General features: G+C 33.2%; 1 protein-coding gene and 2 long non-coding RNA genes across 4 annotated transcripts in view; all 3 read left to right on the forward strand.

Annotated features, from left to right (window-relative positions):
- The first annotated feature begins 18944 nt into the window (after nucleotides 1-18944).
- On the forward strand, nucleotides 18945-87151 carry LOC124425372. Its single transcript, XR_006942487.1, has 3 exons — nucleotides 18945-19088; nucleotides 84299-84466; nucleotides 85276-87151. It is a non-coding gene; the product is annotated as an uncharacterized LOC124425372 (long non-coding RNA).
- A 2976-nt stretch (nucleotides 87152-90127) lies between these two features.
- LOC124425373 lies at nucleotides 90128-104430 on the forward strand. The gene is made up of 3 exons (XR_006942488.1): nucleotides 90128-90425; nucleotides 90888-90970; nucleotides 103827-104430. It is a non-coding gene; the product is annotated as an uncharacterized LOC124425373 (long non-coding RNA).
- A 39406-nt stretch (nucleotides 104431-143836) lies between these two features.
- Nucleotides 143837-144179, forward strand: part of LOC124425498 (hemicentin-1) — a 97137-nt gene continuing 96794 nt past the window's right edge. Inside the window, exon 1 of one of the 2 annotated variants that reach the window (XM_046965893.1) lies at nucleotides 143837-144179. This exon is cut by the window's right edge and continues 599 nt beyond it. The gene's annotated coding sequence lies outside the window, so the exon portion shown is untranslated. The other variant, XM_046965894.1, reaches the window with a different exon arrangement.

Consider the following 144179-nt stretch of genomic DNA (forward strand, 5'->3'; position numbering starts at 1 on the left):
TCTCCCTTTCTTTGTGTTAACAGTCGCGAAGGGGTTGAAAGTATTTATGTAACTTGTAATGTTCGTAGCCCTCCAGCTTCAATGTTCTTTGATGTCGAGCATCAAGGAAGTAATTACAGCAAAGAGTTCCCTGGAAGTGCCAAATGATTTATTGACGACAATTCTAATTACTTGGCGGATGTTAGCAACAAATAGTAATTAAATTGGAAACTTGGTTCGACAATAGTTATCACCTTTCTATCTTAACACGACCGAAGTAAAAAAAAAAAAAAAAAAAGAAAAAAGGAATGAACAGAGAGAGACAAAAAAAAAAGTAATGCAGTAATAAAATGACAAAAAAATTAGACCTTGATAAAAAGAAAGATGTATTTGAATATTTTTCTATTATTTGCCGTTAAGAATCGAGTATTCGACTTAATAAATGCGACTTATTTTAAAATGCATTGTATTTTTAATCATTAAGAAACGAGATATATGAAAGTTTTGTTATTGTTAATATCATTGATATAAAACGAGTATTATTTTTTTGTACTAGCTTTCTTTTTCTTTTTTTTTCTTTTCTTTCCTTCGCTTCGTAAGAAAATGTTAAAGGAAAAAAGATTGTTAAATGTCAAACGTGCTTCGGTATTTCCATCTTGAAATGCGACATTCCCACGTAATTGGCCTCGTCTCGTAATCGAACGCATGATTCGTAGTTTGACTTCCTGATTTGCTTTGACAGATACGCGTGAACGAGACAAACGGGACTAACGGCAGATACGCACTAAACGACGTGTTGGGTAGCACTTTGATTCGCGGTGACCAATCAACCACGAGCACACTGTACTGCCGTTAATAACGCCCGCACAAACGACATCGATTCTCGATTAGGCTCGACGTGGATTGGGTAGAGGCTTCGTTTAATCCCTAATTAACTCGAGATCCGTTGCTTTCCCCGAATTCAACGGATCGTTATCGCTTTGTTTTCTCCCGTAATTTCGAATGAATCTTATCAGTGAACTTACTAATGATCGATCTTCATGAGTTCATTATCTTATATATAAAAGACATTTCTATATAATTTTTTCTATATATCGATAAATATTATTTCAACAATTTGAATATATTGAAAATGATTTTATGAATATTCCTTGAAGAATTTTTATCTCTTTCTTTCTTTTAGATTATAATATCAACCGGTAGAGCTATAGCTAACGCTTCGCTTCTCCTGCTATTAAAAATACATTCCCTCGTCGGATGAGTCTTCCACGCGTGATTTTGACTCAACTTTCAGTGCTCTTGCATCCGTGCAACCTGGATTATATCTTGCGACACTTAACGAGGCCGTCGACATCGTGATGTCGGTGCTTTGAGAGCACCAGGTGTTACCAAACGGGATTAAAATAGTTTGACAGTACAAAAAAGAAAAGAGAAAAGGGAGAGAGAGAGAGAGAGAGAAGGAAAGTGTCTTCGATCGCGAAGATGTACTTACTCATCTCTCTTTCTCTCTCATGTTTTTCTCTTTCTTTCTCTCTCTCTCTATCTCTCTCTCTCTCTCTCTCTCTCTCTCTTTCTTTTTTGTCATCGTTAAAGATACACGTTTGAGGGGTTTCCTGAGCTCGTTAATGTCATTTGCACAGAAGAGACTTCGTACAAACAAAAGCGGCTTAGTTATACTTTCTTTTTTCTTTCAAATTTTATTTCTTTTTATCTCTTACACACATAAATAAACACACAAACACACTCGTCCTCTCTTTCTCTCTTTTTAATAAGAATCAAACAAAAATTTGATTATTCTCTTTTTTATCGAGAAAAAAAAAAGAAAAAAGAAAAAAAAAAAAGAAAAAAAGAAGGAAAAAGAAAAAACAAATACAGCGTTTCCGTTCAATTCAACTCCCATTATTTCTTTTCGTCACTTTACATATAATTCATGGCGAATGTCGTAACATTATCTTTAAGTAATTTCATTAAACAATGTATTTTTTAGATTATTAGATGACACACGATTTACTTACTTTGTCGAAAGACTTTGTTCTTTTTCCAAGGATTAAAGTACAAATAACATTTGAAATAAATGATTATTTGAAAGGGAATCTAATGTTCTTCGTTAAATAGAATGTTTGCGTATTTCCATGAAAGATAATTCAACTCTTCTATCTTCAATAATTTCAAAGAAGACAACTTGTAAGCAGTTTTCACGAAGGGCTCTCTTATAACGTTACAGTAGAAGAGTAAAAGGTAACATAGATCATGGTACGTTCATCGTAATTTACGTGGCTATATATCTGCCAGAGAAATACACACGGCGATATTAATCTTTTATATTAAGCTTAATGCAACTCACGTACCTACGTAGATAGGTACGTAGCGGAGCACACTGGCCTTTTTCTTATTTTTTTTCTCCTTCCTTCTTTTTTTTTCTTTTTTTCTTTTTTTTTTCTTTTCCTTTTTTCTTTTTTTTTTTTTCGAAGAGAGGGTGCACGGTTTATTGAATTTATTCATTCGGCTTTTCCGTGCCTTCGTCTCGATGGCTTTTCAATATATCCTGCCGTTCATCGTGAGCCACTGATAAATGTCAGAACGATAGACGAAGAGCTTCGATTGATTTAACAGGACAATTAATTTCGATGGAATTAGAGTCATTAGGAATGAGATGTTCTCTGATTGATAATGAGTACTGACAAGATGTCCATAAAGTAGATACCCTTGGATATAGAGTGTTGTAGTGAAAAAATAAATTTTATTAATAATAAAAAAGACAAACGGGAATTAACAAAAAGTATAAAAATAAAATGGAAGGGCACAATAAGACGGACATTATTATTTTTAATTAACAGCGAAAGGAATGAAAGAATGTATAAAAAAAAATAAAAATAAATGTTCTAGACAGTCGGAGATAGTAGGAAAATCTGAGAGAGAAAGGAAAGAAGGAAAGAAGGAAGGAAGGAAGGAAGGAAGGAAGGAAGGAAGGAAGGAAGGAAGGAAGGAAGAAAGAAAGGAATGAAAGTATCGGATCTTTCGTCTCTCTTTATTGCTTGGAGCACGTTCTCGTTCGGTATTAAAATTGGGGCCAAGCTGCAGCCAACAAGCCGTCGCGACCACGATTGTCTTAAATTTAAATAATCACGGAAAAATGTTAATGTCTCTGCGCTACGTAATTCAATGATAAAACAAAAGAAGGAAGGGTAAGTATATATATATATCTCTTTAGTCCAAGGAAACTCGGCTGTCTTTGTCGAGTCTGATGCAAAGAAAGAAAGAGAGAGAAAGAGAGAGGGAGAAAGAGAGGGAGGAAAAAAGGGGAGACAGAGAAAAAGGAAGGTTACGTTGAAGAAAGGGGTGAGTATGAAGGTTGGAACGGCTATGTCGAGGACGATTCAGTACGAAGTAAGTAACGTAGGAAAGAATTGCCTTGGGAAGGAGGGCAAATTGAATTAATGCGAAAGAAGGAAAAAGATTAAGGTTAAGGTACGACTCCTTTAAAGGGACCAATCCTCGCTGGTAGAATTTTTTCTCAGATTCTCTCGGATATCATTGGAAGATTACATTGTGTTCCTTTATTTTTTACGTCGATGCAATTGTATCAACGTTAGTAATGATCCTCCTTTAGATTCGAGTACGTATATATATATATATATATTAATGAATAAATTTTTGTCAATGATGTTTTTATCAAGGATCGAAAAAGATGATAATGTTAATGTTCTATTAAATATGAGATTAATGATTATTATTTCGACGTGAAATTCTTTCATAAATTGATATAAAGTTGAATTAAATTGATATTTATATAACATTTATTTTATTAAATATTCACTTTATATATTCATAATCAACGAAAAATAGTGAATTCTGTAGCAATTATTAGTTGCATATTGTAATAATAAAATATTATTTTCAGAAAAGTTTCTACGGAGGTTAGACGTAAATGAACAGTAATTTTACGTTAAAATCTACTTGGCAAAGTTTTTCTCTCTCCCTCTCTATCTCTCTCTCTCTCTCTCTCTCTCTCTTTTACTCTAAATTACATTTATTTAAAATACTTTTGACTTATGGGAGATTTTCAATATATATAACTTGTTCTCTTATTCATGTATTTCAAATTGAATCGTATATATCAAAAAACGAATCGGCATATTTCTCTATTTGTTTTTTTAATTTCACTAATGAATATAGTTTAAGAACTTTTAATTGCGAGAATACATTTAAAGAAACGTTGTAGAGAAGACATTGAGAAATGCCTTTTATCTTCAAATCGTTTTCGTTTTTATTCAGACGAGTTTTATTCTTCGATAACGGAAAGGAAGAAAGGAAAATAAGAAAAGAAAGGAAAATGCGAAATGAAAAAAAAAAGAAAAAAGAAAAAGAAAAAAGTTTTCTTTAGCATTTCTTTGTGTAGAATGCAAGAACAACATTATTCTTGATAGATCGCGTTACGTATCATTTTCCAACTTGTTAAAAGTATATAAAAATGAGTGAGAACTGACGTACGTCGTAATATATTCTGTCGTATAATATTTATAAAAACACGACAGCTTGCTAGAAACATTATTAACACTTTATAGTAGTTCGTGTTTAAATAAAAGATTTAACTTATTATAAAGAAGACCGAGACAAGTTGATACGTTTTTTACTTTTTCACTTTTGCAATTTTTGTTCGAATTAATTACTTAATAAAAAAAAAAAAAATATACTTTCGTGAATTTCCTCTTTATATATCGCAAATGAATTTTTTAAGAAAATACGTATAAAATAAATTAGAAAATGTTCAATTGATAAAATCAAAATGTATCAATTTATCTTATTACGGGACAAATTGATATATTCGTGAAATATCTTGATATAATTCTTAATAATTATTTTTCTCATTCAAAATATGTTATTTCAGTCATGCTGATTATAATTACATAATTAAATATAATTACGATTACAACAATAGAATAATTATAATAACATAATATAACAAATAAATGAATTGAGAAGAAGACATGAATATTTACTTTTTCTTTATAAGAATGAAAATGATTAATAAAAATTACTATTGTATGCGTATACAAACGTATGATATGTCATACTACGTAGATAAACAATAGAGTTACATATACACAGTGTTTAAATAATTTTAATGTATCAACCTGTTCATATATCAACATGCTCCGATCTCTCTTAATACTTGAATTTCACTTCCATTTTACATTATAAGAATAGTTTCTTTTTTATTCGTCGTTAATATGTTTTCGTCAAAAAAATACAAAATGTATTGCTTATTGTTAGTATGCATCTGAAAACGTTATTAAGCTAATAATCCTCTTAAATTCGTGCAAAAGCTGCTATGCTTATGGATTAGCACAGCGTTATCTCTAGTAATATGTTATATTTCTTTTTGTTCTAGTTTCGTTCGATTTATCTGAAGCTTGTGGAATTCAAAATTCATGGTCGTTTTTATTTTTTTTTGTTTCTTTTCCTTTTAAATTGATTATCGAGTAAAAATATTATCAAATTAAAGAAAAAAATAAAAAAAAAAAAAAAAAAGAAAAAATAACGAAGTCCCAATAATATGATGAAAAACAAAGGTTGTCCGAAACTTGCCTAATTGAACTTGTTCACAAACGTTAACGTTTAGTGCTTGATATTACACTTTAATAATACTAAAGTAAAAGTGCGGAGAGAAAATGAAAGAAACAGCGATAAAGAGAAATACGGAAACGGTGAGGACGATGTAAAAGGAGGGGTATAAAGCTTTAAATTCGCGTGCCCAGAACTGAGTAAGTACTCAATTCAAAAGTTAATACCTTTGCCTATATTCGTACTACAACATTTCATTCCCCTTTCCTTTTTACCTTTCCAGTTCTCCTATACTGATTTCTACGTGAATTAAGTCCCGTTCTACGTCAAACCTTGAAACGAATGGATAAGCAAATTGCTACATATGAAAGGGAAGACGTAAGGCTTCATTTAATTGTAATTTATAATTATTAATAAGGATTCTCCGTATAAATTTATATATAATAAATATGACATATATATATATTAGGTGGACCGGAAAATAATGTCGTTACAGCGCATGTCGATATTTGATTGTGATTAAAAATAAAAACTTGTTAAAAATTTATTCGTTTGAATTTAACTTAAGAAAGCGACATTAATTTCCGATCCACCAATATATATATTATATAATACATACAAAAATTATTATACATAATTTCATGTATTTTGTAATGTATTAATCGACACTTGTCATACGGCCATAGTTTCTAATTATAATTATAAAAATGTAAAAATAATTATAAATCTAATTATAAAATGATGTCATAATTATCGTTTATAATGAGAATGAAGTTTGGTATAAAAAAAATACGAAAGATAGTTTCAATTCATAGAAATAAGAATATAATAATAGAAACGTAGTCTGATACAATCATGGAATCGAGCGTAAAAGAAAAAACCAATTTTTATTGAGACCAGGTTGTTTATAGTACCTGAATGGGAAATCTTTTCCGATCGGATTTCGTCGTTACATTTGCTCGGTGTAACGTAAATGCCTAGCACCCTTACTATAGAAGCAATGCGACAGAATTCAGGCACAAACATAAGGAGAAAAGTTTTCAGGCAAGATAAACCGAGAGATAGTCGAAGGGTAAGGGAGAGAAAAAGCGAGAGAGAGAGAGAGAGAGAGAGAGAGAGAGAGGGAAAGGGAGAGAGAGGGGGGGTGAGGGAAAGAGAAAGTCAGGTTCGTAGATATAATAGCATGTATGTCGAGACTCGACGTCGTTGACTCGACGTGCACTAAATCGAAGAAACTTTCGACGAAGTGGGTCGGTTGTAGGTGCCGGGGAAACATTTTCATCGGTGTTGCGAGTTTCCACGAGCGAACCACCCTACATGTACCATCCTGTAAATCGCTTTCGAGACAACGTAAAGCCAACGTCGTCGAACATCTACGTTTCAAGGATCTTTCTTATTCTATATCGAACGTTCGAGTCCAAACGGAAATATGTGCGTGTGTCTGTGTGTGTGTGTGTGTGTGTGTGTGTGTGTGTGTGTGCATGTGCGCGCAAGAGATTTTAGGAATACAGCTTATACTTTCCACTTGAGAGATTATAAGCCTTTTAAGATTATTCGTTTTCCGTTTTTTCTTTTTTTTTCTTTCTTTTTTTTCTTTCTTTTTTTTTTTTTTTTTAGATTTAGAACGAAAGAAAGCTTTTCTTAGAATTTTTCATGTAAATTTTTGTTTTACATATATTAATATCGGTCATATCGAAAGTTATATAATCGTGCTGTCACGTAATTACATTTTTCCCTGCCTTCATTTTAATTCTTTTCTTTTTTTTTTTTCTTTTTTATTTACTTGATTCTGTAGATTTGAAACATTTGTCATTTGCAGGTAACGGTTTGATTGGTAGAGAAGATTTAACGAATGATTAGTTTTACTGGAGGTCTATATCAAGACCTAAACGTCACGTAAAGAGTAGGTCGATTGTATGTTAAAAGAGAACGAGAAGTCTATTTCTTGTCAACTCAAACAAAATATAGTCTTTAAGCTCGTTTCTTTAGCCGTAATGTATTATAAGAAAGCTTCGAAATACGATGGCTATTTGGTCGTTATAAAAAGTGTCGCGGTAAAAACCTGTAATAAATCAAACGTCGTTTAAACATAATCATCCGTGCAGTGGGCAGCGAAATATTGCAAAAAACTGTTTGAATTTGCACGTACATTGCCTTGAATAATCTCATCATTCACGCTATTCTATATAAATCAAATTTTCGCGTGCAGATATTGCGATTACGTAGAACGCGTATGCATACTTACCTTAAATGTTAAGATTTGTACATTCTTAATTTTGTCTAATCGTTTTCTAATTGTTCCATTCGTCTAATTACGAATAAATGAACTGTAACAACAATCTTCATATATCTATGTGTTTCTATGTGTATTGAAATTAAATATTTGCAAGCCATTTAATTATATAAATTAATCTTAAAACATGAAAGGGAGAGAGAGAGAGAGAGAGGGGGAGGGGAGGAGGGGAGAGAGGGATATAATAAAGAATGGTTTACCATATAAATGAAATGTGTATAGTCCGATACGAGATATACGCATGTAAATATATATTTATGATATACATCTATTATATTTATTCGTATACAGAATAATGTTGAGAATAGTAGTTACAGTAAAAGCGACGTTTCCCGAAGGAGTGGTGGGGTTAGCTGGAGGGTAGCTTTTGGGAGGGTGTCGAGGACGAGCTATGCCATCCATCATTTAGCTGCGTATAATTTGGACTTGTGGAGGGTTTTAGAACTACTCGTAAAAGGGTGAGATGTGGCTGTAAGTAAGGGTGTGGGTCGAACTTTATCAAGGAAGAGAGATAGAGAAAGAAAGAGAGAGAATGGAAAGAGAGGGAGAGAGAGAGAGAGAGAAAGAGAGGGGGTATCCATTACTTAGTCGCAAGAGATTACGGCGAGAAACTGCTGTTTGAGAATAACGTCGGCTTCTCGTATGCTCTCTCGTTGATTCAGTCACTATAGGTGTATAGATACATCATATATATATATTACACATGAAATATATGCATATGATTTATGATACATAGTATATTATAATATAAAATATATAAGATATATCATAGATATATATATATATATTTTTAATATACGATGCATTTTAATGTACGAAGTATTATTAAAAAATTTGTTTATAACATTCATTGTGTTTCATAGCACATTCGCAAGTTGGTTTTCGTAGCTCCGTTCGTTCTCGTAAGCAGAAACGTTCGTCGGTAAATAGTATATCGCGACAATGAAACGAGTACATAGCGGTACGTCGAGTACAGCGATGTAAACAAAGGTATGTAAACAGGTCGGATACAATGAATACCAGAGAATCGATCCTGTTGATTATTTTACTTCATTTGCTGGCAGCGTTCTTCTCTCTTTCTCTCTCTCTTTCTCTCTCTCTCTCTCTTCCTGCCTATTTTTCTCTTTCACTCTCTTTTAATCTCTTCATCACCAATTTCATGATTTTTCCTACCTCTATAGCATAGAGATAATCAAATCAAGGACATTTGTTAACATTAAAATACAATGTAATGCGAATGTCGCTCAATTTTGAAAAAGACATTGATAAATATACATATATATTTTGACAAAGCTATTGTTATTTATGCGTGAGCATGTATAATAATATTTAAAGATAAAAAATAAAAAATATTGTAAAGTTGAGAAGTTTTTGCAATTTACAATGGTGTCTGTATCTTTTCAACCACAAGTGAAGTTTCACTTCTAGAGTAACGACGCGAAACCAAATTAAATCCTTAGGGCTTGAATTTAACGGTGCATACGAAAGGCTCGTATCCACGCACAAAGCCAAAGAAGAGAAAGGGAAAGAGAGAGAGAGAGAGACACGCGTGTGAAACACATTCGCAAGGCTGTTTCGTAAGGCGAACGATTCGCTTTGCCAAAGCATTTGAATGAACATTGTCCTGTCGTCTGCGGCACAATGAAATTAATTCCTCTGGGTTTTGGTGCGCGACTAACGAGTTTATACCGAGACTCTTTAGAAGAACGGAATACTTTTACCTTTAAAAGGGCTTGTCATGTACCACGTCGTGCTCCTTCTACGTTTAGTCTCAGGGCAACAAGTTCAATTCTTCATTCAATCCATAGAATGTTGCAACTTGAAATTTGCTTCGAGTAAGTTTCGAAACACGTTTGAAACAAGGACAATAGCTATGAGTGGTATAATTCTTTATTTCATATATATATATATATATATCCGATATTGCGTTAGAAATATCTGGATAAACGATTGAAAAAGAAGTTAAAAAAAAAAAAAAGGAAAAAAGAAAGAAATAAAGTAAATAAATAAAAAGGGAAAGAAAAAAAGATATTTTCCATTCTTATCAAACTTAACGGGATTCGAGGAGTCATGGAATCGCGTTCGAAGATCGCGCTAGCTAGCGTTGAAAACGAAAATTTATTAGATATACCGTGAGCCAATAAATCTGACGTGTCATGCGTGGAACCATGGGCTTCGATCTCATCGCATGTAGAAGCTCGAGCACGGTATTTCGCGGGGATCCTCCCCTTGTCCTGCGATAGTCGATGATGGAGAACGAGGGTGAGACGGTCCGGCAGAAAAAATAGGGGAATACGAAAAAAGAGAAAGAGAAAGAGAAAGAAAGGCTGAGAAAAAAGTAAAGAAAAATTCAGGAATGTACTTGAGGGTAGTTTCAAGGTAAAGAAGAAGGAAAAAAAAAAGAAGAAAGGATGAAAGAACGTGTTGAAAAAAAAAAAAAAAGAAAAAATAAAAGAAACGAATGAAACGTGTATCGTATATGTATATCTGACGTTTGTCAGAGTATATTTTTATTATATATTGTATACAGGGTGGAGATCGTTTAAATGGAAATATTCAAACATTCTTCAGGGAGATTTGGAAAGTTCCCTAGAAAGAGATAAATTTTAAAAGGAAATATTTTTCTATATCTTTAAATGTAATAATTTTTCAGATATTTTCATTGAAATGACATTTATCTTATCTGTCTATCTTATCAGGAAACCATCGTGAAACGCGAAACTTTTGTTTCTTGTTATGAATGTAATGTAGATACATATCTTTTACCCGAAGATAGTTTAAAATTCAGAGTCAAACAAAAGTGATGAAAAATACAGTGCCAATAAAGAATATATCTAACGGGGAATATCTATCTATGGTTGTTCCATTTTTTTTTTTTCAGATTAAAAACGTATTCACCGTCGAGACAAATAACACTAAGGTAAATTCGAATAGATGTTTGCGAACTGGCACATGACTCCATAATAAAAGGCACTATGAAAAGTCAGAATTTATTTATTCAAATGGAGAAGTAGAACGGCAACATTTTAAAATCCGTCTATTTTACATTGCTCTTTCTTCGTAATAACTTATCGCGTTCTTTAATTAGATTCTAAAGCTCTAGCGAACGTAAATTGCTTTTCTCTCAGTGTATTTACTTTTTCCACGAAAGATGTAACAACGAGTCATTTCGATATAAATGATTTTTTGTCGATTCATATTTAATTTCTTTTAATAAAAGAAAATCTCGATTATCGCCAACGTCGAATATACGTCGTAAAGAAAAATTATTATAAGATTAAGTCCTTTTGTTCAGTCAAAATATTGTAAATAAGAAATACAATAATATGGGAAAGAAGGGATAGTGAATTAAAGAGAGATGCGAAGATTTAGAAATATAAAAGACCGAAGTTTCTTTTGAGAAAGAGGATCATTCCAATAGGTTTGTTTCGTTTAAATATCGTAATGGTGCTGACATTGGTATCATTACTTTATCATTGAACAGACAGTCAACATCACTGGCGTATATCAAGTAGGAACGTAAACGTGGCTGCGTTCAATCGTCTTTCAACAGGAAAGCGTGCTTCACTGTCTTCTGTCTCAAGAGAAAACGTCGAATGGATTCTCCATTGCTATCTTGGCCCCAGGGGACCAAGGTATAGAGTTTCTTAATCTCTTTTTATTGCTTGTAACTGACTGCGACTCTCGACCGTGCTTCGAAAACTAAATGCGTCCTTTTACACGATCATACCTTCTATTTCGAGTTTATCCTTCTCTATTTCAATTCTATCTTTTGTTTTTCACGTTTCGATCACGTAGATTCCACAAAATTGTTAAATAACGTGAGGTTTTTTTTTTTCCTTTTTCTTTCTCTTAATAGTTTATTTCTTCGTCGCGAATGAACTTTACATTAATCATATCGTTTTTCAATATCGGAGAAATTATCAAAATAATATTGTATATATAATAGAGTTTATTGATATTATCTATTAGTACCATTAGATATTATCTATTAGTACCATTAGATAGAGAAGTTTATAATATATTATCTATCGGATTACAATCAATTTTAATCTAATTGATTTGATATAGGTATACATCTCTATATGTTTTTAGTTATTATTATATATTACATTTTATAATTAGGATGGAAATGTAAAACAATTATAGTTAACAAATATATCTGAATGAAATCTGACTGATTAATGATAAACCATTATGATAATTAATTTTAATATGAATTGATACAATAAAACGAATACCTTCTTAATAAAAGTAAAATTAATCGTTTTCGTCTGGTCGCATTATTATACGATAATATCTGTGCGGACTTAATTTTGAGAAGATGACGGATCCCTCTATGCGTCTCTTGTGCTGGCTAACTAGAAAGAAATATTTTGAATTTTATTTTCACTCTAATAGTCACCGACAGAAACTAGAATACTTTCGCGTCTCTAAATTAGCTCCAACTTTTTGGCCCGGTCGCATTAACTTTCCTACAACACGAACGCTTATGAATATATACACTCATGTTAGATACGCGTATTAGTATGTTTGTATGCGTGTTCACGATGCGGCTCACAGGGGAAAAGAGATAAGATTGATGAGAAGTAACCCTAATGCGCTAATCTAATTCATAAGCTTGTATGCGCTACGCTACGGGCGAGATTCATTTAAGCTAAAATGAGAATGCTGAGAACAGTGGAGGATACTCATACATATGTGTTAATGTTCTGCTCGTACGTGGAGCATCAAGGTTCATTATTCTCATCTGTATTGTCATGAAAAAACGAGAATATGACAATTGAAAAATATGTTATTATATTGTGAGTCCTAAGTGATCTTAGATCTGACTTTTTAAATGTATAAAATATCTTCGTCATAAATCCTTTGAAGCTATAAATATTTTACAGGTCCCTATGAATATTTCTTTTTCAAAAATTATATAAGACGAATATCATTTGCAAATCTATTCAGTTTACTTATCATAAGATTTTTCTTTGTATTTCTATTTATATTGCATACAATTTTTTAAATATTATAACTTTATATAATTATACAATTTTTTTCAACATTGCCTTATCCTTTTCTCTCTCTTTCTCTCTCTTTCTTTCTTTCTCTTTCTCTCTCTCTCTCTCTCTCTCTCTCTCTCTTTTTCTCTCTTTTTTCATCTTCTTCGTATTTTTTTCTTTATATTCCGTTAGAAAGTTTTCATTAATTAGGTCAACATCGATCGATGTAATGAGAAAAGTTGCAGAGAAGTGGAGTGCTTTCCTATGGGTACCGTTGTCGGTGACGTACTCTTCTTCCTTCTTCCTTCTAGTAATTCTCCACTCCAAAAAATCACTGGTTCAATCAAATTCTAATTGGGTCTTACTATAAGATATTTTATGTTCTAGAATTAACTTCCTAAAATCTCTATTTTGTATAATGCTTGTTACGGCAGGATAAAAAGATACGAAAAATTTGTTAATAAGTAAATATGTTGTAAATAATATCAATGAACTTAAAATTCTTTGGTAATGAAAATATCACGAATTAATGCAAGGAAACGTCTCCGTCCGGTGTGTCCATGGACGCAACGTATAATTACAAGAATCAACGGCACGCTTGTCGGAGAAGACATGAGAGAACTAGATGGTTAGAAGGGTTGGAAATGGGGATAGGAGGGAATTGTATGGTAAGGAGAAAAGCGGGCCGGACGCCGAGCACGTTTTAATTGCGTAACGAGTCTTTCTAATTGCCGTGTAATTTTAATTTGTAACAAGGGGGAACGATCGTTACGCCGGTAGAGTTTAGACGAGGAGGACCATAATGAGGAGGCAGAAAAGGGAAAAACAATGTCGGAGACAACTAAGAAAGAAAAGAGACAGTACCCTTTTTCTATGAAATATGAAAAAAATGAGAAAGAGGTAGAAACAGAGAGATGTGTGAAAAGACGTGCAGAAAGAAAAGAAGACACGGAAGAAAGAAAGGAAGACATAGAAAACAAGATAGATACAGAGAGAAAGAAAGAAAGAGAGCAAGAGAGAAAGAGAGAGAGAGAGAGAGAGAGAGAGAGAGAGAGAGAAAGGGGGAGAGAGAGAGAGAGGAAGTTAGAGAGGTTGGCTTCGGTGTGTTTTTACGGCAAAATCCATGTTGCTTTTTTTGTTTCCATCTTTTCCACCTCCACCGACAAGTTCTCTTCCTCTTTTCTCCTCATCTTTTTCTTCTTCTGCCTGCAAAAGAATCTCTCGTTGCATCCTCGTGAAAGCTTCCTCCTCGGATAAAGACGTTTCTACCTTTATACGACACGTGGAAAACTGCCGTAGAGACGACTCGCATGCATCGCGACGACAACGAGTTCTCGAAGAAAAGAAACTCGGGACTTTGGGCTCTGTGAGCGAGCGTTAAACTACAAGATCCTACCTAGCCCCATATCAGACTCCTCTCACCGTGTAAACGTATTTTACGAAACCACCACTTCCTTTATATATGTATATATATATATGTAAGTATCTACTACTCTATACGAATGCAACGAACGTTCTCGTAAAAGTAACGAGGGTTGTTCTTTTTCTTTTTTCTCCTTTTTTTCTTCTTTCTCTTTTTCTTTTTCTTCTTCTTCTTCTTCTTCTTTTTTCTTTCTTTCTTTTTTTTTTCTTTTTTTTTTTTTTTCTTTTCGAAAGAGAACAAACATTCTCGAAAATATATTTGATTTTCTTTGATTCAGATATTTTCTTTAGATCTTGGATCAGATCGTTTGATTTAATTTTAAATTGGTAGCAATTAATGAATCTAAATCGTTTTTCGATAACGTTAAGTGGTACATATGTACAGATATTTTTTTCCATCTATTTTCCTCCATTATAAATGATATATCTCACTTATCGATCAGCTCTTAATTTATGACTTCATAACCGATATATTGTAGAAAATAATATTTTTACGAAATTTAAACGAAAGGTATATATGATCTGTAAGAATTGTGCACGCACATCATATCGATACCGATATAACTAAAAGTAATACTCGATCGAATTTCTATTTCGGTCCGGTAAGTTTTCATAGTCGATCAATTTTTACCGCGAAGCGAAAAAAGAAATCTGTGGGTGAGACGAACGAAGAAACGGTAGACGTACCGCGAATCGCGAACTAACGGAAGAATTTCAATCTTTCTTTTTCTCTCTTACCCTCTCTCTGTCTCTCTCTCTCTCTCTCTTTCTTTCGGTTTCGTACACATCTCTTTTCCTTCGTCTATCATATTTTCGGAATTCATTCTAGCGTGAAGCAGTGATACCGACCAATGGAGCACGATCAGGAGAGAGAGGGAGAGAGAGAGAGAGAGAGAGAGAGAGAGAGAGAGAGAAAGTAAGGATAGACGGTGAACTGGTATAAAAGATAGACTAACTTGACATTCCTTTTCCTCTTCGTCATATTCTCAAACGTTTTCCAGCTGCGCCATTTGGTAGGTTTATTCCCGTAGTCTTTTTGAAAATGATTCTATTGAATACTATGATTTTTTTTTTTTTATATTTCTGTTTTAATCTTTATTAATATTTCTTAGTATGTAAAAGAAAAAAAAAAAAAAATATCTGATTCGGTCTGATTACGTTTAGTCTGTTCCTTTCTTTTTAATGCAATTAATTGAAATTAGGAAAAATCGCTTTTCTCTTGATTTTCTCTCTGTTGTAGTTTCTATTTTCATTCTTTATCTTTTTATTTGTCTGTTTTTCTCTTTCTCTCTCTCTCTCTCTCTCTCTCTCTCTCTCTTTCTCTCTTTACATTTACCCCTTTCTCTGTTGTTCGATCGAACTATATCCAAGCACTACGCTGTTTCATTTTCAATTTTCCAGTTTTTAATACAGTCATCGTGACCATTTTTCAATTCCGTTGCCGTCGATATTCCTGCAAGAATGACCCTGCTCGTAAATAGCCTACTTATATCTTGCTGTACAAATGGTTATTACCATAATTCGCAACGGTAATCTCTACTTCTTTCATTTCTACCAATGTCATTTATTTTCAAGTTAATAAATTGTTTCGACCTCGATGAAAGAGAAATTCTCTTCGTTTTAAATCGTTATCTTATTACGGTTTTGTAGTAATAGCAATTATCGATTGAGAGAATATTTTTGCCTGTTCAATATTGATTTTTACGAGATCGTCGGAAAATTAGCAAGAGCTAGTATCGGAAAGTTCACGTATTTTTTCTTTTTTTTTTTTCTTTTTTTTTTTTTTTTTTCTTTCTTTCTTTCAATCAACGATAAAAATACAAGAATCGTTTAACGTAACGTTCGCGTTGAAATAGAAACCACTTTGTTGTTGAGTTAGTTGAAAATAAAATCGTTGTAAACACAACTATTGAAAATAAATGGCAATACGGCGAATAATGTTTTCTTTCGTTCGATCGTTTTGAAGAAACGATTGTAGGCATTTACCTGATACCATCAATTCAATTGTATGTTAGGCATGAAAATTGATACAAAAGTGATATTATTCCTCGCGTAAAATCATTTACGGGATAGAAATGTCATTGTTAGATGAGACATTGTGTTCCAACGTAAAAAAGTTCGATAACGTTAGACGGACGAATAAATTGAAATGTGTCATTCTCACGAAATAAATCTTATGTGCTTGTCGCGTAGGAATAAACGTCTACGCGTCTTCTACGTAAAAGCTCTTTTTATTGGAATCAAATATTTTATATTCCATCTTTGTACTTCGCACGCTTCCATTATCTTCACGGTTCACCCGTCGAATTGAAAATTCTAAGGAGATAATGTTCAACGATTTTCACGTTAAAAAATACAAACGTATGCATTAGATGCTCGAAAGTTGTTATAATAAGTTGTTATTTTATTATTTTATTTTTAAAAATATAGCGAGGATAATAGTTGTAATAAAAAAGAAAAAGAAGAAAAAAAAAGAAAGAAAAAGAACAAAGAACGAATAAAAAAGAATATCTAAGTAAAATTAAATCTGTTATATAAAAAGGAACAAGGTTATTCTGAAAAGATAGAAGAAAAAAAGAAAAAGAAAAAAGAAAAAGAAGGAAAAGAAAAAATTAAAAGCATATATAAAATATAATTTTCTTTCGTATAAAAGAAAGATAAAAAGAAAAGAAAAAAAAAAAAAAAACAAAAAAACAAAAACGAAAAAATTGATCTCTCATCACTTAAACAATAAGATAACAAAGATTCGCGTTTTATTATCAGAAGATCATCGATTTTATTTCATCAAAAAGTTTGTATGCTTCGCCAATGTGATAATGCGAAGAGAGAGAAGGTATTGCCAACAGCGTGAAGAACGCATTAGTCTGTCAATTAACGCGTAATAAATGCAAAGTTATGGATCGTGTAATTAGTTGGATAGAAGTTAAAGCGAGTCGCTCTAATCAAAGCCTTTCGTTGGCTATCGTGTACGAGCCTTGCGGTAGAGTTTGTCCTATGTTACGGAATATATTAATTCCTACGCTCTATTTGTTTCATGTTTAAAATTCAAAACTCCCGCGTGATACAATACCCGTTCGTGTAGTAGTAAATACGTACATATGTATAATCATTATATAGCAGAGACGGTATATATTGATCATACGCGTTGTGTTTAAAATTTTTCATTTTCAAATAAGAATTTAATTAACAATGTAATGAATTTGAAGGGATAAATAATTTTCTTTCTTTTCAAAAGAAAAAAAAAAAAAAAAAAAAAAAGAAAAACAAAAGAAAAAGAAGAAAAAATAAGAAAAAGAAGAAAGAAAAAAGAAAGAAAAGCATTGCATGGGTTAATTCTAACAAATTCTGAAAAATATCTCATTCTGATTTTTTCAAAGGTTCGCATCGCTATCAACATTAATACATTCGTTATTATTAATTCTATAGCTCCTTTCGCCAACTCACATTCGCCTTCTACGTTCGTCCACGTCAATCTAATGCGTTGACGTAATTGAGGATTGCTCGGGACGCATGTAATTAACTAAATATATATGTAGGATCGTTCCCTTTCGTAGTATTATAACCTTGCGATATACACGCAACATCGATATCTATGCTATTTTCCATAACACGGGAGAAAGGTCTCTACGATAAGTCGCTTAATTTCGTTATGAGCCTTTAAAGTGCACTACGATTTACATCCGCTCGTGTTTAGATTGCATACGTTCCACGATATCGAGTTCAGGAAATTACACGATATGTCATATCAAAACTTTGTTTTACTATCTGCCGTTTGAAAGTTACTTTCAAAAGGCTTAGTTAGATCGAAACTATTCATCGTGTTTACGCATTTCAAAGATAAATATTCTTTATAGAAGGTTTGCATTTTAACTTATGGTTTATAACGATATGTATATACATATATATATATATATATATATATATATATATATATATATATGTACGTATTTATTTTAAATGTTATTTTATTTTACTTTTATAAATTTAAGCTTACGCTAAGTTTCTATCACATAATTCAACAATATACTATATGTAATAGTTTCGATGATCTAGTTAAGTTGTGAGTACGTTGGTTAGCTAGAAATAGATACACGAAGACACACACACAGTCATATATATATATATATATATATATATATATATATACAGATATAAAATTGGAAGATATCTATGCCAAAGTTTTTCTTTCATCTCCCAATTATTGGAGGTCGACTGGTAACAAGCTCGTTTGCTTGTAGTAGAACATAAACTAAGGTAGTGCGGAGAAGCTAAGTGACAAGTTGTTGGAGACGCGTCTCTACTTCATATTGAACTCCGTATCAAATTACCGTCCACGAAGGGAAAGGACATCGATACTTTGTTCTATCGGATGCACTAGGAACACTCTCATTTTCCTTCCTTCCCTCGAATTTACTTTCACCATTTTACAAACTAACTTTTTTCAGACATTTCCTGTAGTCGTAATAAATATTATAGTTCTTCTTTTTTTTTTTGTTTTGTTTTTTTTTTCTTTCTTTCTTTCTTTGTTTACTTCATCAATAACATGCGCAAATTTAATTAATATAATTAGAAGAGATGCCACATTATTCTTGAATTCCATTAACGTTGAATGTTACAAGAGTCGAGCTATTCATAACGCTGTACATACGTCAGTCTCAGTTTAATACGTACGTCGTTTATGTTAAATTTGGATAGCCGTCAAACAGTGAAACGCATGCGCGAATGTGTACGAACTCTCTCATCCCACATTCTCAGTTAATAATACCGTGTCGACCTTTCGGCGACGTTTACGTTCGAGAAAGCGTGAATCGAATTAACGAAGTAGGTAGATAGATAAGGTAGGTACTTACAAACATGTTGTACAATTTCGTCTTGTTATGTTGTTATATCTTCGTTTCGTAGTTAATTAGTATTGCGAAAAGATTCTTTGATCAGAAACAAAGAGTCATAACCGGAGAGAGAGAGAGAAAGAGAGAGAGAGAGAAAGAGAGAGAGAGAGAGAGAGAGAGATAAAGATAAGGATAAAGACAGATAAAAAAGATAAAAAGAATATCGCAGAACAGTGAATAAAAAAGGGAAAACGCAGACGAAGAAAACGATGGTAGTTCACTTGAAAAAAAGTTTAAATGCCCTAATTGGCGATGTCTAGCGTGAGGAAGAACTCAGTAGTAGGAGCAGCGTGTTGTGTTCACGAAGAACTGCGGCGCGGTCGACTCGCGGTACGCCCGTACATTTTCCACTGCCATTCATAACCTTTTAACGCGATTAAGCACCCTCGCTTACCGTCGGGCTAAAGAGCACAAATGAGCTCGTGCGCTTTGCTTCCCTTCATACTTCCTTCCTATCTTCCCCCACTTTTTCCACGTATTTTTGTTCGAAGGGATTAGAATTTAGTTGGGGAATGGAGGTGGTTGGACTTTTCAAGATTAAAGGGGTACTTTTCGTTGTCCAAACATGTCTGGATTAATTCCCTGTAATGCGATTTAACTATTCGTTTAGTTGATTATTATTTTCTTTATCTTTTATTTCATTTCCTTGCAGCATAATTTTAATTGATACATTGATAAATATATTCGTATCGATATATTAATATTTATCTAATATAAATTATATTATACGTTTCTCTATATATAACTTTTGTTTAAACGTGAAAAATAGAAATTAAATTAGAGAGAGAGGGAGAGAGAGAGGGAGAGAGAGAGAGAGAGAGAGAGAGAGAGCGGGAGAGAATTAATATTATGTGAAAGATCATTTTTCAAACTTACTGTTTGAAAATTTGACATCTTCCTTTTGATCTTAGCTCTATTTGTTTACTAGATTTTATCATTTATGTATGTCTAAATGTCTACATTGAATATTTACCGACATTTTCTTCGTGTTAAAACCCAATGATTTATTCATTCGCGTAATTAGCAGATAAAGCGAACGGTCCGTACGGAATCTGCTCTTCGTATCCGCGTAGGAAAGTTGGAGAAACTATCGTTGGCGAACTAACAAATCATGCGATTCGAGTGGTCGATGAAATATATTGCCGAGGAAAGTTTATCGGTTCGTTCTATACGCCGATAATAATAGTCGTCCTCTCTAACAGCTCTTTGCCATCATTCTCCCCTCTGCCTCCGTTTAACTTAACTCTCAACTCCTGGAATTTAGCGGATTTCGTGGTGTTCTCTTCTACGCAGAGATATCTCAGAGCACGCGCGGAAGACGTTTAAAGGATCGCCGTGGGCGTGCACAGAGAACGGACGATATTTTCTTCTGGGAAGCTTGTATGTAGAGCTTCTACGTGCTCGGAACACTTTATTGCGATATGTCTCGAACGACTTTTATGTAATGTATGTATGTAGTTGGATGACCAACCTCTCGATACGAATTTTACCGGAATTTTCTTCAATATTCCAAGATAGAAATACTGTGTCAGCGAACTTTTGACGTGTTTTTTCATCGTCGGGTTCACGCTGCCTGAAAAACTTTGAAATCTTTCCTTATTGAACTTTCAAATATGATTTTGGGAAGATAAAAATGATTCGAACAATATTAAAATTTTAATTTATTATAAAACTTACTAATTTGAAAATTTCTATTAACGATAAAGTAAAGAGGAATTACAAGATATATGAGAGAAGAAGGATAAGAAACGTTGGAAATAAATGATTCCAGATATATGGACATTTCAATAACAAAGGAATAGATAAGTGTACATTGATAATAATAATACTAAAGTTTCGTTTCGTGATGAGAAAACAGAAACAGTTCAGAAAGAGTTCAAAGAAGAGAAGGTTGAGCGAGAGATTGAACGAACTCGAAGGGTGAACCTAGCCTGCTCATTATAACGATGTTACTTTTACGTAAACGTATATAAACAGTCGTGAAAGGTAGGAAAGATAACGAGGTGTTTTCTACGTAAAGTAAGACAGCAACTTTGCTGACGAGCTCTTGCACCATTAGATTATCATATTCTCGTGATAAAGAATATCAATATATCGATGATACCTCGTGTAGAAACCAAGCTAACGAACGTGGACTTACGCATATAAATATACTATAGGTAAATATATTTCTATATATACATAAATAACAGCCTTATGATCTCTTTGATAGCAACGTTTGTTAACTTTATGAAAAAAAAAAAAAAAGAAAAAAAGAAAAGAAAAAAGAAAAAAGAAGAAGAAAAAAAAAGAGAACTTTTTCAAGAAAACTTGATCGTCTTTTAATTTCTTTGCGAATTTAATAATAAAGTTATCATTATTGGAATTGCTTCGGTTCAATTATATAAGCTATATATCTCGTTATAAATAACGATGTAATAAAGGTATATCTGAAATACGTGTCGTGATCACGTAAAAGACCCTTTCAATAGGATATGAGCCGTTTGACATCAGCTAAACTGTTGATCGGCCATCGAAACATCGTATTCGTATCGACGGTATCCTCTTATATCGTCCGTAAGCGTAAACGTAGATGTATACGATATCCTACGTGTATCGATACGATGACAACGATTCCTTTTTGTAACTACATATCTACTTCACACTTACATCTTTTATCGAAGGGTATCATCGTCGTACTTTCTCATAGCGAGAATGGAAGTACACGTGAAAGTGGATGATTCATGTGACGTGGTGAAAGGAAACGGTGAATGTCCCTGGATAGGATCTGACCTCCGACCGTTACAGAAATTACATTCTTTACGAGTTTCTACTGTAGTATCGTCTTTCAACCCTTTAGAAAAATTATATACTTGATTTTCTTGGTTGATTTCATTGGGGAACTTTTTATTTTTTCTTCATGCTCACAATCGATCATAATATTATTATGAACGTTAATATAATATTTTGTATAAAAACTTTTATATAGAAAAATGATATTTAAAAAGATCAATTTGTCCCTGTACCTTTATCTCTTTTCTTTTATTTTCTTTTTTTTTTTTTTTTTTTTTTTTTTTTTTTTTTTTTTTTAATCAAGTTTATCATATATACATACATTACACACCTCTTACTTTTTTACTTTAATTTCGATCTCATTTTTCTAGAGTCCTTTCGATAAAAGCAAAACCAGTAACCCATCGAAGTAGAGTGGTACTCTATAAGTGGAACTTCGATCGTTAGTATTGAAAACAGGAAAACTTAGGTGGGTACTCGAAAGAAACTGCAATGACAATGGTATCGGTTAACTTTTGGGGCGTGATAGGGAGTAAGGTAGAGGAGGATTCTTGAGAGGAGGACTTTACTATTATCTCTTCGCTTCTCGTTATTTTATATAACGAACCGTTCTCTCTTCTCTCTCTCTGTCGCTCTCTCTCTCTCTCTCTCTCGCTCTTTCTCTCTCCCTTTCTCCCTCTGTCTATCTCTCTCTTTCTCCGCCTCTTTATCGTCGAATTTGATCGACGAAATAATTTTCCGTCGGAGCCTCGGCTCGTTTACGATCTAATAAAGTATCTAATAAACGTCTAATCTTGTTATATCGTCACGATTCTTCGGTTAACCGGCTGCCTTCGACGGTATCGATCCATTTTACACTTTCACACCAACATACATACATATACGAGAAGTCTCGTAGTTGGTTTAAGGTTGATATACAGGGTGAAGCAAAAGCTTTGTAAACTTAAAATATTTCCATTATTTATTATAATATTCGAGATCAAATGTAATTGTAAAATACAATGGTTTACAGAAGATATTCGAATCGTTGATCGTTTTTATCGATGCTAAGTTATAATCTTTTTAATTGCTGAGTCATGAGCATATCCTATCACTATACTTATCCAGTATATGATGCAGTAATTCGTTGTCTTGTATTTCCCAATGTAATCGGTATTTATTGACAGACAATATTTTAGAGTACTCCCTAGAGAAAGAAATATAATAATGGCGTTAGATCTAGAAAATGAATTGTCCATTAAAACTAGTCCTTCGAGTTCTATCCTATAGTTTTGGATAAAATTCTTTGAGTGAGTCTTCATATTGATTATTACGGTATTATTTCTCTAAGTGATCAGTTAATATCGACTACCGATATTCCATGCAATATCGTAAATTGCTGTAATATTTACGTTGTTGCATCTAATGTATTATTAGAATCTAAAGTAACCTTATGACAAGAGTTATATAAAAGTAAACATCTGATAGAATAAATTCATTGATAAAATTGCAATTCCACAATTCGAAGATAATAATCATTATTATTTTGATCTTCAGTGATATTGAATGATCCTTAATTTTCCTTAATTGTCCTTAAATCGGTATAATAGTTATTATCATACAGCAATAAGAAGAAATATAGCATCACACAAAAAAAAAAAAAAAAAAAAAGACCATGAAATCTATTCTATTTTTTACAAATAATGGAAATATTTCAAACGAAGTTTTTGGCCTACCCTATATAGATCGCGTAAATTCTCCGTTCATTTACTAAAAAAGGAATGCATTAAGTCGTTAAAATAGTTCTATAACATGGTTCAATAAAAATAAACTTTTTCCTTCATCATGAAAGTTACGGGTCAATCGTATTTAATAGTTCATAGTGGTTCAAAATACAAACTTTTTCGTGAATTACGTCTATTTTATTTCATGTTTAAATACGATCGCTGGACCGAAAGGTAGATTGAGAAAATTTAATTGAAATATAAACAAAAATTCTACGTTTAAGAATAATATTTATTTCATTGGCTAAAGAAAATAAAGAAAAAACAGATTGATTTATCATATAAATATAATTTTATTTATGATTAAGATTTGGACATTTTTTCGCCAAATGATATTAGTCCATTTCATGATATAAAAATTCACAATTGAACAATGCTAATTTAATCGAAACAAACATAGCTTGGATTAGAAATGTTTCGAAATTTCTTATTCTTTTTATTCTACAATCTCGTAGAATCGCTTTCTGCATAGGAGGAAGAATTTCATGGTAGGAATGAAATGGGACTTTTTCCTTGTATTCGAAACGCAGTAAGAAATAGCAATTCGCATAGTGCCGAGTCATCGAGCTCGCATGAGTTCGCTTACTATCCTAGAATGGAAACAAGAATAGTCAAGAAGGAAAGGATTGGGGGTGGGAGGGGGGGCTTAGGCGATTCTTGAATACGCGTGTAGCTCGAAGTTCAGAGTCTTTCGCGAAATTAGAAGCTAGATGGTGAGAAGGTGTGGACATAGTCGAGTCGTTCGTTTTACTCGGAAAATTCCGGACACTTTGACCTCATGCCGGGCTTCGCAGCTCGTTTTGATAGTACGTGGCCTCGAAATTCAGAAAATACGTGACCGACAAACGTAATTTCGTTGTATGCATGTATATATTGTTACATATCTTTTATTATGAAAGATTATTTATAAGAATGATTAATACTATAATAATAATGATGGTGTTATGAACAAAAAAAAAAAAAACAAAATATTTTAATTATTAATTAAAGTTATAATAATTTCTAGCTCTTTGTATTTCAATAATTCTATTAAAATTTTTATTCTTATAATTTCGACTATAGTTTTTTTAATTACAGTTCTGTTCTTTTTTTTATTGTAGATATACATATATGTATATATATATATATATATATATATATATATATATATATATATATATATAATATTTCTGGTTGATTTACTTATTTGATTTTGTGTTGAAAATACTATCATTTTTTCGATAGAATACTATGTTATGCCAAGGATCAAATATTCGTGGTGAAAAATATTTTATAGCGAAGCGTCGTAAGACGAAACAATTTTTCACTTGAATTTCTTTCCCCTTGGATAAAAAGGAGTATGCTTTTGAGTTTCACTCAACTTTCCGACATTTCCACGGTCTATCACTTTTTCCCAAGCATTTGAATTAATCGTCGAGACCTTTATATTTTCCCACTGCGTATAACTTATTGTTAGTCGAGGGAACGCACCCCTCATCGTTTGTTTGTCACTGGCACATAGTATTGTCCTTGGAGGTTTAATTTACTGATCCTTCCTTACTTCCATCCTTTCTTTGTTTGATATATAATATACATCGAATTAACGTAATACCATATTAATTGCCTTTTGATTGTATTTGTTATACTCAAAGTACAATAAAACTTTAATTAGAATTACATATATTCGCAATATAATTAATTAGAGAATTATATTTAAACCAAATCGAAATTATTAATTAATAATCATGTATTAGAATAATTAGAATCACACATACTCGCTGTACTTACAGGTCACTAAATTTTAATTAGAATCAAATCTGTATGGTTGAAGATAGATCAATTTTATAGTATCGATTTAATTATTTATATTATATTTGTTTATTAATTACAAATAAATTATTCAATTTGATTAATAGTTATAGTTTTACATATATATATATATATACACATATATATATATATAAAAAAGAAAAAAAAGAAAAAATATATATAAATAAATAGTCCCATATGAAGATGTGTATGTATGCTGAATCAATAAGGAAAAAGGATCTAGTCAGAGTCCACCATTGTTAAACATCTCAGAGTAAACACTTCTATCCGATAGACAGGATAGTTCGTCACGCAGCGTGTTTGTGCGTGCGCGTATGGTAATCCGAATGCTCGGACTGTAGCATAACGTAGATCTTCGTAAAATCGGACATGGAGTTTGCCAGACGTGAGGGACATAGCTTGTCGGAGTTCGTGGTCGCACGTAACGATGTGGACTTACGTGTTTATCGACGCGTTTACACCAAAGCGTGTACACGTGAACGAATAACGATGGATCTATCGTGATTGCTAGCACGTTACGATCTATCGATCTATCGATTTTCCTCCTTTCGGTTGATTGTGCCTATTCTCTCTCTCTCTCTCTCTCTCTTTCTCTCTTTCTCTCTCTATGTCTATGTGTTAGGCTCACGATGTCACGCGATAAGTGTTACTGCCACGTTAAATCCTCCAAAGGACACGCTGCTTCTCTTCCTATCTTTCTCTCCTTCTCTTTCTCCCTTCCTCTCTCTCTCTCTCTCTCTCTCTCTCTCTCTCTCTTTCTCTTTCCTTTTCTCTCCCTCTTTCTCTTTTTCTCTCATACTCTTTACTGGCAGCCTACGGCAATTTTGCGTGAGATTCTTCTAAGTAAGGATCACCTGGAAAGTTGTGTCTCTGCGAAAACTCGCAAATTGTAGATTATCTCTCCTGAGGTGTTGCTACGTGAGAATATACAAGCGGATTAGCTGAATATAAGTCGAGAAAGTCGATTAGGTATGTATATGGGTATACTTAAATGGGATATTTTAACTATACGTAAGATTTAGTTTTTTTTTTCCTTTTTTTCCTTTTTTTTTTTTTTTTTTTTTTGTAATTTAGAGACAATAAATTTGCTTTGGATGTATAATATTCGTTACGTGGAAGCTTGGTGCTCTACGCATCATCGTTAGCGTAAAAATTCTATGAGGTAATACAACGCTTTATGACAGATTTGAATTTTCATTTATAATAAAATTATTTAATTTGATTATTTAATTTATGTCTTTAATGATTTAATCAATCCTGTTATATCAAGTCAAATTTACTTTCTTCAATATAAATTATGGATGTGTTTAAGATTCGTGCTTCATTATGCCCGTAGTAATTTGCAACATTTATGAGTAAATTATTTAGCAAGAAATAAGAAGATCCTTGAATAAGCTTTATTCAGTAGTTAAGATCAAATGAAAATATCTGCGATCGGTAATCATTAGAGGAAGAGTTTCGTGACTTCAAATATAAAATGAGATTCTCTAAACTTAAATATTTAATTACACTGTTAATTCGTACATCATTTTTTGGTAGGTAACTTTTCAAGATTAATTTGTTGCTTCCAGTTCTGTCTTGAACAGCTCATGGTCTTGTTCAAAAGCGGAAAGTGTATTTCCTCTCTTTCTCTCTCTCTCTCTCTCTCTCTCTCTCTCTCTCACCCTTTCTTTTTCTTTCCTTCTCGTGTTAGTTCTTCGTTAGACTTTTAACCGCAGCCTCATTTAACTTAGTTTACTCTTACATTTTCACACGTTACCTTCTCTTAGTCACTTAAAAATTCTTTCTGAAGCACCACGGAAAGATTTAACAAGGGATATCGCGTTTTTCACCTCGCTGAGCGTAACTTTGTTTCCCTTTTTTGTCTACTTATTTCATCCCTTCCTTTTTCCATCCCTTTTTTTTTTTTTTTAGAAACTTTCGTTAATAGATAAAATATAGTTTATAATAATAGATAAAATAGATGAAATGTAATTAAGATGAAATAGATCTTTTGGATTTGCTTTGTTTGTCAGATTGAAAAAAGAAAGAAAGAAAGAAAGAAAGAAACAAAAGAAAAAGGAAAAAAAAGAAGAATGAAAAAGATTATTAGCTCGCGCATTATTATAATTGTTACTTTAGACAATACATTTTACTCGGTTATGAATTTAAAATGATATTAGGGTACTTTTATTAAGTCATTAAAAAAAAAGGTTAGTCTCCGTCAAAGAACAGATATCTCTCTCTCTCTCTCTCTCTCTCTATCATCACGTTTTTAAAATGAGAGCAAGAAGGAAAGCTCGTGTTTGATTAACTCGTGTTAAGAGCTGCGAAAAGCGCAGATCGCGAGAACGATCACTGAGAAGAGTAGCAGCGCTCTGGCACATCGCCTTCATCCCCAACCAACGTAGACATTAATGAAGCACGGGAACTTGCGAGTACGTGCACACTCGACGTGTTCCTTTTTTCCATTCCATGAACATCTACGTTATCCGTAAAGCGGTATGTAGGTACGTTGGATTTTTTTTTTCCCTGAGCAGACTGTTTCAAACGATAATCCCTTAATCCCTTACCTACCCATCGTTCGTTTGCCCTTCTCCTTTGCCGGCAGTGCTCTCCATTATGGTCGTATCGTATTCTCGTAAAAAACGTCGAAAGGATAGACGATCTTGTCTCCTTTGGGACGAATCGTAGTGTCTAGTTAAAAAAATCTTCTATGTACTCGAGCTTCCTTTTCTTTGATGCTTTGTTCGTGTTTGAGCAGATGAGAAGGAGAGGGGAAAGGGAAAATGAATGTTTATATTGCGTTAACACATTGCAAACAAATCACGAGATATCTCGCATTTTATCACTTATATACAATATTTGTTATAAAAGATATCGTTTTCATTATTATAAGAAAATGGTTTCTTTTTTTGCAAATTTGGTTAATTTTTGAATATAATTTTCGTCATTTTATTTCAATGGATATAACTTGATACTACGAGTCGTTTCTACGATACAATGTAATAGTAAAAGCTAATACTAAAAGTATAGACTGTTCGATGTAATGTATGTAATGTATTCGATCGAATATGTCCATGTGTGCATATGTATACGTTTAATATACAAATATTTATTAATACTATAATTTATATATATATATATATATATATATATATATATATTTATATGGTATGAAACTGACGAGCAGTATGTATTTGGATTTGATATGCACACAGTATACAATTCAATATATATAGAGACAAGATAATATAATGTACATTAACTATGCAAGTAGGAATATGTAAATGTGCATATGTTATGTTAGTTTTTTTTTTTTCATAAGTATATAATATGATATTATCTAATACGATATATATGAATATGTGATAAACATATTTATATTGTTGGAACAAATTATGTACGACATATATAAAAATATTATGCATGTTGAAACATATATTTTTTTCGCATATATAAACTTATGCAATACTACACATATTAACACGTGAGACATATACACGTATATTGACTCGAAATGCTTATACATATATATATATATATATATATATATATATATATATATATATATATATATATATATTAAATTTAGACCTCTTAGGATTTGTAGCGCAAAAACAATTCATATGATAAAGCTGTGCCCATTGAGATGTTCATTTAGAATGACAAGAATTATAAGATATTAAATAAATTCAAATCCGCAGAAAAATACTTTTTAAGTAAGGATGATGCAGGGTTTCTTTGGATTACGATTAGTAACAAGTGATAAAAATTGTAAGACCTTTTATCGTGAAATTGATAAGCGTTTATTTAAACTGCGTTTATCCAAATTACATACATTGATATGATTATTAAATACAATTACATATTTATGTGAAAATAATATAAGAAATATTATAAACAAGAAAACAATCTGATTTACAATTTGTTAAAGTTCGTATTTTATTCGCTACAAATAAAGATAATTGCTTACCAAGAGATTAATGAGTCGAGAGTAACTTAATGTTAGGCTAATGCTAACTTGTAAAGCAACTTAAATTAATAAGAACTTATTATAAAGTGTATGATCCATGACAATTTTGCGTGCTCCTCGGACCAGTCGTATAACCGTCCGGACCATTACTATTCATTAGGATTTTTCCAGCGATGTGTCTTCCTTAAGTTTTGTTTTTCGCCTTAGCGACGGGCCGCCGCGTCTGCGGCGTCGCATTACTAAGTGAGCACGGATTTATCATGAGGCCGTACTTTATTAAATTCGTAGCGAGCCTCCAGCTCCCAGCAGCCGCCGGGATAAGCTCTTTTTTCGTAATTTATTCCGATATGAGGGGGAGATACCTCCGCAACAGGGGGATCGTTAAGCGGGGTTAAAAAGTTAATGTCTCCTGCTTGGCCGTGATACCTTCTTCTTTTCGTTCTTCTCTTACATTTTTTCTTTCTTTTTTTTTTTTTTTTTTTTTTTTTTTCTATAACTTTCTTTTTCACTCGTATAGTCGACGTTTTCTCTTACTTACCAAGATATATTTTTTATTCGAATTGTCATATCCCAAAAATAATATCGATGTCACGTATTACATGATCTGTCTCGATTCATATCCAGAACAATGGTTCAAAGATAGAGACAGAGAGATAGAGAGAGAGAGAGAGAGAGAGGGAGGGGGGGGGGAGGGAGGGAGGGAGAGAGAGAGACCCTCTTTTTATTATTTCTGCTTATATTCATTTTTTATCATCAACATCAGTATCAACGTCAAGGTCAACGTGAATATTTTCTTTGATATAAAGACTGTAATAAATTCCGAGGGAGACTCGTCGACTTCCCATTTCGAAAATATTTCCTGTAATTAACCGGCCGAGAATTGATATCCAGACAAAGCTCGCCGTTTTTAATTAAAAAGGAAAGGAGCAAGGCCTCGGCGTGGCTAAATTAATGTGCGTTGGACTCTCAGTCCTTTCCCAGCTGGACAGTAACGTCGCACGACGTTCCTCCTGAGATAGAACTACGACGCGATCGATCTCAGTCCATTCTTCCGATAAAGTTGCTCGATGGAGCAACGTCGAAGATCAATCGCCGGATAGGGGAAAAGAACGCGAGAGAAGCGTTGGTCCCGTTGGATCAGCGGGTCTACCGGTTCAATTAACCATCAGTGAGAGAAAGGAATAAGAAAGAGAGAGAGAGATGGTCCGATTCGTTTGGAGTGGGTGAGTCGACTGACTGAAGTTGAGTTCGGACGAGGAGGGCTTGACAAATCGACCAATCAGTCCCGACGATGAAGTCCTTCGTCTTATTCTTTCCTTCCTTCATTTCTCTTTCGAATTCTTCTATCCACTCTCTTCTTCCTCGTATTCTTCTTCTTACTCTCTTTACAGTATTCTGTCGTTTGGAAAAGAATGTGAAAGGATGGAGGAGGAATGGGTGGAATGGTATAGGTAGAATGGGGTAAAGTAGGGTAGGGAAACGCTTGGTAAGAATTGTCGGAAGTTTTCGGAACAATCGTCCTTAAAAATCATTCGGTCGATTAGCTCGAAGTGGAATCGCCACAAAAAGTACACGAGGGCTTAGCTAAGTATCTTCGTTGAACGGAGGAAAGGAGTGAACGGCTAGACGGAAAAGTCCCGAACTGGAATGGTGGATAAGTCAAGGAGACAGTCTCGATAGTTTGCTTCTTTTGCAGTTCTGAAAAATATTTATTCTGTCTGTCTAATTTAATATTTCCGATTAAATTGATCCGTTAATAGAAATGATAATAATATTAATAGAAATATAATAATACATACGATCCATACATGGACTATAATACACGTATATTAAATTTTGTTAATTCGTTGCGTTGGAATATTCTCAAAGTAATAACAAAATTCGATTTATTAGGTGAAAATCACAGAACAAAATCGGACGAATTGCTTTTGAAGATGTTGGAAAAATGATGAAGGCGGAGAGAAAGAAGGAGCCAACGCAAAGGTGACTCCTTATTTTATCGGTGCCCAGTTATATTGAGACATAAATCATATTCGTTCGATAAGTCGCCTGTTATCCTGGCCACTCCTGTAGGAAGCGATTCTCCAACCTCAATGCTTTATCACAAGATCCGGACCATTCTCTTCTTCTACTTTCTCTCTCTCTCCCTCCCTCCCTCTCTCTCTCTCTCTCTCTCTCTCTCTCTCTCTTTATCTCTCTTATTTTTCGTGTCTCGCTTGTGCAGCCTTTTACCGCAGACCATTTCCGTTCTTCTTTTCTTTTTGTTCACCGACTTGACGGTAACAACGAGGCGCGAAGTGCGATAACTTCAACATTGATAGTCTCATAAATCGATGACTATATTACTAACTCACGTTCGTTTAATTAATTCTTTTCTAAATTTTCTTCTCTTTTAGTCTAGTTCTGATTTACATCGGCATCTTTTTGGTAATAATTATTTAAATTCTAAATATACGAATCAATGATATATTTCTTATCAAAGTTAACATTTTAGAATGTTGATTTATCTATGTTATAAAGTGTAGAGATTATAATATTTCAAACAGAACACGCTTGAATATAAATTCGGAGATAAAAAAAATATCTCAAGTAAAATTCGTTTTATATCAAAGATTATCGTACAGAAAATTTGTTTGAGAGGATGTTCGTACAGAAAAATTGTTATATATATATATATATATATATATATATATATATATATCAATTTAATCAAAAATTATAAATTTAAACAATTATAAGAACGTTCGAATAGTCATTCATAAGTAAGTAAAGATTCTTGCATCGTTCGGAGTATCACTTTACGCCTGATTTTAAAGATGATTTTATGAAGTAGTAAATAGAGCGAGAGTTTGCGTTAAGAACCGACCACCCTTAACCTCCCTTTCGGCTATCTCGAACTTTTAATAGACCGACCGACGTTCTGGTGGAAGGAGAAACGTTGCGGGATGGTACAACGACCCTTTTCGCCTTCTCATCCCTTCTTCAGCTTACCAACCTCTCTTCTTCACCGTCCACCTTCTATCCACGACGACGAGTCTCTTTCCCTATCGCTCTTATCCCCATTCTCCTCATACTCCTTCTTCGCTTTTCTTCCTACACCCTTCCATCACATTTTTCCTGCATAAACAGCGGGTCATTAACCGACACTATAGCGGCAGATCGTATCTATCTTATCTCCTTCAGTCTCTTTCTCTCTCTCTCTCTCTTCCTTTTTTTTTTCTCTCTTACTTTCTTCGTTGTCTTCAGTGTCTTGCCGGCCTCGATCTTTCTTTTTCCTCGAGACCATCGCAAGATCCTGTTATCAGATCGATGTAAGCCGAGGGTACTCTCGAAAATATAGGCCGTTTATCTCGAGTGATAATTTTGTCTTATCGAGCGTTTTTAATGCGTATGTGATTACTTTCGTAAAGTATATCTCCTGTTATGGATATTGAGATCTGATCAGACATAGATTATCTTTAAAAGTATTTCTATAATATTCCAAAATTGTATCTATCCATTTATTACTTTATATAATGTTTTCGTATATAAAGGTTATATACATATACTAATACATTAGTTATGAAAATGTTATATCATGAAAAAATTTTGCTCTTATTATTTGCATAATAATAAAATTTATGAGAAATGTATGTTGGAAAAATTAAAAATTTTCTCAATAATGAAGACGTAATCGAATATAAGAACTATCGATTTAATGGATTCGACTTTTCTTATCATAAAAATGGAGCTTCGCTTCGAAAGCGTTTTCGAAAGACGATGGGTTAGAACGTGAATGGACGACTGCAATGTCGTTTGAACGCCATCGGAAAATCGTAAAATACCTAACGGTAATAAATCCGACATCGAGTCTTGAAATTTCAGCTTGAGATTACTGTGAATGGTTATGTGTACAACGAAAAGGGAGAAGAAAACGGAAAGAACAAGAGTTGGTAATTTCATTCAGAGTAGAGATTCTCAAACCATCGGTACGTCCAATTTCGTCATGAAAAATTAATTTTCCCTGGGTATCGTCTATTTCGAGTAGCAAAAGGAAGAAACGTGGAAAAGCTCGTCCGGTACGTTTTAAATGGTCGTGTTATGTTCGGTCTGTTTATCTGTCTTCTTCTCTCTCTCTCTCTCTCTCTCTTTCTCTCTCTCTTTCTCTCTCTCTTTCTTTCTCTTCCTCGACGACTTAACGCGAAAATACAAAATTATGCATCGTTTCGTCTCGGCAAAGTAGTACGTTTTAAGCAAGAAAACGAGCTCGATTCGTCCGAGCGTCCAATTCGTATGTATACATATATACATACATACGTATATATATATATTTTTATATATATATACATACATCCTCGAATTCTATTACTTTATAATTTCATTCTCGTTTCTCTCTTTATATGGTGCTACAACCAAATTGAAAAATGTCACATAGTAGAAGCTCCAGGATAACTCATAAATTGTAAATAGCATTGAAGTTTTTAAAAAAGAGATCCAGCTAGTTGGAAATCGTTTAGTTTAGAAGTACGCTTGGACCGTTCCATCATTATTATTAATTAACAAGAATGCGATAAACGAGTAGTGATTCAACTACTAGACCTAGGATTCATTAGTCCTCGTTAAACTACGAGTGGTAAGGACCGTGGGATGCACAGAGCTGAAAATCTTTTATTTAACGTCCATTACTGTGAAAATAAACTGAGCGTAATCCTACGTGCTTTCATTAAATTTTCATCCAGCGTAAGGGCCGCGGACATCTTTTTCAGCATGTAATACTTTCATAAACGCGTTAGCTTTTTTCTTTTTACAAAAATTTTTTTATCTGCCTTAAGTAAATAAAACTTTCAAAGAAGTTACAGTACATTTTTTCTCTTCTTCTTCATTTAATATAAACTTATTAATCGCACGTAGACGTAAATATACGTATCCCATATATATATATATATATATATATATATATATATATATATATATATATAGATAGATAGATAGATAATAAAACTTTGGTATTATAAAAAAAAAGAAAAAAAAAAAAAAGACAAAAAAAGAAATAAAATCGTTCATTTTTCGTTATCGCCTCATTAAAGAATAAATGCAAGTAAATGAAGAAGTTGAGACTCTTAAATTTTTTCTTTTAAACGAAAAAGACTACCGTTCGTCTTAATAACTCGTAGTATGACCTCTCGTTTAATTAACAGTAAACCGCTATTGATGGAGTACTCGGTAAACTAATAAAAGCTGATAGCTTGTAAGTAAGCGAATAAAGCATACTAAGAAGACAGAACTAAATGTCTGCTTTGCTAAAGCAAAAGTATTGAACTCTTTTTTCCTTCGTTCCTTTCCCATAATAAATCTAGGACAGATTATTTTTTGTCCAAAGAATTAGTAATTTCACTTTTAGAAGGATATTGAAAGGTTAATAAAATATTACGAGGAAATGAAATTTTTAATTCCTTATTATTTATTCATCGACGTTGAATTATTATTTAGGATTTTTTCTTTTTTTTTTTTTTTTTTTTTAATAAAAGAACTCTCTCCAATATTTAACTAATCGTATTCATTCGATTTACGTCAATGATTTAATTCGACGATCAAATTCAAAAATAAAAAAGCAAAAACAGGCAGAAAGAAAAAGAAAGTAAACTATTCGATAGTTTTCCGGAATGCTTCTATGTTGTAAGTTAAGAGTTCTCGCGACGTTATAAATTTTAAGGAAGTTGGAAGTCGGCCTTTGTACTTTCGCATCGTAAAGAGCCATCGCGAAGATCTTTCACGACTTTACCAGCTATATCGTGAAAAGTTTCACTGGCAAAGTTATCGAGGCCGTGCCTCTTAAGAATCTCCTTTTCTATTTTGTTCTCCATTTTCCATCCACTTTTTTTTTTTATGGATAGAAAATATAATGGATAGTTACCTAATCGACGGATTTGCGTTTGACGGTTTTCCGCGTTAAATCAAGAATACGAGTCTAGACGTGATATCGCTGATGGTGGTAGTGGATAACCGGAAGACAACGGTGCTGGAGGCTGCCTGTCAAGTTTTCCTACTTGGAGACGAGGGTTCAAGGAGTTTGGTGTGCTACATTGTGCCATGGTGGGGGCAGTAATTATACCACGCAACCTTAACCAATAATAGTTACCGAGCGGTTTTCAATGGTTACAACTTCGAAACGGTTTAGCTCCAATTGAACTTTGTCCCAACTTGCTTCAACGTTCATAGAAGATGAAAGAGCGTGAGGTTATGGCGTTGGCCCATTCCCCGCGTAATTCCTTGATATCCCAGGCTTTCACTACCGGAGATTCGATCAGCCAGTAGCCGACGCCTTTTTACGATCGAATCTCTTACTTTTCTAGGTAGGAAAAGGCAATCTGTGGACTTTCTATGGTTAAATTCTTTTCATTATGTTCTGAAATCTTTGTAGTAAATCGAAATGAACAATTTTTTTTGTATTTTTAAACGAAATATGCTTTCTATGTATATTGGTAATTATTAATTATTATATACGTATATATAAATAAAACAAAAATTGTTACATGTACATAAAATAACAATATGTATATATATATATATATATATATATATATATATATGTATATAGTAATCGTTTCAGAGTATGTATGCACTCTCATTTTTTCGATCATTCTTATTTGTCCTCCCTGCCCCCCACCCCGCTATCTTTATAGTTAGAAGTAAAAGACTTTGAAAGGTAACAGAATGCAGTGTCATTTTATATGTTCCAAATATCACTCTTCCATTTTACTACCTTACCGGAGTCTTCTTTCTCGATTCTTATCGCGTACGTTGCAATGCTTTTAGTACGTTGCATTTTCTAATAAGCCTCTTGCTTTTTTAATAAGCTAAATGCATGCAGAGGCGTTGAAAGAACGAGTACGTAATGCATTTTCTTGGCATAATGTAAACGTAAGGGCGACGCTCGGAACTCGAGAAATCTACATTTATTTGCATTTCACCGTTCGCATGATTCGCATACACCTAATACCGTGATTCTGCATGTTGCACTTATCGTTTGACTTGACATTCCGTTTTAGACGTTAGATTACATCATAAATCGAAAAATATAAATTATCTTTTGTCGGTTTTTTCTTCTCTTTATTTTTTTTTTTTTTTTTTTTTTTTCTTTAATATCGAATGTAATAAACTTTTTATTGCAACATTTTTACATTGTATAATGTTTTATTAGTTTCAATATCGATAAACAAGTTAAACATTTATATAATGTTATGTATTGTGAGTTTTACGAAAGAAAAAAATTGACAAAGTGTAAGCATAACATGACTCTGGCGTGGAAAGGATATTATCAGCGAATATGCTCTCTTGGATGGAAGATAATAGGCAGTTATATTCCATACTCTCAGTATGATGACAACCAATTACAAGGTGCTGACATTCGATCATTAATTCAGTCTACGATATACGTACGCACACTTATACGATATATACACGTACATTCATAATATGCTGTGATATTACTGGACCATCGTATTCTACTACGACATGTAAAATATTATCGTATAATTTAGTCCTTCCAGATCGATAGCGTGCCTCGCGAGTCGCGATGGTCTGTATTAAATGTATGTGAGACTCGATTAGATCTTCAAATAAGTATTATTCCTTTTAAGATTGATCGATTGTAGAAATATTTACAAAATGCATATAAGTCAATCGAATATAAAAAAAATGCATATATTTCAAAATTTTTTTCTCTCTTTTTCACCTTATAAGAGTTCTTTTCACAAAAAGTAATATTCATTTTATATTTTCATCGTTTTTACGCCAAATGAGAATAATTTTTCATTTAATTTTTCTTTTACATATTTTATTATCTATTCAGAAAATATAGAAAAATTTATTCGATTTCAAAAAGTGCTGTCAAATATTCTTATAACTGTCTTTATATACTTTTTATTTCTTATGACAGTCATACGTTACATTCGAATGTGAAAGAATGTACATTGAAAGAAATGAGGTATTCGCTTTAACGTACTTTCTCTATTGAAACGAAGGTACATACTGTGTGATAAAATATTTTATCATTGAATGTGTGTACCTTTGTCAATATATGTTTGTGTATTTGTATTACACATATACACATACACACACATACACAATACATATAGATATATATATATACATACATACGTACGTCCTACATACATATGTTTATATTTACCTCTCTCTCCGTCTTTCTCTTTTTTTCACACCTACCAACAAAGTCTTGGGTTAAAGCAATCGCTTTTTATGCCCCAACTATTCCGTTTTACACGGAAGGAAGTTTTATGCACTTCACGACGTTTTTTTTCTCATCAATAACTGATACACTTTTGTATTCCGTAGTTACAGTCACATTGGAAGTAGAAACGATATATACAGGGTGTAGCAAAATATGTGTGTATGATTTCAAGGGTAACTTCAACACATACCGATCAATCGCCTATTTTTAGAGCAACTGGTCAAAGGTATCAAATTAATCCCTAAACGTTTTGATGTTCCGACCTTCTTCAAACTATCGGAAGTCGGACAACATTGTAGAATAGACTATGTCAACGATATATAATACAAATTGATAGTTATATGAAAATTAGTTTGACAACAAAATTACTGGGATGTAAAGGTGTCTATAATTCAGAATCTAACTTTTATAAGAAAAAATGTTTAGGTATAGTTTCTTTTTTTTTCCCATGCTATATATGTAGTTGTACTTATAAATATATTCTTTACACATAAGTATATATTATGATACATCCTATATACATACATATATATATATATATATATAAATATATGTAATAACGTACGTAGATATGTTCACGAGAATACATATGTATGTATGTATATATTATGCGGATACTCTATGGCGTTTCTCAAAGTACTCCGTCCTTGTATGTATGCGTTCCTTCTCTATTAGTGTATGTCTACCTTTGCATGTATGCTATTGGATGTTCTGCCTAGAAACAGGCACATGTATTCATGGACGATCGATTTCGGCAAATAACCTCGTTTTACGCTCCTCTATACCGACATGAATCAACCGACGGTTGTTTTTTTTTTCCTTTCTTTTTCCCCTTTTCATTTTCTCTCTCTCTCTCTCTCTCTCTCTCTCTCTCTCTCTCTTTCTTTGTGTTTTCCTATTTCTCTTTTGTCCTATCATTTGATCTTTTACTAACGAAGTGACCTTTACGACTTCGTGATCTCGTACTTTTAAAGCCTTGAAATACTCAAGTTACAGTTTCGAGCTGGAGAGTTTCCCGATCCTGAAAAGTATATCACATGAAAGTGTAGTGTACAGCTTTTATGATTCCTTCCCTTATTTTTCTTTTCTTTTCTTTTTTCTTTCTTTTTTTTTCTTTTTTTCTTTTCTTTTTCTTCTTCTTTTAAATTTAATAAATATTTCATTTCCTACTGCTTACGTCGACGAACAAGATTCATGAGACGGGTTTAACGTTACATACTATTATATTCTTGATGATTTTTAGAAAGAATAAAGGATTCGATATTCAAAGGGAATATTTTCGAAATAAAGACGATACGAGCTTATCTTTAATATACAATGATCATTAAAAAGTCTCTATTTTCGTGCTGATATATATTAGAACATTAATGATTTTAATTATTTTTAAATTTGATAATTTTGTTTCGATATGGAAAATGAATGGAATAAAATATCAATGTTCCATCGATCTTTTATTTTTCGAGCAAGTTTTGCAAAAGAAGTCATATAAGAAAAGTTATCGTAGTTCTTTCGATAAGTTTAACTTGCATGTTTACATAAAAATAACATTTTATTGTACGTATTAATCTCATCCAAGGATGTACAACGAGTTCTGTTGCAACGTTACGCTGAAGTACCAAGAGAGATATTGCGATCGGAAGCAAAGATGCCTTGCATACGAAGGATCACAGAGCTAAGGATCAGAGTTAAACCTTAGAATTTTGATCCTCTTTGAATGTAAACAGCATCGTTACTATTGCAAATCTTTATGTGAATTCAGGTATTATATGTTAGACATATATCCGTTTTTCGATATTTAAGATAATTCTTATAATACATTTGTCGTTCTAATAATTAATTTTTAATGAATTAGAATATGAATAGTTTTAATGTTATAAGATACGATAATTATTATTTTTTTTTTTTAATTGACAAAACCACCATACGATTTTGAATTATGTATATTAAATGTCAATTTTATCGATTAATTTTCCAATAATTCAAACTTCAAACATGATCCAATTATGATCTATCTAATGTCTGGTTATAGTTGGGGACGAAGTCCTCGCAAACTCGTCCTTAAGTTTAGCACGAACAATCGAAGAACTAGGCCAGTTTCAATTTATCGAGCGAAGAGAGTTCTCGAAGCATTCGTAAAATCGATTCTCCACTGTACTCTCCGTTCCATTAGCGCTCGCTCGTATATAAGCACTGCAATGCCAGTATCTCTTTCTCTCTCTTTCTCTCTCTTTCTCTCTCTCTCTCTTCGTAACATAGGAACGATCTTACAGATAGTACTTTCTAATTAAAGTCCTTACTGACAGGAAGATACGCTCTGAGATGGCCTGAAGAGGTTGACGGTCAAGCAATAAGGACGGATAATCAATATTAGGCTCATTTAGTCGCGAAACAATATCCCAAGTTGGCAAGACAGCTTGTCGTTTTGCGAAATCCGAGCAGCAGACGAAAATGTCGCAGGACGCTGGTTAATTGGGTTAATTAAGTTAATTGGATGACAGGAGATATCCGATGCTTGCTATGAATATTGCAGATTTAACACCCATTTCCATCGTATTGCGTGTTTGGATTACTTACTGAAAACTTGTGAATGATGCTTGAAATGGAGAGTTATCATCATCGTAGAAGATCATCAGGCTTTCTCTTTCCTTTCTTGAATTTAATCACACTTATCGATTATCTTGAATATGTTCCGAAGTTATCGAGATATTATCGGGATCAAGTATGTAGGTACACAAGAGGTATATTGTTATAATCATTGATGTTTATCTGTCAAATACGTTTTCAAGATTAATGTGTGAACGTCGGAAGAATGTCTTTTTCGTTGTCATTTTTTTTTTTCCTTTCATTATCAAACAGATGGCAACCCTCTAGAAACCTAATGTGTTTGTCTATTACTAAGTAACTAACAAGGTCAGTTGTTCCAGCTTGATGATGGTGAGCGAAAGTGGTGCCACGAAGGAGAGGACTAGGGATCAGCACGCAAGGACTTTGCGGCTTGCCCATTATCGGCTTATCGAATTACAAACTTGTTGTACTAATTATATTAGAAGGCATTTTACGTCGTGCGAGTTTCAATGCCAGCATCAAAAACCAATGTTAGATGAGTCATAGCTCATTCTGTTTACTATGTTCTTTATCTTTCTTTAACACACAAATATATATACACCAAGAAGTTTTCTTTTTATATTGTTGGTTTGCTTTTAAAATACGATTTTTTTTTTTTTTTACAATCGGAACGAAAGTGCAATAATGAATGATTTTGCGTTAAGAAAACCATAGTAATTTGTTGAAATCTTCTTCGTTTCATTGTGGCTACGAATGCACATGCTCATCCCAAAGGTTTATATAGTACGATCTAAACGAAACGATCGAAGCTCTTTACACTTCACCCCAAGGGAATCAGCCCTTGCAACCCTTGAACTACGGTGAGCGGCTTTTCTATGGATCGGTGGTTAGCTAGCTTCGGAAACACATTTTTCTTTAAATGTACGGGACGAGAAGAAGACTCTTTCAAGCTCGACACCTTCGTCTAACACGATCCTTCTCTCTCCCCTCCTCCCTCCCTCCCTCTCTCTCTTTCTCTCTCTCTCTGTCTATTTACTTCTATCTCGTTCACTCTTCTTATCCTTAGACCAAAATCGTCCCAGCTAATGATTATTTTTCAATCGATTTGTTGGCCGTACGATCGTTATTTTAGCGGACACCTTTTTCAACAAACTTTCTTACCACTCGTTGTCCAATCTTTCAGCTGTTGCTTTTTCTCCATTCTTTCATCGTTAACGATGTAATTTCCTTTGGAGCACATCTGATTTCTTTCGAGCGACTCTTCAAAAATAAAGATTTCTTTTCACTTCATTTAATCTTTTGAAATTATTACTTAAAGTTTTTATAATTTTTATTTTTCAAATATCTAATGAAGCTATAGTTTTCTCTCTCTCTCTCTCTATACATACATACATACATATATATATGTGTGTGTGTGTGTGTGTGTGTAATGAAGCTATAGCTCTTTTTTCTTCTTAGTGAATAAAGACAAAGGATCGAAGAGTATCGGCAAGGTATCTGAAACTATAGGGTGACGTCATTGAAGCAGGCAGTTTGAGTCAACGAGCATCGAAACAGGTGCCCCGGAAAATCGAGTGCGGCATTTTCGAGGCGTGAAGAATTTCCCTGTGGGTCCGTTGCGATGCGGGTTAATCCCTCGTACCGGCATCCTTCGCACTCCGTCGATTTTTACGAGACCATTTTTTAGTCGTCACTCCGTGCTCGTTTCTCGCCGTGCAAGCACACGAGCCAGCCCTTTTTTCCTTCCTCTTTCCTTTCCCCTATTCTAGCAGAGTGATTGGACGATTTCCTGGGGATGCCAACTCGATCGATGCCCGATCGTCATCTCGTCTTCACCGATTCGATCTACCTTCGATAATTCTTCTTCTCGGCAGTGAAAAAGAAAAGTTATACCAAAAATATCGACTATTTCCGGAAAGGGAAGAGGATCGTTGACTATACGTTCAAAACCCAGGACACAAGGTGAACGAGTCGATAGGAGAAAAAGAGATTTCGTCGGGGTTCCATGATCGTGAACATTTTTCAAAATAAATTCGTTCCGCTTTAAGAGCGACGCTTGGAAGGTAGATCGAAGTGGACGCTACGATGAAAAATTCACTTGGAATGGTATCTCTTTTTTTAGCCTTCTTCGTTACACTCAAGTATTATGTTCTTGGATTTTCTTTTTCTTTCCTAATTGTTTCTCTACGTTTCCTTTATTTTTCCTTCAATCTACGATAGGTACATACATTTGTTGTGTGTAAATAAATAAAATATAAATAAGTAATAGTAATCGATTCGAGGAAGGAAATTTTGCAATAAAAATTTTATTAGGTAATTGTAAGAGGAAGTGAAAGGTGTATTTAGCAATGTCATTTTTGTCGACAAATTTCGTAACAGTTGCTGGAAATGGCGTAGCTACGAAATCCACTGGAATATCACGGATGCTTTCTACGGTGTCCGTTAAATTCGGTCTAAGTGTTAACACACCGTTTGAGAGGTGGTACCCGACCGGAGGAAAATTGAATTCGAGCAATACTTGTAGGTATAGGATTGTTACGAGTTTCGAGGTCGACATAGGAATAAGCAAAGCGTATTCCCGGTATGCTACTATCGCGGGGACGACAGGGCCTGAAACAAACGACTGTCACATAAATTACGATAGTATCTTGACACTTCTCGGTGTTACGGGACGTCTTGTATCTTCCCTTGTGGAGTGTCGTCTCATGCCTGTTCGAGGAGCTATTACGAGGAGAAGCGTGGCTTCCCAAGATCCAAGGTAATTTCGTATTGATCGGTTACTATTACTATCGACCATTTTATTAATTATGTTTACAAGAAAATAAAGATTTTTCTCTTTGATAATTAATTTTAACGAAACAAAATTGTAATAATCAAATTGAAATGTACATAGATGCTACGTATGATAATAAATGAAAATAAATGATTAAAATAAATAATTAAATGTTTGAATAAACGTAGATATAATAAAGGATTATCGTTAAATGTTTTGTGTATAAAGAGTACGAGAGGAAAAGAGAATTAGAATGGAAATTCAAAGTATAATCAAGGTATGCTCTTTCGTTCCTACGTTATCGCAAGACAACTGGTGAGAAACAAACGACTGTCGCATAAATTACGATGATATCCGGTAGTGAGCCGCACGGGACTTCTCGAGGGCGCTCGAATTTCGTAGCCCGTTTCGAGCCGAGCATCGACGTTCTACGAGCTGATTGCGAGCTTCTCGATCCGAAGGTTCTTCGCATGGTTGAGGACCAAATTTGCGATGCGCCGTCGGCTGACTTAATTAAACAGCCTCCCCATGTGAGAGACCCTATCTATAGCTCGACGTGATACGATTGTTCGAACGGTCTCGTTAAAGCAACCTTCAAGAAATAACTCCTCCCTATTGCTAAGGCTTCCCCTTAATCATTTTATCTCGATCTTTTGTCAATTTGTATTCAGTTCGACTGAATAGAAATAATTTCTTTCTTATCGATTTCCTTTAATAAAAAATAAGAAGTAGGAGATATAAAATATTTTTTTACGTATTTACAACTGATAACTCGATAAAGTAACAGTCGATATAATATTTATAACATTTATATATTAATGTATTTATATATACAGGGTGTTGATCCATAAATGCCCGAGCAAACATCTTAGCGAATGATTCAAGTTGCAAGAAAGTTTAAAAAGAGAATTTCGAACAGATCTAAATCAGATATAAAACGCACGTAAAGATTGTTCTTTTATTCGGCACCTTTTTGAGTTATGAAGGCAGTTTTTCTTTTTTTCCTTTCTTTCTTTCTTCTTCTTTTTTTTTTTTTTTATGTGGATACGTATAATTTTTTTTTATTTATGTAGTAGAGGTCGTTTGAAATCAAAATCATAATTAGTAGAAAATTGTTACTATGCATCGTTTATACGGGGTTTACCATTTATCTCGAAAAATTGGAATACCTTGTTAAGGACTGAATTTATTAAAACAATTTTTTTGGAGATTTATTTGTTATAATGGGACATATCATATGATATCAATTGTTTTTTGCAGATAGAATTGTGAGGAATATTTCAACGCTAAAATTATTTTTTTTTTTTTAATGGAACTATACATTTTTCTTTCTCTAGTATGGAACCATTTGTTGAAATATTCAACAACGTGCCATATGCTGCCATTTATTCCTACAAAATATAAATTATATTATAAATTTGTGAGTTATTAAAGTGTATAATTCCGAATCAATATTGGCTGGCTGATAAGTTGCATGTTGCAAATATGAGGAAACATTTTCATGAAATAAATTTCGTTTTCTTAGGTCAGTAATTTGATAAAAATAAAAAAAAAAACAAGTCCGTTTTTTTTTTTTTCTTTATAACATATAGAATTATATTGCATTAAAATACAGCTCAATTTATATGATAAAGCAAATATTTGCATAATTATTAAATACAATTTACCATGTATTAATAACAAAAAGGAAAATAACAATAATTGAATTAATAAGAAATGCGATGTGTTCTTCATTAAATCCTAACAATATCTTTCTCGTCCAAAAAATTAAATTTTCTGTTTAAATATCTGAGCGAAATGAAAATTTTAGCTGCAAATCGAATTTTGTATCAGAAATCATATGGAGCAAGAAGAGGTAACACGCGGAATCATGCCACCTCCATTTCTTTCCTGTTCCAAATTTCAAATTCCTGGCGATTGCAGAAAATTTTCCTGCAAATTGAAATTTCTATCAGGATCACATGATGGGCAAAGCAGTGGCACACGGAATCGTGCCACTTCTAGATAACTCATTTTCTCCTGTTCTAAATTTTAAATTCAGAAGACTGCTGGAATTTTCCTTATAAATCGAGATCTGTATCAGGATCATATGATGCATGAAGAAGTGGCACGCGGAACCGTGCCACTTCCAGATGAGTCATTCTCTCCTGTTCCATATTTCGAATTTTGGAGACCGCAGAAATTTTTCCCCTAAATCAAGATTTGCACGAGGATCACATGATGCATGAAGAGGTAGCACGAGCAAACGTGCCACCTCCAAATAAATTATTCTCTCCTATTCCAAATCTCAAATTCTGGGGACAGTGGAAATTTTTCCCCGCAAATTTAGTTTTTTATCAGGATCACATGATATATATATATATATATATATATATATATATATATATATATTAATATAATTTATCTGTTATGTGTATTAATAATGAATAAAAATGAATATTTCATATGATCGATTTAAATTACTTATTACATTAAATTATTTTATCTTGACGATTATTTATCATTATCTTCTATCAGTATTATATTTTTATCTTTGTTTTTTTTTTTTTTTTTTTTTTTTTATATTAAAAATTATCTGTTTTCAAACTATAAGCTTTATATAGACCAAGTGAGAAATTCTATATAATCTTCCAGGTCTTGAAGATCGTAACGTGAGAGATACATTTTCCTTGAAAGAGAGTATTCGCAAGCATTACTACCAACATATTCATATTTCCTCTTCATTACGATTTAAGTACATGCAGAAATCTGGCGAATGATACGACTGTACGAACGTAAGACCGACTAACCATTAAGCTTGATAAATGATCATCGGCAATGCGGTATTCTCGAGCAGAGCACGAAAGTTATTATCAGGAAATATAAATTCACATTTTTATCAATCACTAAGAGCGTCTGAAAATGTCGCGTGAATAAGAGAGAGAGAGAGAAAGAGAGAGAAAGAAAGAGAGAGAGAGAGAGAGACTGACATACGGACGGACGGACAGACAGACACAGAGAGAGAAAGAGAGACAGAGAGAAAGAGAGAGAGAGAGAGAGAGAGAGAGAGAGAGAGAGAGAGAGAGAGACGAAGAGGGCACGAGCCAAGTTTAAGTGACGTGGGAAAGCAGAAACGTGGAAACGTTTGCCGCGCATCCATCATTCGATTCGCATCTATCGTATCGTTTGGCACTGGCCTACCCACTGCTTTTCCGTACTACTCTTTCATTGATAAGCGAGATAAGTGTGCCCCATCGTACATCGCTACGATAGAAGAAGACGAATGACTCCCTACGACGATTTTCACCTATCTTTCTGTTACTTATTTTTTAATGCCATTCATTTTCTAAATATAAATCTGTAAAGCTGCTTTTTTTTTTAATACCGATCGATTAAGCATCGATTAATATATAATCGATCATCACACACGTATACATCCACATGTACATTATCGATTTTATTTAACTGATATTTATATTTCGGTATTTTAATTCGGTATGAAGAAATAAAGTCTGATCAGTTTTATTTTTATTCGTTGAATGAATAAGGGATGAAAAATATTTTGCTGAATATTACTGAATATACACACATATATATATATATATATATATATATATATATATATATATATATTTACTCTAATAGCATAATATTCTGACTAATCCATGAATGTATTTATTATATGTAGGCAACTTGATTCATTCATACACACGCACACTATTACTCATTCTATAGAATGTCTTTAGAAACAACAGCTAAGTATTGTCAGTTTCATAAAGTACATTGTCCCATTCAGGTTCGCTATAGTAAATTATTTATTTTCTGTATTCTATAAATATAAATTGTTAGATATTTATTATATGTCAATATCTTTTCAACCTTTTTATGAAATCGTTAGCAATACTTTTTTTTTTCCCTTATGCAGTTCTCGCTTCTTCGACGAACTTATAGCTTTCTTAAGGGCCGTTCGCGAAGCTATTTGAAAAACGGCCATGGCAAACGCACGACCCTCGTCTACACTTTTTATTCATCGTAAACCCTTTTAATGCCTACTATGCGAAACTATTAAAGATCTGTGCTGTAACTACGTACGACATAGGGAACATTCAAGATGGTACATCGAGCAAAGTTTATTAGTCTATTTATTAGCCGGCAGAAGTCGAAATTACTCGTATACTCTCTACTCTTTATAATGATAGCTATTCGAAGAGGTTTTTATCTTTTATAATTATAAGTGTATTTTTAAATAATAAAATTGAGACCACTAATGGAAAAAGGATACATACATCAAAATGTTATTTCGAGAAAATATCGATCTCAAAACTTTTTTAATACTCAAAACTTTTTATTAGAGTATTAAAAGTAATGAAAATTAGTGCAATAAAAAAACAATTGATTCTTAAAGCTGTAGTAACATACCCATCAAACATTCTGAATGTAGAAGTTATGATATGAAGATAATATGTGTTTCCGTTTTTTTCTCTTTTTTTTTTTTTTTTTTTTTTCTTATGAATTTAAAAATATTGATTTCTCTACTCTTTTTCCATACATCCGGTAATATTATAAAAAAAAGTGGTTCATCTTTTGTTTATTGAATTAAATACGATTACTTATTAAATTTTTAACTTTTTTATATGTCATTTGAATGAAAAATACAAAAGTTAAATAGAAAAATAAGGAAAAAACTTTAATGTTTTAAATCAGTTTTATTCTACAAGTTCGTATATATCATTTTTTTTTCAGTCGCAGTACCAATGCATTATACGAAGTTATATTTCATCTTTTTTTTTTTTTTTGCAACAAACGAAATATTGTACGAAAGTATAACTGCTGAACGAAAGACTTTTGAGCAAATTAATGCATACCATAGCAAGATTCTTCAAGATAGCGCAACGTTACCATCATCTACTTAATGTAAACATTAAAAAACTTACATGCATGCATATGTATACATATATATATATATATTTTTTGTTTGTTTGTATAAGATTTTATATAAAGGAATTTAATATGATATTTTACTTCAAAAGAAAAGCAAAGTAAAAGTGTAATAAAGTTAAAATAGAAATATCTTCTTAATATTTGCTAATTCAGTAATTTCATATCCAAATGTAATCATTTACATATCGCATCATACTAGGGGAAATTAGGTGAACTTTACTTTATTTGAATATTCATTCTCACTTATCGTAGACGAACCATTCGTCTATGTATTTAAATGTTCATTTTCATAATTAGTCATTAATTTTATTTAATATCTAACGTAATCTTAAAAAATTCGTATATTTAAAAAAAATTAAATGCTATTGAAAAGATACAATGATCGTTGTTATTTAAATTTATGTTCTTTAGAAAGAAAAGAAATTTTTGTTCTGCGGCAAAAAAAAAAAAAAAGAAAAAAGAAAAAATGAAAAAATGTTTTGCAAAATATTTGCAAAAGTTAAACGTTATAGAAAATATATTATATTTCTTCGTACTAAATTTGTAACGAATTTATCGTTGTAAGACTTAACACAATGTCGCATTACTTGACGGGAAGACAGTTACTTGAGAGTGAGTCAAGCGTAGTCAAAGGGTTAAATCTAATCCGTAGCAGGAGTCGGTTTTAGTGGCAGATGCTTCGGTACTAACTTCACGTTCACTGAAAGATTTCTCTACCTACTACAGCAGCTGTCCATGATCTACGTATTAAATGGTGAACTATTTCAATCATTCTAATGAAGAAATAGAGTCTAAAACATGATAAATAATTATTCATCTCGTTAATCGATTTGTGAGTTGAGATCAAAAGAGATAAAAGATTATCTGCTGATTTTTCAGAATCATCATTTTTATATTATAGTTAAATCAGTTGTAAAGATTTCAAACCTAACCGTGATATTTTTGATACGTTATCTTTAGATCTATGATAATCGTTCTAATCGATTAATTACGATAAAAAAAGTTTATTAATTTTTCTCACTTTTCGTGTCTTTTTGAGCTCTGTATTAAAAAATAAAGTAAAAAAAAATTAAATACTAAGCTTTAATCTGTATTAATATTTAAGAATTTATGAATGTTTCTATTTTGATATATATATATATAATTTTTTTTATAAACGTTATCGTTTTATAAACGTTGTTCGAATGAATCTTTTCCTCGATGCGAAATGATTTAAAAATATGCTTTTTGCTATAAGATTAACTTCGGTCAAACGAAGATAGAAAGAGAGAGAGAAAGAAAGGGAGAAAATTAAAAGACAATGATAAAAATAAAGAAAGGAAGAAATAGCCTATTAACTTATTAACCGAAGAAAACTTTTGATCAGTAAGAATAGATATATGAAATTTATTTTAATGAAGAATAAAATGGTTAAAATGGAGACAGGAAGCTTTTAATAAATTAATAAAATAAAAAAATGGGATATATGTACGTTCTTCTTTTTTTTTTTTTTTTTCTTTTATTAGAATAAAAAACAAATAATTCATTTATACTTTTAAAGTATAAAATAGAAATGAAATTTTTATGATGAGTTAATTTATCCTTTCAGAATAATAGATTAAAACTATGTCAAATATATTAAAAGGCTTACCAAAATGACGTGATACGAAGTATCCTAAATGTGTTATGCGAGATGTGTTTCATCTTTCTTCCTCGATCTTCATCGTTTCCACGGCACCGTGAATCCTTATAGCATATCACGGGGTGTATATTAGATTTACATGTAGATAGTGCTAAAGCAGGTCGGGTTTTAGACGGTAGGCGTGGGAGGGTAGGCGAGGGCCAAACACTTTGTTGTAAGTAGACATCCTCCGGGCAGAAATTGAAAATCAAACCTGTAAACCCAAGCTAAGATGGAATAAATTAGGAGAGGTGAACTGGGGTACGTCTTTTAGATTTATTTATTTTTTTTTTTTGTACATATTTGATATATCGAATAATCGAAATTATTCGATCGAAATTATTTGATTGCTCTAGTTTATTACTTCCTGAATAATACGTACTTGCAAATATTATAATTTTGTTTCTTTATTAAACTCACGTTAGTTCGACGTTCCTTTTTTTCTTTTTTTCTTTTTTTTTTTTTTATCCTTATTGGATCTCATGCATTCTTGTTGGGAATAAAAAATATTCTTTTTCTCTCTCTTTCTTTCTCTTTTTCAGTTTGGCCGATATCTACAGTTCTAATTTCGTATTCCGCGTGGCTTCGCGTTCATAGAGTTAAACTAAGTGCAGTTTGCGCTCACCGGTCGTCATAACGCCGGGGATGTAGCAGGACGATTGGGATACGTGCCACATCCACTTTATTTGGGCTACAGTTTCGTGTTCCGTTCCCTCTATCCCGAGATATCCTATAAAATTAGGTATCCGCCTAGCTCGCTTGTACACAACCACCCCTCGGAAAGCTCCACAGTTTGTACATTGAACCGGTTGCAATTAGTGTCTCTGAAAGTACACCTTCCTGTGTACGCTTTAAATGTTACAACGAGTGAACTCGAGTCTCGATTGGTACACTAACGTTCTACGTAATCGATTCATTCATCTTTTAAATTCTCTTACGTATTCTTTATATGCATTTTTACCTTCCCTTTTATCGTTCTTTGTTAACTTGTCAGAACTTTAATGGTTTTGACAGAACAGAAATACCTATCAGAAAGAATAGATCACGAAGAGTTAATATGCGAGCAATCAACCGTTTTAACTTACAAAGTTTCACGATGATTCAAACTATATGTATCCACTTACATGTAATCGAATCCTAATTACTTTGAACTTCCTTAGTGCCACTTTGTTCCTCATCAATTTGATTAGCCATTGCGCACGCTTAATCATTTTAACTCACTATTCGTAATCTTCTATTATCGAATAGAAGATTACGAATCTTACGTATTTAGAATCGAAAATTATTTCCATGAATTTTCATATAACGAATTTAATTAATCTCAATTTGTCATAGTATCGAAAAATAGTGAACGTATGAATTACTTATAGTTATATTATTTGTTCAAATCGACGAAATAATTTGATTTTTATTTTATTTTTATATCTTATTTTTGTATTATTAAAAAAGAAAAAATAATGAGAACAATGAAGAACTCGAATCGAAAATGAAATTCTTTATAGTAAAACTATGACATGTTTTCGTTTCATGTATCCACTTGTCTCTCAATTTCGAACAGTTGAGACTATATATTTTCGTATACATGCCTATATTTCGACGTTTCATTTTGTCGTGGCAATAGAATCCGAAAAGCATTCAACGACTACCAGTGTAACGGATCGTAAAGCATTTAATAAAACTGAAATTGTAATAAAATGCAGTGATGTTTGACGTACGCTTCCTGCCAACTGCAGAACGCTTCGTTGAAGTCGATTTTGCTTTGTCCGTCATTTAATCGTATTAATTCGCACTTCGTTGATGTACCATTGTATCATAATGATCGCATGGCTATCAACCGTGCTCAATTATATGATTTCGCGCCGTCACACGAAGCGTAAGGAATATTAAATATATTAATCATGTACGATTTGTCGATTAATATCTAATATTTATGATAAACGAACAATTAAATTTCTTCTTAATCTCTAATGCTTTATCTTTTATATAATAAATCTGTATATTTTTCACGAATAAATAGATTGAAATTGTTTCAATGTTTTCAAAATATCGTATATAATAAATATTTATAAAATGTGTATATATGATAAATGTGACGTGAATCGATAAATTTAAAAAAAAAAAAAAAAAAAAAACAAAAACATCGAAAAAAGTCATTATAATTGTCAAGGACTAGATAAAGGCTTTTTGGATAAGTGATAAATTTCGAAAATAAAGATCCGTCCATGGAAGAAGGGAATACGAATTGCGAGAAGACGTCAAAAAGCACGATCGTTGCTGCTGGTCTCCTTCGTATTCTCATAAAAGCCATCCATTCCGCTGCCGGTCGTTGGTTACACCGGCAGTCCCATCGTAAAAAGACTATCGTTTTTTTCGCAAAATCTTAGACTCACATCAGGTACTGACAAGTAAGTACGGATCTCAAGGCCCGTGACTTTTTGATTCGTGAGGCGATTTCGTGAGTCGAACGGACCAATGGTAATACGATCGTAGTGTAGCTGGTGATCTCAAATAAAAAAGAAAAAACAAAAAAAAAAAGAAAAAGAAAAAGTAAAAAGAAAAAAAAAAAGAATCGTTGATTTTGTTAGAGCGAATCTTCGATCTTGAATTTGTTCTCGCAAACACGGTAACTCCAGTGCCATTTTTCATTCTCTCTAACGAAGATTCGTGAGGTAGTTGGTCTCGTTAACGCCACGTTGAAACGAACCAAGAAAATAAAGATCAACCACGTTCCCATGTACATATATACTTACGTACCGATCTACTATCAAAGAAAAACAAAAAGGAGAAGAAAAAAAAAATAGAAAATAGAAAAAACAATTTCTTTCAGATTGGATATCTTCGTATCGGTGCATTTCGACTCGATTCGTATTCGTAACGCGATTCGACGTAAACTCAAAGAACGTTTCTCAACATTTCATTAGCAAGTAGTGGAGTTCTTCGATGAAAAAGAAAGTATATAACATTGGAAATTCTATTTAGATATCCATTTCTCTTTCTCTCTTCTTTTCAATGAAAATACGGAAACCAAGTTTTCTGTTTAGTTATCCAAATTGATAGAGAAGGAACAAAGAAAGAGAGAGAGAGAGAGAGAGAGAGAGAGAGAGAGAGAGAGAAAACGTTCGGAATACTCTTGCGAACGATTTAAATTCACCGCGACTGATACGAAGGCTTTCGTCTCTGTTTCAAGCAACGGCAATGGCGACAGAAGAAGGAAGCAAGAAGCAGTAACGAATACCTACCTATCTCTCGTTGAGCCACCGAGACGAAACTTCATTTTCCTGGCGGACAAGTTTTAATCAAGTTGGAGAAATTAGAAGAAAACCTTGGTCTCACTCGCCGTCCTCTTTCTAGCCTTACTTGCTTTTGTGCATACGGCTATCCTTCTTTTAGGTGTCTTCGTATTGTGTCTTCTCTCTTTCTCTCTCTCTCTCTCTCTTTTTCTCTTTTTCTCTCTAACCATGTTCCCCTGTTCCCTGTTCCCATGTTTCTCACTCGAAAACACGCTGCCACGGGAACTCGATAAGTGGGAAATGGGCAAGTTGGCACGTTTGCTAACTTCATATGTCCGTCCTTCGTGTGATATCGAGAGCCTGGAAGGTCTCACCCTTCTTCTTTCTTCTCTCTCCCAGTGGCGCACAGAGCCACTCACAATCTTTATTTTCTCTTCCTTCCAGAATTTGCTCGCCTTTTACCGTATCTACCGAATACGTATATACCGTACAATTTCTTCTGCACCCAAGTCATTCGAATCTTTTTCTTCTCTTTATAACACGTTAAAGTACACTCACAAGCGTGAAAAGATGTTTATTCGTTTCTCTTCTATTACGAGAAAAATCAATCTTTTGCTGCGTACAAACGACCGTGTTACGACACGATAAAAGGCATTCTTTTTATATGAACGAAATTACTTATAATTTCTTTTCTTTTTTCTTTCCACTTGTCTCTTTCCTTTTTTTTTGTAGAGGGGAACTGACGAAGAAAAAAAAAAAAAAGAAAAAAAGAAAAAAAGAAAAAACGAAAAAGGAGATCGAAATTCAAATGACATGGTAATTGGTGGAATAAGTATTTTTTTTTTTTTTTCTAATTTTTTTTCGAAATTTTAATGATTTATAAGATTTTTAATAGAACTAAGCGTAGAAGTATACGTTGAATCTACAAAGAGTTTAAAAAACGTTAATCAAACGAGATGAGATTTGAAATGGTGAGCTAACGATTCCGTGAGAGCCACAAACGAGTTTGCAGCAGGTTTTCTTTGAAATCTCATTAAGAAGTGAGTTAGAATTGCTTGGCAGCCGGTATCTAACTATTTCTCTCACTCTTTTTCTCTTTCTTTCTCTCTCTCTCTCTCTCTCTCTCTCTATTTTTTTTATGTTCTCCCTGTCTTTCTACGGGTTGAAAATTCCGAAAAATTTTGCAGAACCTTTACGGTTCCTCGATCTAATCTTGACGATTCCGCGAGAATACGATCGGGCATACGGTCCCAGGTGGCAGTAAGACCTAGCCTTTAATGCGATTCTACCGGCAATTTTACGCTCTGAACATTTTAAAAAGCTTCGACTAAGGAGACGGATAGAGAGGGAAAGCGTCGAATGCGAACGAACAGTCTGAAAAAAGTGGAAATCCGTTGGGCGTCCTTCCTTTCCACTCTTAGAAATCACCCCTATCTTCTTCTCTCTCCCTCTCTTTCTCTCTCCTTTCTTCCTCTCTCTCTCTCTCTCTCTCTCTCTCTCTCCCTCTCTTTTTGTACGCTCGAGGAACGCGGCAAATCCTTATGAAACAGCCTCTTTGAAGTTTTTACCGATCGGAAATTGGCACAGCCACGAATTTTCATCCCATGATTACAGATTTAATCAAACAGAAAATTAACAGCCATCATCATCATCTTGTACTTAAACGTTATATATCTATCTAGATTCTCGCGTGAGAATTCTTTTTTTTTTTTCTGAATTTTTGATCCAGTTTTCATGAATCGTTACTACGTTCCTTTGATCAGCGCCGTATTTTGCATTATTTCTTTATTCCTTTTTGTCCTTTAGATTTTGTTGCTTCTTTGTATTTCCAACCAAATATTTCCATATAGAACGTACAAAAGATATACATTATAGATATGTATTATATGTATGTACATGTATATATATATATATATATATATATGGAGGATGGGTTATTTAAATAATAATATGCAAACATCCTTGTTGTTTGTGAACAAAGAAGAAAAATATTTAAAAGGAGAAGACTTCGAGAATATTTTGGTTATACTTTTCGAAATATTATATATCTTCTTTGTAAAATGTTTTAAAATATCTATAAAATATTAAAAGTATCTAAATTTTATTATTTAAATGCTGTACCTTGTATACATGTTTTTTCCTTTTTTTTTTCCTTTTTTATTTTTATGGCAAAGAATATGGAAAATATTGCATAAAAGATCATTTATTTATGTCTTCTTTCATCTTTCTCATTTGTAAAGAGCATATGATCTCGCTTTTATATTCGATATATGACTAACGAGTTAAGTAGACTCGAAAGATAAATTAGAGAGGTGTATAAAAGGGAAATGGACATGCGACACAATTTCAATAAGTATTATATCCTGATTTATCGTTATAAACTATATAATACCGATATATTTACTTCATATTGCATCTTTTTCAAAACGAGTAATCCTTCTAACAAGATATAAAGTAAATGTTCTGTGTATGATATGATTGACGATATACGTTTATGCATTCCAAGTATTTTAAAAAGTATCATGACATTTTTCAAAGATATCTTTCTATAAAATTTACAAAAAAAAAAAAAAGGTTAGGCCGTCTGTTAGTCAGAAATCAAAACTCGAACGCGAGATTTCCACTTTCCGAATGGTTGCTCTAATTATGAAACTATCTAGGACCTTCAGTCAATCTATCCACGAATGTCTAAGTACTTATCTGTATGAAAAAGGAATCTGATATCTTTGTTTCCAATATGCGAATATTTAATATCGTTAATCAAACGGATTATCTTATCAAACTATTGCAAAAGGATTAGTACAGAAATCAAAAGTATTTGACGATCCTAATACTCGATATGAAGTCTATTCTCTTTTATTATTTTCATGAATTGGCGTTTACGAAAAAGCAGAAGTGCCTATTATCGGCTTGCGCAATTAAAATGCAAATGAGTATTAATCGAGTGCAACGCAGGAAACGATCGGCCGTGCATCTTTTTTCGAAATTTTCGGCCATTCTCTCTCTCTCTCTCTCTCTCTCTTTTTGCCTCGTGCGTATGCGTACATATGTACTCTATCTTTCTCTCTCCCTCTCCTCCCTCTCTTTCTCACTTTCTCTCTTTCTCTCTCTTTCTCTTTCTCTTGTTTCTTCGTCTCTCTTTGTCGATGTTCCAGTGCGAGCTCGCGTATTCGCTTTGAAACGGAGCTTGTACCGATGCAGCCTGCACATGCGGCTTTGCAGCTGCCGTAGCTGCTGTACAAGCGCTGTAATTTACCGCCAGTACAATTAGTTTCCGTATATGAATCAGAGGCCGTTCGGTGTAAACTATGAATTCGTATCTACGCAATACACACGGCCAACACGTATTACGTTTTGCTTTAGGTATCGCGATTAAATGCAAATCATCGAAAAAGTTCCTTCAGAAAGCAATCTTTCGATATACTTTTATCTTCAAAATCACTTTTTGTTTTCGATTACTCGTCTAATTTTTTTCTAATTCATTCAGCATAAAATGCATTGCTATAGGCAACTTATTATTTTTCTTTCCTTGTTTATCATCTCAATTATATTATGTACATATGTTACTATCGTAACTGGTTCCAATGGACGTTTTACCGATTCTTTTGATAGATTATTTGCCTGTATTTTTATGCTTTTTTATTTAATTGCTCGAGCAGTTTACGAAATTGAACGGCCGCTTTGCCAAGAGATTTCGTGGTTATTTGTTTCAAACGTTCAGTGACGTGTACTCCGCTCATTTGTAAGCTTCAGGAACCTTTGACGTACGTGATCGTATTGGGAAAAAAAAACAAAAAAAAAAAAAAAAAACAAAGGATAAAGGATTTTTATTCGTGGTTTTGATGCTGGTATACATGCATATAGTAAATAGAATCTTTTCAATTTTATAAACTGACGAGAATTGAATGGTATGATAGACATATGAAACCAAAAAGAAAAACGATATTTAATGATTTCACGAAAATCGCTTTTCGATTTTAATTCAAAAAAGAAAAAAAAAAGAAGATTCAATGAACAAAAAGAAAAACAAATTCACACTTTATCATTAAGAAATAATACTCTTTCTTTTCTCGTCGAAAGAAAAAGAAGAAAAAAAAAAAAGAAAAAGAAAGGATATCCGAATCAACGTTCTTTTAAACGTTTTGAGACGTACTTCGCAACGAAGGAGAAGGTCGATCAAATGAACTCGTTCAACTTCGCGTCAATTGTTCGATTCAATAGACGAAGAACGGAAGAGAAGTAGAAGAATAAGAAAAAGAAGAATTTCACAAGGGAACAAAGTTGACGAACGCCATAGTATCTATGTAGTAACGCGACTACGCAAGGAATAATTAGATTATCCTGGCAACGTGGTAATTTGGTCGCGATATCCCGTCGAGACTACAGAAATTAAGAAATTAAGTTCTTAAAAGCATTATCACTAGCGTGCTTGTCCTCAGTACTATACTATGTCCTTCTGGTTACACCTTTAGTGGATAAAAAAGCACTGATTAAAACTTAATCTAATCCGTCTTGAGTCTTCTTCTTTGTTCTCGGTTTTTTCTCTTCTCTCGAGAAGCTTTTTATAAATTTCACTGATCATGTGAATTTTTCTTTTTTTATGATCATGATAATTTTCCTTTTTTTTTCTTTAAGATTAATCTAAATTAATTTATGTTTGATAATTAAATTACAATACGTAATATTCATATTTTCATATTTCAAATAATTGTGAAATCTGAACTATTAAAAAAAAAAAAAAAAAAAAAAAAAAAAAAAAAAAAAAAAAAAATAATTAATAATAAATTAATATCGATCATTTTACTTGGAAAGATTGACGATGCTACGAATATTGCAAAGTTAAGAAATTATTACGATGATTTTGTCTAAAGTTTCGTTCGTTCGTTCGTTCATTTCTTCCAAGGCCATAATCACATGCGAAATGAAGAAAGGAGGAAAATTTCGGTTGGCGAATGTTCAGAAATCTTTTTCCACCAGGCGCTATTCCTCATGCCGTGAAATTCATTATTCCGCAGTTGCGTGTTTGCCGAAAGGAAATCGTTGCAGCCCGACCATCTCCTCCTGTCCGGAATATCTAGCTGCTTGATATATTATATCAACCGGTTTACCTCTCTCGCGATAATTCAACGCCAGTAATTTTTCATAGCTACGAGATGAAATCTTATTACACGATACTAATCGAAAATAGATAAATATTTTTGGCTTTTGTTGACTAAATCAAGTTGATTCAAATTAGTTTTATCTTTAATTTTGAACGATTAATTAATTGCTCGAAATAAAATATATTTATATAGTAAAATCAACAATATTAAATGTAATTTATAATCAAAGAGAAATGGAAATTGCGAGAGAGAGAGAGAGAGAGAGAGAAAAAAAGAGAGAAAAAGAAAAATATTTTTATTTCTTCAAATAATGTAAATGAGAAATCGATCGATTTTTATCATTTTAAAAATAATCTATATAATTATTTGTGAATAATTTTTCAATGATAAACAGAGAAAAATATAATAACGCTGGATGTACGATGTCTTCTCACTTTACAGAACAAATTTCTCACGCTCGTCGTGGATACGGCTTACGAGCTCGTGAGTATGTTTTATGTTACAACGCGTTCCTTCATCAGATACGTGTAATACTATGCGACGTCGTGACAGTTCTATAAAAAAACCAAAACTTCTCTACTTGGAGTATCCGTTAACGCGTATACTGATCTTGTCGTTCAACGAAATGAACGATACTTTTGCAACATTTGCAATTACAAAATGATTGCGTCCAAGTTAAGAAAGGTTTTGAATTCGATGACGTCACTAATGTTAAACATAATGTTATCGAGATAACTTATCATATAGTGTAAAAGTTTTTGATCTTATAACTTATCACTTTTGATTCTTGCGTAATCGTTCTTTCATCTTCAAATTATTTCTTATTATCTTTAATCTTTATTCAAGAGAAATGTTATTTTTCTTGAATTTCCTTTAATCCTCTTTGCCGAAACATTTTATAATTTAATTGATTTCAAAATACACGAGTTAGCGTGTATGTATTTGTTTAATATATTCTCTTTCTTTTTTTTTTTTTTTTTTTTTTTTTTTTTTTCTTTAAGATCGTTAACATACTTTTATTATGGCAAACGCGAGCGAATAAGAGTCAAAAAATATCATTTGTGGCATTCGTTGAATTTCTAACTTCGCATTCCTCCCTTCGTTCTTTTTATTCTCGCTTTTCACCTTCCTTTGTTTGTCTTCCACTCGAGCAATAAGATAACCCAGCAAAGTGCTTGCATCCAACCAAATGATCGGACGATCTTTTGTAGAGTGAACATGCAGCTGCAGCGTTCTACGTATCTCGAAAGCATGAAAAAGCGAGAGAGAGAAAGTGTGAGTGAGAGAGAGAGAGAGAGAGAGAGAGAGAAAGGAGAAAGGTAGATACTCACGTTTGTTGATTGTCCACAGGTGCGACTGTCTTTTCCGTAAGTTTACGGTCGCATAAACGATTATATAGCACCGTGTATGTCGCTTGAATTTACAGGAATCGCGATGGACTTTCTGAATACATAATGTATCTTATACGTTTACATATTCTTCTATTTAAACTGTTTAAAAAATTTATTATCCTACGTATTTTAACGTATAAATGTTATAAATAAATAAGAGAGAGAGAGAGAGAGAGAGAGAGAGAGAGAGAGAGAGAGAGAGAGAAATAGAAAATTTAATTGAAAGCAGAATAACGATTTGTAGATTGGTATATTATTAAATTAAACATCTTGGATCGATCGATCAAATATCTTTGTAGATCATTTAAACCTTTAATTGTATTTCACTCGAAAACTATTTTCAATGTAATTATAACATTAGTGTCGATAATAGAGCACGTCGTTCGTAGTTCGCGGTTCATCGATCATCCTGCATGTAAATACAAATGCGCTCGTTTTGCAATTTAGAATTCATTGCCCCATTATCAGTTTATCACGGTACTTCGACGCGTCGAGGTCGTTATTTCTTTCGGATAATTAAAATTCATAATTAAACTCATTCTGCCGATTCTCTCGTCGACTGAAGTGATTTTATTACTATGTAATTTGATATATATATATATATATATATATATATATATATATATACATACATGAACTTATCATCTTGGAAAAGTAAGTAACTTTTTTACGACATCATAGAAAATCATGTATTTATTAATGTAAAATGTTTGTTATATCATCGTATTGCATTAATTATCTGAAAAAACCTTAAAAAGTCCTTTCTATTCGTTATCTGTTATTATCATCATTCACATACATCTTGTATCTATTATAATTTTTCTATCCACAATGATATTAATGATATTGTGATAGCAATCATGAGAATATTGATTTTAAGAGAATTCTCATATTGAATTCTCATCTTTTTAAAAATATGTTATAAAACAATTTATATGAAATTCGTGTCGGGCAAATCTCAATCAAAATCTGTCGAAAAGAAGGAAAAAGAAAAGAGCTTGGTATTCTCTCGTCTGTTCCTTAGTATGGGATAACGAGACCGTTAGAAGTCTTGGGTGGCTTTCAAAGGAGAGAAAGGCGAGAAAGCGGGAGGTAGAAGATTGGAGAGTCGAAAAGGGGATCACGGGAGTCGAAGGTTCCTCGCCTGAGGAGAGAATCGCACTTAAGAGCATACCGTTTCGCGAGAGAGGGCCGGATGTGGTTCGGGCAAACCGCGAGGAATTTGCCGGTTAGCTACCCTCAAGGCCGTCCTATGGAACTCGAGCAAGGAGGAGAAAGCAAGGCCCTTGCCTTGCAGCTTCTCTAATTTTCTCAAACTGTTCTTGAAAGAAGTTCCGTATATAAGAACATTCCTTCCACCAAAATAAAAAAAATATTTTTCTTTGTTTCTTTTCTCCTTTTTCTTTTTTTTTTTTTAAATAAATATTTATATACACATACACACAATACATATATATATATATATATATATATATACATATATATATCATATAAAGTATGATAGTGTGAAAGGAGAAAGTAACTTGGCGAAAAGATTGCTAGCTCGCCATGTCGTAAATAACCGATGGCTATCGAATAATGTAACAGCCGCTAGGAGCTTAAGCACTCGGCATGTAATATATTAATTAGAAACAATTAGCTGTTCTTTGCTCTCGCGGCTACGTGACCAGCCGGCACGATGTTTGACGTGCCTTGTGGTCCGTGTTTGTAAGCTCGAAGTACCTTTCCATAGGACTCGAAGGTGGCTCTCGTACCTCGAACACGCTCTAAGGCAGTGGTTTTCAAGTTTTTGTTTTCTTTTTTCTTTTTTGTTTTTTCTTTTCTTTTTTGCATAGATACTAATCTGTTTTCTTCTAAGTTAATTCGTTTAATTAATAAATATGGATTTCATTTCAAAGAAACTGTGACATTTTTATACCTTCTTTCTTTCTTTTTTTATTGTTCTTCCTTTACGATAGTTGTTCTTTCTTTTTTTTTTTCAAACAAAATTGCACGCCTATAAAGAAATTCAATGTTAAACATTTCTGATAAATTAATTGCCAATTTAAATGATATACGTTCAACTTATTGTTTAAAATAAAAATAATATTGATTTAAATTAAAATCAAAATCATTAGATCATTTTATTAGGAAATGGTAATTATTATATTATGTCACTTATAGTATTAGAATGTAGAATTAAAATTAGACCTATCTATTTGAATTTACACATTTCTAACAATGAATGAATTAATCATCGGCTATTTCAGAGAATATGTTATTTTCGAAAGGAAACGTTTTGAAATTTGAAAACCACTGCTATAAAGAATTAAAAAGAGAGAGAGAAAAAGAAAGAGAGAGAGAGAGAGAGAGAAAGAGAGAGAGAGAGGGAGAAGATACGTATGGGTTGATTCTCGCGTGCTAGGGGGTAGTTTCCTTGACCAGCAATGGCAACATGAGACTTCTATCGTTACGTGTGCTACCATTTTATATGTGTACTTTCACAAACGTAAGTTTCTCCACACCAATTCAATCTCAATTTCTTCTCCCTTATAATCGTTCGATTACATAGTATTATAGAAAACTACAATATCGACTGATATCAATACCAAGTACGTTCAGTAAAAAATCGACAGTTTTCCAAGTTAACAACGATTAGTCATACAACAAATCAATTATTTTATTCTAAAAGTTTATTATTCGTTTTATATATATATATATTTATATATATATATATGCATTTTTTATTTTTAATAATAATTTATTTCAATACATTTAATTTTCTCTCTATTTCTTTCTTATTGCAAAATATAAGTTTAAAATCTACTTTCATTATTGATAACTACTTAGAGATTCTCGATTCTCTAAGGCATATATATATATATATATATATATACATATATACAATATTTGTATATATCAGCATAGAAAGGAATCTTCTGCGTCTTCGAACTTAAATATTTACGTCTTTCCAGGATTTGTCAGCGTGCTAGTGGTGTCGATCGATTTGCCAAGCAGGAGTACCATGTTTTCCATTCCCGTTGAAACTCGTTGTTTCTCTCGGGAACGATTTTCTCCGTCTCTTCGACGTACCTACGTCTATCCGCGTTCTATTCAAGAGAATAGAAAAAGAGAAAGAGAGAAAAAGAAAGAGAATGGGAGAAAGGGAGAGAGAGAGAGAGAGAGGAGAGAGAGAGAGAGAGAGAGAAAGAGAAAGAATAGAAAGAATGCGAGCGAGGTGGGTGGAGGTAAACGATCTCAAATCGAAAACGAAGGGGTCCCTGTGCCGAGAAAGACCTTGAGTTTCCGCTAATTATTCCTGCCAATCATCAGCCAGTATATATGCTATGTCGAATGCATTCTGAACGATCGATAAAGATTCTTTACGATCCCATCGATCTTTCTTCTCTCCCTTTTTTTTTTTTTTGTTCGACGGCCGACCGTACCTTACTTTCCTTCGTTATTTCATTCGATCGAAGTCGACACGATATTTAGAGCTGTATAAGGTGTTTGAGAGTTAATACTCATTGACGTTTTTCTTTTATCCAGACTATGGGTTTTATTACAAGAAAGGAAAACGAGAAATATATATATATATATATATATATATATATATATATAGAGAGAGAGAGAGAGAGAGAGAGAAAGAAAATAATTACATCGTTTTAATCATTGAAAAAATTCAGTGTCCGTTATTGCGAATATTTGGTATCACAATCTGGTGAGAATGAAGAAACTAAAATTGTAAAAAAATTCCAAATGAACTTATCGAATAAACGATTAAATAAAAAATTGTTAAAATATATCCAAAGGAAAGGAATAAGAGAGATTTTAAGAGTGCGAAGAATATTGGACGTACGAATAAAAGGCAAACAATAAGTTCTACAACACGATCAGGTTTGCTATCAATGAAATAAGGGCAACGCGAATATCGAGAAAACAATAAATTTCGAGAAATCATATCACAGGCGTTACGTACTGTCGTGTACGAAGCTCAAAAGGTTCGTAAAATCGGCCTTTTCTTTCGATTCTTTTTCTTCTTTCTGTTTTTTTTTCTTTTTATAGTTTTCTTTTTTTTTTTTTTTTTTTTTTATATATATATATATATATATAACAGGAGTTCTCAAACTTATTGACGTCAAAATATATCTTTCGTAGTTCCTCTTGGATCGACGTTTATTTTATTACAAATGCAAAGATATCACTCTATTTTTTTTTTTTTTTTTTAGATGCACATCAACTTATGCATACAAATATAAAGGACCTTTTTAAAAATAAGTATTTAATAATCGTCAGATTGATTCGTAAATCATATTTTGAGAACCGCTGTTCTATCGAGTCTTTTCTATTCTTGAAAAGGGCACCACCAACACCATCCTAAAAGAAGATTTTTACCGCTCCTTCTTCTCAGCCTTCTTCCCAGTCTCCTACTCCGTTTTCGTACACGTATCTTCGATTTTCTCTTTGCTCGTCCCCTTCCTCTTTTCTCCTTTTCTTCCTTCTCGATTTCCCACAGATGGATCCAAACGGATCCGTACTCTCCCATCTCTTTCTTGAACTCTAGAAACGCGATTCCCGATTTTCTCATTACGATCGAAAGTACGGCCAAGCTCGTGACGCTTCCGTACACCTGCATAAGCTCTCCTCGATTTCTTCTTCCGCTCGTAATCGTCTCCCTACCTCTTGTCGTTCCCATCGATAGCACGTGTCGCTGCTTTCCTTCCGGTAGTTTCTTTTCTACCGGCGAATTTTCCATCGGATTATAACCTTTTTCGAATAATTTATGGATCGTTTTTTTCTTTTTCTTTTTGCTTTTTTCCTTTTTTTTTTTCTTCTTTTTTTTTCATCGTGCGCCTAACCACATCTACGATAATTTATATATATATATGTGTGTGTGTGTGTGTGTATTTTCGTTGTTAATCTTCACGTCAATAGTTTTTGATATATATTAATAAAAGGCATACCTTTTATTAACTTTTATAAAGTTAATACTCGGTCGGTCACTTTTTATTTTGATATTAAATTTGTAGAATTTTTTTTTTTATTGAAGAACGGAACTAAAATCAGAGTTCGTGAAGTTAGTGATTTATGTCACCGTTTCGAAAAATTCGTTGGATTAATACTGAAAACCACAAGAACTTTGAATTCTTCGATCTTTCATCCTACTATTCTGGATGAGTCTAGGAACGAAAAGCTCGTGAAATACTCAGCCCCTTCCTTCGCGGAAAAAGTTTGGGTTATGGGCTTTTCTCTGCGAATACAAATCGAGCCGATCGCTTCTTCGTAGAACACCTCGTGAATAACGCATACGCCCTATTTGCATTGCGCCACTCGTCAGTCAGATTTTCGAGATCGCCGTGGAATAGGAATTCAAAAAGAGAACTCGTTGATAAGAATGTTCGATCTTATAGATTAGAACGAAACAAATATTGCAAATTATTTCCCTTTTTTATTTTTTTTTTTTTTTTTTTTTTTAATGTAAGTAGTTTAATTCATTCGTCTTTAAAAAAAACACGATACTTCCAAAAGGATGTCAAAAGCAATCTGACCTATTTATTTTACGAATTAAAATAAATTATGTTGTTTAATATATCTAAAAAAAAAAAAGAGGAGGGAATGTTTATTTAAAAATTCATATATATATATATATATATATATATATATATATATATATGTATATAACGATTAAAGTTACTTTTATGAAATACAAATTATACATATATATATTATATATATGTGTAGCTATATATTTGTATCATATAGAAGGATAGAAAGATTTACAAGGAATAATAGTAGGAAGGGAACAAAAGTGGTCTAGAAAAGTGGTCCGATAGTTGTTGGAAAACTTTCGTCTGTATATAAACGTATAATACATAAATTACGTTCATCCATGGCAGGTGGCTGCTAGGAAAGTCCACGACTTCAATACCATAAATGTTTGGTCTCGAGTACGACGGAAGCTGCAACGTCATCATTGAGAGAAGCTCGTAAAGGTTATAACGTCACTGGCCGATAGTAACAATGATGGTGATCTTAGTGGTGTTGGTAGTGGTCGGATGATCGCTATAATCTGTCGAGCGCGAAGTTGCCACCATTAGCGCTAAATGCATGCAAGACGAGGCACAAAGGCAATTCGCTTCGAGTCTAAGACCCCAAAACATAGCTCGTACGACAAGAACGAGGATATGTTGGTGGGCGACGTGCTTAAACGCCTGGGACACGGCATCTGGTCCACTCTAACGATCTCTATCTTCTATCAGAACTTCACGACGGTATAATTAATGAATGCTCCGAACGGTAGTGTAATTACAATGCGAAAGTATACTAATGTGAGCTCTTTGACTTTTGAACGTGCCTTCTTACATTTTCTTATTGTATGAGAAAAAGAAAGAGAGAAAGAGAGAGTAAGAATGAGAGAGAGAGAGAGAGAGAGAGAGAGAGAGAGAGAGAAACACCTAATAAGACACTTTAAGAAATTGAATAACTATATTCAGATCGAACAAAGAATTTTAAAATTTTGAGTAGGTTCAAGTAAAATCTTGAATCTAAAAAATAAAGGATTGATTCAATTAGATGGTATTTACAGGATGAAGATGAATAAGATTTAAAAGATGCCTAAAAGCTCTTGGAATAAAATTTGAAAAGAATTTGAAAGGAAAAATTACGAAAATTTTTTCGTAATTTTTTCTTTTTTATCATCGTTACAACGAAAGAACATTTTAAAAAAATTTTTTTTTTTTTTTGTTATGACTCTTTATACAGAGCACATAGTACCCGTTAAAAAATTCCATTCTGTTTTAGAATGGATTTTCGATTTAAAAAAAGATTTCTGGAATGTTCGATTTGATGAGATATTCGTAATAGTTATTTAAAAAAAAAAAAAAAAAAAAAAAAGAAACCTTAAAGATTACATTAGCATCTTCTGTTAAATATTGACAGCACATAATTATAGTTTCATTCTCCTTACCAAAGTTTCATCCGTTATTGCACGGAACACCATATGTTGTTTCGTTAACGAGACGAGGATATTTAGTCCGCGGTAACGATTTCTACTGTTCTCAGTTCAATATACCAGTGACGTACGTATGTTAAGCCTGGAACATGGGTATACAAGTAAATAACCAAATATCCATTCTCCTCTGTGGAATTTCCAAATTGCTTCGACTTGTCAGGAAGTTCAAAAGGGTTTTGAGCGGTTGAAAACATCTAACTTCGCTGGCATAAGCGAACAATACTGTGGAGAAGAGATACATATGAAGAGAGAGAGAGAGAGAGAGAGAGAGAGAAAGAGAGAGAGAGAGAGACCTATATAAATATATATATATATATATACATATATGTATGTACTTACATATGTATCTACCTATCGTCCTTTCCGTTTCTCTGTACGTACAATGAAAAGAGCTTTAACTCAGGTATATCTCTCGACATGGTGTTTTCCGGTACTAATTTTCAAATACAAATCCTATAACCATATAAAAGCTTTGTTTCAATAGATAATAATAACATTATGGCGTATCGAGTGCCAAGAAACCGTGTGATATCACGCCACAATATGAAATAATTTTCATGAATATTTGCATTTAAAGAAAAGCATATTATAAATTTAAAATGTCTTCAACAATACATTGTTACTTTTTATAAAAGGGAAATAATAATTTTTTTTGTTTTGTATTTTTGTTTTTTTTTAACTAGCTTAAAATACGCTCGAAAGTACAAATAAAAAGGATCAAAGGATACCGATGCAATCGGATGTGGCTATGCTACGATGCTTGTGCTATATTAATTGATCAAATAGATAATTACTGGCCGGTGTACGGATGGTTTGTTATTGCGATGTGCATTCAGCTCGATGCGTGTTTTCGTGTAATCCTCTCACTTCTCTTTAGAATTATAGGAGATTGTTCTGAGTAGTCAAATTCTCGGGTTTACTTACCAACGAGAAAATCGTGGATCTATAAGACTAACGAACTAAATACAATAATAGAATCTCTAACGATTTTCCTCATTGATATTAATTAATAAATATTTCATGATTCAATGATATATCAACATTTTGATATTGCACTATAATAACATGATATGTAGGATCGTTTATAACAAAGCATTATTTGCTCCATCGACCTTACTATTGTTGAAAATATTGATAGAATGCTCTTTTTGAAGTCATCTTCCAGAGTCTGACAAAATATTTCTACTTATAATCTATATAAATAATATGTCATCGTTTTGAAACTAAGAGTTCGTTTGAGTCGATTTATTTTTACAGTCTTATCGATTGTAAGACAACTGTAATTAAAGTGACGTCGTTATTCTCGTATCAAATGAAGACAACTTTATGATACGAACATTTCCTCAAGACTTATAATTAATAACTTTCTAAGGTCGTTTTCGTTTTAACGTCATTTTTTAAGATTATCTAATGTTTCTTATTGAATTAGATATATCCAATTATCTTCTATGTACATATATAACAAGTAGGAAAACTTGTTGAAGGTTTCTTCTTTTTTTTTTTTAATTTTTTTTTTTCGATTTTATAAGCTTTTATTTTTGCGGTACGATCGATTAGAATATTCTATGAAACAAAACATAAAGCATATGCATAAACGTATGAGCACAATTACCGATGGCTGCCCATATGTAATGCGACTGCTGCACGTGATTGCGAACAATTATTTAATCCCAAAACACTTTTCCCCAACCCTGCTATCCACCTTTGCGTCACCGGCAGAGCTTCATAGTGTTCCTTCGTAAATCATCATCCTCGAAAACTATAGTCGTTTATAAGATGATAATATCTCTTCCTCTTTGTCTCGTATTTATCTCATAGAAAGGAAATTATACTGTACTGTCTTTGTAATTTACATTATTATTTAAAAATGAAAGAAAAGTAATGATTTATAAAGTTTGATTTTATTATATTTCAAATCCTGAGAAATTCATCCCCTTAAATATATTTTCATTGAAAAATAATCTCAATCTTTAATATCTTATAATAATCGTTATCAAAATTATGAGGAATTACGTATAATCATTTTCCTTTTGATTTAAAGAGATTAATAAGTACAACGAATTATTCACGATTATTGAATTTTTTTAAACCGAGAGCTAGCAAGAAACAATGAATATTAAAAGAATGATGCTAATTAAAAATATTCTGCTTTACAGATATTTTAACATGAACTGTTTCGACAATCTTTTCACGTCCAAATTTTTACAATATCACGGGTTTTGCTTGTTTTCATTGTTCACGTATGCCGTATTCGATTAAATTTAGTGAAAAACGAGGTAACTCGTTGAGATAAGGAAAGAAAAAAGAAAAAAAAAGAAATCAAATAAAAATTCATAATATTTTCAAATAACATGAATTTCTCTCTCTATTTCTGTCTTTTTTTTAAAGAGAAGAGGTGCTTATCATTCTCTCTCTCTCGCTCTCTCTCTCTCTCTCTTTCTCTCTTGAACGTTATATATAATTATTACATATACATTCATCGATTTGCAATATGATTTTTCTATATAATAATTGATTTAATACAAAAATAAAGTGTACTTTAATATAAAAAAAAAAAAATATATATATATATATATATTTTAGGGATTTCTTCGATTATACGATAATTTCCTAATGTCGAATTTATTTTAATGATAGAAAAAGAAATTCATTTGTCTTACTACGTACAAACGTAGTAAAAGGATCTCTTTGACGATGGTCGGTAGACGGGACACTTTTACTAGTGGCATGGAAAGTCAGTATATGAGGTCGACTGTGTCTATAAAATCGGTGGTAGTGAGCTGGTGCCTGGGCAATCGGGGGTTGGCTTTTGCGGTAACCGAAACGGCGTAAGAGACGTTTATTCCCGGCGCGTATATAAACTGCTCCGAGGAAGGCGAAATACACCGAAAACGACTGCGGCCGCATTCGGGCACGTAGGCAAATTCGTTGCAAACATCGAGACAATGGCGTATGCCCCAGCATGCTCGGCATTTTAAATCGGCTCCGCTTTTCCTGCCGGCCTTTTCTCTCTCTCTCTCTCTCTCTCTCTCTCTCTCTCTTTCTCTATCTCTCTCTTTTTCTCTCCTTCTCTCTTTCCCGATCCCTGAAAGCCTCTTTCTTTCTTTTTGGCTATCTATCGTTTTTTTTTTTTTCTTTTTTTTTTTTAATACTTTCTCGTTCTTTCTGACCGATTCCTCCTTTCTTTCTCAATTCAAAACTATTTCTTTTTTTTTTTTTATTCAACTTTTTCATTCACTTTTACTTTTCCAATTTGTTTATCGATTTCCCGAAAATGAATGGAAAGAAGATAATTGTTATCCATACATATAAATATTCATAATCTGTCTTAACGTGAAAAGAATAATAAAAGGGTTATATATATATATATATATATATATATATATATATATATGTGCTATTAAACCTTTGTTTTGATTTTTATCTATTTTTTTTTCCTTATTTTTTTTTATCTTTTATTTTAATTTTCTATTGACATTAATTTTCTATTACATAGGAGAAATACATGTATTTACTCGTTTTTGATCATTCCCGAAAGAACTTGTTTTCTTTTAATTATACCAAGTTGAACGAGAATACGAAATGGTTTTTTGTCTTTTTACAATTCTATTAAAAAAGTAAAAGATCTCCTTTCTCATTTCGTGATTATTCTATCTTTCGTTATGACTATCGAGATAACTTCGTTGACTTTTTATTTCTTAAGATATCTTCCTATAGCGAAATCTTTGAACTACATTTCGTAAGATTCCTTTAAAAAAGTTAATGTAAAGTGAGATAGCCTTTTTTCAAATTGAATATTTAATTTTAGCAAGATCTTACGTTCCTTTTCGAACGTCAAAAATTTTCTTAAATCTGAAACTCACGTGACGTTTTAAGAAATAGTAAAAGCCATGGCTTATGTTGGCTTATGCAAGTGTCGGTAATAAATTGATCTTTATAGTAGAGCCAAGCGCGCACGTGTGTATATATTTAGTAAGTACAAATAGAAAAGACCTTTTTCGATTGGACCAAATTAACGACGAACTTAGGCAAATTCTACGAAAAAGAAATAGACCGAATAACTACCAGCTAACACGTAAGGATTAGAATCACATCAATTGTAAACGCAAACTGAATGAATATATAAAGATCATATACATCGATCGTCTAGAAATTTTCTTGATATTTCGGTATCCTAGAGGAAAGCTAAAAAAAAACTTAATCTTTTAGTGAAACTCTAGACTTTCTAGTGTTTTTTTTTCCTTTTCTTTTGTCTTGTTTCTTTTCTTTCTTTTAAAGTATTCATTTATTATTGTTCTTGTATAAGAGATAATTTCGTTCACTTCGATATAACGATAGTGATCTGAATTGACAGTAGTTTAAATCAATAATTAGTTGAACCATTACGAAAGTCCATAAATGAATTGGTACGGTAAAGAATTGATTGAATTAACATGAATATTTCAAATTTCTAAAAGCATTAGATTAAAATCGAATAGCCATCTCGAATGTAGCTATCTATTCTCGATGCCGACGTCGTGACACGTAATATGCTTGTTTATTCAAGCTAGCACAGTTAAATCAGCTTGCAAATACGGTCGAACAAACGATACGGTTTACGATGCGGCAATAAATTATAGGTAAACTTCCTTTTGTAATATATCGTAATACGGACGTTGTACGAACGTGAGGGCAGGAAGAGGTGAGTTATATATAATGATTATGGTCATTCATAAAGTGATCGCGGCCATAATTTGTTGGGCGGTTTATCACAATGAATTTCCGTTATCAAAAGCGAGCTCGCACTAATTCAAGCGAAATCACTTCTGCCGTCCGTAATTTCTTCCGATCGAATTTCTATCGGCAGCAACTTTTATTTATTGATTTGCATTATAGCGTCGCGACGATGATTTGTGTACGAAAACTTTTTCAGATGTATTACGTGCACACAGACATATTCGCAGATAGATATGGATTCAGAGAAACCGTGACGTTTTATGGGCCATTACATTTTTACCAATAAAAGCATATCATGAATAATCGATTTAAAATATTTTCTCTTCCATTATTTCGCATCAATTTGTTAATTTCATCAATTTTTTCTTTTTGCATTTAGATTTATTAACTCTCAACGTTACGCTAACTTTTAACGTAATCTTCATATTATTTTTATTAGATAGCTGTCATATTTAGTTATCTACGATTTAAATTTCTAATTTCAATGTTAACGCATAACATAATGAATTCTCTTGCATGTATATGCATGTTTATGTATTTGTGTAAAGAAAAATTCTAATTTCGATAAAACTGCCGACATTACGCATTGTATTATGTAACACCCCTGTGAAAATTTATGCGCATTCGCACAGATTTATGCGAGTAAGTTACGTCCGTTGTTACGTACGTATCGTCTATGTGAGTGTACATACGGAATTCGGACGTGCACACACGGATGCACCCGTACTCGTCGAATAGAATTCCAATCATACCGTCCGTATCACACTTTTTACTAAAAACATAGATTCTCGGTATTATCAAGAGAACACGAAATATATGTGTATGGGGGCGCGAATGCACGTACATCTGTAAATTGATGAATAGATGAAGAAGTTTTGTTGTAAAACAATTCTTTGATTGTTGCACGTTCATGATTTTATTGTTTCCATTTATTATATTACCTTTTTACGTTTTAAATTTTCTCTCTAATACCATTTTTTTGTTCGTTTTTATTTAAGTTTCGTTATTCTTTAAAATAAAACTTTTAAGGAGGAAGGATAAAAGAAGCAGGATGTATATCCGATGATAATAGCCGAAGGGCCGAATTACGTATCGATTAATTAAATCCGTCGAAAAATCCTGCCGTGGAAATGGTCCTGGCCCTAGGGTCCAATTTAAGTTGTTTCAACATCTGTACTCTTTCGGTACTGTTTAAAATTAACTCTATTACGAACAGTTCGGACTTGCTGAAAGATAAACTCACCGATAACGAAGAATAATGACGGAAGCATTTTTAGAAACTTTTTGAGATTCGAATTTTCCATTAATTGCGGAAATTCGAACGGATTCAATAAAGACGATTCGATATCGATTGGCTAAGATTATTATTTTTCATCATTATTATAACATTTTATTTTACGGTTTTTGTTTTTTCTTCCTTTTTTTTTCCCCCATACTATTGACTCTTTCGTTAGAAGAGAATTATTAGAAACTGAAAAAAGGCAAATGTCCCTTTGCTTTCGATGTTCCATTATTGAAATCTGTATGAAAGAACACGTATAAAAATTACATTGTAAAATACAGAATTACGAGCGAATTACAAAAAAAAAAAAAAAGAAAAAAAAAAGAAAAGAACGAATAATAAAATATAAAGAGAAATGACAAAAATGTAAGAATTCATCATTTCACGCAGGTACATCAAGCCGATGGCTAAACTCAAAATGGCCTTCGATCCTGCGTTCGATAACGGACTACTCATCGTGATCGCCAATAACGAAAGTAATTGAAAATCGATTTTCCAGCGATCTATATCGATCCTCCTCGCGATCCATCGTGGAACGGGCCACGTATACGAGTCGAGCTCGTTACCGTCGGCTTTGATTACGTGCCGTACGTGATTCTATTAATCGAATAGTCCGCTAATCGAGTAGGAAAGACGCGTTTGTAGTCGTAGTGATAGCGATTTCAGTAGTAATAGTAGTAGTATAGTGTTAGGAATAGTATTAGTAGTAGTAGTAGTAGTAGGTTAAGTGTATGTAGGATAAATAGTAATGGTGGTAGTGGTAGTAATAGTAGTAATACTAAGAGAAATAGTAATGGTGGTAGTGGTAGTAGTAACAGTAGTAGTAGTAGTAGTAGTAGTAGTAGTAGTAGTAGTAGTAGTAGTAGTAGTAGTAGTAGTAGTAGTAGTAGTAGTAGTAGTAACCAGGAATGGTAGCTCAAACTTTTATCGGTGTTCTATCTGCGTTCAGATTCTCGAAACGCAATATTCTATTTGTGTTAGACTTTTCTCCGAGTTTCGAGATATAGAATACGTTTGTCAAATTTGTCGACACCCTTTCAGATTCATTCTTTGTACAATATACATAGAACTATATCCCTATCTGTAACTCGAACCGTTTTTTTTTTTTTTCTATCTCTTTTTGTTCCATTCGTTGGGGAGTACATAACGGAGGTGAAACCACGAGTTTGCATTGCAGATTGGTAACTACATTCCGATTTTACGCGGACGATTTTTCCCATAGCTCCTACCCCCCAAACTCGTTCTCTCTCTCTCTCTCTCTCTCTCTCTCTCTCTCTTCATCTGTCTATCCAACTATTCATCCATCTCCATCCATATACACGGCATCTCCCTTTCTCTTGACTCCAGGACAACGCAATCTGGTCAATGTCTATCCCCCTTTTCTCTTTCTCGACTAATGCACCTTTTTTTCGCAAGTTGTAGGCGAGCTCTCGCGTGTCCCGGGAAATGCCGAAAAATAGCCAAGGGATGTGGATTTTTTTCGTCGTTCAGCTATACACATTCAATGGAATAAATCGAGCAATGGGAATTTAGAGAATGAGAAACGGAATGAAGGGTAAATGGACGAAAGGGTTAGATGGATGGCAGAGAAACGGTGAGGAAGCGAGATCAGAAGGAGAGAATGATGGAAATCCTGCGTGTATTTTTTTCAGAGCATGTGTGTCTCTGTATACGTATGTGTGATAGAGGGGGGATGAAATTGGTTCGGAGAAGAGAATGAATAAAGAGAGAGAGAGAGGGAGGGAGGAGAGAAAGAGAAACAAGGACGTATATATAACCGTTAAAAATGCCAACGGCACGTTGGTGACGTATACGTCGTCCCTCTATTGACCGGTTGAAGGAGGGCGAATCGAAACGAGCGCGAGACTGGACTCTCCTGGACACTCCGCCACCTTTGCGCGGTATTTTATTTACCATGGAAACTGGAACGCGTGCGTCTACTATTGGCGCGATCATCATTTTCACTCTCTACAGGAAATGCAAACGATGAAATAATGAAGCTTTACATCTAACATTAATATCGTACATCTTGCTTTTACTTTTGTTTCCTTCCTTTTTTCTGTTTTTTTTTTTTTTTTTTTTTCTTCCTTTTACGTCTTTCGTTTCATTCTCTTTATTTTTCTTTAACACATCGCGACCTAAACGCAAATCGATATACATATTTATTCAATATCTTTCATAACACTTTTTTTTCGATACAGAATACGAAAGAATTTATCGTCGTTCTTCTTAGATTTATTACTCTTAGTGCGAAGCATAGTTTTTACCTTATCGACGATTTAATTCATGACATTTTAATTTAAAAAATGAACATATTACATTTATTATAATGTGTTTAACTAGCTTATAACGTGAAATTATATTCTTACGTAATATTGTTGGACTGAAAATTAAATTAAATTGAAAATGATTATATTACTCGTTCTTTGATTAGATGTATTTAAATGTTAAAATGTCATTTAAAAAAAGTCTTAAAAAATATTCTCTCCCTTAAAATTCAATCTGATATTTTCGCAATTATAATTATCTTGATTATTAATATCTTACTTAGTTTTCATTATAAGTTATTCATTTTTCGTATCTATTAATTAAAATAAAACGATAATAATTCTATTATATTAAAAATTTTCTTCAAAAGCGTTATTACGTATACGTTTTTCCTTGATACAAGTTGTATTAGCAACCACTTGGCCCCTTGCCGCTTATATCGTGCTTATATCGAACTACGACGAATTTATCTACCTATCCACTTTCCCCTCTACGTTTTCTCGCCGCGTCTCTTTTTCCCCGTCACATAGCGCGATACGATAAAAATGGAACGTCGAAACTACCGTTGGCCGCTGCGGAACAATTTTGCTCCTTTCACCGACGAGCTATCGATTTATCGGTAATATCGAGCGGACCGAAAAGAGAGAGGGGGGAGAGAGAGAGAGAGAGAGGAAAAGAGAGAAGGAGAGAAAGAGAGAGGGAGGGGGAGAAAGAGAGAGAGAGAGAGAGAGAGAGAAAAAGAGAAATGCGGAAACGGTCGGCGTAATAACGCTGCAAAAATCTAAACAGATGGATAATACGATAAATGAATTAAGCTTGCGCCAATTCTGTTTTTTCTTTCTTTCTTTTTTTTTTTTTTTTATTTCTCTCCTTTTCTCTTTCTTTTATTATTTTCTTTCTACCGTCTTTTCGCTTTTTATTCGTCCCTGTTGTATTTATTGAAAACGTGAAATGGAAAGGGAGAGAAAGAAAACATCAAGCAAAGATTGAAATTTTACATGAGTAGTTAGATGATCTTTATTTCTTCTTTATATTCAAAATCGTTTCGATTTAATTTACAAAAAATATTTTTAGATCTGTTTCTATTTCTTCTTCTTTTTGTTTTTCTTTTTTCTTGGCTCTCTCTCTCTCTCTCTCTCTCTCTCTCTCTCTCTCTTTTCATTCATACACCATAACAAATTTTTAATGCAACAAAATGATTTATACGATCCTGATAAATTTTTATCGCCTCACAGAGTAGGTAAGAGAATTTTTTGTTTCTTTCTTCCTGAATATATTGATTTATGAACGAGCCGTTCTAGAGTCGTAGAATTTTGAAGTATGTAAAAAGACTTCGTTATAGCAATATGAGTGTTCTAAAATTTATTCATAAGCACAATAAAGTATTAGTAAATATAAGTTCAGAGATAGACAGTTTCTGAGTTGTAAAAGTATTTTATTTTGTTATACCTGTCCGATGTATTTTTTTGTTCCTGACAAAAGTTCTGAATTAAATCATTTAAGCTCTACCGCAATCTACATATTCTTTTCTCTTTTTTCTTTTTCCTTTTCTTTTTTTATTTTTTTATCAACACTCTTCGTAACTTTGATCAATACCACGAGTATCTAAAGTTTGAATCATTCATTTTAAAACTTCTTCTATCATTTAAGAGAGAGAGAGTGAGAGAGAGAGAGAGAGAGAGCCAAGAGTATAGATATACATAAAAATGATTGCATTATACCTTTTACTACCTTTCTCGCATTACTCTTTTTCTTTTCTTAGTATCTTCCTTAAATATGCATATTGCATTTCAATCGAATTGTCGAAACAGGAAAATTCGAGAAGCTGCATACGTCATACCAGAATATGATTTTCAACGAATCCCATTGCAAAACAAGTATAATGGAAGTATGATGTTCTTATCTCGGAGGGTCGATACACGTTACGATAAGAGAGTGAGCTTTTCCAACCGAAAACCCGTACTTCTATTTCCAAGTCTGAGAATTCTCAACGTTGTGGATTTTATAGTGAGAGTAAATATTATATCACTTTCGAGTATTGCTGTGTTCATTTCCGACGACGAATGACGTACAACGTTGATAATGTCCATTTAAGAAAGATTCTTAAAGAACATATCAGATGTTCATGATAAAAGTTAATTATCACGAAAGTAAATTATTTCAAATTGATGTGTCTTCGAATTACTGTACAAAAAATTCTGTTTCTCTCTCTTTTTTTCCTTTTATGTTTTCCTTTTAATTTTCCTCTCTTATCCATTATTTTTCCTTTTACTTCTTATTCAATTCGAAAAAAATTATTTCCATTTTTCATCGCTAGAAGCAGAAAGAAGAACGACCTTGACATTTTTACGTGAACTTATTCGTCGCGTAGTTCGCATGACGATTCATAGAGAGAACTTCTTGGCACTTCCGACCTAGTAGCTTTTGCTTTGCCGCATGCGTTAGAGAGTTGCAAGGAATGAATAGTTTATCGTTTTACGTGTTGTACCGCGCGAGCCCGAACTATCAAGCAGAAAACATAATAGAGAAGTGCATGTGATATGGATAGTAGTCACGCACGTAGTACATAATGCACGTAGTCGTATATAGTGGTATACTTAAGTACATATATCGTACATTGGCCGGCAATTCCATCGTTCAGAGGTGGATTTCAACGCGGCTTCTCAACGTAAGAACTTTAAATTAACGACTTACATTGAATCGGCCTTAATCTACTCTATTCTCTCTTTCTCTTTCTCTCTCTTTCTAACCAATAAATATGTATTTCTCTATTGGAACGTGCCAATGTATCCACAGTGATATCAATGATGTTAAGATATTCTCTTCTATTTCTTTTACTTTATTATCGATTCATAATACTTCCTTTTGCTTGCATTTGAATTGCTATTATATTTTCTTTGCGATAGTTCTATTGTTTTCCCAGAAAAGAAGTTTTAATCGAAATATCTATGAATATCCGTTGAATGAAATCATTCCTGGAATTTTATTAACGCCAAGCACTTATTCGCACGTTATGCTTCGTGCATCGTAACAATTTACACATATCTTTGATACTCCTGGCTAATTAAAAAGCAAACTTAGCGATACTTCCATCAGAAAAGCGAACACAATCTTCTGTTCTCTCTCTCTCTCTCTGTAACTTTTTCCTTTATAAATACCGTCATAGTATAAATTTTGTAAATAAATCATCTTTCTTTTTATATGGAAGCATGATATTTTTGTTATTTATCATTATAAACGAACATGTTCGTTAACATACGCGAGATACTTTTTCTCAATTTGCAGTCATATCTCTCTCTCTCTCTCTCTCTCTCTCTCTCTTTTTTCTTTTCGTCATGTATAAAACGATGAACATTTCAAAATAGCTCGAGACACCAAGTACGCTAGAGTCTGCAATTAACTTCTTTTTCTTCTTTTTATTCTTATCGCGATGTCGAAATTCGTGGAAACTATGAGAAAGATAAAAAAGAAAGAAAGAAAAAAAAAAAAGAAGAATGGATGAAGGATTCATTCGAACAATACAAACTACTAGAAATGCGAATTTCTTTGGCCATTTGTAACTTTTCGAAAAAGTCGATATCGAATATATCCGCAGAACATGTTAGTATGTGAATATTCCGCTGCACTTTTATCATTCTCGGCTTTTATTCGTTCGTTCGTATCCGTCGAAATTGAATTTTCTTCCTGCTACTTTTGTCTATTTTGTCTTCGAGTCTCTTATGCTCATCCCTTTTCTCTTTCGACGTACATACATACGTATGTAAGTATCTACGTATATACGTACCCACATAGGTAAATATGTCTTTCTCGTCGAAAATCTCAATGCGACGTGGCGTCGTTGAGATTTCATGCGTCAATGGTCGAGGCGAAAACTCCCTGAATTTCGAAGCTTTTGTCCGAAATATAGAAAATGCTCGAAGTACGACGACGAAATGGGAAAAGTTTTGAATAGCCCCGTATTTATAATTAGCCATACGCATTAGTTTTCAGTTCGTTCGAAGATTTTCTTTTTTTTTTATTCCTTCTTATTTCCTCTTTTTTTTCTTTTTTTTTTTTTTTTTTTTTTTTTTTTTTTGATCGTTTTAATCTCAACCTTTCGAAAGTTCAAGCACTCCGTTCATGCGATATATTATTTGTTTTGTGCAACTTGTGTTTGACTTCAATTCGATCACATAACATTTTACTCGTCGAGAGAATTCATTTTTTGCAATCTCTTTTCCCTTTTCTTTTTTTTTTCTTTTTTTAATGATAATAATTGATCAATTTATTGTTAATTGTCTTTTTTTTTCTTTTTTCGATGACAAATTAATTAAACGTTAGATTTCAGAAAATTGTGACAGATAATAAATCTTCATTCGTTCTGTCGAAAATATCATAACAATGAATTTCATTAATCTGTCATTTGATCTGTCCATAGTGTTAATTTACTGTACATAACGCATACCTACGACAGCTCGTAATTTCCTAGATATTCATAGTAAATTTGCCATGCGTAAAATCTATAGAGGCTGGTCTATAGAATCGTTGATTTTGATCGTAGATAGCATATGCATATTATAATAAATAATCGACGATGATTAATATGCAAACGTCGATTGAAAGACAACCAATGGAACGTTTCGTTAGATAAGTGAACCACCAATATACAAATATTTATTGTACTACCGTAATGACAACAATTGATTATAATTTCTTTGATATCGATAAAAAAAAAAAAAAGAAAAAAAAAAAAAGAAAAAACAACGATGAGAAATCTCATAAGAGATAAAAAAGAAGATCGACGAAGTATACTTCGGTATTTATATGTAAATATTAAAACTAAACGATACGCGATGATACGTGCCAGTTTGAATTTACAGGAAAAGGGAAACAGTTTCGGGTGTAAACGAGTCGTTATCGTTCCAATTTATTTTTTTCCTCGAACTGGCGAATGTCCGGTGGCGTTCGTGCGAGAGCCCATCATTTTACTCGATCCACCTGAGATACGTTATCTGGATAACATAAATCGATACAATATACTCTCTTTTCCTTGTATTTTAATAATGTCACGTGCATCGTTCAGAAATCTCTGATATTTTCTTTTTTTTCAAAAGTTATTACGCTATTAAGCGGCTATGAATCATGTTAGTAAGAAAAAAAAAAAAGAAAAAAAAAAAAGAAAAAAAGGAAAAGAAAAGAAAAAAAAAAAGAAAAAAAAAGAAGTAAAGAAAAACCTGCTAAAACACGCAATCATGATGAAGACCATGAATAAGAAGTCAAGACAAGATTTCATTCCCTTAAGTTGAACGGCTTACCATCGTTATAAGAAAAGTCTTGAAAAGTTAATTACAAAAAATCTGTTAATTAACGTAAGTATTTCTCTATTTGAAATCAGAACGAACGTAGTATCTTTTTTCTTTATACTTTATGAAAACTAAAAAGGTAGTACTTAATTTTACGGAATTAATTTAAACGAGTCGAGCTCGATTAATTAAAAATCTCAAAGCTTTCATTTTTTTTTCTTTCTTTTTGTTTTTTTTTTTTTCTTTTTTTTTTTCATGCAATTCTCATTCATTGACTAGCAAATACAGATCGATTCCTGACAAAGCAAATAGGAATCAAAGAACGCTTACACCTTGACAAATAGGTATAAACTTAGCCGCAGGAGTTCAGTACCGTTTGCATTCAAGATCTCGATAAGATCTACGTAATCACGAGGAAGGGTTTCGAGCACTTTGATAGCTACATCGAGACTTGCTATTAACGATGATTGTGTAAACCACCGATTAGATCTTTATCTACAACGATACGATAGATCGCGATCAAAGATCGAACGCAATCTCTGTGGAATTATTGAATTATATCTTGATTGTTGTGAAAATACAAACCATAACGAGAAAAACAACGAACAGCGTATTTCTTTGGTATTAAAAATAATTTTTACGATAAACAACATTACAATATATAAATCTATCGTATCATTTTATCGAAGATGAAGAATAGAAGAGATTTCATCAAGATAGAAAGTAATTGTTAATATTAATGTTCTAATATTAATAGTAATATTAATTTATAAATAATAAATAATACAAAAATATATTATTTTCTTTGGTTCTCAAAACGAATAATATTTTTCCATGGATCCAATATTAACAATATATGGATTACTTTCTAAATAATAGAAAAAATAGAAAACGTAAGATTCTAATAGATTTCTTGCCGTTAAGAAGGGAAAAATGGAAACACGATTATCGATTGGAAAACTCTTGTCGTCGGATTAGCCGAATAGAAAATAAAAAGTTATCAGGATCGTTTCTGCGAAGATTTCGAAGAGACGATTCGAGCGTAAGCTTCATCTCGACTCAGGGGTTTCGACCTCTAAGGGGCACGCCCTATGCTCTTTGCCCTTTACCCTTCTTCATCGAGAAACCGTTCTCGAACCCTTCGTTGAAATTGGAATTTGATCCGTATCCGTGATATCTAATAACCCCTCGCCTTTTACTTATCGACGAACTGAAATTGCGTCTCCGATCGCAAGAACTGACCCGTACTGAACTCCCATGAGCTGACCTTCCGTTCTCTTTGCACGAAGGAATATCGACAAAAATCGCGATTAGTATTGTCGATAGTTAATAAAATTAATTCTACCATTGTAGTTGACAATCTGTATCAGTCACAATTATAATCGAAATAAAAAGTCGAACGAACGGAGCTATGAGCCTCTTCCAATGAAAGCGTTAAATAATATTATAATATAAACATAAAAAAAGTCTCATTTATTTTACAAATTTTCTATTATCAATTACTAATTCATCTTTGTCTTACTTCGCAATAAGAAATGATGAAAGATGATGAATATCGTCCTTCAATCAAAGTCAATTAATATAAACTCCCCAATTCATTTGCTTTTTTATCGATAATGATAATATTCAAAGAGTTCGCGCACGTTAAGAGAAAGTTCATTAACGAAGATCGATTTTATTGTTAGCCATGTTCGACACGACGCGCGACGTGTTCGTTTCGCCGTCGAGCTCCCTTTAATTTCCACCCTTCTTCGATACTTTTCGCTCTACCTCAACCTTCCTCATCACTTCTTTCGTTCTCTTACCTTGTCTGCCGATGAAACGATATTGAAGATTGAGAGAACGGTTCGTAACGATTGGCAAACTTGATTACACTACTTACTTTCCTTTTTTTCTTCTTTTATTTTTACAACGAGATAAAAGTGTCTTCTTCTTCAATTCTGTGATATTGGGTTGATACTTAAATAAATGCATAAAGTATAAGGTAAAATGTTTATTATAATAAAAAAGTATTTATTTTTAAATCAATATTTTAACAAATACGACATTTTATGATCGTATTTCTTAGCCCATTTTACACAGTTATTATATATCTTTTATATTAAATTGGTAAATTATGGTTGACATTTTCAAGCAGAAATATTAAATACAAATTTTGTTTATTTCGATATAAAATATGAAAAATTTCATTTGCCAACTCAATATTTTTAACTTTCAAGCAAACGAACGAAATAAACTTCGACATTAAATCAAAATATGGCTGGTATCTTTGAAAATTGCTGATATTATTCGACATTGGTGCAAAATTTCAAGTTTATTACGTTGCACGAATCATCGGAAAAGACAAAGGGAGGAGCCATGCATCGAGGTGGACGGGAGCCGAGGGGCCATTCGTCATAAAGCGGAAAGCAGCCGGCACATTGCCGGAAGTGACGTCACGCTTGAAATATCGACTAATAATTTATACGCAGACATTGGTGGTCGCTCGCGTTTTGCAGGCTTACCTGTCCGTAATAACAAACACTAACGCCTCCGCACGACGCCGTCATCGTCGCGGTACGTGCATTTGACGCCTCTAAATGCTACCCTTCCTTTTGGAATCTGTAATACTTACAACGATATTAAAAATACTACGATTATTGTGCAACTATAATTCAACTAATAATGCAACTATAATAGAGTTTCAATTCATTAAATGATAATATCATAAACCTCATATTTAATATCGTTAATGATATTATCTATTTTGTCGCACATATATGTAACATTATTTTACATATATCTACATATATTATTTTGCATATATATGTACATATATTAACACAATATATATATATATATATTGTAATAATATTAATGATAATATTGATAATATTACATAGAAATATCTTTTGAATGAAACGATGTCATTGATAAATGATCATAGATATTTTACTTATAGACTTTCATGAGAAAAAGAAGCTGTAAAAAAGTTTCTATAAAAGAAGCTTCTAAAAAAAAGTATATATATATATATATATATATATATATATATGTCTCGTGTTAGATAAGAATTGAAAATGAAATTATGATAATGCGTATATTTCGTAGCTAATAAACTTCTACGAGATTTTTATTCAATTGACATCTAGTCCTTGTTGCATGTCCAATGTTAATCAAGATAAAATAGATATAATTAGATGTTACTTGATGTAAAAGAAAGTTGAAAGGTTAAAAAGACTAAAAACAAAAAGATTAAAAAGTTAAGAGACAAAAGTTAATTTTAAGACTTTACGATTGGCTTCATTTTCGTGCCGACGTTGACTCTATTACGATCTAACTATGACTGGCTCATTATTAACCAAAACTAAACGAACAAAGTACAGAAGGAATACAAACATAAAGGTCATAATAGTGACGATTTACGATATACATTTCTCTGAATATTTTCAATATATTTTATAATTTGATTTCTTGTTTTGGTTGTTTTCGTATATTATTTCACAAAAAGTAACACTCTGTGTGTGTGTGTGTATTGAAGAATCAAAAAAAAAAAGCAAAGGAAGTAATAAAGGAAGAGAGATAAAAGTAAACAATGTCGTTTAATTCTTATTTTTCCCATCGACGTAATTTCACGATAACAATATATCCATTCTCATCGATAACACTTCGATTTTCTCTCCTCATTACTTTGTCCTTGATTTTTGGCTTAATGAAAGAGAAAGAGAGAGAAAAAATAAAGAGAGAAAGAGAGAGAGAGAGAGAGAGAGAGAAAGAGAGAAGGAATATTATCAAAGGTATTGTTCGCTCGTTTCTCGTTGAAGAGACAGTACGAAAGATAGAAAAAAAAGAAAAGAGGAAAAAGGGATAAGTAAAATTTAGACAAAGGATCATCAAATTTCTAGAAGGACACTAGACAATGATAGATATCTCATAACTTCAATGGCAAATTCTGATAGAACACTTTGCGTTGAAGATAATAAAAAATTGATATTAAGAACACCCATATAAGAGACAAATTTAATACAATAATGATTTTCGATGGAATTTTCATTAGAAAGATAGATAGATAGATAGAGATAGAGATAGAGAGAGAGATAGAGAAAGAGAGAGAGAGAGATGTAATCTTCGATATTAAATATCTTGAAGAATTTTCTGTACGAGTTAGGAGTAATATTTCCAATGTTCTCTTTTTGAGTGACTCGAATGCACTTTGAGATTGTAAAAGGAAATAAAAGAAAAAAAAAAAGAAAAGAAAAAAAAAGAAAAAAGAAAGAAAAAAGAGAGGAAAGGTATAGGATATAAGGATCCTCCAAAGCTTATATACCGAAAGGACGAGTGATCGATTCGTAAGGAAAGAGCGGAGTCTCTACTTTTTCTTGTCTCTCTCGAACCGATAGAGTAAATGCTTTGCTCTCGCGTTCAATATTCTCCATATTTCTCGTGACAATTTCTCTTGGCAAATTTATAGACTTCCCTTTGGCCGGGACGACGAGAAGGCAGCGAGAAGACGTCGAAAAGATGCGAGAACGACGGAGACCTTTGAAAGGGTGAGAGATGAGAATGAAAGAGAAGGAAAGAGAAGGAAGGAAGGAAGGAAGGAAGGAAGGAAAGAACGAAGACGGGAAGGCTTTCGAAGGTAAGCTTCTGCCACCTTCTTTCTTCGACTACTTCCCCGCTGCAATCGGTTACACGACGACACGTCGATCTGTCCTTGCGTCGTCGTTTCGAAGGCATGCAACTCTAGATATTCGTGGGCTTGCTATATCCAACTACTCTCCTTTCTCTCCCTTCATCGTCTCCATTTTATACTCGTCCTTCGAAAGCATAGAAAAAAATCTCATATACATACAGATCTAATATATGTAGATACATGTAAAATAACGTTACATACAGATAATATCATTAACGATATTAAATAAGAGATTTATGATATTATCATTTAATAAATTGAAATTCTATATAATATTATAGTTGTACAATAATCGTAATATTTTTAATATCATTGTAAACGTTACAGATTCCAAAAGGAAGGTTAACATTTAGAGACATCGATTAATCCATTTTATTTATCTATTATTTAAATATCGAATTAATATTAAATAAAATATCGGTATATTTATTAATTCGTAATATATTATATTGTATTTTATATTTATACATTATATTAATATTAATATTATATTTAATAATTAATAATTATATATTAAGTAATATTTAATTTTATAACAACGCTTGTACTTTTAGATAATATAAAAATGTTTGGAAATATTTTTAATCGATCGATGATATATTTCGATCAGTGACATATTAAATAAAAGTGAAAAAGGATTATAACATAGAAATAACTAATGGATATTGGAAAATTGAATAGACTTATTATTAATTAATTTGCTCGTATTTCTACATAAAGTTTTTGAAAAATCATTGAACCTGTTCACTTTTTAGCTCACTTGGGGATCTCTCATAAACGTATTCATTAGAGGAGAAGCGTAGCTCGTAGGCAAACGAGTTGGACGAGGAGGATGACGACGTTAAGCCGCGCGATTGTTACTCGAGCCGAAAATGTAGGATAAGGAGAAGGAAGAGAAGAGGATAGAAGGGTCGAGGGAAAACTCGAGGCAAGTTCTCCGCCGCTACGAGAGGGGTTATTGATCTTAATTAACCGACTCGTGCTCTGAGCGTATTAGCAGAGAGTATACGAGTCGTGTAATTCGGTATAATATTCCACGAGCCTGATCTATGGATACTAAGCTATGAGATACGAAGGAGAGAATTTCAAAAGCATCGTAATCATTTTTTTTTTTTTTTAAAGAACACCATTAACGTTATTATTAATCAATTAAATCGATTGCCAATCTTATAAGTTTCTATTTCCAAACTGTACAAAATTGATTCAATATTTTATTCGATTTCATTCGAATGAAGATATATTTGACGATTACATGAAAGATTGTAGAAAATTGTGTGTTGATTTTTAAACTGTTTAATATCTACGTTTAAACGACATTGATGAATTTACAAGAAGCTTTATTTCATATAGACGCTGGTATTAACGCAATTCAGAAACGTGACGAATTACCTCAAGAGAAGGGAAACGTATCGTACCTTTCTTCGCTTTAATTAATCATCGCACATTCTAGTGCACGCGTCTTATTAAGACGTTTATCTTGACCCTGATCGAAGAGTTTAAAACTTATGCAAATTGCTTTTAAAATTAGAACCATAATGAATTCATCGACTTTTGACAAATCGTTCGTAATTATTCGGAGTGAAGTGTATTACCTTAAAAAATCATAAGAGTACTACATTCCTCGCCATTTCTCTCTCTTTCTCTCTTTCCTCTCTCTCTCTCTCTCTCTCTCTCTCTCTCTCTTTTTCTCTCTTTCATTCCTATAATCGTGCTGGTATCGTCGATAGAAATGCGATCTAGGCAACCCCTCAAATGTGTATAGTATGACAGTTTACGTTTCGCTATCAATTCAACACGATCGAATTTGAATTGGATCAACGAGTTTCAAATCTTCGTCGTCTCACTGTCGTCGCATTAATTGGATTACGAAGATATAACGTCTTCTTCTATCTTCTTCATTTTTCTTTTTTCTCTCTCTCTTTTTCTCTCTCTCTCTCTCTCTCTCTCTCTCTTTCTACTTTATTATGTCATATTATTATTAACCCCACGTGCTATTTTAATAATACATTAGATTTAATAATTGATTAAATATACTTTTACGTGATTATGAGATATTAATGTATACTATGTATCGTGTATAATTATTTCGATGTAATTAAAATATCTTTTTCTTCCTCTCTTTTTCTTATTCTTTTACAGCAATGAATATGTATTATACGCATAGTTATTTTATATGATCTATAAATATAACCATATAATATATATGAAGTAATCAAGTGGAAATAAAGAGAGAGAGAGAGAGAGAGAGAGAGAGAGAGAGAGACATAGAGAGTTTGTATAAACTTGCACGCGAGGTGGTAGCGACACTTGACATGATCGATGAATCGTGGAAAGGTAAGATACCTGCACTTCATTTAATCTTAATACTTGACTTTTAGGAATAACATACTATATATTTCGTAATATTAACGATTTCGTTTCACTAATTACCCTCAATTAAATTTGTAATTAGTTTGATCTTACTTCGATTGATGTCAGGAGATCTTGCTATATTTCGATTTATTCATCAATTAGATAACATAACTAATTAGAACTATTTTTATTACTTACGTGAACATTTAGATATATTTAGTAGCCTCAAAGAAGGATTTTGTTATATTGGAAATAAAATAAACGAATTTATTGCAGTCATTTTTGATTATCAAAAATAAAAATCATTTATTTATCTTCTACGATAATTGTTTAAATAGTAATGTATCGATTAATAAACATATACTCTTATAAGTATGTCTTATTTCTTTTTCGTTTTCTTATTTATAATTAGTACGAATGACATTACGATAGTTAATCATTTTCCACTTGCAAATGAGAATACTATGTTATCGAGAAAATTGCTATCATTATGCGCAAAAGACAATACACGTTCTATTCTTTTTTCGTATCCTGCTTTTATTGATAACAATATTTCTAATGATGTGTGTTTTTTAGAGAACACTCATTAGAACAGTCTCACGTCTTTTCTTAAAAAAATTCATTCAAATAGATCGGAAAATAACTAGATATATAATCCTATTGAAAATAAAAATTATTCATTCTATTGTCATTTGAATGATTAGGAGAAAAGAAAAAAGAAAAAAAAGAAACAAAAACAAAAAAGCAAGAGGAAAATATGTATCATTTGTATCGTCGATAAATTAGTACAATACGAAGCTTTGTCAAGCTTTGTCCGAGATGACATGAACGCATCGAAAATGTGGTGCATTCACGCAGATCGGGTCATTATGCATTCGAAGTAATGCGCAACTACATTGCATTGCGACTCGGCAATCACTTTGCCTGTCATTCGAATTCGCCGGTGCGTCATAACTCGTGAGTTCGAGTGCCGCGTACTATCCTAAATCTAAATCAAAATCGTAGTTCTCTCTCATAATTGTGTAATATTCGTGAAGGCCGGGGAGTGCACAGTGTGTTTCGTTTCATTAATTAATGATTCCACATGAATTCGGTACTAGAGGCATCGCGATGCATCGCGAAAGAGCTTGAACATGCGATGTTATATATATATGTGTGTGTGTTTGTGTGTATTTGTGTAGATACTTACATAAAGATATACTACTTCTACATACGAAATACACGTTGTACTTTAACATCTTGGAAAGAAGAGGTAGGATCAAAGGAGTACGAAGGAAGCAGAGAGTAGAAGATTATTATGCAGAGAAACACGAAAAGACTCGCGAATAAAGGGGCTCCTTTTATAATAAGAAATCTCAACGGTACCGGAATAATCCAAGCGTGAGCTTTCCGTAAGCTTTCTCGAGGTTTTCCGTGCTTTTTCTTTTTTTTTCTTTTTCTTTTTTTTTTTTTCCCTTTTTTTTTCACTGATGACTGAAGTTACGAAGTAAATCCTCCGTAATTTAAATATCAAAATAAATCCCTCTTTATCGTTAAAAGTTGGATCTAACTGTTTTATAAAAACCGTATATTTGTCGATTCAATCGTTCGATATTCGATAAGTAATTAGAAAATTAATGAATTAGATATGTCCTATTTAATTTGTTCCCATATAAATTTATTGCCCTATAAATATAACAACAATCAAATCATTAGTCGTAATTGTTCAAATAAAATTCAATTATCAATTCGAACAAGAATACGATCGTCCGATGTATCTAAATGTAGAGCAAAATTGAAATGGTTGAAATTTAATGTATCGAAATTAATAAAATACCTAATGATTATTGAATATTATACGGCGATGTTACGAAGCATGATGACAGAGAATTCAATTTTATTTCCCGTTGCATAAGAAACTAACCGATCGTTCTCCCATTTAGTCCATAGTCAACTCTTTTCTTCTTTCTTTCTTCCTTTCTTTCTCTCCCATCGTCGTCTCCATCGCCGGGCATTACCTTTAAATATTCATCGATGATATTTTATATGAAAGTTTCGAACGCCATTACCGAATGAAGAGGTTAATTGCTACTTTGCATAATAATTCAATAAGAATAAAACGTCCGGTCATTGTTCCCCCACGGTTTTCAGGTTTTTCTCCTTGAATATCGAAAAAAAAAAAAAAAAAGAAAAGAGAATTTTATCGCTAGGATAAAAGAACTGGACTTCTTTTCCCTTAGATTATAGACCGCGAAGCTATTCCATCGAAATTCATCTATACCGCTTCCTACTTGATTACCGAGGAATCTTTCTATTCAATGTCTTTTCGATGAAAATGAACGTACATTTTATTAGATTTGATTCTATTGTACGTTGTCAATTTTTTGACAAATTATTAATAAAATTATATTTATTGTCACATTGAATAATAATTATATTTTTATCCTTTCATATGCTTATAAATGTAACTTTATTTTCATTTATTTATAAATATTGTTTATATATATATGTGAAAACAAAAGATTTACATTCTGATTAAGTTTACATTTTGATTAAACGAGACACGATCTTTATTTTCTACCACCATAAATCTCAGCATCGGTGTTAATACTTTCGTTGCTTTCCGTTTAACGACGCTACCCCCATGAGATTATCCCTCGTTTTACTTCGGAACGATCAAATCGTAGGAACCTACCAACACGTAGACCGAAAGCTCGTAAAACTGGACCGACAAAAATTCTTTTACGACTCGCGTTCTACAACTCGTTTGATTCGTTCGCGATTTCTCGACACCTACAACTAACGGCTATACACTCACAACACGCGAAATGAGGAAAGCTCGTGGAGGTGCTTTTATTACGAATGCACCATGCAATGCATAAATAACGTGCGACAGTCACGTTCACAATGACTCGTTAAGGTCCGTCAGTTGGTATGAGAACGCGTGGGCGCGCGCGCGCGAGAGAGAGAGAGAGAGAGAGAGAGAGAAAGAGAGAGGGTGGTTGGGAGGAAGAAGGGGTAGAGAAACAAATCGATAAAATATAAATTCTATTGGAGAATTTTGCGTTGGTCCAAGCGATAGAACGCATATATTATGGATATTTCAACTGCAGATAGGTCAACCCGCGAAATTCAAATCAAAAATGATAATACATTTCGGGGCATTTAATAAGTTTTAATGATTTAATAATTAATTATTTTCTTTTTAATATTTTCATAATCTATGATTGATAAATGATTGTTTACATTTACAGAGTCCATAGCTCGGTACGTAAAGGAAAAAGAAAACAATGGGATAAAATACAACAGGGGCTAGAGAAAAACGTAAATGTTTAGTTTCACGTAAATCCGTAGCCGGAGATTTTTAAGGATGGCTTGGAAGGGAAAGAAGTAGGGATAGAGAGAGAGAGAGAGTGAGAGAGAGAGGAAGAGAAAGAGAAGAGGGTGAAGGGGAGCAGACGAGATGCCTACGTCTAGAGAACGCTGGGGACGCTTCTCTTCTTAAAACGCGTCTTAAGAAAACACCCAGAGAAATAAGAAACCTGTTCCTGCGAGATAGATTAACCGTCCTTCGGTAAGCGCGTCTACTTTCATTTGACGTTTTCTAAATATTTATCGAAGAACTCGGCACGGCCGGTAACCATCGGTGACTCTTCAAATTCATCCTTAGTGCGTAAACAAAGCGAAGAATAATAATAATAAAAAAAAAAAAAAGAAAAAAAAAGAAAAAAAAATTAAAAAAAAAAAATAAAAAACAAAGAGAGAAAGAAAAAAAAAAAGGAAAAAAGTAGAGAATTTCGAATTTTCATCTAAAATTCGTAGAGATTTCTTTTTCTTCTTATTACGTTCCGCACACATATAACTAAAAAGAAAAATTCTAAATATGTAAAAAAGTTAATGTAATTGTGATAATAGACCATGGAAAAGAGTACGGTAACGAGTCGTAAATTAACGTGGTTTCGTTCAAAAGGGCTTTGGTTAGCTCGTAAATATCGTTGCAAAGTGCGGCATATTAGCGGATATATATTTTCAATAGGAGACCAGACGGCAAATGAATTTCAACGGAAGTTGGTTGGCGGAGGTAGAGGAACTGGACGTTCGAATGGTGCCGATAAAAAGGTAGGAGATAGTAATGTTCCTGTGGTGGACCGATATTTTCGTTCGTCGTTACCGTAATTCGCCGAATAAATCTTGTATTTCGTCCTTTTTTTCCCGTGCAACATAAAATTTGGAATCACGGTGTCCCGTGCACGCAGCCATACAGAGAGATTGGAAAATTTCTATTGTTTGTTCCTCATAGAACCAAAAGCAAAAAGTTTCATCGATTGGAAACCATTATTTTTCTCTTTTTAAGCTTCTATTAACGATTTATTTGCTTCTTTCTATATATTATTTATTCAATTGATAATTTAATATTTTTCACATTTTAAATAAGTACCTACATACGTATTCACATTTATTTATATTTATCATTATTTCTTAACAATATCAATTCCATTTCTATTATTTTCATTTTTAATATTTCACTTTATTTCCAGGTAGATTTTTTTTCTCTCTTTTTTTTTTTTTTCGTATTACTCTGTAGTTCCTCATAGCAATAAATTCGATTTCTCTCTACCTCTCTTTCATTCTTCTATTCTCTATACCAAGTATGTGCCCCATCGACGAATCATATTCCAGGGTAAAACAGAAGGTGCACGATTAAACTGCAATTCGGTAGCGAGCTGCATCGTATTCGTCGATAAAAGAAAAACTATTCGACCGGTGCACTTTCTCCGCGACTTTAAATTCACTCCGGCTCGTGCTTTACGACGTCATAACGTGAGGTTACTTGCTCCTTGGCCTCTTCAAACCTTTCTTATCCACGTTTTGTAGGGCTTCTCTTTTTCATTTCACTATATCTTTCGTTTTTAGTCCTCTTCTTCCTTACAGTTCTTTCTCTTTCTTCTCTTTACAGATATAAACATTATTTTAAGTGTGTTTGAATTTAATATATATATATATATATATATATATATATATGTTCCCTTTATTATATTATTTTTATTTTATTATTTTTGTCCAAAATAATGTATATACATTACATCGATATACGTCGATATATATATATATATATATATATATATATGTATATTTACATATTAGAGTTTATTCGAAATCTTTCTTAAGTTTTCATGAAACGAGCTGCGTTGAAAAAGCACCGATAATTTTTACTGTTTTATATCCGTAATGTAGAAACTGCAATAAAAAATACGATGTCGTTACGACGTTATATTTTCTATACTGTGCTCGATCGATCCATGAAAGAAGACAGGAGACTGTATATTCCACGGGGAGAAACGTTGATACTTCGAATAGAGAAAAAGAAGGAGAAGAGGAAGAAAGAAGAAGAAAAAGATAAAAAGGAAAGGAAGAAAGAACAGAAGGAGAATAACTTTACCACGTGTACGTGAAATCTTAAGAAAGTCTGATAACTTTACTTTCACCAAAATGAACGCGAAAAATCTTCGCTTTGCGAATTATCGTACGACCATCAGAGTAACCGCGTTGCTTAAGGAATGGGGAATGGATCGAAAGAAGATGGAAGTAACTATAGAGGTTATATCGAGAAAGTAGAAAGATGGTATACGAAAGCGCGATCACTATGATAACTATACGATGTTATTAGCTCTTTGATAAAACTGGAAGATCGAAGGTTTAGAGGAAGAAAAAAAAACAAAGAAGAGAAAGACAGCCTGAGAGAGAGAGAGAGAGAGAGAAAGAGAAAGAGAGAGAGAGAGAGAGTTGATAAAGAAGAAAGGAAAAAACAAGATAGCTTGATAAGAGAAGAAGAAGAAGAAGAAGAAGAAGAAGAAGAAGAAGAAGAAGAAGTAGAAGAAGAAGATTCTCTTCTTTCGTAGCTGAGGAGAGTTAAAAGGAGGGTGGCTGGGGAGTTAGGTAAGGGTGGTACGATGGGCGAGTGCTATTTAACCCCGTCTATCCGAAACTTTCCACCGAAGGCGGATAACGCGATAGACGTGACCACCGGAGCGTTTATTTGCAGACGGGAAAAATGGAATTACAATAAAGTGAAATGGAGTTCTAACGATCTCCCGGTAGCCACCCCTCTTTTCCCTCGACTTTGGTTACCCACAGTGTACCACAGACTCTCGACATCCTCTCGCGTAAGGGCGCGTAACCAACTTTTAAAGTACTTCTCATTAAGGCCTTGTTTTGCGCGATTTCTCCTATCCTCACCTCTCTCTCTCTCTCTCTCTCTCTCTCTCTTCTGTTTCTTTGCTTCTGCTCGTTCTTACATTTTTTTCTTTCGTTTTCTTTTTTTTTCTTTTTTTTTTTTCCGTCCAACATAGAGTCTCGCGACTTCGCCAAATTTCCATGGCTTACGTGCCTTTCATTAGACGGCAGATATTTTGAAAGTTTGTCGTTTGAACTGTCTCGTTGGAGAGTCTCGAAAAGACAACTTTTATCGTGTCTACCTGTTTTTACTATATTAACCATAAGACTTGTCGACTAAAGGGAGAATAATACGATGAAAACATCTTTAGTAACTAATTTTAAATTATCTTAATAATATCAAAGCTACAATACGTTTTGTTAAAATTCGAAAGAACAAAATTCACGAATATTTCTCTACTTATTTAAATCTTAATGATTTAAAATAATACTCGTGAAAAAATTCTCGATTAGAATTCGAATTCCATTAACTATAGTATTATGTTTTTATACTTTTACGATAACAATGTGACGATTATAATTCACATAGAAATATTTTCAAATATTATACTGAAAATCTATCTATTATTATTGAATATCTTTCATATTATTCTCCTTCGAAATAATAATATATCGATATCGTTCATATAAGTTTAGTTTCGTACGTTTTGACTTGAAGTCAGCATTATCGATGCACTAGCTCAAATACTACTATCCCTTCATAAAGGAATATTTATGCGCAAATACGTTTCACTCGTACCAACTACATCCGAGTTTTCATAAAGTCGACCCTCTTTCCTTGAAGATAATATCGAGCATGATATTTTTATTCCCATCCTCTTGCCGCCTCTCACGAATCGCTTCATCATCGTATTCAACGAATGAATACCTACGACATCGTTCCTAACGACGAGCAAGCGTTTGGAGAATAAAATTTTGCTACGGATCTTACCGAATGTAGGACTCTTTCATAAAAGAGAAAAAGGATGTAACGAGAAAAGTATTATAGAAAAGAATCTAAATGTTCAGAACATGAATAAAACTTTTTTAAACGTTGTTGTTATTAACGTTTTAACGACTTATAACGAAAGCTAATCTCTATCTTTACACTTATAAATCATAAAGATATAAAAACGTGTTAAATTATTCTTTGAATTTTTATAATTCATTATTTTCTTAATATTTCCTTCAAAATGTAGTTGTTAAAATGAATGAAAAACGGATCATTCATCAAGTAATCAATTATTATCCTTGAAATTGCAATAGATATTAACTGAAGTACATTCTTTTCGTATTATAAAAAACAAAGCGAAAAGAATGGAAATGAACGAGAGTTAGTCGGCTTTTAAACTCTGGTCCTTGTAATAGCACGGGAAAAAAAAAAAAAAAAAAAAAAAAAGAGAAAAAAGTGTTGCGAATGGAACCAAGCGAGATGACCGCTGCGGTTGGTCCCTTTTGTGTGCGAAAGGTCCGAAAACCTTCGAACGTTGTTCTTTGAAACCTGATTGTCTCGAATTATATGCTTGCAAAAGTAAGGTACTCAATTCGTCGGGCGAGCTTTAAAAACATTTAAAACTCTCTTGAAACGTTTTACCTTTAATTTCTTGTCTCGTGTGAAAAATCTAGTCGTTCAGATGTTTCGAATTTTTTCATCTCTTTTCAAAAATTCCGTTATTTCGCAATCGTTTTTTTTCCTTTTTTTTTTTTTTTTTTTTTTTTTTATTATTATTCTTTTCTGTTTCCCTTTTTATATCGATCTTACGTAAACGATTTCAAAATTGTGTCATATTCTTCATATTGAAATATCTTTTTTTTATCACTATTTAAAAATCACCTTTAGATATGTACATATATGTATGTTTATGAATAAGAGAGAAATTATGAATAAACGGTATCGAATATTTCATAATTCCTGAAATATTTTTGACGTATATAATAATACGAAAAGTTATAATTTCTATCGAAATAACATTTTCCATGAGAACAACGAGATGAAATATGTTCACTTACGTTTCTCATTGAAATCGTTTATCGTTAGACGCATATAACGATTCGTATTTATAAATATAGAATCGAGCGAACGTTTATTTGAATATTAGATTATTATTAGATTACTATAACAAAATCTAGGAGCCAAAATGAACAATGAAAAGAGAGCTTGTGAATTATGGTCATAATAATCAAAACAAGTTATATTGCATTCTCTAAACAAAGCAAGCAGTAGGTATTTGTCGTCATTTCTGTAAAAGGAGTATAATTTATTATAATGAAAGGTTTCTGTTAAACGAGAGACAAAGTATGAGAGAGGGAATTGCTACTGACTATAGAATATTTTACGATTTTCCTCTGGCGCCATTTTGCAGGTGGCTGCCTGCATAAAGGCGCCAGAGTTCATCCGATAAATTATGTATCGAATTTCGGTAGAACCGCGTATATATTCGATTACAAAACCAGATTCGTATCGTTACAAACCGTTCGTTTTCGCGATCGGCAGCCTATATCGATTTCGTTGCTAACGATTTTACGAGCTCGAATCCCGTTTCACGATGGTAATGCACGTACTCGAATTTTCACGTACTCTCTTCTCCTCCCTTCCTTTCTCTTCTCATCTCAACTAAAGCTTTCTGCGTAAGTCCTGAGAACGATGGTGCAAGGTTGTTACGTACATACATACATACACACACACACACACACATATATATATATATATAGTATAAGGTCTAGATATGGAACAGGATAACCTTATTGTGACATTAACCGAATGCTCTTGAAAGTAAATCGATACAGGCAACAACCTATGTCTTATAACTCGATTACAACGACATCAACTTATTTTGCACAATTCGAATTTTCATTATCGTTAACGTTTTCTTATTTGCTCTTACATTTTAGCCACCTTTGTGGTAACTCCTTTGATCCTTTTAGTCAAGTCATTCACAACAATGTCATTTTAAGAACTCTATTATATATTCTCCTTTATGCTCCATCCTTGGAGCATGTTAAATATACACATACATTTGAAAAATAAAAATTCCCTTTACGTTTACGTAAATTATTTATCAATAGCAAACGCATTACTACTAATTTTAAAACCAATGAGTTATTAATCGAAATGATCGTATCTTTAATTCATTTCGTTTATATTCCTGTTGCTAATAAATTGTAGATTTTGATGCAGGTCGATTGAGTGGAGATAAAAGATTCGGACGGTTTCCGTCGAAAATTTATACGAGAGAAACTAATTCATGCAGGAATATTATCTGCGATTACGTTACGCATCAATGTAATCCTCGATTACATTGCGCGAAACACGGAGATTGCGCTTCCGTACGGAAGGTAATATGAAATCCAACGACGTCCTGGTTCAGACGTCCGATCGATACTCGCCACACATCGATACTCGTAATGTATATTTTCTCTTTTTCTTTCTCTCTCTCTCTCTCTCTCTCTCTCTCTCTTTCTCTCTTTAGATTCGTTCTTTAATAATATTGTATTTAAATGTGTATTATTTCAAATGAAATAGAAAAAGGAACGAAATGTAAAAGACGAAAGTAAGCTTATTTTCAAAGAAACGAAATACAAAGTTAAAGGATTAAAATCATTGATTGGATATTCTTCATAATGATTTTGTCTTGTATCGTAACATAATTAAACATAGATTTGTCAAACGTAGCAAACGTTAGATATCCTATTACACGTGACGTTACAATCATCAAAGTTGAATCGTTGCATATTGGTAATATTACGGTACATAAAGGAACACGTAAAGTCTAAAACGTACAATCGCATGGTCAAAGCAGAAACAGAAACGGACACAAAGGATATCGTTTATAAGTCGAGTCTGAAAGCTCGTAGAATCGTCGAAAGCAGCCTACCGTGGGCGTTCGTGAGCTATGTATCTTCCCTCTCTCTCTTTCTCTCTCTTTCTCTCTCTCTCTCTTTATCTCTTTCTTTCTCTATCTCATTCTCTATCTCTATCTCTCTATGTCTCTCCTATCTCTATTTCTCTCTTTCTTCTCTTGCGTCCTATGCGCTATGAGATACGTAGGTGCAGTGTATCCGATGGTAGAAGGATTTCTAGGTACGCGCGTGGCACTGCAGATGCATTATTCATCGACAATAGCGCGCACAGGCGCGTCGAGCTATCCCCTACTCACCAACCCTTTCGTATACCCGGCAGGTGGCGAACATGCGCTTCCAACGATTTCGCCGTATCCAAATACTTCCTCCTTCCTAGATGTACACTATTCCTGCTTATTGGAGCAACGCGAAATCCTCAAAACCATTTCCATTTTCGAACAACAAAGGATATAACACTACGTTTTTACATAAATTATAAACATTTATTTGCAATCTCATTTGCAATTAACTTATTATAAATTATCAACTAGTGTCATTTCCAAATTGTAACTTTACTCTTTTTATACTAATGAGAAAATATTAATGTGAGAATTGATCTGATTTTTATGATACTGAGAATCTGAATGAACATTGACAAAATTATTTCTTTAATAACATCAGAAGAAATATCGAAATGAAGAAAAAGTACACTATGATAGGTTTAAAGGGTTAAATCATAAAACGTGCAATACTTATTCTAAATTCATTGGATAGTGTAGCAAATTAAAGAGAATATTTTATAATAAAGTAATTTTATTCTTTTTAATCATTGTACAACATTTATTTTGGAAGCATAACTTTTTAATCCTTGCACGAAATTTATTTTTAAAAGTATTTGGCATTCCGAATCGATGTTATTCCTGTACAATTATATTTTCCAAGTACGTTTCTTTTTCTTCTTTTTTTCTTTTTTTTTTTTTTTACAAAAATTCTTTAAAATGCCGCTATACTCGTTACATTTTTTAACACGGTAAAATATCTATGTACATAGACATAAGGCAAACGGACACATAATAATGTACAGTACTTTGACATACGCGACCGTGACAGAAATCATGAATTGTATTTCTACCTTCGTTCTCTTTCTCTTGTTTCCTAAAAAAGAAAAAAAAAAAAAAAAGAAAAAACAAAAAGAAAAGAGAAAGAAAAAAAAAATATTAAAATAAAAAAGTCAAAAAGAAAAGAAATGCTGTTCTTTCTTTTCGCTCCAAGTATAAAGAAGAAAGGCGTGGAGTTCTTTTCGAGCGAATTTCCCTGCTCCCGAGGTTACAAAAGATTTCGTAATTGTGTAAACTCCCGTCGAATGCTCTCCTTGGTTTCAGGTCTTTTTACTCAAGCCTTATTATAAAATTATTATAAATCCAGTTTATTTATTTCCTTTTTCTGTCTCTTATTCTCCTTTCTTTTTTTCCAAATATTAAATCTAAAGAAAAATTAAATTAGTCGAAAAATAATAACGAAAGAGGAAGTGCTGCTTGCTGCTTTGACGTGGAAATTAATCGTTTAATTAAAAGTAGACACACATATTTGTATATAAAAGATATTATCTTTTTTTTTTAAAAGTTTTAATTTCGAGGCAACATTGTCCGTACCTTTCTTCCTTGATTCTACTTTTCTTGTAATTACATGGAAACTAGCTTATATAAGCATTACCAAGTAACATTGGGTAGCGAATAGGTCGCATACTGAAAGCAATTATAGCGGCGTTAATAAGAACAAATATCAAGAAAAGCAAATCAACGACAAAGAATATGATCGAATCAATTAATTGTCGTAATATTTCTTTATTTAACTATCATGTTTAATAGATTTTTATTCTATTAATATCAATTTTTATCAACATATATATTTTAATAAAAACATAAACATTATGATTACGCATTGCACGATATAAGAGAAATAAAAGAAAATATTTATTACGATGAACTGAAAATTAACTAAAAATAAACTTATAAGAGATATTACGTTAAGCTTTGATCTAGAGCGATATTCATTACTGTTACGATCTGAATACGACTGATTCGTTCAATGAAATAAAAGGAGCAAAGACTAGAAGGACAAATACATATTGATCATATTACTACGTAGATTAAATGTTTACTAACAATGTCATTATAATTTAATTGTGGAATATTATGAATGAACTAATAATAAATAAAGATAATACTTCGTAGAGTTGCCGTTTCAAATAACCTTGATCTTAACGCAAACACGTAAATAGTAACGGACTTTAGAAAATGCGATAAATCGACTATGCTATTATCATACTATTTTATGAGATAATGTTTCCGGAACTTTTGTCATTTATCAATGAAAAATCGGGATATAGTTTTAAATAGTATGTGTATATATATATATATATGTGTGTGAACAAATTAACCATCAACTATAAAAACATAAAATATTAAACCATAACAATAAAAAATTTAGCCGGTATATTCTGAACTTTGACACCACAGAAATAATAAATTACTTCTTGTGGAAAGCGACTAAATAATTAAAAAGACCGACACAATTTGCAAACATTCCAATTAAAAGTTTTGCAGGATCATGGATAAAATCATTGGAGGAACAAACGAATATTATGTCAGACCATCCTCAGGAAGTTTTCATCAATGTAATCGGCAATAATTACACTGATATAATAATTTTCCTATATACAAACCTTTTAAGAAAGATGAATTCAGATCTATAATTTGTAAACTTAAAAAATAATAAAACCTCTTCTGGGTGTGACCTAATTACAGATAGAATGCTCAAAGAACTGGTCCCTAATAGGTATCCGCTACGTAACCATTTTAATTAACGCCATTTTACCTATTGGATACTTTCCACGATCATGCAAAGGTGCAATATTATATATTTCTATAAAACTCCGGGAAAAATTCCAATTTACCGCAATCATACAGAGCTATCTTGTTCCTTCCAATTCTATCAAATATAATCGATAAGGTTACAAAAGAATCAGTACCGTTGTTAAAGGTGAAGAAAAGCTAATGCTAGATCAAAAAATTGAATTCCAAGAAGAATATAAAAATTTGAACAGACATATCACATAGATAAATATTGTAAGCATTATAAGAAAAAAAAAGACAAAAAATATTATTTTGTACTCTTCATTGAAGTCGAGAAAGCCTTCAACGAAGCTTTGCATCAAAGAATGGTAAAGAAACTATAATGCTTTCTACTTTGGTATATACGCTCTATTCATCTTGCATAAATAACAGATACTTTCAGATGTAAAAAAAAAAATCAAAGATACTATCATTGATATCTAATACTCATTGAAGCTGATATATCAAAAGGTCAGATAATTGGCCCATTACCTTTATATTATTTACACCATCAATATTCTTATCTTCTAAAATACTCATATATCAATGTTTACAAGTGATACAATAATAATCTCCATACATGAATATATCACTAGCGTAATCTATAGTATCATTTTAGACCATTTGAAAATTTGATAACATCCAATAAAGTTAAAGTTAACGTTATCAAATCTATCCAAACTATTTTCACGTTATGATATATTTGCAAACTGTAAGCTTAATAATAGTATAGTAACACTGACTAATTCAATAAAGTATTTGGCATTACTGCTAGATAAGAAAATCAATTGGAATCAATGTGTCAAGTTAAAAATAAAATTGATTAAATTAATTAAAAAATCAATAGATTGACTTATGTTTAGAAAATCCAAATTGAACAGAGGTGACATAATATTGATGTACAAGAATGTAATTAAACTATTATGGGACTAGGGGATTTTAGCGTTGGGGAGTGGCAGCTAAATCGTATATAAAAAAAAAAAAGTGAAAAGTCTGCAAGAAAAAAATTTTTCGTACAATCATAGACGCATCCTGGCATGTTAGAAATGATGACATACGCAAAGCTTTATAAATCCACGTTATAAAAGAAGAAATCATGCGATTTACGTGAAAATACAAGACCAAAGTCGAAGCTCTCATAAATCCTTTAGAGGAAAATTGCTACGCTGGGACAACTAGAAGACTGAAATGCAAATATCGTTTAGATTTAATATAACTTCGAATTTTATCACACAATAAAACATAACTTTAAATATAACGACATATATGCATACGCATATATGACTCTTGCAATGCTTATATAAGGAAAGCCAAATATTATCTTTATTAATATTACGTTATTAAATATTTCTTAATATTATCTATAATAAATAAATACGAATGAATAATGGTAAATAAAATAATAAATATTTTCACTCGGTATACTCTATCAATATTTTATATATTACATACATTCAGTCGATCAAAAAATATGATATCACAATCAATTTCTTTCACTCAGATGTTTCTCCTTATACATACGAAATCAAAATGAAATACACGAAATTCTTTTCCCTTACTTTTCCCGTACTTTCTAGAATTTTATTACTATCTCGACTGCTGTCAAATGTTTCATAGTACTATACATATTTCATAGTAAAGTTTCAACGTTGGCACCGACTAAATTCGTTCGTAGCAAAACTCGAGACAATACTTATCAGCGTATATATACACACTATCTATGTACGAATATTTGTACGAAACTAGAACAAACGCTTACCCATGCAAAAGTATGTTCGACGTACGGCAGAGGAGTTTAAATCTCTTCAAAAGAATAAAACGTGAATGAAAATTACTGAACGATCTTCGTTTTGAAAGAAAAAAAGGACGACAGAAGAGAGAGAGAGAGAGAGAGAGAGAGAGAGAGAGAGAGAAAAGGAGTGAAAAAATTCTAAGTTTTCTTCTTCGATTTTTTTTTTCTTCTTTTCCGAGTAGCACAGTACTCACGGGAGATCCATAAATCTACTTTATTCGAAAATCCGGCCGCCTTCCCTTCCCGCTATCCCTTTTCACCTCGAAGCTCCGGCCATCCTCTCGAGAGACTCTCGAGCAGACCTGCATAATTTAACCCTCATTAAGTGAACGGATCGCACGAGCGCTCTTAAGCCCTTTGCCTCACCTCCCGAACCTACCCCCACTCCTGAACTAATCGTTTGGGCCGACTGTACCGGCAAAAAGCAACGCGGTTCACCCATCTACACGTGATCTGCAAAACCGTACACGTCACGCGACGTGTCCCGTGCGGCCGACAAAACCGCAAGATTCGTCGCAGTACGTTCTCCATAACTCTCGATCCTTCCCTTAACCCTTCTTCTCCTCTTCTCCCTCTCTATTGCCATACCTTTCATCCTATTTCTCCTTCCACCAATCTCACCGCTCTCTTCGTAATCGATTCAGGCACGTCACTATTATTCGTTGATATACAGAGAAAATAAAAATTATGCAATTTCTAAAATCGACAATATTATAACTTTAACGATATGACAGATATAGATCTTTAATGAATACGATTTATATCATATTCAAGAATAAGTTTAATAACTTAATAATAATATTGAATATAATTTAATATTCACTTTTTTAATTCTTTATTAATACAATGACGATTTTATATTTTCCAATTTTTACTTGTAATAATAATAATAATAATAATAATAATAATAATAATAATAATAATAATAATATTGGACCAACAATAACTCCAGAGAAAGTAAATACTTGTCTTGTTGACTTTAGTCAGACAAGAACTATAATTAAAGGCAAGTTCCTAGCTAGACGTTCATCTCACTTCCTTTAGTAAACTAGACAAAGATTTGACAAGACTCAGCTTATTATCTCATCTCCGAATACTTATTGGCCCAGAAATATCCAGATAAAAGCATTCGCTTCGAAACAGAATATTTCATATTTCTTCCCTTTATATTTTAATTTGAATTTCGTGAATATTCGTAGAAATAGTTTCATTTCAATAAATATCATTCATTGTGCTAATCCCGAAGCTTACACCATGTATATAAAAATATCACATAGGATGGTTATTTTGATTAAAGATAATTTTTTTTTTTTTTAATATTTATTTATTTATTTAATTTATTCGAAAATGATGGAAACTTAAAAAAGGAAAAATTTTAGTTACAAACTCTTTTTCTATTCAATTGAACGTCAGCATGGATCTTTTTCTTAGAAGAAAGAATCTACATACGTTTCTTTCTTCTTCTTCTTCTTCTTCTTCTTCTTCTTTTTCTTCTTCTTCTTTTTCTTCTTCTTCTTCTCCTCTTTCTTCTAAGAATTAATGCGAGTTCGTATTTCGAAGATAGTTAAAGAGAAAGCAAGAACGCTTCTTGGGATAGTATAGCGTAAAAGTTTTTCTTCGAAGCATAGAGCAACATATAGACATGCGCTAGTGCACGCGAATGACGCTCGTATGTATATGTGTAAGTCCTACGGTACCTATGCCAACGTGTACCTACACCTTGTGAATCGGATTTATGTATGTGCGGTATTATACGTGGAAAAAGAAGAGAAAAAGGGAAGAAAAACTTTACGAGACCTCGTCACCCCCCGTAATCTTCCTATAAAAGCTAGTCTTCCTTCTTATTTCATCCTTTTTTTTCTTCTCTCTCAGCAAGTACCCAAACGGGAACTTGCAAATTGGATAGAAAGTTCGAAAATTGTGCGTTAACGGGCGATTTATTCGGAGCTAGTAACCGAATAATCTACGATGTTCGTCGTTAGAGTACCTGCTTAATCATTTCTTCTATATTTCTCTCTCTCTTTCTCTTTATATATATATATGTATATAAAAATAAAATTAAAATCATTTATTATTTCTTTTTTTCTACACGAGAATTTCATTTCATTATTGATCTATTGAGACTCGACAGTTTGTGGTTATTTTAAAATGTCAAAAACAATAACGCGCGATATTTTTGAATAGTTTCATAGTTATTATTCATAGAATATGAACAGAATATTCTGTTTCGTTGCAGGACACATTTTGTTCGTCGAAGAGGGTAACGAGCGGAGATACTCACGGCAGATGCAACGGTCTGCCGGATTCGAGCTGTACAAATAATCAAAGTAAACTTTTTCGACATACGGCATATACCGGAATTACCATCGTAAACTCTCGCATTCACAAGAAGAGCCAGGCCAAAATTAAGAAGACACACGCCGACGTTACCAGCCGTACGCGTTGGCTCTAATCTAAATATTTTCCTCCGTAACCGTCCTCGAAAACAATCAGCCATTGTTTATAGCCGTAGAACGAATCCTTTCTTTCGCGAAGACTATATATAAAACCAAGGATATCGGCCAGTTAAATTCTTTCTTATGATTTATCGTTCCAAAAATTTTTGCTTATATAATTTTTTTTATAAATTAATCATAAGTTTGTTTAAATAATAATAAAAATAGTATTAAATTATCTTAAATACTATTATATTATAAAATATTTATAGTTAAAGCTATTGAAACCACTAACACGTGAATTATTCTACAACATATTGATCAAAATGCGAATCATTTTAAAACTGAGCTGATACAAATAAACGGAACGTATATTAAATTTAAACGATATGTTAATAAATAAACCGATAGATAAATATAATTTTGAAATAATAAAATTCTATTTAATTATATTAGATCTTCATTTGAAATAAAAAAATATCGATTGAAAATAACTCGGTTTATACAGGTTGATTAATCTTTTCGTAGATCATGGCTTCCTTCTTTTTATCTTCCTTTTTCCCCCTTTTTCTTTTTCTACTATTCGTTCTTGTTTCGCGAAGTGAAGAGCTTTTCATAAGAGTCGTTTCTTTTCAAGAAAAAATATAACAGAAAGCAGAAAAATTATGTAGACCTTTCACGAAGACGATACCCCAATCCAAGAGGCTTAAAGGCACACTTCATGACCCCGCATTCGATATGCAACGTTAACGATAATGACGTCTTTTTTCTTCTCCCCGGTATTTACCATAGCTCGAATCACGTAATCCTCTACTTAACGACGAGTTAAAAAAAGAAAACAAAAAGAAAGAAAAAGAAAGAAAGAAAGAAAGAAAGGAAAGTCCTCTTTCCGTACACCAATGCCAACTTCTGAATAAAAATTTATGCTTCCAAGTAATTTATACCGTGCCTTTTACTTCAATAGAAAATATATTCTGTTTTTCTTTCTTTTTCTTTCTAGATGTCGATCTTTCTTTTTGCGAATCATTGAATCGCACGATCCACGGAGTCGCAGAAATATTCTCACACTTTTTTTTACATCGAACAACCTCGTCCGTTCTCTGCTTTCCTTCTTTCTTTATCTCTCTCTCTCTCTCTCTCTCTCTCTCTCTCTCTCTCTCTCTCTCTCCCTTTCTTTCTTTCCCTTTCTTTTTTCTCTCTTTTTACATTTTGTATCATCTTTGCTGTTGTCAGGAACTCTTCTCGGAAGCGCCACTAAAAACAAGCCAATTCTATGAAATGAAAGCGAATACGTTTGAATTTAATGTTAATTAGAGTTAATTAAAAGGAATTCGCTCGCTACGTTGAAGTTCACGCTATTTTTACAAATAAGTAGGATTACCCAACGGAAAACTTGTATATCTATAAGAAAAATCGATTGGAAACGTTAACCATTTGACCTGATTCTACTCTTCGTAAGATCGATATGATTAAGAATTCAGTATGTAAATGTGTTATCCTTCTTCATTCGTGAAAATCGAAATAGTCAAAAATATAAATATTTTCTTGTATGAATTTTTTATTACGTAAACAAACTTAATTGCGAATTTATTTTTTTATCTTCAGGAATTTAATGAGAAATAAATTAACACGGATAATTAATTCCTTAATGATAATAATTTGGGAATGATATTGGAATAATTTACAGATGAAATTAATGTGCATTAGAAATAATTTGTAAAGTGAAAAACATATCACGTGATTATTTTTTTTTTCTTTTTTTTTAAATTTGATAGTTCAAAAAAATACTGAATTGGAAAATTTCTTACAGAACAATAAATTTAAAGGTAATTTATTTGTTGATAAAACGTCATTGAAAGTTTTCTCAACAGGTTTAAATCGACTAACAGGTAAAGTGAAATTGTCACCTAACCTTGTCAGCTTGGACATAGAGAGTGACCTCTTTGACTTCCGGTAAAACAATCCCTAGTTCAAAGTACGAAAGACGGTTTACCTTGTGCTCGAACGTTCGAAACAGATAATGGTTTTGTTGTTTTACGGATCGATCGATCGAATCTTCTTCTCGTACTCTTGGGTGTTCCAATGCCTCTCTCTCTCTCTCTCTCTCTCTCTTCTTCTTTCTCTTCCTCTTTCTCTCTCACTCTTTTTCTTTTTCTTTTTTCTTTCTCTCCTTTTAGAAGCTCGTAATTCCTTCTGGCACGGGTGATAAGTCACCTGAAATGCACAGGATCGGCAATACGAGAAATGGAATGGGATTGATATTAAACTTTTCGTATCCATTTTAAAAACCTTTTAAAGAGAAAACCAAAGTCTAATTATTTATTTTATAAGTTATCGATTTGAGATAGATAAAGAAAGAAGAATTCAAGCAATTGATAATTTTCTTTTTCGCGCATTTCATTAATCTGATAGATAGATATCTAACTAAAAAAAAAAAAAAAAATAAAAAAATAAAAAAAAAGAATTAGAAAAAAAAAGAAACAGGAAAAAGAGGAAATATCTCGTCCAATTATTTTAGATTATTGATCGTGAAGTTACGATCACTTTCAAATGTCACGAATACATGAAAAAGAAAACAGATCCGAGTGGATCCACTTCAAGATCGGTCTCGTGGAATGTCGAGCGTCTGAGAACAGAGGGGGGGGGGTAGAGCCAGAGAGATAGAGAAAGAGATAGAAGAGAGAGAAATCAAGTCCAGAGCCACTTGTTATTCCAAGTGTGTACTCACACACGCGCATATCTGTTCACCGCCAAAGATCGAGAAAGGACGTCGGCTGTCTTAGAGGTTAACGCTCCTCCCTTCCGCCCTTCAGCACTCCTCTCACAATTTCTCACACTCTCTCTCTCTCTCTCTCTCTTTATCCTTCTCATAACCATTCTCAGTTATCATGACTGCCAGCTGAGAGAGTCTCCGTGTGCAACGGAAGGACTGCGGCTGAACTAACTTTCCATACGTAGAACACGGTAACGCGAATTAACTTCTAACTACCCTTCTTAACCATCTACCGGCCTGGTTTAGTTCCAAAGTGGTGGTTTCATACGCGCTGTATCTACGATGTTAGGTATTTCCGAGTGTCTGTCGATGAGCCTTAGAAATTTTCGAAGGAAGAGGATACCCTTAAGAGACCGGGTAAAAAGAGAAAAAGGGATAATTATTTTTTAATCCGAAAGCTATAAAACGATGATTATAAAGTTAATTAGATTTTCAAAAGTATCGTTGTTATATAAAAAGATTCAGATAGCTTTGTAGTAGTTAATGAAATTAACTTTTTTCTTTTTTCCTCGACCTTGTGCTACCTTCGTAGACTTTGCATAACGTATTAGCTTTATTCATAAAAGATCCGTTCAATTTTTAAATGATCATTATTTATAATATAATATAGGTAACAATTATTAAAGAACTTGTTCGAAATTGGTATCAACATGATTAAAATTTTTATATCATTTGTATCATTTTTATCATCATTATATCAGATATATCTCATTTGGTCAACACTTACGCTTTATAGTAGTATTGTTATCTTCGTGTGAATCACGACTTCATGGAACTTGTAATTTCCGTCCTATAATATCATCAGGGTTGCTAACAATAAGATTCGAATAGCTATATAGTACAATGATGCAAGAGAGACAGAAAGCCATTGGTCGAGATATAATCGAGATATCAATATTAGCACTGACACATCGATCTATATCCATTCAATGCAAATTCTTGCAACAGAAACAAAGGAACTTTATCGAAATGAAAACTTATTTATATTCTTTGTTATAATATACTCTTTGCGAAAAGAGACGAATGTACTTTTTTGAATATTTGATGCATTTTTCATTATAACGATCTACACAAATTTTATCCTTACTTAAATTCTAAAGTTATCGAAATGCTCTTCGTAAATAATGATCACGTATCGATTGTCCATCGGGCATTATGACCTTCATAGCGTCCATAAAATTCTGACCCTTTTCCCATCTTCTCCACGATTCCAGATCTGAAGGATCTTTTACGAGTTTCTCGACGACAATGTCGGATATTGAACTCGATTTTATGACTAATGGAACATAGAATCACACCCCGTTGAATTTTCGTGGATACCCGTATGATCGGCGTTAAGTGGATGAATCGGGGCGAATCTTTTAGAGCCATGGAAGTGTACGTAGGGGTTTAACAAATTGCCATCTACGGTGGTATTATCGCGAGAACGGCTGGTCTACCGCATGACTCGTAAAAATCGAAAGAAGGAATATCCAAAAAAGGACGTCTATTACATGAGACCGATATCTTTTCGAGTGTCACTTTGCATTGAATTAACCAGCATATTTCACAGAATTCCCATTCCTATATATACATATATATATATATATATATATATATATATATATATATATATATATATACATATCTCATCGAAATGAAAATTTACTCATTGCATAAATATCCGAATAAAACGAGTTTGTTTTGAAGAGCCATCGTCTCTTATTTTATAATATATATTTATTACGTTAAGATGAACGTTCATTTCATATCCTTCTGATTATTTAAAAGATTTAATTATTTAAAAATAAATATAACTTCTTTAATCAATTAATCATACTTATCAATAAATCATTTTAATACTTATTAAACTTATTCAAAATTATTTTAAGTACTTATCTTATAAATTATGACAATCATCCTATATGCGTATTAACTATACATACTAATCTATAGCTATCCCTATTACTTTATCAAGTATATTAATCGTATTATACTTATATTAAGGAGATTATTAATTCCTCGTTAAAGGCCCGATCGTACGAAGGGGATATACACACACACACACACACACACACACACACATACACACACAGAAACGAGTATAACTATATATAATACCATGGCTATAGTGGAAGCGAGGAATTTAAGATGGTTTCTTCATGATTGAAAATCTGGCGTTCTTCAATCCGGTCTTCTCATCACGTAGCGATAAGTGAAAAGTACGGACGTACCTACGAGTTTCAGAGGGACAGTAAGGTGGACAGGTGTTCATGGTACTTCCAGGAAATGATCTTCTTGTTGAAGTCTCTGTCTTCTTGTTCTTATTCCATCTTGCTCCTTTTCGTTCTCCTCACGTCGATCTTTTTAAGCGTAAGTTTGTAAGTTAGGTCTCGTTAGTCGTTTATCTTGTTAAATTTTATTTTTGTTACGGTCGAACACTTTACGTTAATATATTTACATTTTTATACATATCTTTTTCTATTTTTCATATATCACAGATACTGTACGAATATATATGTCGTTGTTATAAAATATGAATAAAAATTTCCTTTCATTTGACGTCGAGAGAAAGAAGAAAATAGAAAAGAAAAAAGAAATTAACTCTGCCGTAGAAAACAACGAATCATTTTTATCGTCGAAATATTCTGTATTACGTTCGTGCGTGTGATATCGTGGAAAAGAAAAAAAGAACGATCTTTTTTTCTCTTTATTTTCATTCGGCCGTTCTCCCTATGTTCGTTTTACGGGAATTCCAAAAGGGTCTTTCGAAAAGCAGTAAGTCGGGTGGCAATACACGTGTTTCTCGCTAGTGTCGCTTGTAAGGCGAACGATTAAAACGATAGACATCGCATCAGAGGAGAGAATAAAGCTGAAGGTCTTTGCTCTTATTCTTACTCGACAACATATAGAAATTTTTTTTCATGTTACGCCAAACCGTTCATTCTTCGTCAACGTCATTTCGAAAAGAAATAGAGTAAAAGAGAATAAGAGAAAAAGACAGAGAGATAGATAGATATATAGATAGATAGAGGGAGAAAGAGAGAGCGAGAGAGAGAGAGAGAGAGAGAAATTACATATCTACATACATATAATATGTACTAACAGAATAATTTAGAAACGCTATCGCTAACTCATTAACTAATTCAGACTAAATAGAATAAGAGAGAAAGAGAGATAGAACGTACCTACATCGAACGTATATACATACGACGAGACATGGGAAGGGACGAATGCCTATAATTCATTAACAAAGACTGGTGATCAACACTGTTGGAACACGTCGTATTAACGGTACGTCGAGGACAATATCGTCGTTGACGGACGAGCCTAGATCACGTGGATAGTCCTAGTTTAGTAATCCCTTTCCCTACCCCCTCTTCACCTAATCCCAAGTTCTCCATCGATTCTCTAGAAAATGTAGGTTAATTTCGAATACGTGTATGTAATTCGTATCTATTTATTCCGAAATTTGAAAATTTGCAAACTCTCTCTCTCTCTCTCTCTCTCTCTCTCTCTCTCGATGTATAACAAACGAGTTGAGTCGGATGGAGTCGAGTTGAGTAATAGCGTATCGTGGTAATTTAGGTACCTTCGAGTTTTATACCAGCACAACTACCCCTCTTTTTCTTTCTCTCATTCTCTCTCTCTCTCTCTCTCTCTCTCTCTCTCTTTCTCTCAGTTTATCATAATAACACGACGGCCATTAAAGAAGGAAGCCGTGTTTATAAGAGCGGCTGGCGTGACTCGATCGCTTTTGGTCTTTCTAGATACCCCAACGTCCTCCCGCTTTTCATTCCCTCCTCCCTCCCTACGAAAATGTCAGGACGTACGGGCGACGACTTTTGAAGCACCGTGTAAGCCGTACTTCACGAAATGGCCGATAAATCCATCGCCGGTGCTTATCGGCGTTATTTCTTTTCGCTGCCAACCGTCCATAGTCGTTCGCCCGTACGTCGATCCCCGAATCAATTTACAATTTTATTCCTTCTCGTCTACGTGTACTTTTGCTCTAACAATATTTCGCTATTGATCGTATTTCGTTTTTAAAAAATTTATTGCCCAGACTTTTCTATCGAATTTTTTCCTTTTCATTATTTTATATCGTCAATTTGAAATGTCAGTTAATGTATACTCATATACTTTATTACACTTATTATTATTATTTTCTGTCATATTATATTAACTTTCTATTTTATCGATAAGACGTTGCGTATGTACGTGTGTGTGTGTGTGTGTGTGTGTGACAGAGAGGAAGAGAGAGAGAGAGAGTCATCGATCCAAGTATGTTAATATAAAAAGCAAAAAAAAAAAAATTGAAATACAGAACGTAACATCGGCCTGTTTTCCTATCTTCTCGCTTCGACAATCATCGGACCCACCATCCTTACCTTTTATTGCGAGCTTCCTCGACACGAGCTTTTTCCGTAACGCTGTTTATAGATTTCCAATAAGAGTTATGGTACTCGATAGACATCTCTTTCGAACAAACAAATTTATAGATCGTCAAAAAGGAATTCTTCCTTCTTCTCTGAAGAAGATCGAGATAGCGTTTCTTCATTTTTTCGCATAAAGTTAAGTGCTTCAGTTTTATCAAATGTGAAAACCATGTCGAGAATAGAAACGAGACACCCTGTATATGGGCGTCTCCCTATCCAGTTTCAGAAGATTCACGTAGAAGAGTCGAAACGTTTGAACCTGGTGATTGCTGAATCGCGATCCGAGTCGTAAGATAGGATATCGCGTCGGTCTCATTAGCGTGGCCTCTTTCGAATGCAGAAAATACGACGACGACGTTTCTCGCGTTGACGAGAAATTTTCTTATCCACAAAGCTTATCACATAGTAGACATACTAATGAGCTTGAATTAAACGAAGAAACGAAAAAAGGGAACATAAATATCACTTAGTTCGATCTCTTCCTTCACCCCTATCTCACTCCAATCACTTTTTTCTGCAATTTATTTAGTTCTTTTAATGAGAAGATAAGATTCTTAAATATCGTGTTACGTTGTATTCATGGAAGACATATATGCTTATTCGTTTTATCGGCCAACATTAAATGAAAAACAATAACTTATTAAGTTTGATTAAACGTTATTTCGTTGAATGAATTTTTATTGATTATAATCTCATATTAATATCAAAATAAGTAATTTACTTCGATATACAGGATTAAAATATTTTACGAAAAGTTTCTCTACCTTGGTACGTACGTACATACATACATATATACATAGATGTTCAGATGCGTCGGAGTAATTTATTTCCACAGACCGAGGTAGTCATATTTCAAAGGCCCGCGAAAAACTTCAACCAGCGATTTTATTTACGAGACGTAATAATTTATTTTGATAATTATTTATCAAATACTATGACACTTGCGATGGCCAAATATGAAAAGCGTATTCTTCAGTTTAATTACTTATACGTACAAATATTGAATTATTCATCTTACCATCGTTTCATCTTATGAATAAAAAAAAAAAAAGAAAAAAAAAAAAAAAAAAAAAAGATCGCTATCATTTGTCCATTTTCTCCATTATGTAAAATCTCATCTTTGATTAACTTATAAAATATTGTATCATTAATATGCCATAATTAAGTACATTATAGTATAGTAGATAACGAACTAAATATATTTATATATAGACATATATGTAAATTAATTAATTAATTGAAAAATACATATATAAATACAAGTAAGTAATTATTTACATAATCGAAAATAAAACTTCAGACGTTTACTGCGGACAAAAGTAAAACGGAGAAATAATGAATAGATTAGTGGACAGTCATCAATTCGATGCATCGCGAGGCACGTGACCGTTTACATCGTACTATGATAGTCGTAACTCACTATCACGTTAAAGAGCAAGAGAGACAGAAGGGACTCAGTGCGCAGAACACTATATGTATATATCTAGTAGTATGTACTATCCATACAGGATGGTAGGAGTCGACTGCATCAGCGCTGGAAATTGGAAACCATATCGCGGAATATACAAATTATTATGCCATTATGGCATAATGGGAGAGAAGATGCCTTTCGGTCCACAGGGAGAGTGAGACGCGCGGATGCGACTAGGAAGTGGATTAGGTAAATGAGGGAAAGAGAGAGGGAGAGATAAAGAGAGACAGAGACAGAGAGATTCGCGTCAATTAAATTGCTCTCCTCGATAGCATCACGAATAAAATTATTATATTTTCGTATATATGATGAAAATGAATAAGTATTAAAAGCATTTATGAAAAAAATAAATTCTATTTACATAAAAGTAGATAATAATTTTATCCTTCAATTGATTAATATTATTATAATGAAAAATCTTATCGTTATTTCGAAGAACAAAATATCAATAAATATTTTCAAAAAGGGACGAAAAATTGTCAATAAAATTCTTATATTTTATTCTCTAATACGTTTATAATTATTTATCGATATTTTATTATTTTTACTTTTTTTATCAAACGATCTTTTTTAAGAGATCGTCATTGGCTCGGGGAGTCACGTTTTACAAGTAAAAAGAAGAAATGAAATCAAATAAAAATAAAAACGTAAGAAAGGAATAATAAGAGAAAGAAAGAAAGAAAGAAAGAAAGAAAGAAAGAAAAAAAGAAGAAATAAGTGAATAGAAACGACTTTGCGTCTCCACCTGGTGGAACGAGGCTTCTCACGTCAGGAGGTCGCCGTTATTCTTCGCGGTAGGAGCAGCCCACAATGACGAAGGCTGCATGGGCCGAGCGTACGAAAGCTGGACCGGAGGCAGTCTGTTTATTCAAAAAAGAAAAAAAAAAAAAAGAAAAAAAGAGAGAAAACTTAAAAGCGAAGAGAGCCGAGAGAAAGAGGAAGTTTATAAGTCTCTCTCACGCGGAGTTGCGAAGCCTTTCGTGTTCCTTCCTCCATTCTCTCTCTCTCTCTCTCTTTCTCATATGGACCCCCGAAGTGCGAACAGCCGAGCCATGAAAAGTCATCATAAGAAGAAGGCTAAAGGTGTGAGGTGTTAAATACAACCAATGTGGGTAACCATGCATCGTGAAAAAGATTAAAGCTGACGGCAGCTTCATAAAAGCGACTTATTCATTTCTATGTACTAACGAATTGAAAGAAAGAGAGAGAAAAAAGAGAATGCAGTGATCGAATACTCGCCAATACAACGGCGCGTTATTTAAACAAATGCCCAGCAGGAACGATAATATAATTTATGAAAGAAATCTTTTGTTTTTGATCATGACCATAGTGAGAGCGCTTTATTTTTTCTTTTATTTTTCTAATTTTTTTTCCTCTGTTCTTTTTCTTTTTTTCTTTTTTTTTTTTTTTTTTTTTTTAATTTAGCATAACAGCTTTCCTCGTTTTGCGTATCTTTTTATCTTCCCGTTATCTCGCTCATATGATTTCGCATTTCATTTCTCATATGAACATCTAATGATATTTCAACGCTTTTTGCGATAACAATTGTTATGTCATTTCGAAGAAACGAATATCAAATTCATTCAATGATCGTAACACGTTATTTATTAATTTCAATTAAACTTATTTCATTATTAAACGCTCACAACCGTATAAAAATATAATAATAATTCTTTAGTTTATAACTTCGTTCGAGCTTTTTCGTATTGCATTGTTATTTTTTTTTTTTCCTTTTATTTTCTTTTTCCTATTTTTGACTCCGTTCGTTTATTGCCGACGTGCTGTGCCTTTGTTGGTCTTTCTATTTAGCCAAACAAAAAAAAGTTCGACGGTTAAAACTTCAAATGAAAAGTGAATTTTCCCCATTTCTTTTTACCCAAACGATTTATTTCTATTGAAATAATATATTTAATATTAGATTTATTAAAGAATACAATTTATTAACATTATAAACGTTATTCCCGAAATATTATTATTCTAATAATTAAAAATATAACGTTTTTTTTTTTTTTTTTCTTTCTTTTTCTTTTTATTACTAATACACAAAATAATTAAATGTTATTCAGATCAGAATTCATTCGATCATTCTCGGAGTTAATTTAAAATTGAAATTTTTTTTAACGCGAAGAAAGCAGTCAGAAATTCAATTATAAATAATCTGTAAGAACGCGAAGTGTCGGGAAGAAGAGTGTGCCCTTGTAAACGGGACATCTGTTTCTCGAGGGCAACGGATAAACCAATCCAGCAACATTCCCATTTGGCAAGAGAATCTGATTACCCGATGCGCTCGCCTTGTGCCGTCTAACGAAAGCTGAAACTCACTTACCGTTGTCTCCCTTTTGTCGACGGTCCGCAAGGAAAATCACCGTGTCTCTGTACGCCGTTCGAGAACTTTACGTTTGTGCTCGCGTCTGCGCATGCGACTTAATATTTCACGGTTTTGCGCCCGCGAAAATTGCGTCACTTTATTTTACTCTCTCTTTCTCTCTCTCTCTCTCTTTCTTTCTCTCCTCCTCTTCCTCCTCTTCTTCATTTTCTTTTTCTTCTTTCAGTAAAAATTTCATATCGAAATGTTCATATGACGAGAAACTATTATACAATTAATATTACGAATAACGTTAAAAATTGTATTAATTTTTTTAATTTTGAATTGATTTACCTCAAGTGAAAATAATTCATTGTTTAGATTCCCGAGAGTATAATTTTCTTTAGAAAAATTCGAAAGAGACTTGGATACCGATCCCTACACGAGCTTGACCCAAATGCTCATCGGCTTTGACTCTTCTCGTCATACCGAGAGAACCGGATTCATATTTTTTTTTTCTATTTACTTTTACATACTATATCAATCGATGGCAACCAATATCGTGTTTCCTTTCTCGTCAACGATATCTCCTCTTTCCTTTCCTTTTCTGTTTCTCTCTATTTGTCTCTCTCCCTCTCCCTCCCCCCCTCTCTCCCTCTTTTTGCTTTTTTGTTTCATTCTTCTTTTTTTTTTTTTCAAAATTGTGGTTGAGCCAAATATTTGAGTGGATCTCTCTCTCTCTATCTCTCTCTATCTCTCTCTTCTTTTTTCTCTCGTTCTATCTCTTCCTCTCATGTTTTTTATTGTTTCATTTTCTTAATTATATTGAACAATGTTTACAATTCGCAATGTAAACTGACACATTTCTTTCTTCATGTTATCTAACTGATTCGGTTGTGAATTTTGATTACGTTTTTTTTTTTTTTTCATGACATCCAAGTTATTTTTATCTCTCGTAGGTGGTGGTTTCATATACTTTCCATTTTATAAATCATACACGTGTACGAGATTGGAAAAAGCATCGAACATTCTTGATGTCTATTTTAAAAACGATCGATCGAATAATATCCTTCGCAGAAAAAATATCCAACACGTACTTACGTCGTGCGACATAGATTTTACGTTATCAAAAGAGAGGGTGACTTAAAAAGCTATATTCTTATCAATGTTATCGTATCTTTAGACCGTCAGAAATAATGAATATGATCGTACGAAGAAGGAACGATATCGGAACCTTTTGTCATGATGCCGTTATTAATAATATACTCGGGAATGAAAGAGACAAGGGATATTTTTGGATCGTAAACTGTATTCAAAGGTACGCCGACATAAACTGAATCGAGTTAACTGCGTGTGTGCCTCTCTCTCTCTCTCTCTCTCTCTCTCTCTCTCTTTGTCAAGCTGGATCACCGTGAAGTGTTTACGATTTTGGAGTATAACCGTGACGACACGCGATACTACATTAGCCACGTTTTAATATTAAATGTGAGGAAATAAAAGAAATGTTAATGTGTTTTTAAAAATTTTCCATTTACGCGTATCCATGTCTATACGTAGTAATTAAAATTAATAAAAATTATACATTCCGTAGATATCTATTTACGTCGGATCTAATTTATTCAACATAATGTGACTTTAATTTATTCGATTAATAAATAATACAAAATTTATTATAAATTTTCTCAAGATAAAAATTAACTTTAACCGATTACTTTAAGGTAATACATTATTCTAAAGTATTATTTTTATCGGAGATTGAAATAAAAAAATTTTTCTCAAACCCTCGATCGAAGTTACTTAAACGATATGAAATTCTATATACGCATAATTATTTGAAGAAAAATTATTGGTAAACTTTCTCTTAAAGTTACATGATAGTGTTCGAACTCTTTATTTCTCTCCTTCACTCCGTTATTTTTATAATACTTGCGCCAAGTGAGAAGAAAGAAAGAGTATCCTTTTGTCTTGCCTTAGGCTCTAACTCATCGCTTGTTTAGAGTCTATGCCAAGATAACGACTGGAGGTGTCTCGAACGACGTCCGAAATTACAGACGAAGTCTCGTTTTCTTTTCTCTCGTCTATCTCGATAATAATGGTACGATAGGATTTCGTCGAAATCGGAGAAGATTAGAGAGAAGAAGACGGCCTGCTCAGTGAGAAATACCATGAAAGATCCGTACGAAGTACTTTCTCTCTCTCTCTCTTTCTCACTCTTCCTTTGTCTTATTCTCTCTTACTTCATTTTACTCTCTCTCTCTCTCTCTCTCTCTCTCTCTCTCTCTCTCTCTCTCTCACGAGCCACTTCATTATACTTACTTCATAACGAGAGATTTCTGCGTGTATTTACATATACCTAAAGTCAAAAGTTGTATATACTCTAAAATTTCTAGATGTATTTCAGTTTGTCTTATACGTATAATCATTGTATATTACTGAAAATAATAATTATATTTCAGGATTAAAATGATAAAGTCATAACTTTTCACGATGCTTATATACAAGCATGCAAATATATATATATATATATATACGTACACACACATATACGCATGTATATATCTACTCCGTAAATTGTGAACTCTATTCGCGCGAGTAAGCTCGCGTTTAAAGATCTGAGTTTTAGTGCACCGTGTAATAGGCACAGTTAGTATGTGCATACGCGTTTTTCCTCAGCGATGAAACAAGCCGTGTTTAACGCTCCGATTTAACGCGTTTCCTAGTATGTATGTGTATACTTACACACAAGAAGAGCGTGATACGCGCATATCTAGCTATTCGTGGGAAGACATCGTTGGAATGATGTACTTTAAATTCAAGCATTTATTACGCTTCCTTCTCAACTGCCGCGGCAACCATGGGTGCTGAAATATTTATTCACGGTTTTATTTCAAAGCCAAACGGACGAATATCTTACGTGACTCGCGCATGATTTTAAACAACATCACATTTTCTTCTCGATCCTTTTATTTCGTGTCAACCACTTTCTTTTACTTTTTCGTTTATACATCCATTTTATTTTCTCATTTATATTATATTCATATTTTTAATATTATAATTTATCATTATTATTATTATTTTCCTTTTTTTTTCTTTTTACAATTATTTCATCATATCATTTCATATTGTTTTATTATATTATATTTGCAGAGAGAGAGAGAGAGAGAGAGAGAGAGAGAGAGAGAGAGAGAGAGAGAGAGAGAGGGAGGAAGAGAGAGAGAAAGAGAGAGAGAGACATATTTAAATCTAGGAATACATGTTAAAAGGTAAATTTGTCATCCACTTGGTAAGAAAGAGAGAGAAAGAGAATGAGAGAAGAGACATCAGCAGGGATTCAACTTGCTGCCTCGACGCGTATTACGAACGTCCGAAGAAGGAAAAGAACGACGAACGAAAGTGCATTCCAGTGAACGGAGGTAGAATACGAAGAAGAGACGTGGAATGTTAAGGGCTTAATTATGCGAAGAGGGAAGCTCCCGGACACTCGAGTGGACGTGCTCTGAGAGTTGTTTTCACCAATCCCAATGCGATTCTCGGCGTCGAGTACTTAATTACGGGCTCGCGGAAATATATTTTCTCCACGCGTATGTTTGCACGGATATGCAGGACGATGTGGCTATACGGCTAAATCTCTCTGGTAGAAACTACGAGTACCAGGATGCTGCATTTTCAGTTCTATTATTTATGAATCGTTCGTTTTTTAAGACTTGTGATTATTAATCCACCGAGTGATATGATTATTATTCGTGTACGATGATCCTTGAAATAAAATAAAACAATATACCGATAATAGAGATTGATTAATAATAAAATGTGAATAAAGAAATTCTAGAAAGATTTATGTTTATATTATTTATCTTATAAATAAATGAAAAATAAGAATCGTACAGAGGATAAATTTTTCTTAACTTCCGTGAGAAAATGGAGAGAATCGTATTATCGTTTAGAGATCGCTTATCGTTTCTCTTTGCCTAGTAAGATCATTCGTTACGTTCTCTCGTAAAATATAGAAGTCGATACGATAAGCAAAATGCGAATGAAAGAAACGTGCGGAAGAAATCTCGCGTTTCTTGTACGATCGAGATCCGCATAAACTACGCTTAAGCTCGCGGTGCACCGAGAAAAACGCTTCGTGGCGTTACCGTGCCGTGATCACGCGGGACCGCTAATTAAAGCAATTAAATTAAGAAGCCATCCGAATAATTAAGGTCTCTACTCTACGAAACTCTCGCTCACCTAAATTAATTCTAATAATACCTACCGAGTATAATAGGTGAAATTTTTAAATTACAGATTTGGAAATAACGATTGGGAAATTTTCTAATGAAATTCTTTTAATGTCAAATTAAATGCATGTAAAATATCTCGCGCACATACACACACACACACACACACACAGACACACAAATGCATGCACACGCACGCACACACATATATTGTTACAATGATGATAATTACAATCGTATTTTCACGAATAATTAATACGCACAATCAAATGGACTAGGAGAATAGAAACATTATTAGTTGTATATATTGAATCTATAATATATATAATAAATAATTATTACAATTTATATTTATACAATTCTCCCTATTAATTATATCTTTTATTTCGTCCTATGTTGTAATTATAAATACCATTCTCGAACGATACCATTCGGCTGTGTCTTATTACGTTTTCATGTCGGATTGACACAGACCGAAGATAAAATTGGACTTTCTTTTCGAACTCGATCCTCCGTCTCGACTAAAGTGAAATTTTTCAGGCGGAGGATTAAATTTAAAACAGAGGAAACTCGATCTTCGAACGAATGTAAAACTAGACATCGTTAGCCTTTGAACTTCAGAAAACGTGTCTTACGTATGTACATGACGACAATTACTCGTGATCCGATCAAACATTATGAATAGTTTACGTTTAATAAATATCATTTAACAATTAACATAACCTTGACGTTAGATCTACGTGATGATTAAAAAGATAGAAGCATTAAAATTTAAATCGATAAAATATACCTAATGGTACGTAGATAATTAAGAAGAGAAATAAGTAATTGTGTAAATCAAAAATAAAATCATATAGGTGCAATATTAATATGAACATTATTTATGATTTTTATCCGTTGAATCTCTCTATTGTATACATATATAAAATATTCTCTGCATAGGAGGTATACATTAAGTGCATATTGGAAATGCAAATTACTGATTGGTTTCGTACTTTGAGTCGATTAAAAATTAAAGGGAACAATCGATTTGTTGCTGTCAGAAACGAACATTCTCTATGATATACATACGTGAGATATTGCTGGATACGCAATCGAATGTTATTGGTGTTGCTATTGCTGCGCCAGCTCTCCCTTGCTAGCGCAAAAACAACTATCTGTCAACGTATCACTAGCGTGGTATCATCGGCCCAAGTTAGTTACGCTGGTCGGAACAGATTAATTTTTTACGTCGGTAAATTGGATTTCGGTATAGCTTTGTCAGCGGGCATCGACATAACGTTTTCATCGTTGATATGAATCAACGATCAAAGGGCCAAAACTACGTCTATAGTGACACGAAGCCTAGCTTGCATTTTTAGATATCCTCGTAACATTCGTTGCAACGAAACATTTATCCCTCGATCAACCTGGGAAAAAAGTTTCGAAAATAGAATCGCGTACATTTATACGCGTACGTACATCATCTTATTTCATTATTTCTATCAAACTTTTGATTCTAATATCGTACAAAGGGATCTTTTACCATGGTTATATTAATATTTAATTATTCATTCGATCAATCGTTTCACTTTCAATATTAATTAATACACCGACAAATATTTATAAATATAAATTATAGATATAAATTGTAATTATATTATCATTTTATTTCGTTTTGTATCTTTTATTTTAGTAACTTGAAAATTGTTTTTGTAAAGATTACTTACAAAGACATATCGCATATTTCCTATGACAAAAAAATATTTACTATGACAAACAAAAAAAAAAAAACATTAAAGGAAAAATATTTTTTACCTTTGTATTTTCTTGAATTACAAAACGCAAAGTCGTGATGTTATTAAAAAAAAAAAAAAAAAAAAAAAAAAAAAAATAAAAAAATTGAAAAGAAAGGGGAAAACGATATTCTCGTAAATTTTCAATTCTATTTACTCTCTGTCTCTTTCAACGTTTTCCTTTTTCCTGTATTTGTTTATCTCCGTAAAGTCGCTTTCCGTGTTGTCGATCGTTGAAAGCTTTCAAAGTATTTCTATCCCTCGTCCTGTGAAACTCGTACGACCCGTTTCATATTTTGATCCCTTTAAAAAATATATATTGTAGACAGTCTCAATGGTAGAAAGTTAACGAGGAAAGAGAATCGTTGACGATTAAACTTCGATCAGCTTTATACGAAAGCCGATTGTCCCCCTCGCAGTATTCTACGTTTAATCTCGCCCAAGCGATTTGGCTACACTAGTGCGACAAGTAAGATGAAAGATACATACGAATCAATTTGTTCATTAAATTATTATTATTATTATTATTATTATTATTATTATTATTATTATTATCATTATTATTATTATTATTATTATTATCTTTCTTATAGCATTGCACCTTCATGTTCTTCGTTTTTTAAAAAACTTATACATTTTTCAAGTCGTGATGTAACGTACAGAAAGAATTATTTAGATGTAACGAATAATATTTTTCCCTTTTCCTTTTTCCTATACGTTTGTTATCAGATCGTTAATCCGTTTATCGCCGTACGAACAGAAAATAACTTTATCGATTCTATTAATTATATTTACATTTTTAGTTTCCCTTTGGATATCTAGGTTATCTCTCGTACAGTTTCTATCTATCATCGAAACTATGTTAATTAGATTCAAAATGAATACTCACTCCTCTTATGTTTGAAACATATATAAGAGAAGAATTTATTTAAACGAAATTCCACGTTACTCGGTATCGATGTATCTCAACGTTTTCTTTATCATTAAATGGAATAGAAATGATATAGAAGATTTTGATGGATCTTACTAGACCGGTTTTCTCTTCTCTCGTTCTTTTTGTTTTTTTTTTTTTTTTTGTTTTTTTTTCTTTCTTTTATTCTTTTTCAGATTAAAGATTATCTTCTCCTATTAGACATACATTCTTCATTAAAATATTAATGTTACATTAATATTTTACGATTAATATTATAAGTTATATTATTATTACAATTACATAATGTAATATGTATTTTATTATTATTAGTAAATGTAGGAGAGAGGAAACAGACGATACAGCATCCTATTCTACGATTTCGAAGCTCGGTGAGAATAATACGCACAGTAGAGCAGAAAATATATTGTGCGTTTTGGAATATACAGTGTGGGTAATTTAAATGGGAATATCAGAATATTCTGTAGATTTAAGGGAACATTTTATACAGAAAATACAATTACTATAATCCCAAAGGATTTCTTTTAAAATGATTTCTTCTTATAGTGCTGTCTCGTTTATTTGTAAATAACATATATTCAAATATATATTCTCACATTTAAATGCTCCACCTTGTATATATAGATATGTATATGCATATATACGTGGATACATATATCACCAATCTCGTGTCTCTCTTTTTTCTACAATATTTCCGTCATTTCGAGCAACGAAAGCATTTATACGAAAAAGTTACGCTCCATTTTGACGTGTACCCCCATCCTCTTTCATGTTGGAGTTCGAACACCACCGTTGTTGCTTCCTCTTCTCGTCCTTTATCCGTATCTGACCCAGCTTACGTTTAATAGAAATATCGATATAAATTTCAATTCGAACGTAACATTCCACGATAATTAACGATTCCATCGACTTCTTCCTCAATCATTAACACGATTGTTGAAGTGTATGTGAAAAAAAAAGAAAAAAAAAAAAAAAAGAAAACAGAAGAAACCTATCGATCCCTTTTTTATTTCCTTCTCTCAATAATACACAAGACAAAATTCTAGTTGGAATTTTTCGAAATATAAATATAAAGTCTGTCGAGATGACTTTTCACGAATTCAAAAAATATATACGATTTTATAATGTCGTTGGTTGTTGACCACCTGCAAGTGAGCATGAAAACCATCGTATCAAGAAATTCCATACCTTTTCAAGACCTTTTTCTTTCTTTGAAATTTTCGAAAAATCTTGATGTTGAATTTACCGCACTAAATTTAACGACGACGTCGAAGCCTTTTTCTATAATATAGTTGCACAACTATACGGTCGAGTTATTAGAAATAACGAACTCGATTCGTAGAAAGAGAGAGATAGATATGGGAAAGGAGAGAGAGAGAGAGAGAGAGAGAGAGAGAGAGAGAGAGAGAGAGAGAGAAAAAAGAAAAACATGATAAAACGTTCAGAAAAAAAGAAGAAAGAAGTTGGTTATGTGTATTCTATCGATCCATCTTTCTCTACATCAAAATGAAAAAAAAGACAAAGACAGACAAAGAAAGAGACCGAGAGAACGAGAGAGAGAGAGAGAGAGAGAGAGAGAGAGAGAGAGAGAGAAAGAGTCAGAATAAATGAGATGGAGAAAGAAATAATCGACCCTTCTTAACCGCGGCTTCTAAAACGAACCCTTTTTATAAAAGGATCCCAGCCGACTCGTTCGATCTCGAACGGTAGCTTCTAGATCCTTTCGATTAACGATTTCGTTTAGACCGTTTAGAAATTTTGTACGATCATTTATCGATTCGATTTCTGGTGAACGAGAGACAAGGTAAAAGAGTTCTAAGAGACAAGGAGTAAAATCTACAAGAGAGAACTAACTTCGAAGATATCGTATCGTTGAATCTTTATATAGTAGACTATCGTTTGTCCGATCGGTTCTACAAGATATCGATATTGTTTTAGAAACGTTCAGATACTCTATTTGAAGAGAGAAAAATATATAAATAGATAGGTAGGTATAGATAGGTAGAAAGAGAAAAAATGTGTATGTTCTTCTATGTTTTAGCTGTTAGTTAATTAATACATATACGAGCGACATTCGATACAATGAAATCGATTCGAAAGATTTGTGTTCGAGGAATCATTGGGAAACATCTAAAAAGTATCGAATTGCTATCTCTCTTTCTTTCTCTTTCTACTTAAGTGAAACTACTTAGGAGGTCTATTATCGTATCTCGTTCCAGTCGGATCATTGTTTTTATTAGTCGATTTATAAAGCCCTCCTCTTTAGACGGCTCTAACTGCGAACGTTCCTTCGATCGATCGTTCATCGTGAATGCTCGAGCTCCGGTTTTATCGATTCAACGATCTCAAGCTATCGTAATCTTCTGGTAATAGCCATAAAAAAGAATGGAAAAGAATCGATGTGGGCTTTATTTGTGTGCCGAATGATCAGTAAGTTACATATCACTAAAAATTTATCTTCGATATTTTAATATCAGAAAAGTGTTACGATCGTATTGTCGATACTTAAAACAAATTAAAAGATTTAATATTTTTTATTGGCTTTTTTTTTTTTTTCTTTTTTTTTTATCAATAATCCACCCTCCTCCCTTTTCTTTCCCCTCGATGATCCTTCCTTCATCTCGCCATCTTATTTTGTAATTATTATATTACATCAAATAATATATATATATATATATATATATATATATATATTATACTTTTATCGTATAATTAACAACAATAACAATAACAATAATAATATTAATAATATAAGGATCGATAAAAAATTATCATAATTATATACTATACTATATATAATGCAATAGGTAATAATAATAACACAGATAGATCCTTCGACTTAAAATCGATAGAGACAAAAATAGGAAGTAAATGGATCACCGTTTTGACTTTCACTCTGTTTCAAAGATAACAAAATCACTGTGTCTATTGGAAAAGGTAAAGAATAAAAGTCGAATATTGACAGGATGATCCTGCCGGTCGGCCATTCCCTTTCCCATTCCTTTTTTTTTCACTGGCACTTTTCGCTTTAGAACGCTCCCGGCCACCAGGCTGTGCGTTGCCAGTGATCAAATGGCCGCGTGTGCGTAATGCCGCACGAAACGTCGATGCGTCCGCCCGTTACACACGCTATCGAGTGATATATCGAGCGAATAATAAATTTCGTTTGGCAACACCGGCACTCTCGAACGACGCCTACGTTGTTTCATCGAGGATATTTTTACTATTGCCATCCGGAGTAAAGGCTCTTTTACATTTTGTGGTGTATACAAGTGTCCTACTGTACCTAGAATTTCTGTTGAAAAATATGTCATCTCATGGATTCATATCGTATCATCGAATAAATTCGTTCGTATACATTTAATTCATTAAGAAGTATGATATATCGATATTTACTATTATAGTAGGTTTAAAAGGAACAAGATACAAAACCATTTGTCTGTAGTATTACAAAATTGTAATTTCTCATAATTATACATATATATATATATATATATATATATATATATATATATATATATTATTGATTCACTTTGAGATTTATTATGCTATTGAATATGCGACAGTATAAATGATATTTTGAAAGTATTCTAGAATCCTAGATTGTTATTAATAATGTTTATCGTAACAAGGATATTATTATAGGTCATTTCGAAATTACTCTCGACAAGCTTGTACTTTCGTACGAGAGCACAGAATGATCTAACTAATGAACGTTTTACATAGCTCGATCCTATATTTTTTTTTCTCTTGTACATTCGTACTCTCTCTCTCTCTCTCTCTCTTTCTCTCTCTACTCTGTTCTCGCTTCGAAAGTCCGTTCGTAGCAGCAAAGGTTGACGTATGCATCGTTCGCGAATATATGGACGTTGCAGCTAAAGCGTTGCCCTGCTACTACCGGTCGCTGAAATATATTACTCGTGTCGTACATCACTCGTTCCTGTATAACTCTCCTACGTGGATCGACATTTTGCGGAGTACTACGATGCCTATACGGAAGGGCAACCCGTTCGGGAGTGTTCGATACACGATTGTATATACACGAAAAGTATCTAACGATTTTACAAGTTTCTTCTTTTTATTTATATTTCTTTCTGACTTTTAAAAATGACTTGAGAGTATTTTTTCAGAGAGAGAGAGAGAGAGAGAGAGAGAGAGAGAGAGAGAGAGAGGCAAAGAGGCTGCGAGTGAGACAGAGACAAAGTAAAGAGTTTATTATTATACATCGTAAAAAATATTCATCCCAATTAAAATGCTTATTAATTAATCTTTCTCAAGTGAATTTAAAACACAGACACTGTTAATTAAAATTATCGAAGGCTCCCTTCCGATCTTGATACTTTTCTTGAATCCTGTCCAAGCAGGTCTCACCTTTTCTTTTTATTCTTTTCTTTACTCTTCGAACGATCCATCCTGAAAAGTTTCTCGATACAATGAAACGAGAAAGAGAAGTGCTAGCGCGATATAATGATCAACGAAGAAACGACGTTAACGGTGTTAACGGCTGCTGGCACTGGTCACGGATAGAATTTGTTTCGAAATAGACACGAAGGCGAAACGATTCAGGGATAGTCGTTGTAGTTTCGTCGAGTTCAAAACTTACTTTTTTCTTCTTTTTCTTCTTCTTCTTCTTCTTCTTCTTCTTCTTCTTCTTCCCCTTTTTCCTTCTTTCAGAGTTTATACCAGAGTTCTTTTCCGTAAAGAAAAGGATAGATGGGATACAAGTAAAGAATATTTAATTCATACTTAATACTCGATTATATAGTATAAGTTACATAAGTTGGATTATGATTTCCAATGATAAATTATAAATTATAATTAAATAAAGTAAACTATTAAATTAAAGTTCATTATTAAAACGTAAAAGAAAAATAAAATTGAGAAAGCTTCTTTATGATATATGAAGTAATTTGAATATATTATCTTTTATTTATAAAATACATTTAATCATTCGTCTAACGATTGGCAGACTATATATTTATTATGAATTAACGAACGATATAAAAAAGAGATTTATAAAAGTCAGAAAATAAAACGTCAAAGATCTCAAATAACAATTCAACGTTACTATTTGCGTTTGCGAAAATGTTTCGTTACTTTCGGACTCGTAATTAGACTTCGAATAATCACGCTGCCACGTTAATGACAGGTCTATATACGAGTAGTTCTCTTAATTACAGCCTGTCGAAATCGCCCTACCTACGTACCTTACTAGTACGCTTTCCTTATGGAAGACACGTTCCAATTTGGAAGTTTATGCAAACGTAATAAGTTTAACGAGCGCTGGTAAGTCTACTACTCGGCGTGACGAGAAGTCAATGATTTCGAAAGACAGGGAGACATGGGATTTCAGAAGATCAAAGACGACGAAACCGTCTTTTCCAATTCTTCAAAAAAAAAAAAAAAAAAAAAAAAAGAAAAGAAAAAAAAAGAAAAAAAAATGAAACAAAGGAAAAAAAAAGAACAAGAAATATTTCACAGTCGATCTATTTCGTGATGTTCGACGTTAGACGAGTCTTCCTTTAATTAATCGTTTCTTTTTTTCGCACCAATACCAGCAAAAACGTTATATTTCGATTATAGGTTATCGACTACCGATGTCTTTTCGATATTTTCTCTCTCTCTCTCTCTCTCTCTCTCTCTCTCTCCCTCTCATTTTTCCATAGATATCAAGTAAGAAATATTCATTAAAGTTGTACCTTCTTTCATCTCCTCGAAGACTTTACGACATAATGAAGTTTAAACGTGGGTTGAATAACGAATCTAAATGCATTTATATCGTCATTAGCGACTTAAATGTTACATTTCGTTTCGATATATACAGAGTAAGTCATAATGTAATTTATTAATGTAATGTTAATATGTAAACAAACGGTTTAGAAGTTTGTTTTTAAATCGAAGGTATTGTTGTTATATTAGCTTGGAGAAACATTTACTCAACCTTTTGTATTATTTTTCTATATTCACGTGTTTAAATTTAAAAATGAACCTTTAAATATATTATGATATATATGTATGCATATAAATTATATAAATTATTTAAATTTATTAAATCTATGGAAAAGTTCTTACTGTTGTACGTAGTCGTTTCTGACTTTCAATTGATAAATCATTTTATCGGAAAGATATTAAAAAGTTTCGATCAAAATAATAAGTATTTATTGATATTAATTAAAATTACATTGTTAGTTAAATATTAATGAACGGTATAAAGAAAGAAGAAGTATTATTTTCTTTTACTTACCAAATAAAGAGAACTATCGTAGATATCACAAAAAAAAAAAGAAAGAAAAAAAATTGTCGATCACAATTTTTTTCTTATTTTTAATTATTTTCATTGTTGAATTCACTTTTATCGTTGAAAGGAATTGTTTTAGTTTCTTTCTTGATCGTAGCCTTTGCTCTTTAACGATCCAAGAAGTTTAGTGAAACCGATGATACGTACTGGAGAGCAGAGCTTTGCTAGAGAGTAGCAGGGCAACTATCTAATTAAGTACAAGTATGTAAGTATATAAGACATATCTATATATGTATAATACATAGATCGACGCTTCAGGATGCCCTGTAATTCGCATCGTTCATTACGATGCTCGTCTCGTCTCGTCTCGTCTCGTCTCGTTTCGTCTCGTTTCGTCTCGTCTCGTCTCGTCTCGTCTCGTCTCGTCTCTCACGACGCTGCTAGGAGGACAACATTGAGAAGGACACAGTGAAAAGGACACAGTGAGAAGGACACAGTGAGAAGGACTCGACGGGACTACGAATCGGGTGACTTTGAAGATAGAAGGAGAAGAGGAAGGGGAAAGAGAGATATATAAAGGGAGAGAGAGAGAGAGAGAGAGACAAAGAAAGACAGAAAGAGACACAGAGAGAGAAAGAGAGAGAAAGAGAGAAAGAGAGAGAGAGAGAGAGATGGAGAAAGAGGAAGAGAGTACGGCTTGCCAGAGGGCGTATATTCGTAAGGACGGTGCGAGGAACGCTCGTAATCCTGGAATGGAAGTTCTCGTAGTTACTGGCACTCCGGGTTATCGTGACGCGGCGCCTCGAAGCGGAAGAGATACACGACGAGACAGCGGAAACCTAAGACCTCGAGAGGAATGTCCGACCGAATGATGTCTTACATTATATATAACTATATAGGAATGTAAACGGTGTAAGATTAAAATCATTAAATCTTATTATTTCCGAAATTATGCGACAAATTATCATTATTTACATTTTTTTTTCCTTTCTATTTTCAACGAAAGAATTCTCTCATTATTTCTATATTGTTTATATCGTTTGTCGTTTATTTGTCGTAAATTGATAATTTGTTAAATAAAGTGAAACCATTTAAAATGATACCATTTATCTATATTCTTTATGATTAATACAATGTATTCATGTAGACAGTTAGAAACGTTATTCATAGAACACATTGTAGATATTTTAATTCTTATTCCGTGACTAGCCATTTTAACCAGCAACTTAATTGCGTCTTAAATTAAATATTAAAACAAATTAAAAGCTCGTACTTTGTAGGATTCGATAAAACGTTCTTTTACTTTAATCTCGTTAAAGGCATTCATTGGTATAAAATAATAGAAATGAAACGTTATAATCTTCGTTTTCCGCAGTGCACGAGGGTCACACTAATGCGTAATTCAATTTAAAAGTAGTAAGTACGTCAAAGAGACACGTGAGTCACGTGAAAATTACATATTCCTTTGTGAGTTAAGATGGGAACAGAGAAATCCCATCGATGTATAATTTCTACCTATTTTTTTTTTTTTCCCTTTTTAATTTCTTTTTTTTTTCTTTTTCTTTTTCTTACTCGTCGTTGTACTCAACAGGGCAGAAGTCATATAATAAAATTATATACAGGACGTAAGAAATTTTTATATAATGTTTACATCTTGTAAGCGTTGAAAATTTTTCAACATTTTGACTTTTATCATGTATCTCTAAATCGTTAGAGATACATACGTACGTTTCTGCAAATACGAAGCGCAGAAACATCGATCGTTTGGACGACCGAACGACTCTTTGCAAGGTATTAAAGCGAAACGCGGTGTAGTTCGTCTCCGTGTTGTTTCGTTGGCGCGTTGCCGTCACACCGGCAGGCAGACATCCGTTGTCGTTGTCGTTGTCGTTGTCGTTGTCGTTGTCGTTGTCGTTGTCGTTGTCGTTGCTGTTACTCGCGGTATATACACGCGATGTAAACGACAGAGGAAGCAAACGAGAGTGTAATCCGAACATCGGAGGAAGGTGGAACAAGCGAAAACGGTTACGTTTTTGGTGGTGGCCTATAGTGGTGCCCTCGCATTGACATACATGCTCGTCGAGTATCGTGAGTTATTAAACGTCCAGGTGTTGTTCCGCTAATTACATTCGCGTAATCGCCTAACAAACGTCACGGTAAATACAATTTTTTAATGGAAATTCGCCGAAGCGTCATACTTAGCCAAGCATTTAACAGTAGAATATATCGTAACACGATAGAAATCTGACTTTTATTACATGTTATTACTACGTAGATTGTTATGGCTTTTCTAGTTACCGATTATCGCTAATAAGTTCCTAGATGACTTGTTTGTTTCAACGTTATAGGAGAGCGTATCGCGTACACTTGAAATTTTTACGATCGTTCACGCATTGTTTTCTGCTTGGTAGATACCTTCTATTATTGTTTGGTCTTTTATTTTACGACGCGTATCGCATTTAGAGGATGGAATGGAAATCGTTATGCAACATAGTGATATTATGCAACGATATATTCAGAGGTATTGTACGCGAGTACTTAATGTTCTCGGCTCTTCGGAAGGCGTGCGATCGTGCGAATGGTGGTAAATCGAGGTAGACTCGACGTATACACTTTACGAAATTATTCATGCAAAGTTATACGTCGGTCGATTGAGTTGTTCTCTCCTGATAATCGAGTAACGAGAATACCGAGGAACACGCGATCTGTGTAATAGCTCTCAAATGACCGAACCGATACACTTTCTAAAAACTTTAGATGGAAATATGTACTTTTTTCATTCAACGTTAAAAAATTATCTTGCGAAGTATCGATAAAAATTATTAGATAAGATAAGGTGTGACAGATCAAATTTAAAAATATTCTAAGATATGTTCGCTCTTTTTTTAAAAAAGAAACTTTTTTAAGAGATATCATTGGAAATAATTAAATGGACAATCCCTTTCTAACCAATTATTATAATTTTGATCTATGATCTAAGAGAAACATGTTACAGTGATCTGGTATCGAAACTGGACAGATTACACGCATCGTTGATCACAATTATTTCCCGAGTATAGATCTCTTCCGGCTCTTGTCATCGATCGACGATTTTGAAATATGTCAGAAATCGTTCGATCCATTTTCGATCGCGATATCGCGAATGTATTTTCAAACAGTCTCCTGCATTTTCCCATAAGAAAGTAAAAATTAAAAGCAAACATTTGATCCGGAAGTACATTACATCATGCAACCTATCAGTAAATATATGAAGGAGCATCTATATATATATATATATATATCTGTGTGTGAATGTATGTATGTATATATGTGTGAGTAGCAAAAAAGGAAGAAGAAGAGACTGTAAAAAGGAGGAAGAGAGAGAGAGAGAGAGAGAGAGAGAGAGAGAGAGAGAGAGAGAGAGAGAGAGAGAGAGAGTGAGAAAGGTGAAGACTAATCCGTTTGAAATTAACCTTAAATCATCCGCTCTAGTTGATCTCGTCGATGATTCGTGGTGTTGGTCGGTTAAGAGCAATGGAAGGGTCAGGATAAGAAGGGCTGGAAGAGAAGAAATCTCGTGAAAGGGTCGATCGAATCCAATCAAGAGATCGTAATATCTTTTCCCGATATCTGTCGATGTGAAAGAGGAGAGAATTTAGTGATGGGGAGGTCGCTGCGTACCATTTTTCCCTTCGACCCTAAAGAAGCAAGTAAGTAAGCAACCTTCGAAAGGGGGGTCAAAGATCGAACTTGATCGATTTGTCTCTTCTCTTCGAACGAATTGACTCACTCGCACGAGAAAACCTCTGAGGCAAACCTTAACCCTCATGGCTACTTCGCACTTTGCTTTCCTAGCGGGATAATGGATGTTTACTTATCAAGGCTACAACGTGTTGGTTCACGAGTTCGAAACGAATGTGTCACCGTTCACGCCTATAATCGATTCTAAGAGAAAGGAAGAAAAGATGATAGGAAAAAAGGAAGGAAGGAAATCGGTATCGTTTTCTAAAGAAACTTTACGAGCTGTCTTTCTAACATAAAAAGAACGATCATTCACATCCGGCTTGCTTTTATCCTAAGTTGTTTATGTGACTTTTTGTATATATATATATATATATATATATATATATATATGTTTCTATGAACAAATTCTTAACATTTGTATATAGTGAGATGAATTTTTAATTCATTTCATTTCTTTCTTTCTACATGTGATATATTCTTATATAAAAAATCGATCTTATTATACCGATAGTTTCAGAGTATGTAGATAAAAAGAGGAAACTTGCATCTTTAAAACTTCCGTTATGAAAATATATTCGTTTAAAATATCACGATTCATAATAGCAAGAAACACGTAACGAGTAGTAAATAATACGACTCATTCAAAATAAAAAAGAAAAAAAAAAAAGGAATAAAAAAAACTTGCTTGCGTATACCAGCCGAGTATAAATTCCAAGTATTTATATAATTTACGTCGTCACCTTATTATTTTCTTTTACATTTATATCGACATAGAGATATTTTTGGAATTTGGAAGAGTCGTAAAGATTTCGAACGAAGTCCATTATAAAGGACAGATTTTTTCTTATTTTTCCTATCGGACTTTTATTAACTTTAACAGTTAATAATATTATTAATTTATTTTAGTTAATGATATATTATTTATTAACTACGTAATTTATTGAATGGCCGATCAATTTATTCGAAAAATATTTTTCAAAATTCCTGATGTCGACGTATTTCTTTCAACTGTAATATATAAATAACTAGGAACGATTGAGAATTTTGTATGATAACTTTAACTGAGTGGGATGAAAAAGATGGGCCCTTTGCCTTTCGTCGAGCTTTTATATACCGACGTGGCCAACCGAGAGATTAATATCAAATAATTTCGGAAAGTTTTCGAATAGTAGTCGGTACGCGTCGCATGATTTATTTCATGGCGACCGACAAATCCTTCACGCCGCTCCAATATGGTGCCATATAACTGCCGCATTAAATAATAATATTTACGAGCAGGCGCTCCACGGCAATAAAGATTAAACAATTGAAATAGGTAGACCGCGGATGCCTTTATCTCCTCGTTCAAAAGCCAAACTGTGTGAATCCACTGGTTTTCTCTCTCTCTCTCTCTCTCTCTCTCTCTCTTCTTCCTTCTCTCTTTCTCTCTTTATCTGGTATATCCGCGCACATGAACGCAACCGATTAATGCAAGCCGCTATATAATCTATAAATCCCACGTGTTTAATGAATTTTTCGTTAATATCACCAATTCAATCTATAAACGGCGCGTGGATCGCGTTTTGTCGTCGAACGCAGATTTAAATTTATAACTTTATCGGTTCTTTGACATATAGCGAAGCATTGACAATTCTTTATTGTTTTTATACGCGCGAATTTGTTAGTTACGAGTTGCAGTTAATTGGTAAATATGTAAGATCCAACAAAATTAATACGATAAGTAGATGCATTTTATGTACATTCGCATAATGAAATTCTATTTTATTACGTTAGATTAAGATTCGTATAATATACCAAAGCAACATCTTTGAAACACGTGTAAGCAGAGGGGGGAAAAAGCGAATGCTGGATATTTGCTATAAAGGCAGAGATTATAGGTCGTTCGAGTTATAACGCGCTTAAAATATTATAGTCGCATACACACACATATACACTGTTGTTAATTGTAGCACTCGCACGGTTGATATTACTATGCCCACCGACTCGGAAACGACCAAAACAATAAGATCGACCGCAATGCTTGCAGTTTCTACCGCATTGAACTTCCCTCGCTATATTTGTTACGAAAGGTACAATTTTGCGTCCGCAAGGATGGTCAGGATGGTCGACATAACTTACAATTAGGTCGAGCATTTCAGTTTCCTTCTTCCGAGTGCTTTTAGTTATATCCTCATTTCGAGGATTGAAAACAAAAAAAAATTATAGATACTTTTTCTTCAATCTTTTCGAATTCGACTAGAGGGAAGGATCAATGTTACATAACTGTATGACTTTTAAAATCAATTACGAAGAGAAAGGACGTCGAAATAATGATCGGTGCAGTTAAACAGATGATTAAATCAGAATGCGCTGGTTGGCTGTAGTAAAGGGATAATATTGGTCACAGGTGGTCATTGTGTGTCGAAGGTCTGCTAACAAAATCAGGATCGAAAGCAGCTTGAGCCTTCCTCCTCTACCACTTCTACCTCCACTCTTTTACTCCCTTCGTCTATTCGTTCGTTCGTTCGTTCGTTCGTTCGTTCGTTCATAGTTCGCGTGTTGCACGTTTTATGCGGGTGGTTCGAAACGGCGAATTTGCAGGGCAATTCGGGCACCTCGTCGAACGGTGTTTAATGTCGGTACGTCGATAATAATTTATTATTACGGGTCGGTGCCGCCACTGTGCGTAATCTGGCTCACGTTTTACAATTTGCCGGCCGGCCTTACCCTCGATTGCCACCCTCGATTTCCCACCCTCCGTCACTTCCCTTCGTCGCCATCCTCCTTTACCACCCTCCGGACGTTCTCTATCGATGCCACCTCACTCCACTCTCGGTTTTTCGTTCTCCGGCACAACATGGCGGCTACGTCGTACTATACGCGCGAACCCTTTAATTACGCTTTTATCTGATCTATCGCTTAATGATGTTGCGAGAGCATCGATGCTGGCGATCACGATGTTGCTACATAAGCGGTGAACTTTATCGAAATCAATATGCTCGAGTATAGGTTCGTGTAAACTAGTGAATAATCTTTTAAAGAAAGAAATCTTTGACTACGCATTACGAAGAAAAATCATTTCGACAATTATTTAAAAACGTTCAAGTTAATCTATTCTTCTTGATTATTAAATAAATACATTTTAACATTTTCTTTTTCATTCGTCTTATATAGTAAAAATTAACGAAAAAAATTTTTTTTTTTATTATCTCCTTTTTATAATTATTATCTCCTTTTATATAATTACAATTCTCTTATTTATTTAATATTTAATTAAAACATTTTTAACATTTAATTTTCATCGTAATTGTTAACTTTGCTTTTCAATTTATACTTTTTACTTTTCTTGAAATTATATTAACTGTTTTGTAAGACAGCTAGGCATTTTTTTTTTTTATATTAACTTTTTTGTAACTCAACCTGGCAGCATTCGAACGCAGTGTTTTATAGGAGAAGTAATGTCGATACTTTTTACGAAACGATACTCATACGAACTTAAAGATCTCAAATACGGTATCGCGAATATTGCAAGATGGAAAAAACGCGCGAGACTGTAAAAAGTTTAGTACGGAATAGGTCTTACGGTTCGCGCTCTAGTGGCGATTCCAGCAGGATCTTCGAAAAGTACGTAAAAATGGAGGAACGATTCCATTTGCTAGAATGAAATACTTCCATTTTATCCACTCTGAGAGCTGAAGTGAATATCGAGTATTTGATTAAGAATAAAAAGAGCAAACATTTTGCAATTGTTAAATTATTGTTAGGAAATAATGAAAATCAATCTTCTTTCTTTTTTAGTTTTTCTTTTTATAATCTTATCATATAACATACAATTAATTATAATTTAAAATAATATCGATAAAGCGATTACGAACAAGAAAAGCAAACAAATTCGGATCAATTAATTAATATTTCCTATTAAAAAACGTATCGACGCGATATTCAAGATATAATCTTGGAAGATCGTGTGAGATATCAGAGAGGGAGAGAGAGAGAGAGAGAGAAAGAAAAAAAAAAGAGAAAACAAGGTTTGACGATGTAACGAGGAAAACGAAAATAATTACAATTGCCAGGGCCGGGTCGATCGACTCGATTAATGAATCCGATTACTTCCACTCGTTTTTTACAAGCTGAAACTTTACGATAGTTTTAATTCGCAAACATTCGTGAGTACGTTTAAACAAACTCAAGCTCGTAACGCAAACTTGTAAATGTAAAATTATCGAATGTGTACTTTCTGTAACATTCTACGAATAGGGAAGGAAAGAGAAGGAAAAGTTAGGGCGTGGGATGCTTAAGCGTGACGACGTAAACTCTAAAGGCAGGGATTAATTTACTTTAAATTAGTAACGTACGTCGAGTTTCTCGTAAAAAAAGAAAAAATGCTTCAATGTATAAAACCTTCACGCTCGAAACGTGTTATGCTTTTTCTTCTTCTTCTTCTTCTTCTTCTTCTTCTTCCTTTTCGAGATAAAGGGAAAAAGAGAAAGGGAGAAAGAGATAAAGAGAAACAGAAAGATAGATAGATACGGCGACAGTCAGAGAGAGAGAGAGAGAGAGAGAGAGAGAGAGAGAGAGAGAGAGAGAGAGATGAAGAGCTGAAAAAAAGAAGAAGAGAGAGAGAATGAAAAATTGTGATTACACGGAAGAAAGTAGTCCGGATTTCATTCTAATAAATTTCACGTGATGTTTGCGATAAAAGCAAATATACATTCATGCACGCGGCGGATAAATTTAGTTAGTTACATTGGCAAAGTTTTTCAATCGATTTAATTCCTCCTACTTTTTTCACGCGTTTTCTTCTTTCCTTCCTTCTCTCTCTCTTTCTCTTTTGCTCACTCTTTTTTCTCTCTCTGTCTCTCTCTCTCTCTCTCTCTCTCTCTTTCTCTCTTTCTCTCTCTATCTATCTCTCATTTTTCTCAAGCTCTCCGTCGGTTTTTCTCGGCCTCGAAGAGAAAAAGTAGGACGCCTCTCGACGATTTTAATCTGTAGACTTTCGATTTAATCTCTCGGTCCCTTACCTTCCATTCATTAAACGACTTCCATTGGACATTGAATATGCCGAATCTTCCGTGAAATTACATCAATCCGGTCCCGTTTCGACATAACGATGATTCGATATGCTTTTTTTATACTTTATAATGGCTCTCACTGTTCTTCTTCCACTCGTTTATCGTCTCAGATTCCAACTGCCTTTTCTCGGAAATGGTCGTTTCTTTTCTCGAAACGAGTTCTATCATTGATCGTTTCTATAAGAAATCGTACTCCTGGATAGTTTCGTTTTTTCAATTCTAAATGATAAACTCTTCACCATTGTATTATTTCGAGACATATAAGCGTATTCAATCTTTCCAAACGATTGGAAAATCGAAATAACAGATTGATAGTAAAAGCAATTGATATTTTTCAAAACTTATCAATGAAATAATTATCACTGATCTATTTTAAAATCGTATCTTTCTCTTTTCCATTCTCATTTTATGATATTTTTATATTCATATTTTTATATATATATATATATTTTTTTATATTATATATTTTTATCTAATCTCGAATAATTTCATTAGACGATTTACAAAAATTATCAACAGTAATGGTAACATTTCATTGGATCTTTCGTTAAAGAAATGTTTCATTTTTATTTTGTCTTGATAGATGTTCCTCGAAGAAAGGAATGATTTTTAGAATCGATACTTCACAATTAGCTTTGAAGGCTTGATAGAACTGTACACGCTAAGAGTTAATTCTTCCAAGGATATACGTCACGATTTGGAAAAGAAACGCGTTTCTCTCACTAACCCTTTTCACTATTCTCTTGATCCCTATTTTCTCGTCCTATAACGAGGACAAGTCGTTTCTCGTTAAGGGAAAAGCTTCGGGAAGGTGAAGAAGAAGAAAGAGAAAATGGAGGAAAGGATATATCGCGATGATAGGGAAGAAAGAAAGAAAGAAAGAGAGAATAAGAGAAAGGGGTAGAAAATAGAAGGAATCTTCGTCGAAAGGTTCCTCTTGTTTCACCCTTTTCGTACTTTGTTTCCACTTTTCTTGCTTCTTTCTTCTGGCTCTTTCAACCCACGCTTATGTTGATCCAACCGCATTGTCTACTTTGCAAGTATATTGCGGATCTTTCTTTCTTATCTCTCGCGTTGTGAAAATACCATGGTATAAGGGCCGATCATGAGAATATGTCGATGAGTGGTAGAGCCAAGCGGTAAGTGCCTTTCGATCGACTCCTTCTTTTTTTCTTATTCTCGTTTCTTTATCCTGTTCTTCGCTTGGCACCAAAGAAACGAGTTTAACTAAGAAGAAACACCTGCTCGGGTACGCCGAGAATCCTTTAACGAGAACGATTTTGTTGATTGAAATCTAATGGTCTCCTCCGAAGACTATTATCTTTGAAAGAAAAAGTTTGAACGTTTGTTTGAAGAAAATTGCAAATTTACACCCGTGAATGTCTAATAATATATCTAATAAACATACATATATATATATATATATTTTACTAAAAAACAAATTATTAGATCCAAAAACATACGAGTGTTCAAACTTAATTTGCAATAAAAGTGATCCTTCTTTTAGAACTTGCATACAACTTTCGATTTAAAAAAAAAAATTTCATTAGAAAAATTAAACATATAAAAAGCAAAGGGAAAAGAAAAAATATATAAGGAAAGGACAAATTAAATTGGATTTAAAAATTTTCAAATGATAATTTTATCAATATAATGAAGGAAGAAGATTTCCTCTTTACTTTTTGTAACTTCTCACGAGATTTTTGGTGGTTACGATGACTCTTCTAGATATTCGTAGCACGCCCTGTTCTCCATTATCGTTGCAAGAACACGTTTTTTCGGACCGACCATCGCCGGCATCTTGTACCTTTCACGCCTCCTTCTGGCCCATCGCCTGGCCCACCTATTTCTTGAAGCTTGTGAATATTTCAAACGTTACCGCCAAGCGATAACGATCGATGTGACATTTCGAAGACAGAATAAGTATAAAGAAGGAGATAGAGAGATAGATAGAGAGAGAGAGAGAGAGAGAGAAGCGTCTCTTATTCGCATCGTCAAATATTCTTTGATAGTTACGCACGCATGATTTCAATGAAGCACCGTCTTTCAACGAAACGCTTTGGAATCGATCATCGAAAATTTCCGCTTTCGTTTATCCTGATAACAGAAGCGTAGGAAAACGTGGGAGAAATTTTATCGGACGATGAACGTGACAAGAGTAAGACGAGAGATATCATATCCTATCGTCATCTTTTTTCTTTTTTTTTGTTTTTTTTTTTTTTCTTTTTTTTTTTAAATATTTATCCTCTCGATAAATAAAGATATTAAGAAATTAATAATGTGTTAAGACGTGTCTGAGAGAAACAATGCGACAAATTAGCGGTTTAAAGAATTTCGTTTTGAGGACGAATTAAATTGCAAGTAGTTACGCTAATGGTGCCACTTTCAAGGTCCGACATGAAAAATAGCTTGGTTTTCTTGGCATTGGACAAGCAAAGAATGTAGAAATTTCCTCTGTTATAGCAATTCTACGAAATTCTTTGCGATCTTTCGATTCTTTTGTCGAGGACGTATCTCACCAAAGAAGAATACGAAGAAGAATAAGAAGAAAGCGAAAGAGAGAAAGAGAGAAAGAGAAAGATAGAGATAAAGAGAGAGAGAAAGAGAGAGAGAGAGAGATAAGAAAATCTCTTGCGGTTCCCGGACAAGAGCCCATACCTCGTGAGACCGTAATCGTAATAACTATTCTCCTTCTGTGCTCCACCAGGAACGCCATCCACTCCGCGTAAACACCGACATAAATTTCAGTACCAGTAACCCCCACTTTCCACCCCATCAACCAGCTAACATCGCCGACGGTGCAACCCTCTTTTCTTCTTCTTCTTCTTCTTCTCCTCCTTCTCCTTTTCCTCTTTCTTCTTTTTTCTCTTCTTCTTCTTCCTCACCTCCCTTAGCTCCTAGCCATTCTGTAGCACAGTTAACTGTTACGGACCATCTACCGTTTCTCACCCTCCACTTACAAAGTCGTTCGTTTTTCTCTTCCGAGTGAAACAAACGAAGGAACGAATCGCTGAAATGCTTTTTCCATTTTCTCCCTTCGATTTTCACTCATAACAACGACAATAGTGGAAAATAGTTTGCCGGAACATGCGATCTATGATTGATTAATGATTCGTTTATGATCGAAAGGTCTCTCTCTCTCTCTCTCTCTTTCTGTGACATATGTGTATGTTTGTAAGAAAGAGAAAAAAAGAGAGAGGAGATATTTGTGAAGAGTTACTTTCACAGACGAAGAGAGAGAGAGAGAGAGAGAGAGAGAGAGAGAGAGAGAGAGAAAGAGAGAAAGGGGGAGAAAGAGAGAGAGAGAAAGATTTCACCAAGCACTCGCTTCTTCATTCATTTTCCATCGGGGAAAAAAGGGAAGACCGATTCAGTCGAGCTTGGAATCCTTCGATTCCAATGAGAAAAGGCTAACCATTACTCACGACGGCCATTACTTATTACGACAAAAGTCCACGGATACGCGCGTAAATACGTCAGAAAAAGGTTCCTCTATGGTTCTTTTTCAAAAAGGATAGAAACGAGGATTTCTATCCTGTATGAATGAATGAATCATCGATGATGTTTAATGGAAATACTTTTCACGTCGCTGTTGGTTAATTATGGCCAAATAAAAGGAAAAGAAGAAAAAAAAAAAAGAAAAAGAAAAAGAAAAAGAAGGAAAAGAAAATTTATAAACGAATGTGTGCCGGATTCATTAGCGAATTCTACACGTTTAAAAAAAGGAATCATACGGTCGTATTTAAAATGAGAAACAAATGAGACAAGGAAAGTGTAATGTATGTAGGTACGTACGTATGTACGTCAGACGTATGTGTATAAATTAAGACTGTATTAGAAAACGTGTAAAAAGGCAAGAGATGTATGCAGAATGGTAGACGTTGAAGAAGGAAAGAAGATTCGAAGAGAGGAGTGAGTTGAAACAGGGCGCCTGGGAGGCTTCATGGTGTATACGGAGCTGAGAACAAACCGGAAAGCCAATTACATTGCATCCAACGTGTGCTTCGGATTAACAGCCTGGGTGTTCGACGATGTATCATGATGTATGATGTGGTGTCGGGTTCCAATCCGTCGGGCATGTATGAAAGCAGGTTCTGTGCTCGATGTAAAATATCGTCGAACTAGCACGTGGTCCAGACTCAAGCGAGAATTTCAACCACGAGATCGAAGATCCCATGGATAGTAATCATGATCGTCGGTTTAAGTTTCGGCTCCTCTCTTGCTTCGATACCTTTACCCTTTTCGTTCTTTATCGTAAAATCGATGACTCGAGAATCGATTGCATTTGTTCATAACTTTATCGGTCTTCGTATCTATTGATAGGTTTCTTCATTGATCAACGATAAAACATTATGCTATTTCATTATAGATCAATTTTGTAGGATCAAAAAGACCGAATAAGAAATTAAGGTTTTCTTAAGAGAATAGTATATATCGACCAGTAATATTTATTAATATCAAGTATATGAGAAAAACATAGCGTGGAAAGATTTGATAGAAGGGAACTCTCTGCATTATAACGAGATTTGAACCGCAATTATCCTATTTGATATTCAGCCTCCGAACGCGTAGATATCCACCGATTTTGATTTACGTTTAGAGATCATCGATGAGCCGTAGACTGTACGGCGAGCTAAGGGATAAGAGAATAACGATATACGAAACTAAAGCCCCGAACCCAAAGCGGATTTAGGAAAGGTACCTCCGGAGATACCTACTCGATGAGGATTAGGAAGTGATTTGCAGTCGATTCCCGATAGCGATGGAAACACGAAAGCCAGAATTTATCGCGATCGGAGGTAGTTCTCGAGAGTCATGAAGCTTCGAGGGTCGTTATCTCGCGCATGCACTTGCTACGCACGAACCATCAGTTTTCGTCGACGGCTTAAGTACGTGTCCTCCGTTCGGCTCGTGCATCGGTTATGTGCATCGTTGTACTTGCGTACGAGCCAAGAATTCAGACCGTTGTCAGTTTATACATAAATATACCTAATACATTCGGGACATTATCTTTTATCAATTATTTTTGCTCGAATATCGTTTAGACGTAATGTACGTTTATTGTTCGATATAATTATCCTTTGAGATTAAAGATAATTTGATAAACCTCAGAAAAAAGAAATTATTTATTAACAGAGTACAAACGAATCTTTCGTTCCTTTAAATTTTTCAATGTAATTCATTAATGAATTTTTTACGAACAACCGATCTCAATAGAAGCAAGTAAACTATTAATTTGTAATTCGACGTAATGGCTGTTGCGTATTTATCATGGGCAAACATTTCTAACAAGTTTAATGAGATGAATCGATCGTTAGATCTGAAATAATAAAATTTGTTGAGCCGTACATCGAGTGGATAAGCGTAAGGGGAAACTTTAATAAACCCTGCAATCGGTCGCTCTTTTATGCGTCGAATCGATAATGCGCATCAATAATTAGAATGCTCAATGTTCCGTACTGATAAACCGAACGTGCAAGATAGACGTGGAAATGTTAATTAATAAAGCATAGTCAGAATGTATTTAACGTTCGCGTATTACACGTTGACAATGCCAATTGAGAAATGAAAAAAGGAAGATAATGAAAAATGTTTTTATTATATTTTTCAATTCGTGCCAATTGTATATTTGGAAAATACTCTTTGGATTCCAGGAATAGTTAGTAAATTTTGAAGAACCTTCAGAATGGAACAGAGGTCAATGTTTATTTTTTCACACGCGTCTCTCCATGTAACAGGAAACTAACATATCGAAAATATAGGAGACGGAGAGAGAGAGAGAGAGAGAGTTAGAGAGGAAAAGAAAGAAACAGAGGGATAGAGAGAAAAAGGGAGAAAGAGAAGGAGAGAGAAAAAGAGAGAAAGAGAGAGAGAGAGAGAGAAGGATGAGTTCTTTTAAGTGAGGTACATAGATAACGAAGTAAGATAGTACTTAGAAGCATTTCGTTCCTGGTGAGTGCAAGTGCATGCACGGTGCTTGCACGTTACCTGCACCGCAACGATTATGGCGACTCATTAGGCATGTTGTTAAATCATAGTAATCCTCTGAAAGAATAATAAAGAGAGAGTAAGAAAATGAAAGAGAGAGAGAGGGAAAGTGAAAAAGAGAAAAGAACATTTCATCGGAGATACATGGTAAAAAGAAACGACGTACAGATGGAGTGTGAGTAAAAGAAAGGGAGAGAGAAAGAAAATGAGAGAGAAAGAGGGAGAAATAGAAAAAATAGATACAGCTAAGTATAAATACATAAAATCGAAACTAGTTATTAACATATATCTACTAGTTATGTTAATAAACTATGTTATTAACATAACTAGTAGACTTTCGAAAGGCGAGTAAAAAATGTTATATTTGGCTCGGGGTTCTATATCTAACTATAGATCTTGGTTTTATATATATATATATATATATATATATATATATATATGTATATACATGGCAATAAAATAAAACATATAAATAAAAAGGAAGAATAAATGAATAAAAATGTTATTACATATATTGAATTAAAAATAATAATAGAGAAATTATAGAATAATAATAGAATAAAAATAGCACAGGATGAATGGATAGTATAGGTAAATATAAATTAATAAAGATTTATGTTTTATTTTTTATATTTTATAAAGAAAGAGTGAGAGAGAGAGAGAGAGAGAGAGAGAGAGAGAGAGAGAGAGAGAAAGTGAGAAAGAGAAAGATAGAGGATCTATCTCGGTCCAGTAGAGAGAAATTCCCGACTCACCGATAGAGAAAGAAAGAGATTGAGGGTGGTGTAATAGGCAAGAAGAGGATAGTAAAGCGAGCGTGCCCGAACGTAGCCGACTAAATACGAATGTAGCCGAAGAGACTCGCGACAGTCATTCGCGCTACTCAATGGTTTCAGTACCGAGCCGCTGCGGGTCAGGACTCGATGTGGTTCCGTTATAAGAGAGGTGTGTTTACGCGTTTTTTTATTTCGAACCGGTATAACGCGTTTCAATAAAGTCCTGTCATGAGTGAAAATCATCGAGAATAGTATTTACATTGGAAAACAAACGAAACTCATAAATTTTTTCCTTTATCGAGCTCATAATTTTTTATTATCGTAATCATCGTTTTCGATCGATCGATTGACGTCTACTTTCGATATAAATCGATCGTAACGCATGCTCGCGAATGCCGACGGTAAACGTACGCGGTACGGAATCCGCTGATAGAAGACTAAAAATGGACGGGCTATGTCGTTTTGTCGACCCAGTGACATTC

Source organism: Vespa crabro, chromosome 7 (genome assembly GCF_910589235.1).
Source record: "Vespa crabro chromosome 7, iyVesCrab1.2, whole genome shotgun sequence".
NCBI classification, from domain to species: domain Eukaryota; kingdom Metazoa; phylum Arthropoda; class Insecta; order Hymenoptera; family Vespidae; genus Vespa; species Vespa crabro.